Source organism: Dendrobates tinctorius, unplaced genomic scaffold (assembly GCF_039654945.1).
Source record: "Dendrobates tinctorius isolate UK_male_01 unplaced genomic scaffold, ASM3965494v1 ptg000009l, whole genome shotgun sequence".
Lineage (NCBI taxonomy): Eukaryota > Metazoa > Chordata > Amphibia > Anura > Dendrobatidae > Dendrobates > Dendrobates tinctorius.
In genome coordinates this window covers 21,966,995-22,111,173 of record NW_027361677.1, presented here as the reverse complement: position 1 = coordinate 22,111,173, position 144,179 = coordinate 21,966,995, and the positions used below count along the sequence as shown (strand labels likewise).

At 43.8% G+C, this 144,179-nt stretch overlaps 3 protein-coding genes across 5 annotated transcripts; 2 read left to right on the top strand and 1 right to left on the bottom strand.

The window, feature by feature from the left end:
- Window positions 1–31,602: 31,602 nt before the first annotated feature.
- Window positions 31,603–37,341, top strand: PSMD7 (proteasome 26S subunit, non-ATPase 7). Its single transcript, XM_073584388.1, has 7 exons — window positions 31,603–31,770; window positions 33,348–33,439; window positions 34,497–34,589; window positions 34,670–34,767; window positions 35,369–35,449; window positions 35,744–35,835; window positions 36,844–37,341. The coding sequence occupies exons 1-7, from the start codon at window positions 31,697–31,699 to the stop codon at window positions 37,274–37,276; spliced, it is 963 nt and encodes a 320-aa protein (XP_073440489.1). The 5' UTR covers window positions 31,603–31,696; the 3' UTR covers window positions 37,277–37,341.
- An 8,948-nt stretch (window positions 37,342–46,289) lies between these two features.
- On the bottom strand, window positions 46,290–97,703 carry WWP2 (WW domain containing E3 ubiquitin protein ligase 2). Of its 3 annotated transcripts, none has more exons than XM_073584358.1 (22): window positions 97,536–97,703; window positions 95,441–95,512; window positions 82,177–82,299; window positions 82,036–82,093; window positions 79,359–79,438; window positions 78,237–78,429; window positions 68,568–68,657; window positions 68,282–68,456; window positions 64,617–64,671; window positions 59,297–59,378; window positions 59,071–59,199; window positions 58,819–58,903; window positions 57,252–57,323; window positions 55,939–56,027; window positions 54,592–54,751; window positions 54,377–54,510; window positions 52,926–53,066; window positions 52,710–52,830; window positions 52,527–52,631; window positions 52,142–52,238; window positions 51,542–51,614; window positions 46,290–51,030 (listed from the first exon to the last, which is right to left on the bottom strand). In XM_073584358.1, the coding sequence occupies exons 2-22, from the start codon at window positions 95,499–95,501 to the stop codon at window positions 50,931–50,933; spliced, it is 2,223 nt and encodes a 740-aa protein (XP_073440459.1). In that variant the 5' UTR covers window positions 95,502–95,512; window positions 97,536–97,703; the 3' UTR covers window positions 46,290–50,930. The 3 variants fall into 3 exon arrangements, with proteins under 3 accessions (XP_073440459.1, XP_073440466.1, XP_073440475.1); XM_073584365.1 differs by lacking the exon at window positions 97,536–97,703 and adding an exon at window positions 97,100–97,467; XM_073584374.1 differs by lacking the exon at window positions 97,536–97,703 and adding an exon at window positions 96,378–96,527.
- A 24,737-nt stretch (window positions 97,704–122,440) lies between these two features.
- NOB1 (NIN1 (RPN12) binding protein 1 homolog) lies at window positions 122,441–141,678 on the top strand. The gene is made up of 9 exons (XM_073584352.1): window positions 122,441–122,697; window positions 122,768–122,900; window positions 128,392–128,525; window positions 128,655–128,726; window positions 129,624–129,767; window positions 133,555–133,776; window positions 134,073–134,170; window positions 134,368–134,512; window positions 141,056–141,678. Exons 1-9 carry the CDS (start codon window positions 122,629–122,631, stop codon window positions 141,323–141,325), a joined length of 1,287 nt encoding a protein of 428 aa, XP_073440453.1. The 5' UTR covers window positions 122,441–122,628; the 3' UTR covers window positions 141,326–141,678.
- Window positions 141,679–144,179: the final 2,501 nt, after the last annotated feature.

Below are 144,179 nucleotides of genomic sequence, written 5' to 3'. Positions count from 1 at the left end.
AGAGCTCTTAATCGGGCTAAATGGTCTACACGCCACTCTCTCTTATTTAAGAAAAAGGAGAAAAAGTCTGATAATAAGATAAGATTTATTACTAACTATCATGCACAATTTTCTCGTATGAAAGATTGCCTAAAACATGCCTGGCCGATTCTTCAGACGGCCCCGATCCTAAATCAGATTCTTCCCTCAATGCCTAGTATTACGATCAGACGGTCAAAAAATCTCCGTGATCATCTTGTTCATAGTCACTACCATTCTGAACCGCGGACTACTTTTCTTGATGCTGGCCGTCCTGGGTGTGGTTGCGCTCCTTGTGGTCACCGTGTTGCCTGCCCTAATATTGATCGCACTAATGAGTTTTTTAACTCCTCAGGAACTAGGAGATATATCAGTAATTATATCACCTGTACATCACGTTATGTGGTGTATTTTGCTGTGTGTCCGTGTAACTTAATATATGTCGGAATGACCACTCGACAATTAAAAACACGAGTTCGTGAACATGTTTTGGGGATAGAGGCGGCAGTTGACCATGAGGACCCGACCACACTCAGGACACTAACGAGGCATTTTAAATTAAAACATAATTGTGATAGTTCAATGCTTCGGGTAAGAGGCATTGATATAATTAAACCTGGCATTTGTGGTGGGAATCTGACTAAGAGATTATTACAATGTGAAACTCGTTGGATTTGGTCCTTAGATAGTGTACAACCAAAAGGACTGAATGAAGTTATTAGCTTTGCTCCATTTTTGTGACCATCTTTTACGGCTTTAGGTATCCATTGACCATTATTTGTTCATGGGCTTGTTTTTAATTTTTTATTGTACTATTCTGCTTTTAGAGTTTTTTCCACTGATGTTCTTTCGTCCCTCCTGTGTATGACCTTGGATGACGGCTAAAAGGAAATCCAGATAGGAATCATGTGATCCTTTAAGCGGATGAAGATGTTGTGTATATATAGCATTTATTTTTACTATCTCTGTGAAGTTCCCATGAATTATGCCTATTTTGTAGAATTATGTCTATTTTGTACTTAATATTGTGATAAGATGGGATTACTGCCACATAGATCTTAAGTATAATGCCTAATATTGTATTCACATATTTGTCTTTCCTTTCTGTGTCTGCCTAATTGTCATCATTATGTAGTGGCTAGCATATTTTTGCTACTCTCCAGGTCTTGTTTATATTTGCTGTATGTCTTTCCATCATGTGTCTCCTTCTCTTAATAACTTATGTATTTAGCAATTTGTTTCATTTTTGATCGCTAATATGTCACTTTTGTGGTCAATTGAGTATTTTTGATATTTTCATGTGTATATGTTTTTTACTTCCACTGACTCTTATCCATCTCCTTTCCCCTTTTGACTATCTTTTTGAGCGGCTCATGCCCTCCCGATACGCGCGTGCGCCGCTGCCTCCTACACTCGGGGCGTCTCTCGGCGTCTCTTGTTGCCCGGTGAGCAGTCACGTGATGGTGACGCCACCGGTCATGAGAGGGGTGGCGTGACACGCTCTTACATCCATGGCGCACCACCGCTGCTATGCCTTGCGGCCTATGTCGTGGCGCTGTGTGAACAGCCATGTGACGATGATGTCACTGGCTATCTGACGCTGATGCCCTCTAGTGTTTTGGTTACTGTGGTTACACCCACGCTATGTGGGGCGGACATGACGTGCTCCTGAGCACAGAGCACGCTAGATATCTAGTATAGCCTGGGTTACCATGGCTACTTGATGCTACTGATAGTGATCACTACGCTTTGTGATTATTAGTTTTGTGGGATGGTGGCAGGTGGTTTGCTATAAATGAAGGGGGACATGTGGAGAGATATATATACTGTTTCTTTCTTTTGATACTTTAATAAAATTTGTGGTGGTTGGTGTTCATTCTCTATGGCGATGAATGCCATTTTATTGGAGGGACATTATATCACATGATTTTGATCATGTGTATAATTTACACTATTTCATTGGTGGTTCTATATCTTAAATACTTTCTGTTTCTCACTTTCCTTTACCCCTTGATGAAGGCCATCTAGCCGAAACGTGCGTCGGGGAGGGTATACCTCGGCGGGCTTCTACTACTAACCAGTCTAAAGGTAATATTATGTAGTGAATTTATTTGGTATGATTACTGTTTCTTGTACTCATCCCTATTGGTGGCTGGTTCCTCCATCTGTGATGGTCATTTCTATGTTTCTCCTTTGCACAATATGACGGGTTGCTTTATATTAATAAGGGATAAATGTTGAATATTGTATTCCTATACTACAGTATGTATTGTTAAAATCATTAGTATCCCTCTGCCCATGTACCATTGGTGTACCCCTAAGTCTCTGCCCATGTGCTATTTATGGTCATTATTGACTCCTACTTCACCTTTTTCCTTTTTTCCTGTTATATTCTAATAAAATCATTTTTGTAATTTTGTCAAAATTGTAGTGTGGGACTTTTTTCGCGTTTTTTCCCTCACATATTTCTGATGTTATAAGGCCGTCTGACTGCACCCTATGTTCAGCCTGCAACGGTCTCTGTCTCTGCATCAGCTGTGATGGAGAAGGGGGCTGACTTAACTAATAATTTATTTCTTGTTGGACAACCTCTTTCAACTTTTCATAGCTTAGGTTGTTACATTTTATCTGCAATGATACTCTGTGAAAAACAGTCAAGAAGTAAGAGTCGTGTTGATGTTTCTAGCTCACAGAGGACCATCTAGACTGGATAAGTCTAAACTGTCAGTATTAGATCTCTATGGGTTTCTATCCACTGGAATAAGCAAGAATGTTTTCATTTACAGTCAACCAAGCTGAGAAAATGTTAAAGGAAGACATATAACGTACAATTAGGTGTGGGTGGGTGGGGTTTATGAAGACAATCAGTATACTCTATGAGACCATATGGACTTTACAGGGGGAGGTCCTCCACTCAGGCCTATTTTAGAAGCATTTAATTCCTGGCTGATTTGAGCTATCCTTGTATTACAAGAGTAGGTATTCATCTAAATGGCCACCATGTAACATTACATGCTTGGCTGTTTGCTGGAGGTGCTGGGATTGGGACCCAATGCACCTAGATCTCATTCACTTTAATGGTGCAAAACAGCAATAATAGACATAAACACGGGTGGTGCTCTATTCAGGAAGAAAGCAGCCATGTATTTCTACTCACTGGTGAAAGTTGAACCCCACCTGAGGCCAAAAAGTTAAGAATGACCAAAGGGAGCAAGCAAAGCACCCAGTGGGTAGCTACTAGTGGCAAGCCTAATGTCGATATTAGATTTTGTTATTTTTTAACACCTTCATGGCCCTCAGAGAAACCCAGGGGCATAATAAACATCTTTTCATAGCAATTATGATTTGGGCGAATTATATTAGAACTGAATCAAATTTGCCAGGCAATTTGAGCGAAGCTGAGAGAAACTAAATTTGTGACATTGGCTTATCACTATGCATTTCTCATAGTAGGTGTGAGGGACCACTTTGTTAAAAGCCATCGCCATCTGCTGTAATCGAAGGTGGACTTGGAATCTATATACTTTCCCTTCAAGGCATGACCGAGCATCGATTAAACTCAATGGGCATCCTGCAGAACTAAAGAGACCCGCACTGAATGTATCTTCCTTCTTTCGACAATACATGGCTAGGGGCTATCTCTCATGACATAAACCTGCCCTTACAGGACCCCTTAGAGATCATTACGATTTATTTTGTGTACTGACATAGTACCCTACTGAAAGCTTGACTTGCAAACCTCTTTTATGGTGAGACTTTTAGTAAAATATACTATGAACAATTCTATCTTTGGGACAAAATCCAACCACAGCAAAGCTAAAAATGCTACTGTACTCTTATCATTTGTTTCCTCTATATTGCTTTGGTTGAACACGTGGAGTTATTGCCTACAAACCTCACCATCTCCTACACATGCATGGATTGGTTCTGAGCCATAGGAAATGTTACGGTGCATTAGGACAGCTGCTGAGGCTGCTATGAATTGTACCAGATATGGCTGTCAAAACAATGAGAATCACTGTTCACCCAAAGTCCTCACTTAGCACACGACTGCTTTGCAAGACAATGGCAATCGATAGCTATGTGTCTTCCAAGGTGGTCCTGATGTTCTCCACTTAACAGACATGGCAATATAAGCCTCCAGCATTAAATTTCCAATGTCCTTTTTATTATGCTTCTACCCCTTTCCCTGCAGTTAATATGCATGATGCTGTTATAGCTGTGCCCTGTAAGTGGAGAAAAAGGGCTCAGAATGAGGTCATAAAGAAAATAGGCAAAATTGGGTTGTACATTTGTGATGTTTTAGTAACTTTTCAGAGATGTTTTGTGCTTGCCTAAAGGCACTGGCTTTGTATAAATTAACCTTAGTAAAGACATCCACAGGATGACATTTAGGCGATGCTCCTACATATTGCAAACTCAGCGTTTTGTTCTGCTACTTTTTTTTCTGCAGAAAATCTGCTGCGTCTAACAGTTCGAGCAAAATGGATGTGATTTAATAAAAACTCATTCCCACAATATGTTTAAGGATGCTGTTGAACTGTGCAATTTTTTTGGTGATTTTTTTTTTTTTGCTATGGGCTTTTATGGGAAACCTGATAAAAAAAACACACTTTTTTTTTCCTAAGTGTAGAATCTCAGTGTTTATGCATTAAAACATGTATAAAAGAATGCAGCCTCAAGTCTGCTCCAAAAAGAAAGCATGAAAAAAAGGGAAAATTATGCAAAAAAATTGCAGAAAACACAATAACCATAGCAGGTTGCTATTGGGTATTTTGGTGCTGACACTTGCAGAAAAAAACACAGAGGAAAAAAAGCTGTCTTTCTGCACATGGGAACATGGACTTAGTGAGTTACTTCGATATAAGAGTATTCATAATTATACTTTACATTTCAATACAGGCTGATTTTGACTAAGAAAACTGCTGAAAAACTGGCCAGTGTGTCCAGAGCCACAATAGTTCTGGTCCTTCTGCTTGACTATGGAAAGAATGGCGATTTTAGAACTGGGCATTAATAAGGGAGTTATTTCCATACAACAAAGAGTTAGGAACTTATTCTCTCATGGATTAATTACAGGTCTATTAAGTGCAGAAGATTGGAGACATATTGTGCTTAGCTAATTTTAGAGGTTGGATAAGATGCTGGGGCACTCAAGGCAGCAATGGCATAATGTGCAGCTGCAAAACGCTAGTCTATAATGGAACAACAGTCTGCTAATGCCAAGCAAAAAACAAACAAACATAGCAGTAACATCAGATGCCTTTTCATATGTTTACCTGCCACTATTATTCTTAAGACCATTTAATCATAAAACGACTCACCAGAAAAATTACATTGCTCAATTTAGATTTTTGTGCAAAACATATTCCCTTTAACGTAGGGCAGCATGGACAAGAAGTGGGAACAGGTAATATTTTGTTGACTGTACAAAAGGGTATTTAGATGCATCATTATTTTTCCTATCTGAAAGTTTTTGGAAACTGATACTTGAAGAGGATGAGCAGTTTTATCTGGGCTCTACAGCCTTAGGGGGCCCAGTCGGCACTGGCATATAATGAAATACTGGTGTTTATTTTTTCTGTACAGTGACATCACGAGACACATTATTCTTAGATTATGATGCTTTATTATTTTTGGCCTGTTACATCACTATAGCTTTTGACTTTAGAAGTAACATGACTTTATTTTATCTCTTTTAATTGTGTGTAAAACTTTTTTCCTATGACTTCACAGTATTTAACTACAGACAATGACATGAGTTTGTTATGCCTGATCTGTGACATCACTTTGTGAATTAGCACCATATGGCAATACTCTGCGATTTCTGCACTATGAGAATACTGTGACCTTAGACCACATTATTATACATTATCCCTGCACTACGGCATCACTGTATATCTTTTTTTCTCTAGTAATTCATTGTTTTTAATATCCCATGTGATGGGATATTGCTGTGGCGATCATCCATGTTCTATATGTCTTGTGCACAGGGTGCAGAGAGTGATGTCGCACTTATGTATTACTACGTGTATTGTGGTGAATGAGACCTATTTATTTCTCTGCCTCATTAAAGAATCCACAGCAAAATCTGTGACAAATCAGTATGCAACAGATTCTCAACAAAATCAGTATCAGATTTTTTTTTACTCAATTTACATCCCTTGTGGACGAACCCCAAGTGCTCTATCCTACCAATAGACTGTGAGCACCCTCTGACACTGCCTTTATTCTAAAATGGTTTGTGCTCCATTGTCTGTATGCAGAATATTGGCATTTGTTATGGCAGCAAGAACAATGGTGCTCAGAGTCAACCATACAAAATATCTAAATATGGAAACTGAGAAAGGATGGTACTGATGCACTACAGACTCTACTGTCAGTCAGTGCCGGGTGGGCGGTTATAGTTGCCGCTCACAATGTACTAAGGGACGACTAAAGCAGTGCCGGCCGCACCTCTATGACAGAAAGGCAGGGACTGTCGGGAGGAATAAAGTTAATTTCCTCCTAGCGACCGTGTTTACAGTGCAGTGGTCATGCAGCTTTAGAATACTACTGTACTAGCTGAAAAGCCCGGCGTTGCCTGGGCATAGTAACCAACTGTGGTTAGTTATAACAAATTACAATGATTATATTGCACATAAAAACATTTCACATTATATATTCAACACTACAGATTTGCAACACAAATTAACTAAACGATTACTTAAGTATCCTCTCCTGTGTGATACTTTCTGCTGAGCTGTGTATCTAATCCTATCGTGTGTTACTGACTGCTCAGCCGTGTATCTAATCCTATCCTGTGTGATACTGACTGCTGAGCAGTGTATCTAATCCTATCCTGTGTGATACTGACTGCTGAGCAGTGTATCTAATCCTATCCTGTGTGATACTGTCTGCTGAGCCGTGTATGTAATCCTCTCCTGTGTGATACTGTCTGCTGAGCTGTGTATCTAATCCTATCCTGTGTGATACTGACTGCTGAGCCGTGTACCTAATCCTATTTTGTGTGATACCGCCTGCTGAGCCATAACACCATAGAAATGATAAGAATAATAGGCTTCAGTTACCACAACTGTCTACAAAGAAAACTGTTGCTGATAGCAACCAATCACAGCTCATTTTTCATGTTTTAAACAGCTCTGGGACAGCGTGGCGACTTTTGTGTTTGGACTTTTATGTGGCGAGGTTGGTGTGTGTGTGGTGAAATGTGCGCTGAGGGTGGTATATGTGGTGAAGCACGCGGTAGTGCATGGCGCATTTTGTGTGTGTTCATATCCCTGTGTGTGGTGAGTATCCCATGTCAGGGCCCCACCTTAGCAACTGTACGGTATATACTCTTTGGCGCCATCGCTTTCATTCTTTAAGTCCCCCTTGTTCACATCTGGCAGCTGTCAATTTGCCTCCAACACTTTTCCTTTCACTTGTCCCACATTATGTAGATAGGGGCAAAATTGTTTGGTGAATTGGAACCGCAGGGTTAAAATTTCGCCTCACAACATAGCCTATGACGGGATCCAGATGTGTGACTGTTCAAAACTTTGTGGCTGTAGCTACGACGGTGCAGATGCCAATACATACACTTTTTCCCCATTATGTAGATAGGGGCAAAATTGTTTGTTGAATTGGAACGCGCGGGGATAAAATTTTGCCTAACAACATAGCCTATGACGCTCTAGGGGTCCAGATGTGTGACTGTGCCAAATTTTGTGGCTGTAGCTGTGACGGTGCGGATGCCAATCCCGGACACACACACACACACACACACACACACACACACACAGACACACACATACACACCCACATTGAGCTTTATATATTAGCTTAACCAGCAGAATAATGCTATATCTGCAGGTTAACATCATTTTTTTACTTGACAGGTTCCCTTTAAAGCTAATCTGTCTGCACAGAATGAGTTTTTACACGACATACAGGCGCTTGCTGCACTTTGTATTTTGTCTATCTCCACTCTTCCCCCCCACCTCTTCTTTGATTGTCAGCTCTGGCTTCATAGTGCTATAGATGGGTCGAGATAGATGGAAACCAAGTAGGTGGGAAGGTGCATTTAAATGCTTCGTCGTGCCAAAGGTGCACCAAGTGTCTGTACTTGGTTTGGCCAGTCATTCTGGGCTGACAGATCCTCTTTAAGAAAAAGTTGAAATGAAAATCACTTGTGTTGTAGAATGTTTTTTATGTGCTGTGGAGTCACTGCAGACATAGATTTAAGCATTAGACTTACCACTTGCTGGTATTCATACACAGTAGTCGGCAAAATATCGCTGAAATAAAAAAATAAAATGGAAAAGTCAGATAAAAAACAAAATCATAATACACTCCCCAGAAGACATAAACACAGTCTGAAAGATATCTAGTACACGTCTAAGTTTCCATTTACCCTTCAAATCCACGTAAGGTTTCATGTACACGTCATTACCATAGAAGTGAATGGTGCGATGGTCCCACATGCACGCTCCCCCTCTTTGGGATCCCCGTAATCAGAATTGGTTGGAGTCACAGCCGTCTTTTAAGTATAATTCCAAAGTAACTCTTAGCTATTTCATGTATCTTTATGAATTTAACAAATGTTTTCCTGAGTCTCTGAGTTTACCTTACGGAAGATGCTTTCTCTTCATCGCCCAGATACAGCAGTTTATACATAAAACCCGCCTAAAAACCTGACTCTGTAGAAATGAGATGCCTCGGGCAGGCAACACAATAATAAATTACAATTCAAATCTACCTTTACAAAAGGATAGAAAATGATGACCGCTGCTGCCTAGAACATCCCGTCAACCATTAAGACATTCTCTCTCCTATCTTATAAACTTTTACAATAAGGTTGTTCTTTTCCATGTATCCGAAGAAACATTATCAAGGGCAATCAGAAAATTAATTTTTAATGCTTTTCAGCCATAGATTTAATCAGTCTCTTCTGCCCCCTTCTGGGCAAATAATATCATATTCATAACTATATTTTCAAACTAAATATTAAAGGAAAAGTATGAGGGATATATCAAGCCTTTTACCAGTGCTTCAAGATACAGGCCTACGTTTTTCAGTTACACTGCTCTGACAAAAATTCCTTTTCTTTGCTTAGCTGGTTCGTTATCAAGAGGACATTACATGTATTATAAAATATACACACAGTGTAAACCCAACCTGCCATGGATGGTCATTTGGATTTTTTAAAATCTTTATGATAAATTCTAACTTAGCAGAAAACGTTAAAGGCGTTGTCCACCTATGGAGACTATTTTCTTCTTACTTATGGTAAATGCATGTATTTTTTAACTAAAATCATTTTTGCAATTGGGTTTCATTGCAAAATTTGCACTGTTCTAATTTTTAGCGCCTCTGTGTTGCAGAATGAGTTAAATTAGAATCTGTCAGTGAGCTCATTCTGACGGCATTTCTAACTATTTGCTGATTTATGACCACAGACCACATGAAAGTTGAATGTGCAGAGAAACAAAGAGCCTAGAAAAGCCAAACAGTGCAACATTTTTTGACCTCTTTAGAAAAGCCAACCAGAATTCCATGTTCACAAAAACATACGATCATTCTGTGCGCATAGAGTGTTATAGTTACCGGCAACACTTTTCCTGTTTACACCATGCTATGTGCTGCCGATGATTTTTGCACTTGTATGAACAGTTTCCCCGCTTCCCCCGCACAAGCGTTTTGCTCGTTCATTGTGTGATTGTTGGCATGTTTGCATCAGCAGATGGGGAAACGAGTGTTCTAATGAACGATTCTCAAATATTGGCTTGCCTAATTGGGCCTAAAATGTTAACGAGACTACTAAGTGCTGCAATAGAAAAACTTTTGTACTATAAAATTAAAATTACCGTAATCTATTCTACAATGTGCACCTTGTTAGATTTAGTGGCAGTTATAGGTATAAGGTATAGGTCCTTAGGATGCAGATACAGTACAATACAATTGTGGAATAGAGAGCAGAGGGCTCCCTGCTCCACCATCCAGACTGTGCATCTGGGGGTCAACTCAGTAGGCGCAAGGACATCACTAGATCCACCTGCTGCGTGGAGCCTCAGTTCACACAGCACAGACCTGAGCAGTAATAGAAGGGAACAGAGCACAGTTAGCAGTTTTTTTTTTCTTTATTGTCAGTCAATACTCACCGGAAAAAGATTCTATGGGAACATCATATTGTGTATCAGGTTATGGAGACATTACAGTTGTGCTCAAAAGTTTACATACCCGGGCATAATTTTTGCTCCAGAATAGCTGCTGGGATTTAGAAGACCCAGGTAAGAACTGGAAACTCCTACATGTTGCCCCAGTCACAGTGAAAAACTGAGCAATTGAAAAACGTATTGTCAGCCCAGAGCCCCTCCTTCCCCCTTCAAAAATGCCATTAATCAATATAAAATACATTTTAATTGCATATACATCACAAAAAAATAACATATGTGCTGGTCTCTGCTGTGGCCGCTAGGCGGCGGCCTCGCGCTTACTTTGTGGTTGATACTTGACAGAATCAGTCCTGTTTTATTTCTGGCACTTAATGTACCATGAGATCAGGAAACTATGGATTTAAATGTCTGGTTTTGATTGCTCTATTCTGAGAGTCGTGGGCGGGGGGCTGCCTGCTATTTAAACCCCTGGGTCTCTGACTTTCACTGCCAGTCATTTAGTTTTTGCTACCTGACTTCTGCTTGTGCCAAGTATGTCCGAGGTAGCCTTTTTGAGCCTGTGGCATCTGAGAGACATTACACATATACATTTTAGGTATGTACATGACTGTAAAAACGTGAAGAATTAAAACATAGCATAAAAAAAAATAAAAAAACTTTCAAAAATCAATTTTTTTCTACATTCACCTCACAAAAAATCAATATAAATCCCACAGTAATTAAACCACTTTGCTGTTACTTAAAAATGCTGCAAATTTTACATACATAAAATCTGTGGGTAAAATCGGCACCAAATACATGATGTGTGAACACAGCCTAAAGGTCCAGTAGGATTGTAACCTGAATGTGGCCCTGTATATGGCCCAGCATATTTGTAATACAAGGCTGAATATTCATCAGAAGAGTCATGTGTCTCTTCTTTAGAACAATGTTATTTTTGATCATCATGACGTATTGAAAGTACTGCAACTTAACCAACAAAGAAAACTGCATCTTACGATTAAACCAAAAGCAGGGTGCGAAAAATTACATTTTTATATCTTATTGAAAGGTCATTCAAGTGCGCCAAGCTTTCATCTACAGCTCATTTCTAAGAAAACTGAATTTTTAGGATGATACCCCTACATGCTGGGTTAATAGAATCTACAGATGACCTTACAGCCGTCTCACATAAATTCCCCATAATTGTATCATTCTGTTTAAGTTCCCAACTTGCTGGGATGTATTAGCATATTAAAATTAACTCTGCAGGCTGTAATCAATTCACCTTAATAAATGAACTTACTAGGGCAAATTTGATCAAGTTATAGTACACCCTTGTGGTGTTACCTTCATACCCCAATAGGAGATTTGATAATATTACATTTGCAGTAATCTTCCTCCACCGAGCATACTGGATAACAAATTAACCTTTTCCAAAATCCAATAAGCAGTCAAAAATAAAAATGACTTATTATCAGTTAGAGAACGCATCCATGTTTCATATGACGGTGACAACATTTTCTTGCAAATGAAGAAAAAGTGCCCAGAAAAAGATGAGACGGCCTAAACTAGCGTTTGATTTTTTTTTTCTTTGTGCAATATATTAATTTCACAGTGCGTAAGCATTCTTTGCAGATATGTAATTAGTGAGTTATAACGTTCATTATTTCTGCGAAGTAACAGTGGAAGCTTATTCCTTGAGAGAATTACATGACTTCTGTACATAAAACTGGCTAATAACAGATTACTTACTGTAACTGGCTGGTATTTGCATATACCAATATATTCTGTAGTGCTGAGTTATCGGGGAGACGTCCAGAGTAGAAAATAATTGATGTACAATAATGTGGTAAAGAGTGAAGGAGCCAAGCTGTAGATGGTAAAACAAGCTGTAGAAAAATACCACTACTAAAAAAAAAACGCTTCACCCATTTACTGCCTTCCTTTCTTTCTTCTTAGCATTAAGTGGGGAGGCTACAGGAGTGGATGCCCGGATGGGTGTGCAAAGACTAATTTAAACCCCCACTGCCACCAGTTCCTATGCAGTGCCCAGTAGGTAAGATGAGTTTATCATTGGCTGCTGCACTCTGCATAGGCAGCGACCAAGATGATGAAGCTCGCAGTATAATGAGAAAGGTTACCGCCGAAACGCGCGTCGGGGCGGACGCTCTTTGACCAGTTCCTGCTTCCCCATTAGGTATTATGAATACTATTGCTAATTCTAATTGTACACATTGGGTGCAGTGTCTCTATAATTAATTAGGCTATTTGGGCTATGTGCAATGTAATATATATGAACATTTATGTATATGTGCATGTATATTTATTTGTGCAAATTTGCATGTAGTTATATAGCTGACATGATTTTGCTATGTTCGTCTTTCTGGGCATCCTCTTTTCACATGTGCCACTAGGTGGAACTCCTCCCTTCCTTGTACCCATTTATTGTAATAAATATTTTTGCATATTTATATGACTTCCATTGTATTTTTGTGATCGTTTATGTTCCTTTTTGAGTTTCTCTAGCTAGGAATAAGGCTAGAGGTAAGATAATTTAAAAAAAGTATTAAAAAAAAGTAAAAAATATATATGGTAAATAAAAAGAACATTTTTTTAAATGTATTATTCTTTATTCTTAAAATTGTATGCAGGATTGAAAAATTGTATTTTCAAAATGTAAAAAACACAGCAGGATAAGGGGTTCAAAACTGGATTGGTGGAAGGGATTTATAATGCTAACAGTCTATGCTGGGGAGACGCAAAATATTGGCTTTGCTCTAGGAACTGGCAACCTTTTTGGGAGCAATGTGGACCTTCTTCTACCTTCTGGTATCTATGATGCTTCTTAGTAGGCCCCTTGTGACGTCAGGCATGTGTTTTACCAATCATGACAATGATGACATCGACCTATAAATCAGAAGAAGCAGTGGTCATTGCGGCTAGTAGAAGGAAGTTCACAGTGCTCCTGTCCGGTGGTCGTGGACTACCGACTTGGCTGCTGGACCAGAGTCCTGCAAATCAGTTTGCTCATCTTCAATCTACCTACAGTATCTCATATCTGTCTAATAGCAATTAATCTAAATCATATCTACAGTGCTGTGCAAATTAATTGGGACAAAGCATTTTTTTAAGTAAAATCGTAAGTTGGTTACCAGTCAGTGATTCAAACCAGTTTTAGCTGCTTTGAACAGGTGGGCTTAAAAAAATGCTTTGTCCCAATTAATTTGCACAGCAATGTATATGTTGAACTCATATCTATTTAGAAAAGATATCCAGCAACAAGTCTGGGGGAGATGATTAAAAACAATTAATTATTGAAAAAAATCTTTAAAAAGCAAAAAATAAAAAAATGAAAAAAGAAAGCTATTCACGGGAATATGTCCAACCTTATGTGTTTCGAACTGTCATGTTCTTAGTCATGGTTTACTGGTGCAGGTGAGTGCTTTAATAAAGTATAAAGAAAATGAAGCACTGTATTTATCTATCTCACATCTGCCAATCTACCTAATGTCTGTCTATCTACTTGCTTCATTTCTATCTATCTATCTATCTATCTCATATATGTACATCTAGTAAAAAAAAAAAAATGAAGCAGCACAAGCAAAAGTGAAGATATAGCTGCCAGCCCACAGCTTACAACTCACCAACCTCGTCTAGGATATAAAAAAAACGCAAAGAAAGCGGGCAGAAATCAATAGCATGTGGCAACAAAGGTTCACTTGCTCTTGAGCCAAAACATTGCCAGTTGCCACCTGTTCACATGCTCCAAAAATACATTAGTTTTTTCCATGAATATTACTATCTATCTATCTATCTGTTTATCTGTCTATCATCTATATATCATCTATTGTCCATCTCATATCTATCTATTATCTATCTATATCTATCTATCTATATCTATCTATTATCTATATATCTATTATCTATCTATCTATATCTATCTATATCTATCATCTATTATCTATCATCTATTATCTATCTACGATATTTATTAACTATCTATCTATTTTACCTATTATCCATCTATCATCTATTTATCTATCACCCAGTCATATCTATCTGCCTGACTCATGTATCTCTTATCCGTCCATTCATCCTTCTCCTAATTTTTACCTCAGGGAAAGTAGCTACTCTGAGCAGGCAGTGTGGGGGAGCACACATATCACAGAGTGCTCCATTTCTGCACAATCCGGTATTATATTTCTATTACTCGCCATAATGTGACTTTAGACCCAAACAGAAATGACTTTTACCTCAGACTTTCCCCCCCAGTTGGTCACAGAAGCCATTACAGCCAGTGACACACACATCTGCTCCCTGATGGTCACATGACACTGGCTCTCTGATATCACAGGCTGATGAGGGCAGGGAAATTGCAACCAATCAGATTCCAGCTTTCATTTTTGAGGCGTTTTTACAAAAAAAAAAAAAAAAGAGCTGGGCCCTGATTTATTGCTATGGGCAACTGCTTTCCTCTTCCTCACCATCCGTCTTTCTGTCTATCACTAGATTTTATATATTCCCCATAAAGCGCCCCCTAAGCCATCAAAATAATGTACAAGCCATCCCACCATGTTGCGGCAACCCTTGTGGGACAGTCTGAGTAGGGACTGAGTAGGGACTGTCCCACAAGGCTTGCCGTGGCGTGGCGGGATGGCTTGTACATTATTTTGATCAAAATCATGTTTACTAAATACCCTTATTATTATTATTACCTTTATGCATTATTTGCAGTTTATTTTTTACTTTAGGATATTTGTGTTTTTTGCTTTTTGTTTTCCAAATTATATGGGAAATAAGGTCGATTTATGTCACATGTTGTAGTAAAAAATGAAGTACACGATATGTCTCACAAAATGGTGAATGGGTAAAATAAATTTGACACAACTTTTCAGTCACCATTTCACTTCCTTACGTTACCTCACAGATGGCCGACATGTATTGCACTTGCAAATGTGACCCCGGCCTAAATATCTGGCACCGATGAAATAAAAAAGCTTACACTCGTGTCCCGTGACAGCGCCATTCCCGCCATGTTGGCATTCGTGATCCCGGGGCCCTTGTGCGATTGCAAGAAACGTGATGCCCGGCGCCCAATCACCGCTGGCGTCACTGTCTTCGCCTTCGTACAAACTGAACATGAAGAGGAAGTCAGAGATCAGCTGCAGCCCGGACTTCCTCTTCAGGTTCAATTTGACAGAAGGCGGTGACAGATACGCCAGCGCTGATTTGGCACCAGCCACCGCGTGACATGCAACCGCACGAGAGCCCCGGAACCAGGACTGTCAACACCACTTGAACAGGAAGTGAGCATAGGCTTTATTGGAGCCAAACATTTAGATCGAGAAGGGGCTGTCCTAGTAATGGACAATCCCTTTAATCTGGACCAAATCGCAAACTCTATTTGCTTAAATGCAGCCCAAAATTTCCAATGACCCTCCACCGACCTTCACTGTTCCTGCAAACCCACCTTGTTGTGCAACTCTCCATCCCTTTGACGGGGCCCATTATATACATTTGTGGCCAAAAGTATTGACACCCCTGCAGTTTTGTCAGATAATACTCAGTTTCTTCCTGAAAATGATTGCAAACACAAATTCTTTGGTATTATTATCTTCATTTAATTTGTCTTAAATTAAAAAACACAAAAGACAATGAAGCAAAACATTGATCATTTCACACAAAACTCCAAAAATGGGCCAGACAAAAGTATTGGCACCTCAGCCTAATACTTGGTTGCACAACCTTTAGCCAAAATAACTGCGACCAACCGCTTCCGGTAACTATCAATGAGTTTCTTACAATGCTCTGCTGGAATTTTAGACCATTCTTCTTTGGCAAACTGCTCCAGGTCCCTGATATTTGAAGGGTGCCTTCTCCAAACTGCCATTTTTAGATCTCTCCACAGGTGTTCTATGGGATTCAGGTCTGGACTCATTGCTGGCCACCTTAGAAGTCTCCAGTGCTTTCTCTCAAACCATTTCCTAGTGCTTTTTGAAGTGTGTTTTGTGTCATTGTCCTGCTGGAAGACCCATGACCTCTGAGGGAGACCCAGCTTTCTCACACTGGGCCCTACATTATGCTGCAAAATTTGTTGGTAGTCTTCAGACTTCATAATGCCATGCACACGGTCAAGCAGTCCAGTGCCAGAGGCAGCAAAGAAACCCCAAAACATCAGGGAAACTCCACCATGTTTGACTGTAGGGACCATGTTCTTTTCTTTGAATGCCTCTTTTTTTTCTCCTGTAAACTCTATGTTGATGCCTTTGCCCAAAAAGCTCTACTTTTGTCTCATCTGACCAGAGAACATTCTTCCAAAAAGGTTTTAGGCTTTTTCAGGTAAGTTTTGGCAAACTCCAGCCTGGCTTTTTTATGTCTCGGGGTAAGAAGTGGGGTTTTCCTGGGTCTCCTACCATACAGTCCCTTTTCATTCAGACGCCCACGGATAGTACGGGTTGACACTGTTGTACCCTCGGACTGCAGGGCAGCTTGAACTTGTTTGGATGTTAGTCAAGATTCTTTATCCAACATCCGCACAATCTTGCGTTGAAATCTCTTGTCAATTTTTCTTTTCCGTTCACATCTAGGGAGGTTAGCCACAGTGCCATAGGCTTTATGCTTCTTGATGACACTGCGCACGGTAGACACAGGAACATTCAGGTCTTTGGAGATGGACTTGTAGCCTTGAGATTGCTCATGCTTCCTCACAATTTGGTTCTCAAGTCCTCAGACAGTTCTTTGGTCTTCTTTCTTTTCTCCATGCTCAATGTGGTACACACAAGGGCACAGGACAGAGGTTGAGTCCACTTTAATCCATGTCAACTGGCTGCAAGTGTGATTTAGTTATTGCCAATACCTGTTAGGTGCCACAGGTAAGTTACAGGTGCTGTTAATGACACAAATTAGAGAAGCATCACATGATTTTTCGAACAGTGCCAATACTTTTGTCCACCCTCTTTTTTATGTTTGGTGTGGAATTATATCCAATTTGGCTTTAGGACAATTCTTTTTGTGTTTTTTCATTTAAGACAAATTAAATTAAGATAATAATACCAAAGAATGTGTTTGCAATTATTTTCAGGAGGAAACTGAGTATTATCTGACAGAATTGCACGGGTGTCAATACTTTTGGCCACAACTGTATGGAGCATAATATGGGGCCCATTATACACTGGAGCATCATATTGGGCCCATTATATATGGAGCATCATATGGGGACATCATATACTGGAGCATCATATGGGGTCCATCATATACTGGAGCATTATATGGGGCCATCATTTACTGTAGCATCATATGGGGTCCATCATATACTGGATCATTATATGGGGCCATCATTTACTGGAGCATCATATGGGGACATCATATACTGGAGCAGCATATGGGGTCCATCATATAGGGCCTATCATATACTGTAGCATCATATGGGGCCCATCATATACTGGAGCATCATATGGGGCCATCATATACTGTAGCATCATATGGGGCCCATCATATACTGGAGCATCATATGGGGCCCATCATATACTGGAGCATCATATGGGGCCAATCATATACTGGAGCATCATATGGGGCCAATCATATACTGGAGCATCATATGTGGCCATCACATACTAGAGCATCATATGGGGCCAATCATACACTGGAGCATTATGGGACCCATCATAAACTGGAGCATTATATGGGGCCCATTATATACTGGAACATTATATGGGACCCATCATATACTGAAGCATTATATGGGGCCCATCATATACAATATGGAGCATTTTATGGGACCCATCATATACTGGAGCATTATATGGGGCCCATCATATACTATATGGAGTACTACATGGGGCTCATTATGTATGGAGCAATATATGGGGCCCAACATATACTGGAGCATTATATGGGGCCCATCATATACTATATGGAGCATAATATGGGGATCATTATGTATGGAGCAATATATGGGGCCCAACATATACTGGAGCATTATATGGGGCCCATCATATACTATATGGAGCATAATATGGGGCTCATTATGTATGGAGCAAAATATGGGGCCCATCATATACTGTATGGAGCATTATATGGGGCCCATTATGTATGAAGCAATATATGGGGCCAATCATATACTGGAGCATTATATGGGGCCCATCATATACTATATGGAGCATAATATGGGGCTCATTATGTATGGAGCATTATATGGGGCCCATCGTATACTATATGGAGCATTATATTGGGCCCATTATGTATGTTCCAAAAGACATACTGATAGGGAATTTAGATTGTGAGCCCCATCGGGGACAGTGATGATGATGTGTGCAAAACTGTAAAGCGCTGCGGAATATGTTAGCGCTATATAAAAAAAATAAAGAAGAAAAAAATAAAGTATGTAGCCTTATATGGGGCTCATTATATAGGGAGCAATATATGGGGTCCATCATATAATGGAGCATTATATGGGGCCCATCATATACTATATGGAGCATTATATGGGGCTCATTATGTATGGAGCAATATATGGGGCCCATCATATACTATATGGAACATTATATGGGGCCCATTATGTATGTAGCCTTATATGGGGCTCATTATGTAGGGAGCAATATATTGGGTCCATCATATTCTCGAGCATTATATGGGCCCATATCTGTTCATATATTTTATTTTCAGTTACCAGGGTAGATCTTCACAATAACATTCGGGGGAAAGTTTAAACCAAAATTATCTTGTGGCTTTCAAGGGTCTTGTTGAGGCTGCAACATTCAATAGCATTTTCGATAATTGAAGCTCAGTTGTGGCTCAGCAGGAATCCTCCCATATGTGTTCTTGTGTAACTGTTAACAAAGATGCATTACCGAGTGTGGGTGATGAGGTAGCAATCTGATAAGTATGAGCAGAATCTACAGCAATTAGGAGACAAAAACACAGCCAATGTTATTGAGTCCCAAGCACTAGGAAAGATGTAGCAGGGTTTTATATTCGCGCATCCTATTATCTATCACATGCACATAGTTTATTCATTATCACTTGTCACCAGATCCATGAAATTTTCATATATTATTCCTCATTACCCTCTGTGTATTATGCTTATGTCTATAGGCTACAATAGATATAAAAGTGTGCAAGCAAAATAGTGTGTTTGTATCAATTGGAAGGACAAAACAATTGCACACAAAATGCCACCAGGGGTCAGAAAAATGATTACAGCAAGCTCCAAAAGTTAGGAACTGGTTATAACACATTTAAAAACTAAACCCATGTCCAACTATAGACAAGAAGCTTGTGTTAACCCTACCTCCAATCGCCAGTAAGCATAGCATGCCATCATTGGTTGCCTAGTAGTCACAACAGCATGTCTTATTTCCTCAGTAGTCAGAGTCATCTCCCCAAATCTCAATATGTCAATACAGCACCTTCACCTTCCCAGTAGTCACAGCCAGGGTCAGAACCAGGTTCATGAGACCTTTTGGGCGACTGAGTCCTAGTGCGCCCCTCTTCACTTTTTATTTTTCTTCCTCACCATCCAAGAGCTATCACTATTTAATTATTTTTGTTGATTGCATTGTTTTAAGGCTTATTTTTGGGGTGTGTGCTGTAGATTTCCTCATTACCAATGTGGGTCTCATATGAGTTTCTGATCTTTTTATTCCATTTTTTTATACAGGAAAGATATATATCTTTGTACCGTGTTAGCCAGTAGATAAAAGAATATTTAGAATTAAGAGTCCTCAGTGGTTGATAACTTTTAATAGCTAACTGAAAAGATGGTAACACATTGCATGCTTTCGAGACTAGTCAGGTTTAGCCTGATGAAGAGACCTGAGTAGTCTCGAAAGCTTGGAATGTGTTACCACCTTTTCAGTTAGCCATTAAAAGATATCAACCACTGAGGATTCGCAATTCTAAATATTCTTCTATTCCATTTTTGGGGATCATTCATCACATGGGATAACAATTACACTGCTTTATCAGTTTGGACAGTCACACACACTAAAATAGAAAATATGCCAACTTTTTAATGTTTTGTATGTTTTATTTACATTCCAAGAAAAGGGGCCTAGTATGAACTGTGATAACTTTTTGTTTAAAATAATATTTTTCATTTTTTAACTACTTTTTTTCATTTGCCCTTATAGGGGATTTCACCCAGGGATCACTGGATTCCTTGTACAATATACTGCTGTCCATTTGCAATCTGATTAAAATTCAGACAGCCCAAGGACGATTTACTGTATATTTAGCACTTTTTCAGGCAGATTACAGAGCAGATCTGCCTGAAAAAGAAGTTGTATGCGCAGACCTTCAGCCGGCCTAATCCGTAAGAGGCGTGCCACTTATGTCATGACTCTGGACAGGATGGTTCCGCCTCCATCCTGGTCAGGTCAAGGTTAATTTTAGTTAGCCTCTCTTTGGTTTTGGGGCGGCTATTTAATGTTGGCAGTTCCTGGATTTGGTGTCGGTGATACTTCCGTATACTCGGTTTGTGGTTGCTGACCCAGGTTTCCTCATCCGCAAACATGTGCCTCTGTGCTTTGCTGTTTTGCTGTGTATGACCCGGTTTTGTCCCCTGACTTTTGCTTCTGCATCCTGCTTTGTACTGCCCTGTCCCTCCTGGTTATCTGACCCCTTGGCTTGTCTCCAATTACTCTTTGTATTATCCCTAGGTACTACGCTATCATCTGGCTTTGACCCTCAGCTCTCCTTGACGTTTACTGTCTGTGCCCTGCACTCTGCGAATGTCATCCGAGTGCGGTTCGATTTTTTACTCGGACCCGTAGACTTGGATAGCCAAGTGCGATTCTATTATCGGACACAAATCGTGCATGGATGCTGCGATTATTTCCTCAGTCCTAGGAAAAAGTCAAACGTGCACGGCCTCATTGAGCAACATTGGTACAAGTGTGATCCAACGTTTTGATGGAATGAACTCAAACCAAAACTACTGTCGCCTACACAGAGCCTTAATAAGTCATCAATATCGTAGTTCTGGAAATTTGTTTGTTGTGATTTTCTCCACATTAGTGATAATTTTTTTTCATCAATATTAGTAATATAGTAACATAACAATACAATAGTAACTTTTATCTGATACATAGGTTACATAGTATTTTTTATTAATATGGAGGAAGGTAGGTAAAGAAGCTGGGATGTAACAGACAGGCTTTTAAATGGAAGGAATAGGTCTTGGTTATAGAACAAAAGAACTCATTTTATCACTCGGCTTTACCGTTTTAGAATATGGCTTCTGGAGAGCGGAACCTCATGACAAATGAGAGCCATACAGTGTTTTATTGCCTCTGTAAATCACTGAACTGACAGCAGGTAATAAGAATGCTTTTGAGTGTTTTTTTTTAAAGTTTGCTGGAACATATGAAATATCATGTTAGTTTACGTTACAATTGGACTTTACCCAGTGTTTACGGCCAATCCTGGAACAATATTACACCACAACAACTGACTATATTAATTAGATTTTTTTTTATTACTATGTCAAAATCTGTACATTTACAAATGACAAAAAATAACATCAATACAATAACCATCAAACCCATCATCAGATAATTGTCATCAATAGGTCACCTTAATCTTGAAAATGGGCCACATAGATCATCAGATGTTCATTTATCAGATTTCTATAACATGTGGCAGTAAGGTATAAATAATTGTTATTTATTTCTTACAATTAAAAGGTAGAAATAAACTGATATGAAAAATTACAAATAATTTCAAATACACTCTCCAACATTAAAATTGCAACACCAAGAAGGAAATGTCTTGGAGTTATGCAAATCACAGGATGAATAGACATTGATATAAAAATTATGCTAAAAAGGAGACAGCATTTTTAAAACATCTCAATTTATTTTATTTAGTGCAGAAATCCCCACACTTATGCACCTTGGCTGCTATCAATGATGGTATTAACGGTTGTTTGAGGAATGTTCTGCTGTGCTGAATGCGCTTGGGCAAATCATCAAAATCCACTGCTGGCAGCTCATTTTGCAATTACCAATTGATGTTGTCCAAGATGAGCCTGATGAGCAACAAGTCAGGAGAAGCTGCAGGCCATGGTAGCACGTTGATGACACACAGACAACATGTGGCCTGGCGTCAAGTGTATATGCATGTATATATATAAATATATACTGTAAATAAATATTTATACAGTATGCATCTAAACAAGTCGAACTATTGAAAAAAATAATATGTCATAAAACAAGAAATAATATTTATGGCTAATGCTAAATATTGTAGTATCGCTTCTCTCTACAGCATGCAAAATACATTCTATGCCTGTAGCTGTCAGTTTATGGTGGGAGTTTGTAGGCCTGCAACAATGGGTCCACAAGGGTCTTCCTCTTCACCTTGTTCCTTCTCCAGTGATTGCTCTCTTTGCATGATGTGTCCAAAGTATCCAAGTCATAGCTTATTGACCCATGCTTTGAGTGTCATGTGTGGCTGGGTTTGTTCCAAAATTGATTTGTCTATTCTTCTTGCCTTCCATGATATTGACAACATCCTTCTCCAGCACATTTCAAAGGCATCAATTCTTCTTCTGTCTTGTTTCTTTATCAACCAGTTTTCGCATCCATGTTACTACAGAAAAGACCAAACTATGTTCGAGCTGCTTCTTAGTCAACAGTAAAATGTTCCTCGAATTGAAGACCTTGTCCAGTAACTTCATTGTTGATTTGCCCATAGCTATTCTCCTACTGACTTCCGGAGTCGTTGCTGCTTCTTGAGGGATCAACCAAGTAAGCTTAACAACTTCCAGTTTGTCACCGTCCATCTCAAATGTGTCTCGGTCATACCTGGCAGTAGTCAATAAATTTGTCTTCCTTGTGTTCAGTAGCAGTCCTCATATACTGTATATTATAATATAAGGTGTTTGTAATGTTTTGGACTTAATGTTTCAGCATGACAACATGTCTGCTAAACTAAGCTGTCCTTGTGATCCGCTGATCGCAGGTTCGGCCACCGAAGACTTGGGTGTAATTAGCTATTGAGTCTGGTTATAAACTAGGGATTCTGTCACGCCCTGGACAAATTTCAGTTATTATTATGGACATACAGGTAATAGAATGGTTAAACCACCTAACCTGTATGCGCATTATAGCTGCGGTATAAATGTTGAGAAAAGCAGTTTTGTTATATGTTAATTATTTCTTCCAGGTTCCGGGGCATGCAATGTCTGGTAGAAATCCCTGCCTCCTCTCTTCATTATAATAGCACCCCCCCATGCATGCCACACTAACCTGTGACGTGCAGTTGCGGCTCTGTAATCCCGCGCACGCGCCGTACACTTGCGCGGAATGTGAACCTTATGCGCCCTTCTATGGGCAGAGTCTTCTGCGCAGGCAAGTCTTTGCTACTGCGCAGTGATCAATCTAGTCATATTAGCCAAGTGGGGTGTAGTCATCAGGAATGCATTTAGGACCATGCCTACTTGGCTTAAAACACTAGGTTTACATACAAGGAAAAGGAGGCCATATCTCAGAAATAGAAAGGTGCAGGAACAAACAGAAAAACAACGCTGGATTCAGGAAAACAGCGGCTTATACACCAGGTAAAAAATACATAATGATGGCAAGTGACAGATATTCTTTAAATGTAATGTTATATAATGTGGAATAAAATAATTCATAAATGGGACTATATTCTTTAAATGTAATGTTATATGATGCGGAATGAAATAATTCATAAATGGGACTTGTCTGCTAGAGTAAAAGATGGTCTTACTTAGCCGGAATCCACTCTACCCAACAGTACCCCCCCCTCTCGTCCAGATGCCCTAATAGAGCAAACAGAATGGGGGAGGAGGGGGACGTAGCTGCAGTTTCTCTATCTTAGTGAATGCAACATTTTCATTCTGTGAGAGGGGATGAAAGTATACACGTCCGCTAGTGAACATTTACAGATGTCCGTTAATTTTTTTTTTTTTCAATGTCACATCTAATTAAAAAAAATTGTGTTTTAAATACAAGTTTATAAAATGGGAAACAGAAAAGAAAAAGGACAAGTGGTAAGTAAAAAAGCCAAGTTTTAAAAAATCCTCAAAACCCTTAGTACATATGATAGGTGCTGTATCTAGACTCGTTGGGCGCATGTGTTCCTTGGAAACTGGACGATACATCTACAGCTGCAAAATTAAAAGTGTAACGGAGCAAGTCTGTGGAGTAGAAATACATGAAGCGTTGTCGACTACAAATATCACTTGCATCACTGGGCTGAAAAATGTAAATGTCACACAGAATAGTAGCAACAGTTTAGCAAATGCTGGAATTGTGCAAATATCAAAAAATGGAAAATAAAACTTATAGGATGGCAGCACGGACCAGAATAACCTCATGATTGGAAATATTTCACAAAGAAATAATACAGAAAGCTTATCAATATGATTGTTATTGTGATTTCCACCATGTACGTTCACCGCACATCTCACATCTAAAAGGAAACCACTGCTTTACCTATTTTCTGGACTGCACTACCATAATGTCTACTTGCAAGGCGGAAGGCATTGCCAAGGGCGAAGTCAGCTGTGAAAATGCACACAAATTCTGTACATTATTAGCATTTAGGAAGGTCTATTACATATGGACTTACCTAATACAGGATAAAACTCAGGATCAGTACATGATAAGTAATGTAGAGTGGCATGTAAAAGTTTGGACACCCCTGGTCAAAATTACCGTTATCCATCAATTACTGTTGTAATCAAGTTCCAAAAAAATTCAAGCTGTCCTGCAGGCTCAGGGTGCATCAGTGTCGGTGAGAAACTGTCTGTGATGACACCTATGGTGTCACTGGCGCTGCCTAGGGGGCGCTATCAGAGGGCACGTGAACGAGCTCAGGGAGTGCAGGAACAGGGCACGTAGTGAGCAAGGACCTGGGACTATTGCAGTGAGCACAGGACCTGGCACTAAGCAGTCACTTGACCAGGGGATGGCGTCACCGCACATGAGTAGAGGGAAGGAAACTGCGCACGCAGAGTGCAGGGCACAGACAGTAAACATGGTCAAGAGGAGCCGAAGGTCAAAAGCCAGACGAGAGAGAGCGTAGTACCTAGGGATAAGACAAAGAGTAAACAGAGACAAGCCAAGGGGGACAGATAACCATGAGGGACAGAACAGTACAAAGCAGGATGCAGAGGCAAAAGTCAGGGGACAAACCAAGTTATACACAGCAAAGCACAGAGGCACAAGATTTACGGACGAGTAACCTGGGTCAGCAACCACAAACCGAGTATACGGAAGTATCACCGACACTGAACCCAGGAACTACCAGCATTAAATAGCCATCCCAGAACCAAAGAGAGGTGGGCTGAAATTAACCCTGAACTGACCAGGATGGAGGGGGAACCATCCTGTCCAGAGTCATAACACTATCCCTCAACATTTGAATGAAATGAAATGCTATGGCAGGAGACCCAGGAGGACCCCACCGCTGACACAGAGACATGAAAAAGCTAGACTGCAGTTTGCCACAATCCTTCTGAGAAAGGGTCTTGTTGGCAGATAAGTCCAAGATTTAGCTTTTTGATAAAGCATATTATTCTTAAGTTTACCAAAAATGAAATGAGGCCTACAAAGAGAAAAACACAGTATCTACAGTGAAATATGGAGGAGGTTCAAAGATGTTTCGGGGTAGTGTTGCTGCCTCTGGCACTGGGCATGAAATCTGAAGATTACCAAAGGATTTTGGGTAGCAACGTAGTGCCCAGTGTCAGAAATCTGGGTTTGCGTCCAAGGTCATGGGTCTTCCAGCAGGACAATGGCCCAAAACATACTTCAAGACTCTCCCAGAAATGGATGGAAACAAAATGCTGAAGAGTTCTGAAGCGGCCAGCAATAAATCCAGATCTAAGGCTATGTGCACACGGTGCAGATTCTGCTGCAGATCCGCAGCGTTTCAGGCTCTGTGGGTCCGCAGCAGATTTAGGTGCGTTGTATAGTACCATTGTTTTCAAAGGTAAACTGAAAAACGCTGTGCACATGCTGCGGATTTTTCCGCGCTGATTTGCTGCGGGTTCAAATCCACAGCATGTCAATTCTTTGTGTGGATTCCGCTGCGGTTTTACACCTTCTCCATTGTAGAGGTGTGAAACCGAAGGGCTAAACCGCAGGCTAATCCGCAGGTCTTTTGACCTGAGAATTTACCTGCGGATTTTTCCAAATCCGCGTGGAAAAATCCACAGGACCTAAAACTACGTGTGCACATAGCCTAAATCCTATTGAACACCTGTGGGGAGATCTTAAAATTGCTGTTGGGAGAAGGCACCTTTTAAATATCAAATATGTGAGACCGGGAGCCGTTTGCAAAACCCTGACCTAAACTCAATTGAGCATCTCTGGAGAGACCTGAAAATGGCTGTCCACCAACGTTCACCATCCAACCTGATGGAACTGGAGAGGATCTGCAAGGAAGAATGGCGGAGGATCCCCAAATCCAGGGGTGAAAAACTTGTTGCATCATTCCCAAGAAGACTCATGGCTGTACTAGCTCAAAAGGGTGCGTCTACTCAACACTGAGCAAAGGGTCTGAATAATTATGACCGTGTGATATTTCAGTTTTTCTTTTTTAATAAATTTGCAAAAAAAATTCTACATTTCTGCTTTTTTTCATTCAAGATGGGGTGAAGAGTGTACATTAATGAGGAAAAAATGAACTTTTTTGAATTTACCAAATGGCTGCAATGAAACAAAAATTGATAAATTAAAGGGGTTTGATTACTTTCCGTACCCACAGTATGATCTTAGGGGGAAAAAACTGAACATATTAGGGTAACGATGTAGAAAAGGGGGTGGTTATATCTGTATAACGAGACAGCAAGCCATTAGAAAGAGAATGTTTAGGAGAATCTTTAACATACTTCCTGGCATGTGAAGATAAAAAAAATGAAGTTAATCTGCAGTAAAAAGTAAGTAAAGAATTGAAGTTTGATTGCCATACGGAGAGACAAAGGTGAACACAATTTACGGGTACGGGTGTGCTCATCCATTGTTCTAAATGTGAAATCTTTCAGTGCTACAGTTACTGTCTGACATGATTTAACAACAGTAATTCCTTGTTTAACGATGTCAAAGGTTTTCGGGGAATTGACTGTATTTCACCAACAATATATTTCTTCTTGATTACCAAGTGGTTAAAATGATTTTAAACCAAGACAGCAAAATAAAGCAGTAATAAAATCAATAAAAGGTGCTTAAAACATTCCTCCTATTAGGTAATGGCATTTAAAGTATCCGTAGCTTGTAATAGCACTTAGGATATGCCCAAAAATCAATGTGCTAAATTACTTATTGAACTAGTTAATTTGAACATTGAGTTTTATACCTATATTGATAAAACAGACAAAAGAGATCGCCCCTGCCCTGCATTACTCTGATACTAAGAGCGATGACGCCCTCTGCTGGACATCACATCATCATCCCTCACTATCAAATGTGCCAATTCATTTTCCTGCCTCGAGATTTTAACCATGCGTCCCTGGATTTTTTTAAATCAGATTTATACGAGAAAAAAAAAACATGAGAAAAAAATACACAATCTCAAAAAAATTCTAAAATTACCATTGACTATTGACGCTTCAGAGAGAAGATTTTAAACCTTAACAAGTAGGTTAAAAAAAAGTTTCAATAAATATTATAAATACATTTTCTTTACATTTTGTTGACTAATTATCCAGTTTCTATAAGGGCTGTTTGACAACTAATATGGCCACCGAACAAGATCCCAGAAAAGCTGTCACCAAACTTTTCCAAAACTACAAAATGACAATTTTTCTTCCATTATTAATTTGTTTCTGCTGCTTGAAAGGAGTCAGAGTAAGAGAGGTAACAACTGCTATGGTCACATATCTACATGAATGAGTAAAATTGCCTTTTAAAGGGTATTTTGTCCAAACATGTCACAAAGATATAGAGAAATCCAGGAACTTGGGCACCAAATGTCCTCCTTTTGGTAACTTTATTGGTGTAGAAAAACCACAACGTTTTGGCCACACAGGGTCTTTATCAAGCCATAGAAAAAGAGCTATGCAAGTTATCACAAGTAGAGATGAGCAGACCCAAATGTAAAAGTTCTGTGTTTGTACAGGACACTTAGTGCCAGGTGCTATACTCTGAAAACTGACTTCTCCCGGCAGTTCGTTGTAATGTTCAGGGTTCCGGGAGAAGTCCGGGAGGAGAGAGAGACCTGAACTTTGGAATAAAATTTGTGTCGCATACCAGAATCCAAACTTCCACAGTTCTGCTCATCCCTAATCACAAGGATATGCCAAAACAGTGTGACCATTGGGTCCAAACTGCTGGACACTGCTGCCACCTTGCAAGGGACTGTAAGGGTGTGTGCACATGCTGCGGATTCTGCTGCGGTTCCGCAGCGGATCTGGCCGCTGCGGATCCGCAGCAGTTTTTGCTGCGGTGTACAGTACCATAATATCCTATGGATATTAAAAATCGCAGTGCAGATTTCTTACGCATGAAGTTTCGGCTATGTGTTCATGTGTTTTCAACAAGGAGAGAGGAGAAAGCTGCTACTTGACTCCCTTATCTTATCTACAAACTAAAGAATCAGACTTTGAAGTGTTAACTTCCTGACCCTTCTCTCATGTAACATCATCTGTCCGGGGAGAGTTGGGAGGCCTCCATACACATCAGCTGATGCTCATCCAATGTGTATGGGGGCCAGAGAGCTATGTATTGACCAAAAGCTATTCCTTCTGACTCTCCCATACACATGCACCCTCGGCTCAATAGAGTATCCATGTTTTTTTAATAAAAAAAAAGCGTAATGCCACTGTAAGACATCTCTGGTGGTAGCTTTTCTCCTGTGAGAACAAAGAATCAGGTATGTTGAAATACAACATGATCTACCCGTCAATATCCTAAAATCTACCATTGGTGTAGAGTCAGAATTAGAAAGTTGTTAGATCTCACCACAAGTATAGGTTTCTGACAAAGCCAATCAGTGTTATATGAGCACAACAACAATTTTCCTGTATTTTCAAGACTTCTTTATACTCGGTATCAAGGTTGTAGCTTGACTTTCCTTGAAAGCTTTACTGCCTCTAGCCCCTTCTAAATACCCTGGCAAATGAAAAGTGTCTTCTCTGTGCCCCCTCTGGCACTCATCACCAGGGGGCACAAGTTTGGGAAGCCCCCCCCCCAGCTGCACCCCTGTGGTAGTGTATCTAAAACACCATACATCTCCCTTTAAGGCAGAGAGAACAATTTAACTGTAAGGATCATTGATCCTCGTTTGCCTGCAGATAAATAAAAATATTGAGAAAAACATTTAGCAAGAGTCGATTTTAAATATATTTTTGTTGTTTTACACTTATGAAGGTCTACAAAGTAAAGCGTAATAGAATGATCATCACATTCAGGAAAATACAAGACGACGGCTTATCGTTATTCAAGCCTAACACAAAACACATATGTCAATAGCGCAAGTGATCTTAAGTCAATAGACGTTTACTGCTCCAGCAGACCTTTTTACAATGATTTGTCCTTACCTGAAAGTCTTATTGATTTCCCTGCCGGGCCAGGCCCTTGTTATCATTACCATATTTGAGCTGTAAATAAATATATACATAAAGTACATCAATGCAACATTCATTACAGAAAATGGTTAGGACGCCAGTTAAACAACTAATTTACCATAACCCAGATCTCCACCTCCCTCACCAGACCCATTTGTGAGATAGTCACTTATCAGCATTGATCCAGTATTGAAGAACAGATACAGTAAATTCAGGGAAGTAAGGAAGAAAGGAAGTAAAAAAAGGAAGGGAGGGAGGAAGGAAGGAAGGAAGGAAGGAAGGAAGGAAGGAAGGAAGGGAGGGAGGAAGGAAGGGAGGGAGGAAGGAAGGGAGGAAGGAAAAAAAGGAAGGGAGGAAGGAAGGAAGGGAGGATGGAAGGGAGGGAGGAAGGAAGAAAGGGAGGGAGGGTGGAAGGAAAAAAAGGGAGGAAGGAAGGAAGGGAGGAAGGGAGGAAGGAAGGAAGACAGAAAGAGAAAGAAAGGAAGGCAGAAAGGGAAAGAGAAAGGAAGGAAGAAGGAAAGAGAAAGGAAGGAAGAAGGAAAGAGAAAGGAAGGAAGAAGGAAAGAGAAAGGAAGAAGGAAAGAGAAAGGAAGAAAATGCTAGATAAATATGAAAGATAAAAGGAATGAAGGAATAGAGAAAAAAAGGAAAGAAAAAATAAGAAAGGAAGATAGAAGGAAGGAAAGATATAAAATGATAGCTAAATATGAATGAAGAAGAAAAAGAGAGAGGAAAAAATAGAAAGATAGGAAGAAAGAGGAAAGAAAGAAAATGCTACAAAAATATGAAAAAAATAAAGATGAAAGGAATGAAGGTATAGAGAGAAAAAGGAAAGATAAAAAGAATGAGAAAGGAAGACAGAAGGGAGGAAAGAGATAAAACGATAAATACAAACGAAGAAAAGAGAAAGAAAAAAATAGAAAGAAACAAAGAGAAAAAGAAAGATGAAAATGTGAAAGATAAAAGATGAACGGAAAAGAGGAGAGGAGGAAAAAAAGATTAATACAATAGATAAAGATTAAAGGAAGGAAAGAAGTAGAAAGAAAAAACAACTTATTAGATAGATGCAGCTTGGCTTTCCTGACCCTCGCCCAGTCTAAAAACCATTGCTAAGAGGTCGATCATGCGCACTGCGGCTCCATTCATCCTTATGGAAGTGGCAGAAAGCAGCCAAGAGCAGAACGCATCTCCACTCAATGTGTAGCAGCCGTGCCCGGGTACTGCAGAACAGCTCCTAATCATAGGTCCCACAGTGGGAAAGCCATAAACTATAGCTCAGCACAGAAAAAAAAAACACAAGTCGCCACACAGATCCATTGACGTCTTGGAAAATGGCAACACAAACCCAAATTTTGTTTTACAAAGTTCTGAATATTTTTCAAGCCACAAAAATAATAATAATAATAATAATAATAAACCCTAAACAAGTTTGGTCTCGCCACAGTGGTACCGATCTGGGGAATCACACTGCCCGGTCGTTTTACCTCATGATGAACGCCATAAAACAGAAACTCAAAAAGTGATGGTGCTATTGTGTTCTCATCGACCACTTGGATTTCCCTTCGGTGCTTTTTAGGGTAATTAATTGCAACTACAACTCTAACTCTATGCCAACAGACAAATACAAACTTTTGGAAGAAGGGGAGGAAAACTAAAAGAGCGAAAAAAGGTAAATTGGTCGCGTCCTGGTGCCAATAATAGGAAAAAGGGCTGAGGTAATATCTTTCATTCCAAACTTCAGGAAATGTGAGATAAAACAGATGGAATATGGCTATAATTACTCCTGTAACGAATATTACACCTCTGACGTGAACACTCCCTGTGATAATGTGATGTAGTGTGACTGCTACACGAGCCCTACAAGCTGCCTCCACAAATATGGCGTCCGCCGCAGCACTTCCGGCGCGCAGTGCACTCTGGGAGTGGTGTCTCCGGAAGTAGTAGGGAGGTAGCGTCAGTTGTGTTTCCGGCCGGTGTGTGAGAGTCATTGTAGCCGGGGAAGATGCCGGAGCTGGCGGTAGATAAGGTCGTGGTGCACCCGCTGGTGCTGCTCAGTGTGGTGGATCATTTCAATAGGTGAGTCCCGTACGTGTTACTGAGTCACCGGCCGGGAAGGCCCTCACAGCCCCGGCTCCAGCACGGGCAGCTAGGCCTGCAGCCGCACAGTGACAGGGCACTTTACCTGTCAGCTCCCTCACCATGTGCTGTGCACACAGCTGGGGATAGAGGATGGCACTACAGGTGGCACTGCAGACCCGGGACCTAGGAGAAAGCAGGACATGCTGGTGCTTGTAGTCCCATAGCTGTTATACAGCCATAAAGCACCCAGGACCTTGGAGAAAGCAGGACATGCTGGTACTTTTAGTCCCACAGCTGTTATACAGCCATAAAGCGCCCAGGACCTAAGAGAAAGCAGGACATGCTGGTACTTGTAGTCCCACAGAGCTATATAGCCATAAAGCGCCCAGGACCTAAGAGAAAGCAGGACATGCTGGTACTTGTAGTCTCACAGCTGTTATACAGCCATAAAGCGCCCAGGACCTAAGAGAAAGCAGGACATGCTGGTACTTGTAGTCCCACAGCTGTTATACAGCCATAAAGCACCCAGGACCTTGGAGAAAGCAGGACATGCTGGTACTTGTAGTCCCACAGAGCTATATAGCCATAAAGCACCCAGGAGAAAGCAGGACATGATGGTACTTGTAGTCTCACAGCTCTTATACAGCCATAAAGGACCCAGGAGAAAGCAGGACATGATGGTACTTCTAGTCCCACAGCTGTTATACAGCCATAAAGCACCCAGGACCTAAGAGAAAGCAGGACATGCTGGTACTTGTAGTCCCACAGAGCTATATAGCCATAAAGCACCCAGGAGAAAGCAGGACATGATGGTACTTGTAGTCTCACAGCTCTTATACAGCCATAAAGGACCCAGGAGAAAGCAGGACATGATGGTACTTCTAGTCCCACAGCTGTTATACAGCCATAAAGCACCCAGGACCTAAGAGAAAGCAGGACATGCTGGTACTTGTAGTCCCACAGAGCTATATAGCCATAAAGCACCCAGGAGAAAGCAGGACATGATGGTACTTGTAGTCTCACAGCTCTTATACAGCCATAAAGGACCCAGGAGAAAGCAGGACATGCAGGTACTTCTAGTCCCACAGCTGTTATACAGCCATAAAGCACCCAGGACCTAAGAGAAAGCAGGGCATGCTGGTACTTGTAGTCCCACAGCTGTTATACAGCCATAAAGCGCCTAGGAGAAAGCAGGACATGCTGGTACTTGTAGTCCCACAGCTGTTATACAGCCATAAAGTGCCCAGGACCTAGGAGAAAGCAGGACATGCTGGTACTTGTAGTCCCACAGCTGTTATACAGCCATAAAGTGCCCAAGACCTAGGAGAAAGCAGGACATGCTGGTACTTGTAGTCCCACAGCTGTTATACAGCCATAAAGTGCCCAAGACCTAGGAGAAAGCAGGACATGCTGGTACTTGTAGTCCCACAGCTGTTATACAGCCATAAAGTGCCCAAGACCTAGGAGAGAGCAGGACATGCTGGTACTTGTAGTCCCACAGCTGTTATAATAGAAATAATAATTCTTCCCTCCTGTGTTGAGCAGTTGTTTGTATTTGCATTTTACACTTGCAGAATTGGAAAAGTTGGAAACCAGAAGCGAGTGGTCGGTGTCCTGTTAGGGTCTTGGCACAAGAAGATTTTAGATGTTTCTAACAGTTTTGCCGGTAAGAAGCGTTCTGTAACCCGTTCTGTTTGTTTTCTAAATTCAGTAATAAAATTAATCCTATCGTGATCGATCTTCTCGTCGCGTGCTATTTACCTTTACCTTCATGTGTGCTGCATGTTCAGTGCTTCAGTGTGACATGAGTGTAGCCACACGGGGGAACAATACTGACACTTCACTAAACAGGTAGAGAGGTGCCCAGGTGAGACCTGGCTGCTAACTTGATTTTTGGGGAATAACACTTTATCACCTATCTACAGGATCACCTGAGGTCTTTAAGGCTCTGACCCCCCCCCCAGCGATCCCCTGCAGCACCGTTATGAATGGAGATGAGGGTCTGCATGCTTGACCTCCACTTCTCTCATTGTCTATTGGGTTGTTAAGCTCAGCATTCGATTATTTTTGACAATACCATTTAGAATGAATGAGCATGCACACCTCTGCACCGTTCAAGACAGAGCTGTAAAGCCCTGTTTTCAAACTTCTAGAACCCCGCTCTCCGGATCTGTCTTGGTGGTCCGACCTCCAGGGATCAGCAATTTATTCCCTATGCTCTGGATAAGGGGATAACTTTTATTTTTTTATTTTTGTGACTAACTCTTTGGAAGCTGCTAAAAATGGAGATCCTTAAATGATATATCATAATACACAGATTGTAATTGCTGACACTGTTCTCGTCAAAGGGTGACACTTTCCACAAGGGGCAGAAACCCACTATTAATACAACTTGGAGATGGTGCAAATCAGTCCAGCAGCCACGCCTGTAATCTACGAGGTTACCTATTGACTGGCGGCATGACCAGGCTCCTGTTGATTAATCAGCCTGGCGCACGGTCACTGTTGTATTATATCATACCAAGACAGTTCATTAAAAGAATTGCCACAGATGCCATTGGGTATGAGGCAATTCGCAGGGCTCCTGTCTGACTGGCACCTATCACTGTCATGGCTTTTGGACCCGGTCCTGTGAATATATTTGCAACGTCTCTAATACTGTGTTCGTACTTGCTATTTTGGAAATCTAATGCCTTATCTAAACTTCTTATCTCTTCCCTCAGTTCCATTTGATGAAGATGATAAAGACGACTCTGTCTGGTTTCTGGATCACGACTATTTAGAAAATATGTATGGCATGTTCAAAAAAGTAAATGGTGAGTCCTTCTTTTCACATTGATGTAGCTGTAACATCTCTTTGGTCCAGTGGCCATAATTATGTCTTAATTCTCTCCAGCTCGAGAGAGGATAGTTGGCTGGTACCACACGGGACCCAAGCTGCACAAAAACGACATCGCAATCAATGAGCTGATGAAGAGATACTGTCCAAACTCTGTAAGGTTTTTTTTCTTTCTTTAATAGTTTGGAAACTGTGTACATATGCTTAGATGGTATAATGCAGCCATATGGAAAGATGTCAGCATTAGAAGTAGGTGGGGAAGCAAGCAACCATCCTCCTGGACAGAAGAAAGAGTTGAGCTCCTTGCATTCTCCCCTATGTTGGATAATCTTAAATTTACCATTAATTTTCATGAAGAAAACCTTGTTGTAAACCCTCTTAGGGCACACTGACACCTTTTAATAATTAGCACCCTTATACAAGCCAAAACAGATGGCTGCTCTGTTAGACCTAGACAAGCCATTTTCGGAGAAATCTGCTGGAGAAGCCAAACCGGTCTAGCATCACCGCTGTCACCAGTTTTTGGCTGCAGCTGTTACTTGGCTGTAGGGCACATCATGGCTGCAGGACAATAACCAAAGACCCATGGGGACCACCAGAGTGTGTGGGAGGGGGGGGACTTAAAGGATAAGAAATTTTCCTTTATGATTTTACAGCATTTCCTTCTGTTAGGTAATTCTATAAACTCTCAGCCTGCCTTTTTTCATTGCTGATTGTTTTTTTTGTTTTTTTCACTGGATGTTTTTTCACTTCTAGGTTCTTGTGATCATTGATGTGAAGCCAAAAGACCTGGGTCTTCCCACAGAGGCTTATATCTCAGTAGAGGAAGTTCACGATGTAAGTTTTTAATATTGCACCTTCAGTGTAGAGTATTAATCTACTCAGTGCTGATATTTGAAGGGTCCATGTTGCTTGTGCCACTACATTGACTCGCAGGCTGGTTTGTACTTTCCTGCGCCGTACATTTCAATGGGATGACATTGCAGTGTTGTTGCAAAAGCTATTGCACTGACAAATACAAACCAGCCAGCAAGGGTAGTACATAGTTTTTCAGATAGGTGCCATGAATGCATTGCACAGATATCTATCTTTTTTTGTTATCCTCTCTAACATTGTAAATTGATCCATCAGGATGGTACTCCAACCTCGAAGACATTTGAACACGTGACCAGTGAAATTGGCGCTGAGGAGGCAGAGGAAGTCGGAGTGGAGCACTTGTTACGGTAAGTTGTGTGCGCTTCCGATTTTTAGAAAGGTCTTATCTTATATCTGACATCTCCTTAATGTTGTATCTGTGTGCACTGAACTGGGATCGTATGTTTCCCCCTAAGATCAACTCTCGGGGACCACACTTTATTTTTTTTTCCTTTTTTTTTATTCCAGTGTTAGAAATGTGTAAATCCAATAGACTACATCTTATATCCCCCTCTTTCTTTAGAGATTTAATACGTATATTTCTTAGAATTCATAAGGGTTAAAAAGTGAAATTTTGACTGTTTCTAGCCTGTTACAAATGCTACACTATTATATATTACATAGCTACTTGCACCACAATACGAGCTGCATTCTCATGCACAAATGTCCTCTTTTATAGATGGCGCAAATCAATTTGCAGGACACAGTCCAGCGCCCTTGTCTGTAATCTGTGGCCACTGGACAGAAGCCATGCGAGAACCACCTCACCCACCAGCATCTGCGGCTTTTCTCTTGGGCCTGGAGTTATGTCACGTGCGTCATGTCCCAATGATGACATCACGTCAGGCCAGCTAATCAAAGAAAAGCGCCAGATAAATAGTGGTTCCCACAGCTCCTCTCCAACCGTAACAGATTTTTGGTGTGGCCTCTTAACATGTCCTGTAAGTTGATTCGAACCAGTTTTCCTCATATGCACAATTTATTAATAAGTCAAGCTTTACTTCCACTCTTGGGGTCCAGTGCTTAGTCCCCTGTTGCTGCCTTTGTCTTTGTTTGGCCGCCAATCACAGAGTTCTGCAGCCTGCTGTCTATACACATCAGCTTTGGGTTAATGATTGGCTGCAGCGTTGGTAATTTGACATCAACATTGCAGCCAGACAATGGAGACGTGGACAGCAGAGGATGTACTGCTTTATTATTTTCACAATGAACTGTACATAACAGGAAAAGTTTTCTGATGGAGGAGAACTTTGACCAATATTGAAAACGCCAAGGGAGTACGGTCCGCTCAATATGGTTATTTTCTATGTTTGCAGAGACATCAAAGACACTACAGTGGGGACCTTGTCACAGCGTATCACAAATCAGGTACATGGGCTGAAAGGACTGAACTCCAAACTGCTGGATATCAGGAGTTACCTAGAAAAAGTGTCCAGCGGCAAACTGCCCATCAACCACCAGATCATCTACCAGCTCCAGGATGTCTTCAACCTGCTGCCAGACGTAAACCTGCAGGAGTTCGTCAAAGCATTCTACCTAAAGACTAACGACCAGATGCTGGTGGTGTATCTGGCCTCTCTCATCCGCTCAGTGGTTGCCCTTCACAATCTCATCAACAACAAGATCGCCAACAGGGACGCTGAGAAGAAGGAAGGCCAGGAGAAAGAGGAGAACAAGAAGGAGAGGAAAGACGAAAAGGAGAAGGAAAAGACCGACACCAAGAAAGAGGAAAAGAAAGAAAAGAAATGATTGTTCGTCCGTTTTATTTGTATGTATGCCGGTGGTTGAATAGTAATAAAATAACTTACTGCTGACCCAGCTTTCCTGTGTATACTGAGGAAGGGGCCCCCAGAGTACCCACATACATTGCACCCCATCCGTGATTTCTGCCCCTCTTCAGTATTTGGCAGGATCGTGTAACATGCAGCAGTTTATAGTCCACAGATGCCATGATGTTACATATGCCAGATATTCAAGGGGTCGTCTAGGTCAGACGCTGTAAAAGAAATTGGAGATCGCACTGGGTGGACTCGTACCTTGTAACACGTTTACTTACAGCACATGTAAGATTTTTACTAGGTGCGGGTGCAGACAGCCTTCTGTTCAATGAGCTTTAGTTATAGAGTTTTGTGGGAGTTTCTTTACCTTTGAACATCATGTACATTGAGGTAAGGGGCTGGTTTCACACTTGCGTTTTTTAGCTCTGCGCCTCTTGCGCTATCATGCGCATTGCTCCCCTATCTTTTAACAGGGCAGGCACATGGTATAGCGCTTGTACGCGTTCATGTGCGTTTTCGTGCACTGCGTTTTTTCCTGGTGTGCGCCCAGGCGCGCCAGACGCAACATGTTGAATTTTTCTGTGCGCCCAACTGCTGCCAAAAAACGCATGCGCACGTTAGCGCATGGAATGCGCAAAAAAACATTAGTCTATGGGATCGCACGCATGCGCTAGGACATGCGCACGCATGTGTTTAAAAACGCATGCGTTTTTAGAGATAACATGGCGACAAACTGGTTAAATCTCATGCGCAAAAAAAAAGCAAACGCATGCAAAACGCTTAATGCGTTTTTTGCATGCATTTGGAATGCGCACGAGGAGCAGGGCAAAAAAGCGCAAGTGTGAAAGTAACCTAAATTCAGGTCTTTTGGGGGCAACCTGGCTGTCATGTCACTCCTTGCAGAAAAAAAAAAATATTAAAGTTTCTTGTTTTTAAATCTTTTGTGTATTGTGTTTTATGGGGAAATTGGACTCATCTGCAATCACTATAACACTGTATATTTAAAGTGCACTTGTCCTTTTACCCCATAGCTATAGACCAGTGTTCCCCAACTCCAGTCCTCAAGAGCTACCAATAGGTCACATTTTCAGGATTTCCCTTAAAGGGAATCTGTCACCCCTTTTTTTTTTTTTTTTTGAATATGAACTGCCGGCACCAACATTAGGGGCTTGTCTACAGCATTCTGTAATGCTGTAGATAAGCTTCCCCCCCCCCGATGGAACCTGAAAGATAAGAAAAAGAGTTAGATCCACAGATTGCATGCAATGTGCTGTCCGTTATTTTCACAGACTTGTTTGGGTGTGTTTTGATTGTTCAAAAACACAGAAAACACTAACTTGATAAACTCTCAACATTGATTTATCACCACTCACTGCATTGGTGGACAGAAAGATTTCCAAATCAAATTTCCCCAAAGTTATTTTCAGCCTGCTCAGACATATGAGCTAAATTATTTGCACTGGACAAAAAGTTTGCAATGCATTATTTGGTCTTATACCAAGCTTTTGTTTTTTTTTAGGCCACAATGGCATTAACTAGTACCCCATGGGGATCACTAAGGCCTCTTTCACACTTCAGTTTTTTGCATCAGTTCAAATCCGCCAAAAAGTTAGACAAGTGGATCCATTCTCAACAGATGCGAACGGATGGCACAGGATCCGTTTTCAGACGGATCCTGAAAATCAGGAAATATAATGGAACTGCTGGCCGGGAAGGAGAGAGAGAGAGAGTGTGGTTTTTTTTTGTCCAGCACCCAGAAAGAATTTCGGGTTAGGGTGGTTTCACATTAGCGCTTTTTAAGCGCACGCACGGCCGGGGGTAGCTCCGCCCCTGAGCCGGCTCTCTGCCCGGCGTGCCCGCCCCTTGCTTGTAGCGCCGCCTCCTAGCGCACAGCGGCGCCTGCGATCGGCGCACCCTATCTTTAGCATAGGGTGCGGAGATCGTGCGCAGGCCGTGCGCTAGTTGCGCTTTGACCTGCGGTGCGCACTTTTGACGGTGCGCCGTGCGCGCCAAAATCAAACTTTTCGGATTTTGGCGCGCACGGCGCACCGTCAAAAGTGCGCAGCGCAGGTCAAAGCGCAACTAGCGCACGGCCTGCGCACGATCTGCGCACCCTATGCTAAAGATAGGGTGCGCCGATCGCAGGCGCCGCTGTGTCTGGAGGATCCACCAGAGAAAAAAACGTTGCAAGCTCCGTTTTTAAATCTTTGAGGATGGTGACGGACAGAAACTTTTGGCGGATCCTCAAAAAAAACGGATACAACGGACAGCAATCCGTCACAATCCGCCATTAATTAAAGTCAATGGGGAAAAAAACGGATCCTCAAAAGAAAATTGAGGATCCGTTTTTTTTCAAAACCTGGCGGATTGTGACTGATTGTAAAAAACTGAAGTGTGAAAGAGGCCTAAGCAGTGTTTCATGTGTTGCAATACAACATGTGACCACTAGGTGTCAGCCCAGACCAATCAGACTGCTCCTGTCCTCATTCTATCCCTTTTCTAGTCATTCCCAGCCCTGATGAGAAACAGATGTGCTGCCTCCGATGTTTGGCGACAGGACCCGTAACCCAGTAGTATTGGCGAGATGAGAAGATGTGATATTTTATAGATCTGATAATGTTTGATTTACAGGAATCAATAGCGGCTGCAATCGTCTAAGAACAAAATAAATATTGTCTTACTTTTTTGGTTTATGTTGGACTCTAAACAGGCGCATTAAATAGTCCCATTGAAATTATAGGGCTGTCTGTGTATTGCACAAATATGCAGGGTCCCCACAGAGGGAGGGTTGCTCTATATTGGCGGTCTGCTCTAAGGCGATGTTCATACTACCCTTGTGGCTTCGGCTCATAACTGCAGATACAAGCTCTGCTGGGTCTATTGTACGATGGATAGCCCTGGTTTCAGTGTGGCGCCTCAGCCGTGCTTATCTTCTCGTCAGATCTGCCAAGACTAGGTTCAAACATGCGTATTTTACTGTACAAGGGTTGCAAAAGTCATACCGAACATGTGTCTCCCACCCTCATATATACCTATAACTTGTGGTCAGGAATCCCACAGACGGTCAATACACAGACTGCGAAATATCTCAACCCAGAATTTCCTATGATCTCTTATGAAAAAAAAAACCCGCTGCATACATATTGCATTTTTTATTTATGAGCTGGAACAGCAACATTTTTGCCTGGATTTTGGACAATCACATCAAAACTATTTTTGCTGTGATTACAGCCAAAAGAAAAAAAAAAGGCAACATGTGAACTCAGGTTCGACCAAGGAGGAATGGTTGTTAAATATGGCATTATTATTTGCATGGCCGAGGACAAAGAAAAAAAACAAATGCCATACAGGTTTTAATGATCTATTAGAAAACTGCAACATCTTCCGGGGTCACATAACACAAGACTGTTGCACAGGATAAATTTTACTGATCGCAACGGGTCCGACATCCGGGACCCCAGTGATGAGAGAATGGGGTTCTGCAGAACCCATTCTTAAAAGAATCGGATGTGCCTATGTTCGACCTCTCGCTCCATTCTGAGGACTGCTGGAGAAAGCCCAGCACTGTACTCAGACCCCTGGTCTCGGGATCTCTGGAGGTCACAGTGATCAGTAAAGCTGGGTTCACAGGGTACGGATCATAGAATCGAATGTCGTAATGCAAACATTTGGATCATATTCACTATAATTTTAGTTAAGTGCTAAATGGATTCTACTGCCTAACGCCGGATGTATGTGCAGGGTATCCGTGTTATGGTCTATCAATAGGATGAAGAATAACTTTCAATTGTGAATATACCCTTCACGTTGATTTGTTCCTCAGAGTTTATGTCAATCATGCTTACCGGACTTGAAATTTAGTTTCTATACTTCCTCCTGGGCCTGATTTGCACATCTGTGTTTTATAGTCCAGGTTCGGAGCGCAATGCACAAATCTGCTCCCGACCAAAACCAACAACCTCATAAGCCAATGAGGCCTTCAAGTTGGGGTAAAAAAAATCCTCGGGTGGTCTGTGGTTCACAGACTTGTTAATGAGGCTTTTAAGCCTACCACGTCTGTTAGATGATGGCTAATCAGCTAGATACAAGTCAACCAGCGGCCATTTGATTGCCCATTTAAAGGGAATCTGTCACCTAGTAGGTGTATGCCATTTTGCATTTATAGCTAGTGCATGCGCAGTATGCTTTGCCCAACTGCGGGCAAAGCTGGACTGCACATGCGCTGGTTAACTAAGCCCTGGAACACAGTAACCGGCGCAAGCGCAGTCCAGCTTTGTCCGCAGTTGGGCAAAGCATACTGCGCGTGCGCTAGCTATGAATGCTTAGCGCACGTGCAAAAAATGGCGTACAGCTACTCCAATTCAGCAATAACCTGCGGACGGCGGGCAAGGATGGGGAGGTGGCACACATCGGGAACCCCACCCATCGGACCGACCTTGTTTTCATCGCCCGCCAAAGGGTAGGTGACAGATTCCCTTTAAGCAGTCAGACTGGAATCCTATGTGCACAGAACCATCATCAGTACTATCCTGTGCGTACAGAATATCAGCAGCACATGTCTTATGTCTTTGTATGACAAGGCATAGAGATAGTTAACTGCTGCTGGTACCCAGCCTGGAAAAATGAGCCCCTCAAAACATAAGGGGGTATTGTATTTAAGGACTGTCCAAAAATAAGCCTCTACCTGGCCAGGTCCAATATGCGAGCGCTGCATTGCGCACTTACGTTCTGCTGTAATGTGGCAGGATTAAGACATTTTCACTACCTGCAACAGATGCCAGGAAAAAGTAAAAAAACAGGCCTGGCACTAAACCGGGCTGTCTGGATCCAACTCCGAGCATTGACTAGCTGCGACAGTAAAACGCCGCCAAACAGAACACAATGGAAATGGCGACGTCCTGTTACGCTGGACTGCGCTCATACCGTGTACGATCGGGGCCAGTAAACCCTCCCTGGATCTTAGCACTTCGCTATTCTAGACCTCGGATCGGTGCAGCTACGAGGACACTCTGTAACTTGCACCTTTATGGATGCCAGAGAGCAGGCAGCAATGTTCTCTCCTTGAGCTGTCAGGAGCCAAAAATAAAGTTTCCTTTTCCTCTTGTTTTTGTGGTTAGGTGCTTTCCTGACGTTACTATATTTAGGGATCGGAGGATTTGTTCGATTTCATTGTGTCATATGTTCTGTGTTTTGTCTTTTTCTATTAATGTTCTGTAGACAGCCCCGGCCCACATACTCTGGCTGCCCGGAAATCAATCCCTTTGTGTCCTATAAGTCATAATGTCTCCGTGATTAAGGGGCACTCTACTTGCAATATAATGTACTAGTTTAATCCTTTAAGGGGAAAAAAAAACAAAAACGTCCTTATCACTATATTTAATAAAAATCTGTACCTTCTGTTTGGTGGCGGCAACTTATTCTGGTGGGTGACACATGAAGCACCCCACTTTCTAAGAGTTGGGGGCACCTAGTTAGCCATTATACATCTGGAAGAAACAAGCCTGGGAGCAAACCAGTGGGGAAGGGGCCAATATCCCCCTGTTGGTTAGTAAGGGTGAGCAGGAAGATTAATATTGGTTTTGGGGGATGTGGCCAGATTATTCAGTGATGGGACAAACCCAGTGATGAAAAAAAAAAAAAGGAAAAACCTTACCTCCTCACTAGGTATCTATCATTCACGTTACAAGATCAGGACCTGTGATACATTGTAACCCTCTCCAGAACTTCTGCATTGTCTCCCCCCCATACTGTGGGACTGGCTAAGGCAATCATTCAGACTGATCTCAATCACCTAAACCAGAGGTCTCAAACTGCATTCCTCAAGGGCCGCAAACCATGCGTGTTTTCAAGATTCCCTTAGCATTGCACAAGGTGCTGGAATCACTAAATTATCACCTGTGCAATGCAGGGAAATCCTGAAAGCAGGACCTGTTTGCGGCCCTTGAGGAATGCAGTTGGAGACCTCTGACCTAAACCTTTACGCTGGGTTCACACTTTGCATCTTTGGTGCAGATTTATCGCTTCGATTTCCAAACTGAAATCCGCGGCGTTTCTGTAACTAAAATTTGCTCATATTTTTCACACTTACTCAGGAATTTTATGTGGATTTTTTAGATGTGGATCTGCAAAACAAGGCCGTTTTATCCCCTTGAGAATGGAGCGGCACAGAGCATACCCGACCGCCACTCCATTCATCTTCTATAAGACTCCCGGAAAAATAGTGACTACAGCAGTGGTTGAGCATGTGTACTGGCTCTCCATCCTAAAAGTGCAAACCTTTTGCCGATAGGTGCTAGACCCAGCGGTCGGACCCCCTCAGCGATATATAGGTTACCTATGGTCTTTTCCCACTTCCGTTGCGGATTGTAAGCCCTCGTGGGCAGGGTCATCTCTCTCCAGTTGCACCAGTCTTCCATTCTCTCAGTTTATTCTACATCTTATATACTAATGTAACGTTACACATTGCAAACCCAGTTCGCACCTTTTCTTATAGTTACACGTGATCATCAGACGTCTTGGTGTAGTCGGTGTACCAAGGGATTCTCAATCTAAAGGGCCGCTGACTTTAGTTGGTAGGAGTTGAGAAAATTTACCCTAAATAACCTGTGTCACCCCCTTCCCCGCGCCATTTCCTATGGCGGCCAAGTTCAGTATGATAGATAGGACGCATTAATGAACTGTGAGCAGTATAAGGGGATCACGGTGTAATACGCATGTCAGAGACTATTAGCACATCACATAGTTGGCACATAGTGCAGGAATGCACAGATTGGGGTGGCGGGGCACCGTGCGCCTCCTCATAGGACTCCGTATTTAGACACTTATTAGTCTTAAGACCAATCCACTTTTTTTTCCTTAAAAGTGAAAAAAAAAGACTTTTGTGTAACAAAGAGACCTTGTCCATTTATGAAACCACCGTGCGCTGGCAGAAGAAGTGAGGGGGGTAGGGTGGCCGGCAGAATTTGGCAAGCTACCTTGAGGTTTGCATTAAATTTCTTTTGCAAGATAAATGAGCTGAAGTATATAAAAAGGCTTCGTCTACGGGAACGGGAGGACAGATACACAGCTATTAGCATCAGAAGCCCAAATCCAGGATCAGTCCTCCCAAAGTCCAGTGATGACGACAATATAAAAAAAAAAAAAGCAACCTGGTACTTGGGATTTGTGGCTAAAAAGACGACTGATGGCAACGTAGACCATGGCGGTGCAATGTGATGGCGGGTCACAAGGCCAAACTCTTCCCCAATTAAGCCCCGCCATTGCTTCTCTGGAGCTAGGGAGTTGCCTTATGAGTAATTTCCTAATAGTCGTGTGCCATCTGCAGGACGCCGGCATCCTTTATGGTGCCGCATGGACAGATTAAAACCTATCTTTTGTGCATCATCTGACTTGATATTCAAGGGGTTTTGATGACAACCATGGGGGGGGCCTTGCACCCGTCTGTGCATGCAAAAAAAAAAAAAAATGCTGATTTTATTTTTGTATTTCTACATATATATTTTTTTTAATTTATACAAGACTCCGCTCCACCGTATAAATTAAAAAATTAAATATCTTAAAAAAATAAAAAATTTTATTAAAGGTTTTTAAGTTACCGTACATATTTTTCTTTTATTATTTACAGATTTATTCCTTTCCAGTCTAGATGGTAGAGCTGAATTTGGTACAATTATGATTCCTCCCAGGACTGAAGGTAACCGATTCAGTCCCAGTAAACATCTTATTAAAGTGGTAGTAAATATTGGCTTTTCATGTAATTTCCCCTCTTGCGCCTGTTTATGTGCGTTCTATAGACGTCCCACTCGCCCAGACGGTGTGGACACCGCGGCTGGGGATCAGGCGTACCTCCGCCTCCTCTCTGCCTGCACGCCGTGTCTCGCGCTACACAAGGATGCTATTATGGAAGGTGAGGCGGCCCGTCAATGCCATCCTTGTAAGGTGGCGGACTGTGTATTTGCACAGGAACAGCTCACATACTCCACATTTCTCCCGTACATGAAAGCATTTCCTGCTTCTCCCAGCTGGCACCAGACACAGCAAAGCTAGGATGAAGCAATAAAGGGAACAGGAGGGAAGGGCAAAACGGGAGAGATGGAAATCCACCGTACATTACATACTGCTTTCCTTTACCCCCTACTAAGAAAACCTTGGTCATTCTAAATATAAACCCATGGAAAAACTCAGTTTTAAAGAAGTCCTGTCACTGGGTGATAAGTGGCCAGATTTATTTTATTCCGTTTGTTTTATTTAAATCCGACAAACAGATCCAGAGATACGGGCCTTTTTAGCACTACTTTTTCTGCTCTTCACAAGGAGGCGTGGCTAACAGGATCCTCAGGGGCGTGTCTTTTGGCACTCTGCATTATATACGCTTGTGAGACACGCCCCTTTGTAAAGACCATAATTAGTCCTAAATATAAAAAAAAATGGCTAATATCTCTGGAACCGTATGGCGGCTTTACAAAAAAACACCATCTGAATACTCGAGATAATAAAGTAGAAGCAAAAACTGGACGCTTTTGACCTAGTGACAGATTTCTATTTCTGGTCGATATTAGAGCTCATCACTCCACTTTCTCAGACTCCATAATGGCAGATATACCCGGTTATGATGAGATATTAAAACAGGTGTCTGGTACTGCTGCTGGATTGGAAACTAGTAAAGAAAAAAAAAAAAATGCAGGCCACGTTGGTGGTCACATAATTTGCTCAGTAAGAGATATTAATGAAAAAGAAAAACATGGCTGCTTTCTTCCAAAAAAAAAGCAGCGCCACCCCTGATCTCAGGTTGGGTGCAGAATTACAGCTGATTTTCAATTACTTCAATATCTAGCTGTAATACCAGACTCAATCCATGGACTGGGGTGGCGCTGTTTTTGCAGGATGCAGCCATGTTTTTATAATCCGATGTCACCCCTGTATTTTTTTTGTAGATCCGCAGTTTATCCACCATATCTGAATGAACATTTATCTACACACACATCTTGTATACAAACGTATGTATTTATTGCACATGAAAGAAAGCATCATAGGTGCAGATCAGACCTTTATAAATCTCGGGTAACTCCCACTCGCTTCATGTTATAGATATATAGGTATATACACAGCATCATTTCTTATATACACTCTATGTACAATCATCTGTATTTCAGTACAATTTCAGAGAGCGACTAAAAAATAAAAAGTTAAAAAAAAAAAGGTCAGAAATCTATACAGCAGATCTGAGTTGGGGAGTGTTAGAGCCTTCGTGTCTTCAAGATTTTCCAAAAGCGAAAAGCAGAGGAACTGGGTTGAGTTCTGCAAAAAGGGAAACTACTGGAAACCATAGTAAAGTTGTTGCAATCCTGACGTCCAAAAAGTAGCACAGACGCAAGAACAGATCACAAATATTGCATTTCATTTTTAAATATATTTCTGAAACGTGGAAACCATCAACAAGTAGGTTGGGTTTTTTTTGCTATCTACATATGAAGAGTGCATGTTTTGTACTATCCCTAAATGGAATGTGGGAACATAACATTTTCTGAATAATTTTTTTTTTTTTTTTATGGTCGGCTTCACACACCTGAAGTTCACGGTATGAGCACGGACCTTGATGGCCGCGGGTCTCTTGACCCAAAAGACCGCCTCATATATGCATGAGATGCTGCCGTATTTGGGTCCAGTCCGGACTTCACCGTCCATACTCAAACTGAATACCCGCCGTATCTTCCATTATTGTACATGCATGCGCTAACGAGCGGGTCTAAATGGAGTATTAAGGTGCTGACGGACCAATCAGACTTACAGAACAATTTATAAATTAGGAAAGTAAAAAAAAATAAAAATTAGTTAATACTATCAGATACTTATTAAAAATTTTGCTAGCCTGCTTGCTGATGGTTTCCAGGTATCATTTTTTTGTACACATTAAAACATTGGCCGATATGATATAGGATATTTATAATTGAAAGCAATCATCATCTGGGTATTGATACTGCCTGTATTTTAGGCAGATAAATGTATGAGATTCAATGCTGATTGCACCCAATGATAAATATACTACAGATGAAAAACATTACTATAATATCTAGTCTTGCATCCAGTACCTGCCTCAAAACTAACGGTGGCGCTGTCTGCGGCTGCTTTATCTGAAGACACAATGGCAAATTAAGGCGGCGTGTTTGCGGGAATCACAAAGTGGTGGTGCGGAGGTCGCTAGACGTTGTGCTTTGGATTAAAACCTTGAAATAAAAGTATTATTTTTATTATACTATAAAAACAAAGGAAATGTTAAGGTGCTGAGAACATAAGGACTCCACCTAGCCGGATCTTAAAGGGGTTTTCCATGGCATACAAAACTGTTAGATTGATAGGGGTCCAGCTCCTTAAGTTTTACAGCGCTATACATACATATGTAATCATGGCGGAGCCAATCACAGCCATCAGTAGGGATGTGCTGCTGTGCCTTTGCCAAAATGGTCGAGTTCCTTAAAAGGGTTACTCCCATCTTCATAGATGGGAACACTGTCGGATGGCGCTTATAAACACAAGCATTTTTGCAAATTTACGGCTTATTAACCCCTTTACCCCCAAGGGTGGTTTGCACGATCATGACCGGGCCAATTTTTACAATTCTGACCACTGTCCCTTTATGAGGCAATAACTCTGGAACGCTTCCATGGATCCCGGTGATTCTGACATTGTTTTCTCGTGACATATTGTACTTCATGTTAGTGGTAAAATGTCATTATATAACTTGCGTTTATTTGTGAAAAAAAACAGAAATTTGGCAAAAAGTTTGAAAATTTCGCAATTTTCCAACTTTGAATTTTCACGCCCTTAAATCACAGAGATACGGCACTCAAAAAAATTAATAAATAACATTTCCCACATGTTTACTTTACATCAGCACAATTTTAGAACCAAAATTTTTTTTTGATAGGAAGTTATAAGGGTTAAAAGTTGACCAGCGATTTCTCATTTTTACAACACCATTTTTTTTTTAGGGACCACATCATATTTGAAGTCACTTTGATGGGTCTAAATGATAGAAAACACCCAAAAGTGACACCATTCTAAAAACTGCACCCCTGACGGTACTCAAAACCACATTCAAGAAGCTTATTAACCCTTCAGGTGCTTCACAGGAATTTTTTTGAATGTTTAAAAAAAAAAAAATGAACATTTAACTTTTTTTCACAAAAAAATTATTTCAGGTCCAATTTTTTTTTATTTTCCAAAGGGTAACAGGAGAAATTGGATGCAAAAGTTGTTGTGCAATTTATCCTGAGTAGGCTGATACCTCATATGTGGGGGTAAACCACAGTTTGGGTGCATGGCAGAGCTTGGAAGGGAATGAGCACTGATTGAATTTTTCAACGCAGAATTGGCTGGAATTGAGATCAGACGCCATGTAGCGTTTGGAGAGCCCCTGATGTGCCCAAACAGTGGAAACCCCCAATTCTAACTCCATCCCTAACCTCAGCACACCCCTAACCCTAATCTCAGCCCTAACTCTAACCCTAGCCCTAACGGGAAAATAGAAATAAATACATTTTTTTTTTTAATTTTATTATTTTTCCCTAACTAAGGGGGTGGTAACGGGGGGTTTGATTTACTATTTATCACCACATTTTGAGAGTTATAATTTTTCCATATCTTGACTCACAGAGCCATATGAGGTCTTATTTTTTGCGGGACAAGTTGACGTTTTTATCGGTGCCATTTTCGGGCACGTGACATTTTTTGATCGCTTTTTATTCCGATTTTTGGGACGTAGAATTAACAAAAACTAGCATTTCATGAATTTCTTTGGGGGGGGGGGGAGGCGCTTACACAGTTCATAATGTGGTAAAATTGATAAAGCGCTTTTATTCTTCGGGTCAGTACGGTTACAGCGATACCTCATTTATTTTTTTTTATGTTTTGGCGCTTTCATACAATAAAAACTATTTTATATAAAAAATAATTATTTTTGCATCGCTTTATTCTGCGAGCTATAACTTTTTTATTTTTTTCACTTTTGATGCTGTATTGTATGGCGGCTCGTTTTTTGCGGGATAAGATGACGTTTTCAGCGGTACCATGTTTATTTATATTCGTCTTTTTTTAAGGGGTTAACTAGCGGGACAGTTTTATAGGGTGGATCGTTACAAATGCGGTGATACTAAATATGTATACTTTTATTGTTTTTTGTTTTTTTATACAAATAAAAGAATTTATTAGGGAATATTTTATTTTATTAATTTAGGAATTAAAAAAAAAAAAAAAAAAAAAAAACTTTTTTACACTGAGAAAGCTGCCTCCCTGCAAGACCCCGAAGGCCCCCGCTGCCATATTGGATCCAGGGGCCAGCAGGGAGGAAGCCCTCGGAACAGCGCGATTATTTCGCACTGTTCCGAGGGGCTCAGGGAAGCATGCAGCGAGCCCCCTCCCTGCGTGATTCTTCCCTATGACCCCGATACACTGCGATCATATTTGATCACAGTGTGTCGGGGGTTAATGTGCTGGGGGCGGTCCGTGACCCCCCCTGGTCCATAGTGTCGGGTGTCAGCTTTGATAATCCCCCATCCCCGTGAGCGCCGCTGATCGCGTGTGATGTACTATTTCGTCCATGGGACTTAAGTCCCAGGCCACATGGACGGAATAGTACGTCTAATGTAAGGAAGGGGTTAAAATTTGCATTCTTGAGATAGTTACACTTTAGTTTACCATTCGTTGCCCAGGAAACCGACCACCGCTGCTGTCTGGCTTGTAAGCACTGCGCTGAAGATGGCCGGTATTAGAAGTCAATAGCACGCTCCTTCGATTCTGTCCAGCTTCAAAACAGTTGTTACAAGCTCGACAGAAAGGAGCTTGGAAGCACAGCGCGCATGTTCTGCTGTCTAGCAGCGGTGGTCGGTCTCCAAGGCAACGAGTTGTGAACAAAAAAAAAAAGTTAATATGTCAAAACCGGCTTGAAATTTTAAAAAGCAGTACCGTAATTTGCAAAGTTGCTTGTATTTACAAACCCTATCCAACCATACCCATTTATGAAAACGAGAAGAATTTTTTAAGACACGCCATCAATGTCCTAAAAAAACCCTTTAAGCTGTCTATACACAGAAGACCCGCTGTAACCCTCATGTGTATAGGGACTGTCAGACTGTCCCCTAATCTTCTCCCATTAGTTGGGGGAATTAGATTATGTGTATGACCCATATGATAAATCATCATCATCCAGATTGCCTCACAGCAAAATCATCACAATACCGAGCGAGAAAGAAAAAAAAGGTAGAAAGGCAATAGATGAAAAAAATGATTGTAGTTTCCTACAGGTTTTGGTTGTCTGTCTCTTCCCTCCAGTCTCAGTGAATGGTCCTGGCATTTCCTTAAAGAGAACCTGCTACAAAAAAAAGCACATTTAGGCAACTTTTTGGGTTCACCCACACACTTAGCATCTTTGGTGCCGTCAGATAGCACGACCTTTAACCTTATGAGTCTTATGAGTAATTGACCCTTTTGCGATAAGGTGCCCTTTGTGCTTCAGGAAGAAGCCAGGGGGTGTAAAGACTGGACACGATCCCTCCGAATCCAGATGGTATGAAATCAGTTTCTTATGAAGCCTAGTGCCGATGGAGGATTCTTCTTCACATGGTCAAGGATTATTCTTGCCCAAACCCCTCTGTTTCCTCAATGGCAAAAAGCAACTTTTCCTTGAGCTGCTCGTAGCTCTTGTACGGAGGTAAATCCAATCTATTAAAACTAGAGAGAGAGGCGGAAACAATGAGAAGTATTCTACTTTCATAGTCGCAGGCAACCATTCCTACTTTGTCAGAGGCAATTACAGTCCAAGGAATCAGTAGGAAAAATGGTATGATAAAAAGTGGTTAAAGGGGATGTGGGGAAAATTTGTGGGGTAGGTGATGACTTACTGATTGGTGCAGACATGCACCGATCGGCAGAAGGGTGCCCAGTTATCCAGGGTAGAATTAGGGCAGTGTACACACTCGACCACCGCTAGGGTTGCCAGAGAAAGTGGAGCACAGCGCCGTAGGGAATGAATGGATTAGCTGTTGGGCATGTGCACTGCCATGCCATGTTAGACCACTTCTGACGATCAGCAAGGGTCCCAGCCCACCCTGCAGATAGGTAATACATTATTTTCCCTGCACAACCCCTTTAATGAAAGCTAGAGATATTAGACATGAGAGCATCCTGAATAAAAATGATTTGGTTTCAGCATTTAATGTAAGATAGCCGTGTTAACTCTTACCAGGTATGACTTCGAGGAAGCCAAGTGTCTTTCCCAACCTTGTCAATGCAGAACTTCTGATGTCCGTTGCTACCTGTAAAATATAACCAGCATGGTGAAGTCATGGGAAGGTGAGGAAACCTAAAAAAACAAAAAACAAATGGGTCTATCAATAAGACCTTAGTAAATGACTTATAAAGGGATGTATCCTTAGAAGAGGTTTTCCCTTTATATGCATTTCTAAGATAAGGTGGAAGCTGAGGAAGGGAAGTGCAGCCACCAGTCCTTCACAGCTATGGAGAGTGTAGACTCCAATAATGAGACAAAGGAACACGTTCTCCCAAAAAGCGAGGGTCCTAGAAGTGAGGCCCACACCCATCAAGCATTTTGGCCATATTAAATGGCTGGAAATTCTGCTTTAAAATGTGACAAATGCTAGAATGATTCTAATGAACCATAGAGCTTCATCCCACTAACACATCAATATCAAACCATTTACGACATAGATGATGGTGGTCGTATACTTACAATAGGTATGGGCATTTTAAGGTGTGCCTAGATATCTTCTCGGGTAAAGAAAAGATCTGATACGATGATATTATTAGAAAAATGAACACTAACCTATCAGTTCTGAGAATCCTCCAACGGGAAGTCGGCACGTGCCCGTCACAAACTGCAGAAGCCGGATCCGTTTCTCATTGTCCATCTCTTTTACCATCTGCAAATGAGCAGAAGAACCATGTAAAGATGCTTGTGGGGAACGTACCCAATCAATGGCCAAAATCACAAAAAGTTATAAAAGGGCCACAGAGCTGCAACCTCAAAAGTCTGTGTGTTCTTGATTGTGCTTTCCTAATATGCCACCAGCTGAGCGTTTTGGCACTAAGAAACCATTGTGCCACTTTGTCTGCTGTTCGCTTCACTCATCAGTGGCCACATAGATGGCCTTCAGTAGTAGATGGCCACCCAAGCAGCTGCCCAGAAAGAGTCAAGGGAAGCATCCTACCTGCCAGAACCACTGGACTTGTTTGCTATTCTTGGTGTAGTGCCGATAGATGGTGTTTTTCTGCCAGTCATTCAGATCAATCTCCTGCATCCCACAAAGCATCAGCTGAAACACCGAATGAAAGCTTAGACCCGGGTACAACCATCAATATAATACACATAGATGATTAGTCGGATCTCACACCTCCAGCTCCTTCTCATCAAAGTATCGCAACCATTCCAAAGGAGCAACTTCATTGAAGCCATCTAGAAAAGCGTTGGTCTGCTCCTCCACTCCACGAGTGAATCTCCAGTCGGTAAGAAGCCTGAGTGACAAGAGACATAAAAGACGTGGTAAACAGCTAGTAAATTGTCCGACCCAACGACTGATAAAGGAGCAGTAGATATCCAGCAGACATACGTGATAAATTCTTCCTTGTTCTCCTCGGTTACTCTGATGTTCTCGCCACCTTCTTTCAGTTTATGAGATGTCACCTCCCCTAAGATCTCCATATCTTGCACAAAATAAAGCTCCAAGTCACATTCTTCCAAGTTATTTTCTCTACCGGAAAAAAAAAGAATTGAAAAGAAACCCAAGATGAAAGTCTGGCATTGAAGATTGCTGATACTACAAATGCAGGAGTTAATAATAGCGATATTGTAGCTCATAGGAAAGTGGGGTGAAAAGGAGGGCAGCATGAACGGCTACTGGACCGGGCAACAGGTATGAAATTAAAGGGGTATTCCCATCACTTTATTACTAAGACAGATCATTAGCTTATGATTCTTAGAGAGCCCTACGCTGTGGCGCTGATTTTCCAGCCATCCAACTTTGCGGTGAACGTCAACCGGCCCTATTCATATCTGATAAAAAAATGGGCCTAGAAATCATTTTTCCCAAACTATATGGACTTTTCTTTCCTTTTATGATGCAGTTGGCACAGATCACCGATCTTAAAAAAATCCAATCGACTTTTTTTTTTTAAACGATTACAATAGTTAATTGATTGACCATTTTACCAAACCTGGCGGCGTTCGTTCATTTTGCTTGACATCATTCATTTCACCTGACTTTGGACTAGTGTGTATGGGATCCATAATTAAGTGCTGAAGATCCTTCCTTTTCAGAATCCGTAAGGCTAGTTTCACATTAGTGTTTACGGCCGCAGCGTCGGGCTGCGCACGGCCGCCGCTAAGCCCTGCCCCCTGCCGCGCCTCAGCCGGTAGCTCCGCCTACGGACGCATGACGCTGCATGCGTCCCCTATCTTTAGCACTGTGGACGCAGGCCGTGCGCAGTATGCGTTTGGCGGCGCATGCGTCCTTTTGACGCTGCGCCGAGCGCACCAAATTGCAACCTGTTGCGTTTGGCGCTGGTCAGCGCAGCGTCAAAAGGACACATGCGACGCCAAGCACATACTGCGCACGGCCTGCGTCCCCAGTGCTAAAGATAGGGGACGCAGGACGCATGCAGCGTCATGCGTCCGTAGGCGGAGATACCGGCGGAGGTGCAGCAGGGGCAGGGCTTAGCGGCGGCCGTGCGCAGCCCGACGCTGCGGCCGTAAACGCTAATGTGAAACTAGCCTAAGAGACTCAGAGTTCGGACCCCCCAAAAATTATGACATGATTGACATGCCATTACTTTATAGGATGGAAATACTATTTTAAGACCTTTAATATAATTGGCACCACTGAGGTTTGATCTTCACTTATGTCTCAGATGGCCACAAAGGTAATTGTAATAACACATAGGTGACATATGCGAATACTTCCATGACACAGCATGTCGTAAAACATAAGAATACATCAGCTGGTAGCACATCGCGCCTACGGAGGGCACAAAGGCAACATGATCACTGCTCCTGGGCACTTACTTTATCCACATGATGGAATTGTAGAATTCCGGGTCGATGGATTCCAGGTCTTTCAATGTCGGCTTCTTGTTTAGCATCCTCTTGTAGAACGGTAAAGTGAATCCTGTATCTATGAACTTCCCATGGTAAAGAGCCTGAAGAAGACATTATTGCAGAATTTATTTTTAAGAACATACATGGGACGGCATTACAGCTAGCAAGCTTTCCCCACTTACCATAGCTATAAAACGGCCGATGAATCGGAAGTAGGTGAGGTGGTCGGGGTTGATGGACGAGGCTGGGTTTATCTGTAAGCAGTAGTTATTTTTCCCGGCATATTCAAACAGACAGTACATGGGGTTCAGCACCTCATGGGACAGTAGGAAGAACCACTCCCTGAAGAAAGATACAGAGGATGTGTGGAAGAAGAGTGAAGGCGGCAAGTATAGAAGAAGAACGTGGCCGACATCATTACTAACTGAATTATCACTCCCACTTGTTAATCCATAAAGGGTTGTAGGATCACGCAGCAACAGAGAGAACAGGCTAAAGGATCAAGGGTGGTCGGCTACATGTTGAGAGCTTCCCATATCCTGTCCGTGGTTCTACCCTGTGGTAGAACAGCATGACGTAACCTACCATAGGGTAAAACCACTGGGAGGACACAGAGAGAGAGAGGAGCCAGGAGCCAAGGAACCGCGGAGGACACAACAGTCTAAAAGAGTAGGTAGGATGCAAGAATTCAGGTCAAGGCATTAGGTGGATGCAGACATGAGAACCACGGACCAGAAGAAACAACAATGCATAATAACGTCAAGGTGAAGGACTGAAGGCAGAGAAAACCCAAAAGTACCAAGGAGAAAAACACCTAAAAAGATATAGCTAAACATAGCACACAAGTGATGGAAATAGATGTATGTGACCAAAGGTCCAACTGCACGATTATTGTTCCTAGGAAGGCTCTGTTGGCTATAATCGTGCAGTGTAAACAGGCTGCAATGCTGGTTTGTCGTGTGAAATGATCTTTTGGTTTGCACAGAAGATCGTAGTTTTCGGAAGCACTTGGTCCTGTGTAAAAAGAACCTGCGCTGCTGAGAAAAAATGTCAGCCTCTGCACACTGAACCATCTGTTACTGATCATTCAGTGCACAACTGAACTGCGGCCGCCTGTGTAAACAGGCTATTAAATGACCACCGACTGGATAAGATTTACCACCACAAAACCAGGAAATGTAAATGCCCTTTAGTCTAATGTCATGCCCTCCCACGTAGAGTTGATGAGGCAGGTATGATGCCCACGGAGTCTCATGTAAAGTACTATTAATTATAACATGACCTGTGTAATGGACTCCTCAGGCCACAACTGGATCAGTAACTGTATCCGTAATGCATTACATGCATCTCTCCACTCCCAATATAAGATCACTGAGTGACCCATTCAATAGTGATGGTTCATTTACTTCTAGATATACAGTAGAGAAGGTATTTTCTTCTTATAATATGATACATAAGCTTGCAGGTACTACATCTATATGTCAGATTACATAGAGTTATGCACATTAAAATCTTTAATCTCTACCAACCTGGCGATTCCTCCATAGTCCAAGCCTTCCTCTCCACGCATTATGATGTACAGACGGCGTCGGAGATCATATGGCTTCATGTTCATGATCTAAGGTAATGATCATACCAGTTACTTGCAACATTATTATACCACAGGTCAATGGCTTTTCTCCACTAGCTGTACACCTTATATAGTTGTAAGACAAACGTTTGTCCAGCCGACAACCCCCCATTCCCCCTGATATATATGCAAGTCTGGCCATGCTTGCATGTATGAGGAGAGAGGAGGAAGCTGCTGTCTGGTATCTCTGGTGGCAGCTTATTTCCTAGCTTTGTGTCTCTCCCAGTAATATAGGCTGGATGTGAGGTCTGTGTGTCTCTCAGTAATATAGGCTGGATGTGAGATCTATGTCTCTTTCCCCCAGTAATATAGGCTGGATGTTAGGTCTGTGTTTCTCTCTCCCAGTAGTATAGGCTGGATGTGAGGTCTATGCCTCTCTCTCCCAGTAATATAGGCTGGATGTGAGGTCTGTGCCTCTCTCTTCCAGTAATGTAGGCTGAATGTGAGGTCTATGCCGCTCTCTCCCAGTAATATAGGCTCAATGTGAGGTCTATGCCTCTCTCTCCCAGTAATATAGTGGATGTGAGGTCTATGTCTGTCTCCCAGTAATATAGGCTGGATATGAGTTGTGTGTGTCTCTGCCCGTAATATAGGCTGGATATGAACTGGTTGTATGTCCAGGTTACTGCTGTCTATTTAGCAGAACAGTTTCTACAGCTTTGTCCCCTCTTCGCACTTTGAAAATCTCTTTACAATGGTCTATGAATGTTAAAATTAAAAATTATCTAATATCTGCTGTCGGGGAAGTGATTGGGTATCTGAACACGCATTAGATAAAGGTCGGTCTGGCAGAAATGATGGTGATGTAGCTGTAGGGTATGACAACCAGGAGTTAACTATGGTGACTCCTTTGGTCCACAATGATGTACTAGCACTATAATTTAACACTTACATTGCAGCAATCATAGGCTGGATATAGTCAGCATAGGAGGAGATAACTTTTTTTGTGTGTTAGTTTCTTAGTGGCACGGCTTATAACCCATAGTCTTGCTTTGTCCCCCCCCCCAAAAAAAAACAAACATATGAAAGCTACAGATCCATCCCGTTAGGTTTGCACTGTGAGCCAAGAGCTTCAGCCAACGTGTCTGGGTGGGTCTGGTTACAACGTGACCCTGATGCATGAAAAACTAATCCTGGGCTCCATACACTAAATTTCACAGATGGTATAGTTAAATCACCTCCTTTGTATATTGTCATATTGTCTCATGTTACCTGCTGGAAGGAGTCCTCGAATAACGTCTGCCTGGATACGCTGATCTTCACGTGGCTCGGGAGTGTGTTTGACTAAAGATAATGAGCGCGATATGAAATTAAATGCTATGGACACCTTTGACATGGAAAAAATAGTTTTTACATATGGTTGTTGTTACTGTTAGATAATACAATTGTGTTAAGTTTAATGGTACAATTTTCATTCCTTCAATCATATTTATCATAAACCCTGAAATACAGTTTACAACCTTATCAACATTTCAAGTTTTCTTTTTGTGGGAGTGTCCCTCTCAGTAATACAAGCTGGATGTGAGGTCTGTGTGTCTATACCAGTATTATAGGCTGAATGGGAGGTCTGTGTGTCTCTCCCAGTAATATAGGCTGGATGTGAGGTATGTGTGTCTATCCCAGTAATATAGGCTGGATGTGAGGTCTGTGTGTCTCTCCCAGTAATATAGGCTGGATGTGAAATCTATGGGTCTCTCCCAGTAATATAGGCTGGATGTGAGGTCTGTGTGTCTCTCCCAGTAATATAGGCTTCATGTGAGGTCTGTGTCTCTCCCCCAGTAATATAGGCTGGATATGAGCTCTGTCTGTCTCCCAGTAATATAGGCTGGATGTGAGCTCTGTCTGTCTCCCAGTAATATAGGCTGGATGTGAGGTCTGTGTCTCTCCCAGTAATATAGGCTGGATGTGAGGTCTGTGTGTCTCTCCCAGTAATATAGGCTGGATGTGAGGTTTGTGTGTCTCTCCCAGTAATATAGGCTGGATGTGAGGTCTGTGTGTCTCTCCCAGTAATATAGGCTGGATGTGAGGTCTGTGTGTCTCTCCCAGTAATATAGGCTGGATGCGAGGTCCGTGCCTCTCTCCCAGTAATCTAGGCTGAATGTGAGGTCTGTGTCTCTCTCCCTGGAATATAGGCTGAATGTGAGGTCTGTGTGTCTCCCCCAGTAATATAGGTTGGATGCGAGTTTTGGGTGTTTCTTACCGTAATATAGGCTGGATATAAAGTGTGTGTGTCTAGGGTACTGCTGTCTATTGAGCTCATTTATCACCACAGCTTCTATTCTCCAACTTATTTCCTAACCATTCACATTCTTTCTTATTTATAACCCATTTTTTCTCTGCCCTCCCTGAGAGTGTAGAAGCTTTGTCCCCTCTCTTGACTTTGGAAATTGGCTTACAAACATCTTTCTGCTGCTATCTCTAAGCAAAGGAAGGGTGAGAAGAGAGAGCCATCATGGATTTGTAATATTTTTGCAGCACACTCAGCTAGATAAAGGATTGACAGATGCTCTGCAGCAGCAAAATTATAAATAAAAATGAATACTATTTAGTATCTTAATTTTGTAGTTAGGAAGCAAATGAACAATACAAAATACCTCTGCACGAAGGTGTACGTAGCCTTTAAAGGCCAAGTTCATATTGGCTATAACATATCTGGTATAATGACTATAGTAGAAAGAAAGTGGGTGAGATTTATTGGGGCAGGGGAAATGGGTTCGGAAATTTGTGGGTTATTGACAACTGCATGGAATTTTCACAAGGCAACATTTTAAAAACTCACATGACATAAGAACCGGAACTGATGGTACTTCCAGCGGAAGCTTCGGCTTCTATCGTACGCTCCTGGTGAGCCTCCTGGTTTCACCCTGTGAGAGATCATTTTAGGTTATGAATTTAATCAGGGGGCCCTCATACACATTAGACGGTCAGGCGAAACCCATCAGGTTCCACTGGTAATAGTCTAAGGTGTATGGGGTCTTTACTAGGATATTGGCTTTGCCTTGTTATATCAGGACAAGCATCTTACACCTACCCAGAGTCAAAACCAGGTCTTGGATCTTTGAAGGTTGTGGCGCGATTGTTATGATCTACAAAGTATCTGATGCCTTCATTCGTATACTTCATTTCCCACCCAGGAGGAAGCGCTGGTTCTTGGATCATGCTGCAAAGGAGATGAAGACGGGTCAAAGATTCTCCAATACTAACCCATGGTGCACCCCAAGTCACCGTACTGCTACGACCATAGATTGAGTGCTCACCCCTGTGTCCGCGGGTCTTCCCATTGCGTGGTACGCGTGTTGTGATTCACGTAATACACTCTCCCGTTATCTTGTCTCTTCTCTGAAAGAGAAAGGAGCGTGAGAACGACATTTATTCCATCATAAAGACACTTCTGTCAAATAGGAGATGAAGAAATTGCTGAAGAGTAACTCAACGTCTTGCACACATTTCTGTATATTTTATATTGGACCTTTAATTCCTTTCAGATTGTTGGGGTCCGGGTGCAGAGACCTCCCCCTCCAAAGACAGCTGAGCTCAGAAGCGCACACACAAAAGACTTGCTGTGCACTGTGCGCTCTTGCCTCAGCGGTATTTTGAGCCCCCAGGATCCGGACCCCCTACCAAACAGTTCGAAATTAAAAGGCAAAAAAATATATACATATTTGCAAAAAAAAAAAAAAAAAAGTTTAGTCCGTTTCCCTTTCTACAGGACATAATGATTTGTCAAAATGGTTAATATTAATTAAAGCATGGTTCTCTTAGAGAGCGATATTAGTGCACATCGGTGATCAGATTATAGCGGTCATATCAGCGGAGACGACATCCCTCCCGCTGAATATTACAGGAAACCTGTCAGCGGGTTTATACATATAGAAGTGGAGATATGTCCCCCAATTCTCTTTTTAAGGGATCTGATGTGCCAGCTATGAGACTTTTAAAGGAAAAGCAAACCTTGCTGTAAGTGCACTGGGAGCGTGTCAATGCACTTTAATGAAGCAGTCTAAGTGCACTGACACTCCCCCAGTGCACTTCCATCCTGATTTGTATATTGTTTCTACATTACATTTTTCATAACTTTGACATCGGATCTTTTAAAAAAAAAGGGATCACTGGGGGACAAACACCACTACTTCCATATGTAAGAATGTGCTGACAGGTGCCCTTTTATTCAGGGTCTACTGCATTGCTCAACCCTTTTCAGACATAATGTGAAGGACAGAATATTGGAAAGGTATGTGTTATATATATTGTTTCCCCCACAATAAGCGTCATAAAGGGCTCTCATTACCGTAGAATAAACATGCATAAAAAAAAGATGTGCGCAGCAAAGAAAAAAAATTGGACAAAATCTTGGAACTGGCTACAATGGTATGTCTTGTAAATGGCTACAGCCAGTCATATATATAGATTTCTATCAGCTCACTCACACGACAGTAGTTGCGGCCCGAGTATCGTCCGTGGAAAAAAAAAACGGAGAGAACTTGGACCAATGTCAAATCAATGGGGCTGTTCACATGGGCGATGTTTTTCACTCCCTGAATTTCTTTCCAATGTCGGATGAGAGAAGACCCCCCCATAAACTTGTTGTTTGTGTGCATGTTTAGTGAATAGATAAATGGCCGTAAGACTCATCCAGCGCCACCAACATAAAAACAGAATAAGAGAACAGGCATGTAATGCCTACTTTATCGCTCGTACGGTCCGTTAGATCAGTTAGGTGTCCGTTGTTCGATCGTTTATAGAATTAATTTGGATTTGATCTTTTCCGATTCTGTGAAAGATGATGGACATTTTGCCTTGGATCAGGCATATTGAATCCCAACGTGTCCAAACGTCGCCATCACTGGCATAATGGGGTACAGCCAAAATACTTTAGCCTCTACTAGACTGAGACACATCAGAAAAACATTCTGCATCCTCTAACCGTGCGATGATGGGAGTTGCAGTCTCAGAGCAATTGATTGCAGGCCACCGTGGTGAATCGATGGCGGGCTGCATTATGACACAGAGCGCAGTTTGCGTCCAAGTTTTTGCTAATTGCACACCATTATGTCAGTTTTGCTGACCTCACTCTTGCTATATATACATACCTCTGTGGTCTGCCAACCAGACATGGCATCTTCCCCGCTAATTTCCCCAGAGGTGGATACGGTGGTGTAATCTGGTCGTTTAGTCCCGCCGTGCAGATGCATAAACAAGCACAGGACTGATTTCATCACTGGACTTGGCTTTACTGTATGAAGTTATGGGCTCCCGGGGGCGAGGGACCAGCTGCTCCTCATAGAACACCTATATAAACTCCAAAGGCCGCAAGAACAGATTTCTGGTAAGGTCCATAGAAAGTATCACACAGCTCCACTGTTCTTCAGCACAGCCACGGCTTCCTGTGCAGGGCTCCTGCGCTCCCGCCTCAGACAGAGCCGCCTTTAAGGCAGGCGCTGAGTGTCGACGTTCTCAAGAGGGAAAGCTTAATGTTGGCCCGGGCTCAAACAGAAGCCGCCATGATGCTGCCGCAGAAACCCAGGACTTGTCACAGTGGCAAATCCTACAGGTCTTAACGTCTGAGCGTACCGTACCATAAGAGGAGATCAAAGCTCCATATCTGGGAGCATCTCTGCTAGACAGTTCCCCCTCCATCTAGAATCATAGGATTTAGGCGGAATGAAAAATCCCGGTGGAATTACTTCCATGTGTGGCGAGATCTCATGGAAAATTCCCAAAACGAGTCAGAAACAAGCAAGTATTTGGGTGGGCAAAAAAATAGGCACATATTATACCTAAATAATATGGAGACATAAAAGACAGAAACTGATAGACAGCGAGAATGAACGACAGTGAGAGAGCGGGCGACACAACGACATAACAAATGATAGGAGATTGATAGGACAAATGAGAGAGATAAAGAGAGAGATAAAGATAAAGAGAGATAAAAAGAGATAATGATAGAGAAATAAAAAGAGATAAAGAGCGATAAAAAGAGAAAAAGATAAAAAGTGAGAAATATATACAGAGATAGAGAGTGAGGGAGACAACAGAGTGAGTGAGGGAGACAACAGAGTGAGTGAGGGAGACAAGAGAGTGAGTGAGGGAGACAAGAGAGAGAGGGAGACAAGAGAGAGAGGGAGACAGAGAGAGAGGGAGACAAGAGAGAGAGGGAGACAAGAGAGAGAGGGAGACAGAGAGAGAGACAAGAGAGAGAGGGAGACAAGAGAGAGAGGGAGACAAGAGAGAGAGGGAGACAAGAGAGAGAGGGAGACAAGAGAGAGAGGGAGACAAGAGAGAGAGGGAGACAAGAGAGAGAGGGAGACAAGAGAGAGAGGGAGACAAGAGAGAGAGGGAGACAAGAGAGAGAGGGAGACAAGAGAGAGAGGGAGACAAGAGAGAGAGGGAGACAAGAGAGTGAGGGAGACAAGAGAGTGAGGGAGACAAGAGAGTGAGGGACAGAATTCTCTGTAGAGTGCTGCAGAAACAGAGGCGCGTGAGATACAGATATAGAGAATATACAGACATATCTGTAGGCAGATCTCATATTCGGTTATGTTGGTGTAACACTAATAAATAATATATACTAGTTCTCACATCTTCAAAAGTAAAGACAAAGTACCAGCCACATTTTGTTGCCACTAAATAAAAAATGTTAAAAACTGAATATCCATTTCTGTAATACAAGAGAGCGCTGATTCCAAGAGAGTCCGATCACAAAACCCTCTGGAAATTATGAAGTTTTGGATAAACTCACTTTTTCTGGTCACACACACATTATTTCACCATGAAATGGTTTCCCCCTGGATAATTTGGTACTTAAGGCTTTTTGAGTTTTGGTCTTGCAGTACAACCGGAGCTCACTCCCTTCGCTCCGAATGCAAAGGATTTTGTGGATCTAAATGGTCCAATTTAATATCACAGTCTATATGGAAGCAATGACGGGGCTAGAAAAGAACCGGCCACACCCAGGACAGCAAATAACGCCACGGGGACTCCAGCCTGTCTACAAGGAACCCTCAGGGGAGACAGACAGGAACGGCATCCATGCCCCCTCTTTTAATACTTATTTGATTCTTATGTCACCTCTATACAAATTTATACCTTGCTAGTGTCCTAGTCCTACACCTCCAAAATCCACAACCAAGAGCAGGAGAATACCCGAAGGAACACAACATCCGATGCCAACACCAAGGTGCAAACCTGATTCACACTATGCAAACGTTTACGCAAAATATAAGTGACGCCAAGTCAGAAAAGCAGGCCCCATATTTATTAACACACTGCAGCAAAAGGATAGGCAAGCTTTGCAAAAAAAGTGCCCGAGCAGTGAATACTTCCATTTCTTTAGGAGCTGTATTAAAAAAGTAAAAAAAATATTGAGTTGAAAATTAAAAAGGCTGATAAAAGACGCAGATGAGCCGTGCACCTCCTCCTCCGCGCCTCGCTCTTTTTTCGCTTTAGAGCAGGTGCAGGTTGAACTGCAGCCAAGGAATAAACAATTACTTTGAGTGCAGCTGCGCCTCGGGGTCCTACTTAAAAGGTCTCAGACAGGACCAAAATGTTTCTAAACTTCTACATAACTCCGCTCCGGAGCTTTTTGGCAGGATGTCGTCCTTCTGTGCACAGCAATTACCTTTTATCAGTTTTCCAAAGTAAAAAAAAACCGCGGCCGCTCTCTCTCGAGCACGTGCCAAGCTGCTTGTTCGGAAGCTGCATCTCCCCTCCGATTTAAGGGCTCTTTGTCATATGGTTCACTGAGGATTTCCTCACAATCCCAGGTTCTAAGTGCACATACAATGATACATGTGTGCGCCTTATAGGAATGCACTAAGCATTCTATTCAAATTCTTTACTCTATTCTTCTATGGTAAAGGTACCATTTAAAAAAAAAAAAAAAAAAAAAAAATTTTGCTACAGACTGAACACCAATTGCACATATATTCTTAAAAAACATCCAAAAGATGTGGGATATGGAAAATTCCACTCTAGTAAGAAAAGTCTCTAAATTAAGCCACTTACGCCCCCCCTGGACCAATGCACGCCCCTACAATTCTGGTACTACACACACCCTTAAGAGTGGGCTGGAAAAAGAGGGAAAGGAAAGTGATTTTATATTAAATTTTCCTAAAATAACATTTGCATTTAAATAGTGAAACAGTAGGGGTCTTGATCCAGAGACCCCCACTGATCGTTCACATTAGAGAGCTGAAGTGCTCGGCTTATCCTTGAGCGCCAGCAGAGTGTTGTACAGACTCTCTGAGCCGTCCAATACTCTGAAGGTAAGTGAGCACTTCTGCCCCTTGTTTGACAATATATGGGGGTCCAGGGCCCGAGCAACACTATTACACAGGTACGGTCGAAAAAAAAAAAATCTTTAAAAGTTTAGTTACCCTTTAAAGTTTTGAAAACTCTTTGATTTCACAGAACCCATGCTGGTCCAATTCACACTATTTTTTTTCCTTTTGGTGCAACCCATGTTGTAAATGGGTTTTCATTTGCGTTCCAATTTCCAAATCCTCTTGCTGGATATTTCATGAGTAATCACTCATATTTTTGATGAGCCAAAAAAGAAAAAAGTGTGTAATCACTTACCCCATCCATTGGGTAGAGGTCCAAGTGGGTCATTGTCCGGAGCGGAGGCTGGAGACTGCAAACAGAGAGACAGCAAGGTAGAGAGTGAGGAGAGGTAGACAGGTAAGTGAGCAGGTCGCGGGACGGGACGGCGGAGGTGCCATGTGCTCGGCAGACGTCCCCAGCTGGACTCATGTCCGACGGGCTCTCAAACCAGTGGGGAAAATATTGCAGGCCTTTCAAATGAAATCATTCCCACAAGCCACCAGTAAACGCCCAGCTCTTCCCGGCTTTTGGGCTCGGATCCTGGCCCCCCTTCCAAGCAGAGCCCCTCTCACCTCCTCCCCTCCCAACCAAGCCCGTCCTTTGGCAGAGCGGTGTTTAAGAGTAGCCCAAACTGAAGAAATATTCAGCAACTTATAGGCACAGGCTGCTCCCCCCTTCCTCTAGATCCTGGCTTACAATGCACCTTTCTTTTTCGGCAGTGAGGGGATGCTTAGAGGGAAGGAGGAGGTGTGTAAGGGGGGTGTGAAATTGCTGGGAGGTGCAGTGGGGGCGTGCGGATTGCTAATGTTTATATAGCTCCCCCTCTGACCGGCTCAGAAGACCCCAGGGAATCAGGACTGGGCTCCAATGTGGGGAGTTTTGTATCAACCTCCTGAATGGATCCCGCAGAAATACAAGAACAGTTGTGAAAACACATGTAATGTCTATGTGTATTCTTATTCTGATGAAACAGGGAATTGTTGGACCTTTCTATAGCCTGCGGATGAAAAATAAAAAAAATAATCTCTGTATGATGCATGTGTTTCCAACCCGTGTCACATAGCCAGCATTTGTTGCCAGCAATTCAGGGGGAAAATTATATAGAAAAAATAATTATAAAATAATCATAATATATATCTTTTTTTTTTTTGCTAAACATCCTCTAAAAGGGGCTTCCAAAGAGAGTTCCCAAAAGTGGACACTTCATTCAAATTAGTAAAATTTAGGTAGATCTCTGCACAAGGCGTTAGGGCAAACATATATATGTTTTCATTCACACACACATTAAATATATTTATTTATATTATACACACACAAAGTTGTGTTGAGTCGGAGCCCTGTATATATGTGTGTGTGTGTGTGTATATATATATATATATATATATATATACATACACATACAGTGCCTACAAGTAGTATTCAACCCCCTGCAGATTTAGCAGGTTTGATAAGATGCAAATAAGTTAAAGCCTTCAAACTTCACACAAGAGCAGGATTTATTAACAGATGCATAAATCTTACAAACCAAAAAGTTATGTTGCTCAGTTAAATTTTAATCAATTTTAAACATACAAGTGTGGGTCAATTATTATTCAACCCCTAGGTTTAATATTTTGTGGAATAACCCTTGTTTGCAATTACAGCTAATAATCGTCTTTTATAAGACCTGATCAGGCCGGCACAGGTCTCTGGAGTTATCTTGGCCCACTCCTCCATGCAGATCTTCTCCAAGTTATCTAGGTTCTTTGGGTGTCTCATGTGGACTTTAATCTTGAGCTCCTTCCACAAGTTTTCAATTGGGTTAAGGTCAGGAGACTGACTAGGCCACTCCAACACCTTCATTTTTTGCCTCTTGAACCAGGCCTTGGTTTTGTTGGCTGTGTGCTTTGGGTCGTTGTCTTGTTGGAAGATGAAATGACGACCCATCTTAAGATCCTTGATGGAGGAGCGGAGGTTCTTGGCCAAAATCTCCAGGTAGGCCGTGCTATCCATCTTCCCATGGATGCGGACCAGATGGCCAGGCCCCTTGGCTGAGAAACAGCCCCACAGCATGAAGCTGCCACCACCATGCTTGACTGTAGGGATGGTATTCTTGGGGTCGTATGCAGTGCCATCCAGTCTCCAAACGTCACGTGTGTGGTTGGCACCAAAGATCTCGATCTTGGTCTCATCAGACCAGAGAACCTTGAACCAGTCTGTCTCAGAGTCCTCCAAGTGATCATGAGCAAACTGTAGACGAGCCTTGACATGACGCTTTGAAAGTAAAGGTACCTTACGGGCTCGTCTGGAACGGAGACCATTGCGGTGGAGTACGTTACTTATGGTATTGACTGAAACCAATGTCCCCACTGCCATGAGATCTTCCCAGAGCTCCTTCCTTGTTGTCCTTGGGTTAGCCTTGACTCTTCGGACAAGCCTGGCCTCGGCACGGGAGGAAACTTTCAAAGGCTGTCCAGGCCGTGGAAGGCTAACAGTAGTTCCATAAGCCTTCCACTTCCGGATGATGCTCCCAACAGTGGAGACAGGTAGGCCCAACTCCTTGGAAAGGGTTTTGTACCCCTTGCCAGCCTTGTGACCCTCCACGATCTTGTCTCTGATGGCCTCGGAATGCTCCTTTGTCTTTCCCATGTTGACCATGTATGAGTGCTGTTCACAAGTTTGGGGAGGGTCTTAAATAGTCAGAAAAGGCTGAAAAAAGAGATAATTAATCCAAACATGTGAAGCTCATTGTTCTTTGTGCCTGAAATACTTCTTAATACTTTAGGGGAACCAAACAGAATTCTGGTGGTTTGAGGGGTTGAATAATAAATGACCCTCTGAATAAACTTTTCACAATTTAAAGAAAAATTAAACAAAGAAATAACATTCTTTTTTGCTGCAGTGCATTTCACACTTCCAGGCTGATCTACAGTCCAAATGTCACAATGCCAAGTTAATTCCGAATGTGTAAACCTGCTAAATCTGCAGGGGGTTGAATACTACTTGTAGGCACTGTATATATATATATATATATATATATATATATATATATATATATATATATATATACACACACACATACACTGATAGCCCCTTTTTAGGACGTTTGGAAGAAAAGTCGATCTTTCTAAAAATTTCTAAGTAATTTGGTGACAGCTATGTTCAGAATTCATTTTTACTGTTCCATTACAGAAAAAGAAAAATAATTTTTCCCAGATGGCAGATCTGTCACAAAAGAACCCCTATTGACTATAATGGGGCAGACAGGTTTCTTATGCTGCTATGCCTTGTATGTCCACTAGAAGCGCTAAAGTAAAAAAATAAACCATGCATATTAAGCATGATATATACTGTATATTGGGGGTCCTTCTATTGAGGACCCTATAACCGCCACCTTCCTCAGCGATCAGCTGAATCACTGCTCGTAACCCACAGTATTTTATAATTATATGAGCAATGATTGGCATCTTATCACTGGGAAAGGTGGTGGTTGGGGGGAGTTTGCAAAATGACCCTTCCCAATCAGCTGTACAAAGGGAGAGTGGAAAAAAAAAAACATTTCACACGTCCGGCATGTTGGGCGAGTGAAACCGGGCTTTGACTTTATAGACTGATGGGTAGAGTAGTGCAGTAGATTACATCACTGTACACATCAAAAACAATGGAAACATTGTATAATGGAGGCCAACGAGTGTCATTAAAATATAGAGACTCCAATGGTGTGTAAACAATGCAATGGTGAAATGTGGAGATAACCCAGTGTGAACAGAGTTTTATTATTAAAGAATAATTCCCATTATTAAAATTTGCATATTGGAGTGGGGACCGACCACTGGGACTCCTACCGATTCCGAAAACAGAACTTTCTAACTATTTGATAAACATTCGGCACTACAGGTAGTTGGGTCATCCATATTCGGCGACTTCCACCCCCCACTCACCTGGTATAGGTAGCGTTGGCTAAGCTGTTGCATTGCCCCCTGTAGCTGGTTCCTCTGCGTTTGCCACTGTTCGTAATTGCGGACATATTCGGCGGTGGGCCTCTGCCACGTGGTTGTGCGAGTGTTATGGTCCACGTAGTAGTATCTACCACGATTATCCACCCTCTTCTCCCATCTACAAAGAAATGATGGCCAATATATAAAACAAGCATATATATACACACACACACAATATATATATAACGGATGCGAGCCAAGCAATTTCCTGGGAGCGGTGGGCTCTTACCCAGGAGGTAGAGGTCTCTCCCAAGTGGTGGTCTTTGTGTTATGGTCCACGTAATACACTCGGCCATTGCTCAATTGTCTCTGTTCCCATCTAATTGGAATGTAAAAAAAAAAAAATGGGAAACAAAAATGGAAGCTATGAAGGTGATAAGATCTAGTCTGCATTTGGGAACTGACCCCATAGTGAGGAAATACCACGCTGCCATTTTTTTTTTTCTTTACTTTATGGCCCATTAGCCCAAAATCCATCATGCAGCCCCTTAAATTATCTGTCACCAGTGCAAGAATGATGCATTGCTGTGCTATGTGCGTTATGGAGGCTGAAAATATATATTTTTTTATTTTTCATAACCTATAGACAAATGTGCTCAATGATTCTCACGTTATTTGTCAAGGCCCGGGGCCACCTGCAAAATAAAAACTGCATATAAACAAATGACAGGAAGATTGCCAAGGCGAGTGTAACCTGGTGAGCGTCTGCGCCCGTGGCTGGAAATGGTGTCATACCCGTGCCTGCATCACATCCAGTAAAACTGGCACCGACATCTGAGCCGTGCCACGTCCCGGCCGTACAGACTGCAAGCTCTTTGTCTGCTTGGCAGCGGCTTTCGGCTTTGATTAATGTACTTTCTGCTTCCTATACAGTTACCGGGACAGGTACGGCATTAATGTGTTGCTTTGAAGTGGAAATAAAATCCACAACAGCACAGAGTATGCAAACAAATGGTGCGCTCGGCTGGCCGCTTTGCACACATGGCTATTCTCTCCGGGAGCTGCCGGGGTGGTGCTGTCGTGTGGGCACAGCAGCTCTGCCCAGTTTCTGTACAGTCAGGGCACAAGGCTTCCATTACTCTGCCAAGGAGCCTCTCTAAACTGCAGAAGGAAACCGCTGCCTCTGCGCCAGAGCCACGGACAGAGTGTCTTTGTAAGAGACAGAAAAATGAATGGCGGCCAAGTGAGCAGAAGAAAAGAAAGACTTTGCACCCAGTGCACTCATAACATGCCGCTCGCTGCCTCCAGGACGCACGCAAAGCTCGGGTTGCAGCACAGAACATGCAATCAGCAACATGCACCCCCCCCCCCCACCAAAAAAAAAAAAAAGGCAAGGGGTAGGCAATAAAAATGGCTGCTAAGGAGCCAATGTTTGCATTTCCATTCCACCTTGTCTTTCCGTCTGTGAGCTCCACATTACCCGTCCACCTTCTGCCTGGCTCATCTCACACGTCTGTGTCTATGTTCTAGGACTTTTGGCCAAGGACATTCATGTGACTGACACATTATTATTTACCTATGCTGCCCTTGAGACAAAATAACCAGCCACAAATCAGACTATTTTTTGGTCTATTGGCTTCAATATGGCCGCCCTATTTTTTTTTTTTTCGGTGTTGGCCTGAATCATTGGTATAAAAAGGAACATTAATGCCGAGATGTATTTTAGGGGACAGGGATACACTTACGAGTGCTGGCGATAACTACGCTAGGGCACATCGCCCTGGGTCTCGGTTGCCCCCTCCAAACCTTATGGAAGTGAAGAGCGGCATAACGAACTTGTTTTCTTGAATGGCAAACGAGAACCCAGTGCAGGTCCTCAACATTTGCTGTAAACCTACAGTTGTGGCCAAAAGTATTGACACCCCTGCAATTCTGTCAGATAATACTCAGTTTCTTCCTGAAAATTATTGCAAACACAAATTCTTTGTTATTATTATCTTCATTTAATTTGTCTTAAGTGAAAAAAACACAAAAACAATTGTCCTAAAGCCAAATTGTATATAATTCCACACCAAACATAAAAAAGAGGGTGGACAAAAGTATTGGCACTGTTCGAAAAAAAGGCTACAAGTCCATCTCCAAAGACCTGAATGTTCCTGTGTCTACCGTGCGCAGTGTCATCAAGACGTTTAACCCCTTCCTGACATCAGACGTACTATCCCGTTCACGTGGTGAGCGCCGCTGATCACGGCCGAGTGTCAGCTGATTATCACAGCTGACACCCGGCACAATGTGTCAGGGGCGGTCACGGACCGCCCCCGACACGTTAACCCCTTGCACACCGCGATCAAACATGATCGCGGTGTACCGGGGGTTAAGGGGAAGCATCGGCAGGGAGGGGGCTCCCTCCATGCTTCCCTGAGCCCCCCACGGCAGCGCAATGTGCAGCACTGCTGCGGGGGGGGGCTCCTTTCCTGCAGGCCCCCGAATCCAAGATGGCGACAGGGGCCTTCGGGGGCCTGCAGGAAGCTGGCTTCCTCACTGCCCGCAGAGCACAGGCATGAGGAAGCCTGCAGCACTGCCTGTGACAGATCGCTGATCTGTCACAGTGATCTGTGATGTGACAGATCAGCGATCTGTCACAGGACAGTGATGTCCCACCTGGGACTATTTAATAAAGAAAAAAAAAAAAAAAGTGATAAAATAATTTAAAAAAAAAAAAAAAAAAAAAAAAAAAAAAAAAATCGCCAAATAAATTAGAAAAAAAAAATTAAAATATTCCCCCGCGTCCGTAACGACCCGCCCTATAAAACTGTCCCATTAGTTAACCCCTTTAGCGAACCCCTTAAAAAATAAAAAACGAACCAAAAAATAATGATTTATCAAACCGCCAAACAAAAAGTGTAATAACGCGCGATCAAAAAGACGCATATAAATATCCATGGTACCGCTGAAAACGTCATCTTGTCCCGCAAAAAACGAGCCGCCACACAGCATCATCAGCGAAAAAATAAAAAAAAGTTATAGCTCGCAGAATAAAGCGATGCAAAAATAATTATTTTTTATATAAAATAGTTTTCATTGCATAAAACCGACAAAACATAAAAAAACGACCTAAATGAGGTATCGCTGTAACCGTACTGACCCGAAGAATAAAACCGCTTTATCAATTTTACCGCACGCGGAACGGTGTAAACGCACCCCCCCAAAAGAAATTCATGAAACGCTGGTTTTTGTTCATTCTGCGTCCCAAAAATCGGAATAAAAAGCGATCAAAAAATGTCACGTGCCCGAAAATGGTACCAATAAAAACGTCAACTCGTCCCGCAAAAAATAAGACCTCACATGACTCGGTGGGTCAAAATACGGAAAAATTATAGCTCTCAATATGTGATGATGCAAAAACTATTTTTACAATAAAAGCGTCTTTTAGCGTGCGACAGCTGCCAAACATAAAAACAGCCATAAATAGTAAATCAAACCCCCCGTTATCACCCCCTTAGTTAGGGAAAAATAATAAAACAAAAAAAAAATGTATTTATTTCCATTTTTCCATTAGGGCTAGGGTTAGGGCTGAGATTAGGGTTAGGGGTGTGTTGGGGTTAGGGTTGGAGTTAGAATTGGGGGTTTCCACTGTTTGGGCACATCAGGGGCTCTCCAAATGCAACATGGCGTCTGATCTCAATTCCAGCCAATTCTGAGTTGAAAAAGTCAAATGGTGCTCCTTCCCTTCCAAGCTCTGCCATGCGCCCAAACAGTGTTTTACCCCCACATGTAGGGTATCAGCCTACTCAGGACAAATTGCAAGACAATTTTTGGGGTCCAATTTCTCCTGTTACCCTTAGGAAAATAAAAAATTGGGGGCAAAAATATCATTTTTGTGGAAAAAAATGATTTTTTTATTTTCACGTCCGAGCGTTATAAACTTCTGTGGAGCACTTGGGGGTTCAAAGTGCTCACCTCACATCTAGATAAGTTCCTTAGGGGGTCTAGTTTTCAAAATGGGGTCATTTGTGGGGGGTTTCCACTGTTTAGGTACATTAGGGGCTCTCCAAAGGCAGCATGACACCTGCAGACCATTCCATCAAAGTCTGCATTCCAAAACGTCACTACTTCCCTTCCGGGCCCCGACGAGTGCCCATACAGTAGTTTTCTCCCACATATGGGGTATCAGCATACTCAGGACAAATTGGACAACAACTTTTGGGGTCCAATTTCTCCTGGTACCCTTGGGAAAATAAAAAAATGGTGACTAAAAGATCATGTTTGTGGAAAAAAATACGAATTTTTTATTTTCATGCCCGGGCGTTATAAACTTCTGTGAAGCACTGGGGGGTTCAAAGTGCTCACCACACATCTAGATAAGTTCCTTGGGTGGGTCTAGTTTACAAAATGGTGTCATTTGTGGGGGGTTTCCACTGTTTAGGTACATCGGGGTTTTCCAATCACGACATGGTGTCCGATCTCAATTCCAGCCAAAAACGTCAAATGGCGCTGCTTCCCTTCCGAGCTCTGCCATGCGCCCAAATAGTGGTTTACCCCCACATGTGGGGTATCAGCGTACTCAGGACAAATTGCACAATAACTTTTAGGGTCCTGTTACCCTTGGGAAAATAAAAATTGGGGTGAAAAGATCATTTTTGTGGAAAAAATATTTTTTTTTAATTGTACCGCTGTACGTTATAAACTTCTGTAAAGCCCTTGTGGGTTCAAAGTTCTCACCACATATCTAGATAAGTTCCTTGGGGGGGTCTAGTTTCCAAAATGGGGTCACTTGTAGGGGGTTTCCACTGTTTAGGTACATCAGGGACTCTCCAAATGTGATATGGCGTCCGATCTGAATTCCAGCCAATTTTGCATTGAAAAAGTCAAACGGCGCTCCTTCCATTCTGAGCTCTGCCATGCGCCGAAACAGTCGTTCCCCCCACATATCAGGTATCAGCGTACTCAGGACAAATTGCACAATAACTTTTGCAGTCCAATTTCTCCTGTTACCCTTGGTAAAATAAAAAAAATTGAACCTGAAGTATTTTTTTTGTGAAAAAAGTTAGATGTTCATTTTTTTTTTTAAATATTCAAAAAAATTCCTGTGACGCACCTAAAGGGTTAATAAACTTCTTGAATGTGGTTTTGAGCACCTTAAGGGGTACAGTTTTTAGAATGGTGTCACTTTTGGGTATTTTCTATCATATAGACCCCTCAAAGTGGCTTCAAATGTGATGTGGTCCTAAAAAATAAAATGGTGTTGTAAAAATGAGAAATCGCTGGTCAACTTTTAACCCTTATAACTTCCTAACAAAAAAAAATTTTAGTTCCAAAATTGTGCTGATGTAAAGTAAACATGTGGGAAATGTTAGTTATCAAGTTTTTTGTGTGCCGTATCTCTGTGATTTAAGGGCATAAAAATTCAAAGTTGGAAAATTGCAAAATTTTCAAAATTTTCGCCAAATTTCCGTTTTTCTCACAAATAAACGCAAGTTATTTGAATTAAATTTTACCACTAACATGAAGTACAATATGTCATGAGAAAACAATGTCAGAATCACCGGGATCCATGGAAGCGTTCCAGAGTTATGACCTCATAAAGGGACAGTGGTCAGAATTGTAAAAATTGGCCCGCTCATGAACGTGCAAACCACCCTTGGGGGTGAAGGGGTTAAAGCCCATGGCACTGTGGCTAACCTCCCTAGATGTGGACGGAAATGAAAAATTGACAAGAGATTTCAACGCAAGATTGTGCGGATGTTGGATAAAGAACCTCGACTAACATCCAAACAAGTTCAAGCTGCCCTGCAGTCCGAGGGTACAACAGTGTCAACCCGTACTATCCGTCGGCGTCTGAATGAAAAGGGACTGTATGGTAGGAGACCCAGGAAGACCCCACTTCTTACCCCGAGACATAAAAAAGCCAGGCTGGAGTTTGCCAAAACTTACATGAAAAAGCCTAAAACGTTTTGGAAGAATGTTCTCTGGTCAGATGAGACAAAAGTAGAGCTTTTTGGGCAAAGGCATCAACATAGAGTTTACAGGAGAAAAAAAGAGGCATTCAAAGAAAAGAACACTGTCCCTACAGTCAAACAAGGCGGAGGTTCCCTGATGTTTTGGGGTTGCTTTGCTGCCTCTGGCACTGGACTGCTTGACCGTGTGCATGGCATTATGAAGTCTGAAGACTACCAACAAATTTTGCAGCATAATGTAGGGCCCAGTGTGAGAAAGCTGGGTCTCCCTCAGAGGACATGGGTCTTCCAGCAGGACAATGACCCAAAACACACTTCAAAAAGCACTAGAAAATGGTTTGAGAGAAAGCACTGGAGACTTCTAAGGTGGCCAGCAATGAGTCCAGACCTGAATCCCATAGAACACCTGTGGAGAGATCTAAAAATGGCAGTTTGGAGAAGGCACCCTTCAAATATCAGGGACCTGGAGCAGTTTGCCAAAGAAGAATGGTTTAAAATTCCAGCAGAGCATTGTAAGAAACTCATTGATGGTTACCGGAAGCGGTTGGTCGCAGTTATTTTGGCTAAAGGTTGTGCAACCAAGTATTAGGCTGAGGGTGCTAATACTTTGTCTGGCCCATTTTTGGAGTTTTGTGTGAAATGATCAGTGTTGCTTTTTGCTTCATTCTCTTTGGTGTTTTTTCATTTAAGACAAATTAAATGAAGATAATAATACCAAAGAATTTGTGTTTGCAATCATTTTCAGGAAGAAACTGAGTATTATCTGACAGAATTGCAGGGGTGTCAATACTTTTGGCCACAACTGTATATACCCCATCAGACCCAAATGCAATCACGGGGGGGCTTCCTCTGGGGCACTAAGGCACACAGAACACGATGACAACCAATAATCCCTTTAATGCTCCCATGAGGGATGCCATCCAGCTTTCGTAGGGATCATTTAGTTGTCTGTTTTTTGCATACGAGGGCTAGCTGTGTTTTTCAAGGATAGCATTCGTACCCATTATAGTGAATGGGGTCATTTAAGCTGTCCCTTAAAGGGTTAATATCCATTTTCATGAATGGGTATTGTAGGATAGCCCTTGTAAATACAAGCAATTTTGCAATTTTCGGTTTATTAAAATTCCCAGTCGTTCTTGAGATATTAACACTTTTCTTTTTGTTTACAGTTCGTTGTTTAGGAGACCGACCACCGCTGCTAGACAGCAGAACATGTACAGAGCTTACAGGCTCTTTTATATTGACCTTGTAAGCACTGTTTTGAAGCTGACCAGGATCGCTCGAGCCTCCTAATCCCGTCCAATTTCAGTGCAGAGCTTACAAGTGAAACAGCAGCGGTGGTCTGTCTCCTAGGCAACGAGTGGTAAACAAAAGGAAAGTGTTACCATCTCAAGAACGGCTGTAAATTTTAATAAGCAATAAATTGCAAAATTGCTTATATTTACAAGGACTAGAAGATGACATGACAACCCTTTAAAGGGATTTTCCACATTCAAGGTTTGACCTCTATTGGCCACAGCTGCTCTGGTCTCTGTGTATTGGTTGCGGCGGTGACATCCGAACTGCAGACAATCACTGACTCTGGCAGCTCCACCTATGTAGATGGCACAAGCCACTGATTGGCTACAGAGGTGAAGTCTGTTGTAGCGGGTAGAGAGCAGGTGCTGGACCTGGGGAGGGTGACTAGCATATGATTTTATTATTTTATCACAGTGGTGGCTGATGAAGTCTGAAAACCCTGAAAAGTGGAAAACCCCTTTAAAAACTAATGTCACAAAGAAAGGATAATTAATAATATGACGAATGAGAAAAAAAAACAACTAATTTTATTAAGAGAAAAGCTCTATGAAATAACCTAAAAAAAAATCCCTTTAATGCCCAAATGTTAGATGGTACATGTTTTGGCATTAATAAAAAAATTTAAAAAAAATGATGTCATAATTGCTTTATTTGCTTCAAATGAGTCATTTTAAAATCAAAGTCGATTACATTTGCCCTTGAAGCATCCTATGCTCTGCATAAAGAGGGCCGACCCTGAGCCCTAAATGGCATAATGGGGGTTTTCACAGTTGATGCAGAAGTTTTCCAGGAGTTTTGGGCAGGAAAAGCCGCGTGTGGAGAACAGAGCCCCTTTACACAGGACACATAAAGAGCCTGTGAGAGCGCAACCCTAATTACCTGTGAGTGACACTGCTCCCAGCCTCTGACCTCACCGCCCAAACAAACAGGCGCTCCCGAGATGCCAATTAACCCCTCTTTGTACAAAAGACAGCGCCCTTGTCACACAAACAAACAGCCACGGTACAAAGACCCACTGAGCAGCAAAATCCTGACCCCCCTTGTGCAAGGCGGAGAGGCATCAGTAGCCGATACACTGCCTTGGAGCTCTTGTGGAACTACAAGTCCCAGCAGAGAACTACAATGAATTAAGGTGCCCATAGCAAATGTTGCTTATAGCTAATAGTAATATTGGTGGTCCTATGTAACGTCATTGTCTGGTGGGATTTCTACATAGAGATTTCACCCAGGATCACACGGTAGTGTGAGTAAATCATCAATCTTTACTCACCAGTAGCGGACGGCTATCTCACCCACAAGTTCTTCTCTGCCTGAGTGCCCACTTTATGAGAAAGCCGTCGCCATACATAGTTCATCTCCGAGAGATTAAAGCGATCGGCAGTCCGAAATCGGACATGGCAGATCCTTCCCCGAATCTCCGCCGATCCCATACACCTTAGCTAGCCGGATGGACACTTTGAAACTGGTCAGTTCAGCCGACATTAAAACTATGATGCTGAACTTTCAGAAAAATACAGATAAAAGACTTATAAACTCTGCTCCATGCATTGTGCTTCCACCCTGCAAAGCAGAGACTAGGGAAGGCAAATGGAGCAAAATTCCCCAATCGGAAAAATGATTTTCAGCCAAAAAATACACGCAATTAAAAAAAGTTTCCCAAAGACATCCATGTCCATTTAGTAATGAGTGGGAAATCGCTTCTGTGTAAGTGGCCTACTACAGCATCAGTTATAGGGGCCTCCATTGGGAGAGCCGCTGATCAGCAGCAATTCCCCCTTTGGGAGACCTGAGACTCCATTTATCATCCGGCCATGTAATACTAAATCTCCTCTATAGTAGCTGATCCAGGGACATCATGGCGCTGCGGCTTCCACAAGGAACGGAAGCTGATCTGGTGACCGACAGCTGACTGATGGCGCTGTTAGAGGGGTTGTCCGTGAGACCACCCCTTACACTAGGGCTATAAAGATAGTTACACAACCAAAACTATATGCAGTTTGTGCACAACTTGCTGTTTTGTGCGATTTGGCTCTGACTTACGTACAATATAGGATTTGCAACACCTATTGGACAATTTTTTTTTTTTTAAAAGCATGACACAAGTGAGCAGACTTTGCACAGACTTCAGTGAAAGTAGCATGCAATCTAGCTTGGATTGTTTGTGACATGCTGCAATGCAGCCATATTCACTAACCTCTTTTGCAACCTGAGACCAAAGTCATTGTGAGGCCCTACCCCTAAGGTGTGTTAGGACTACCCCCATAAATGAGGTCATTACTAATGTCAGTGACGGGTAACCGCAGTTATGTGGTGCTGCATAACACCTCATAATGTGATGATGACCAGAGGAACTGCTTTTTGGTGGTAGTAGTTTGTCTCATAGTGGTAGTAGTAGGTCTCCTGTTAAAACTAAATGGTAGGTTTTAAAGCAGCGGGTATCTGACGTCAATGGTACATCTAGCCGTGAAACATGGACAGTGGCATCCAACAGGGTGGAGAAGCGCCCCCCATCTCCAGTGAGGTGTATGTGATTGCACCGGACTGTCCCTTGCACACAAACAGGCCGCCTCTGTGTCAGGAGAAAGACGCCTTTCACGCACACACATAATGAAGCATTCAGGGCTGGTAGCCGCGGTGTGCTGCAGTCTCCTGTACACATTGCAACTGGCAGAAGCACATCCAAGTGACTGCACCTTTCTTACCCAGATGGCAAACTGTCTGAAGACGGGGTGGCAGCACTAGACAACAATGACTGAGTCTCCGATGACTCTACGTTTGCCCCGGGTGGTAACCCTAAACCAGGGGAAGGTGTGGAACTGGTGACGCTGCTCGTCAAGGCGCTTCCTACCGAGGTCAGAGTGTTTGACCCAGACGTGTGGTCATGATCGCCGTTCACTGGAAAGAAAATAAAAAAAAAAAAAACAGTTTGGATGCAGATGTATAAAACCAGATTCAGCTAAATGCACTTATAATTATACATTCATAGATAGATCTACAACTTTCTGAAGTGTTTAAAAACTTCCATTTTGCAAAGTTTCTGCTTATTACTGTGGGCTTTATCAGGTCTTAAAGGAGTTGTCCAAGATTGGGGCCCAAGTCTGCAGTGGCTCTATGTGACTGCAAACAGCATGAAATGAACTCGCGGTCAGGATTCTCCAATGCAGCTTTTCATACATGAGGTCACATGCCGACTAGACTTGTGCAGCCTCACTCAATACAAGTGAACTGAGCGAGGACGGACAAGTCTAGTCGGAAAGTGGCTGGAAATCGCAGACGTGATCGCCTGCTCCTGGGGTCGACACCGGGAATACTAACAGAGCGCACTGTGCACGCTGTCAGGATTCACAAATAGTGACCGCAGACTTGTGCCCGAAGCCTGGACAACCCTTTTAACAATCCTCTATCAGCTTAAAGGGGATGTCCAGCCACATATATTGATGACCTAGCCTATGGATTGTGAGGATAGGAGACCCGGCACTACCCACCGATCATCTGTTATTTGCTCTGACAGCTGTCACTATGTGTAACCAGACAACACCTTTAAAGGTCTGTAAATAACGGTGGTGAGCAGATAGGGACTGAGCGGTCACCAGTATGATTGTTCTGACCCCAAACAGCATCATGTACCAGCAGTGCACCCTGTTTACACTGGGCAATGTGCCGCCGATAACGAGGATTTATTTGCCGGCAACATCGATCCGATCACCTGACCAACGAGGCATTTTACTCGTTCGTTGGATGTTTCCAGGATAATAAGGCATGATGTCCAATTATGTATTCATCGAAACGCACCATCTTTTGCTCACCCAAAGCGTCACACTCACCAATCACAGTGACGTCATCTGTCTCACTTTGGCTTTTACCCGGCCGTCTAGAACCGTTCTCTGTCGCTTGAGGATGAGCGCTATAGAATCAGCCCCCCCCCCCCAAAAAAAAGACATTTTAAATATTGGCCGTCAATATAAAAATAAGTAAAAATCACAGAAAAAGCTAAGTTACAGGCTGCATTATAGTCAGAGCTGAATTCACCATCAGTGTGCCTCCAGAGCTGAAATCTCCTAATGCTCCTTGCTGGTCCGTACAGATTTAGGTTTTGCAATTCGGGACCGATTACCCAGCCAGTCAGTTCTTTCCTTATTTGATTACTTATATTGAATGACCAAATGTCAGCTCTTCGGTCAAAAGTCATCGATACAGAATTTACAATATGCCGTTAAAATTTCTTTCTTCAAAGGGAGGAACGTCGTGGAATATCCAGGACATGAGGATGCTACTGGGAGTGTGCGCTCATAACTGTGACCCCGCTCTGGGGTGGATTCTCAGCGGGCGTTTTAGTAAGTAGGTGAAAGAAACAGTGACCCCATCAGTGGCACCTCACAGACACAATCCCATGAGACATTCTGCAGGGCAGTGCGAAATAAAGGAGAGGACGACACGGGACGTGGAGACAAAGACAGCGCTGCGGCGAGCCGGCAAAAAAATATGAAAATAGATCGAATTACCGGAGGTGCTACGGAAAGAGTGATGGCATTTTATATACATTAAATATCTGCGCAGCCCAAGAAAAGAATCCCAGGCCATGCGGACTAGGAAAAAATGAGAATGCTGCGTCCCCGGTACATTACATAAAGACTATTTATTCTACTGTGATCCCCGACTTCACATGTGCATGATGCATCCCTATAACTCATGTCTACTGTATAAAGATGTGTTATCTGTCATCGTACAGGAGGAGGAGGTGATCTGTGATACCACCTATTGTGAATGGTGGATCCTGTGTCATCTACTGTATATAGAGGTGTTATCAGTCATTGCACAGGAGGAGGAGGTGAGCTGTGACATCACCTATTGTGAATGGTGGATCCTTTGTTATCTACTGTATAAACGAGGCGGGTTCATTAAAGATTTCCCCTGACCCACTTCTATTTATCACAGGATGCTTAAACTGCATATGTGTAATGATATAAGTCTCTACAGGTTACGTGCCAATTTGCCACTCAGCTGATAACGGTCTTGATTTTACAGGTGCTGAAGTGGTGTGATAATGGACCCAGTTATCAAGTTCCTTTACTTGAAAGGCCGCACACCAAAGGAGACGTTCGATGAGATGAAAGAGGCTTATGGTGATGATTCCTCATCATATGATGTAGTCAAGAACTGGCATCGTCAATTCAAATGTGTTCTGACTTCGGTGCAAACAGCTCCAATTCCAGGGTGACCCCACCATGCTATTCAAACACACCATCCAGCAAGTGGAGGTCGACATTTTGGAAAATCGCTGCATAACCATTCGGAACCTAGCCCAAAATGTCAAGATTCGTGTGGGGTCCGTGGAAAAAAAATCATCCAAGACCATCTTCACATGCACAAGGTATCCACTCGCTGGGTTCCCCGGCTGCTCACACCTTTCCAGAAGCAGGAACGAGTCGAATGCTCTCAGGCTCTATTGACGATGTGCCATGGAAGCCAGGAGGACTTTTTCAACAGACTGATCACACAGGATGAAAGCTGGGTACATCACTATGATCCTCAGACGACAGTCCAGCCGATGCAATGGAAGCAGAACATCTCACCGCCTCCAAAGAAGGCACGTGCCCAACCCTCGGCAGGCAAGGTCATGCTCACAGTGTTTTGGGACCAGCACGGAGTAGTATTGATGGACTTCCTAGCAAAGGGTACCACGATCACTGGGGCATACTTCCCTGCTGCGGAAATTGGGGAGGCCATCAAAACCAAGAGACGTGGCATGCTCACCAAATGTGTCCGCTTTCTGCAAGTCAATGCTCCAGTTCACAACTCACATGGTGCCCAAATAAAGCCATGCTCCTGTGGCTCTGATTCTACCGCATTGCCTGGCATTGCACCATCGAACGTCTACCTCTTCAAAACAATGAAGTTATGTTTGAAGGGCTGGAATTTTCCAGATGATGAGACTCTGATACCCGAAGTCACAACGTGGCTTTTGGAGCAACCTGTCGACTTCTACAAGTGAGGTGTTTACAGTTGCTTAAAAAGATGGGAAAAGTGTGCGTCCCTAGGTGGCACCTATGTAGAGAAGGACTAACAACTGTGCCAAGTTTCACTGCTTTCAGTCCACAGGAAGTGGGTCATTGTACAGGAGGAGGAGGAGGTGAGCTGTGATATCACCTAGTGGGAATGGTGGATCCTGTGTTATCTACCGTATATAGAGGTGGTAGAGCAGGAAGAAGAGGTTTAATATGTAAAATCTTTATAAGCATTTTGCAGTTTCATGTTAATAAGGCTCTGAAACTTTTATCATGTGCCTGGTCATAAATTCATGCGTGCTGTCAAGGAATATAACTATTCTTTATGCAAAAGTAAATCTGGTGTGGAAAAGGTTAAGCATGAAAAGAATGAAGAAGAAGTCTCTATGTAGCTGCTGTTTATACAGGTTCATACAATACAGTCATTCTGATACAGAGATGTATACAGGGGCCGTACAATGTGTGCAGTGATATACATGTAAGTGGGGGTACAAACCTGACTTTGTCTAGAGCAAAGTGACCATTCTCAAATATCATCTCAGAGTCTGTGGCTTCTGTAAGGTAAAAACCAGACACGATCACAGGGTAAAAGAGATTAACAAGTGCCGCGATTCATTTCCACAGGAGCTGCACTCACCGTCCTGAGTGGGCGATCCGGGCTCAGCACAGGGCTTACCCCAGTCGGCGTCCCGGCTGCTGTCTGCGCTGCCGCTGTGTTCTGCGGGGGTCTGTATGTTCAGCAGCAACGGGGTATTCTTCACTGGAAGTCAGAGCAGATGTCATAAAGAGTTATACTCCAAAAATACAATATTTACATGACACACGTATACCCAGGGATGTGGCCGTTTTTGGAGATTTCCACCATCATCATCATACAGTATAAGTTTGTGGGCTGCCCAACCTCTTCAGATCTACAGGCCAGTCCATATACATCCAGCAGCTACAAGAGAGGAAAGCCAACATTCATTCTCCAGAGAGAAGACAGAGACTGTATCTTCCCGATTTCTGGATACACGGGCGCTCAATGACTGCCATGTATTAAGTGATCAAAAAAGGGGTAATGCTGCTTACTACTCCAGTCCTGCTGATGACGTGCAGACCCAGATCACATCCACAGTTCTCATGAGTCGGTACTTACCCTGTAACTGGGGCTGATAGGTGCCAGTTACAGGGAAATATTAAAAAAAATAAATATCAAAATGTAATGGTCAAATAAATTGGCTAAAGAAAAAAAAAAAAAAAAAATTAATGTTCTGCTATAGTATAAAAATTTTATGGTAAAATAAATTAAATTTAAAAGAAAAAATAATACAGCTAAAATACCACCAGAGCTTTCCCAGACCGCATCTGTAGTCCTGCCCTGATGACACAAAAAAAGATATGTCTCCTACATAATAATAACGGGACATAGGGAGGGACGCAATTAATAAATGTATAAATAATAATGTATAAAAAATGCAATAAAAATATTATAATGTGAAAATAAAATCATGTAATAGTAAAATAAAATATACAGGCTTAGATGCTTTTATTAAAATTATTTAATTTATATATTAAAAGTAAATCCCAGGCACAAGAAAATATATTATACATTACAGCTTTCAAACTGCATTTAAGGAAGCAAATGTGTACCTGGTCATTAAGAGGGGAAGGTGGCCTGGTCTTAAAGTTTACATATGGCAATAGTGGTTTGGCTATATAGGCGCTTGCCCCCCAACATGATACCCTTTTTATAGCGATCCAATGAGCCAGTGATGAGAAATCTAACAGTGAAGTGACATGTAATTCAGGCAGGAAGTGCACTGGGGGCGTGTCAATAAAGAAGCAGATCAGGTGCAATGACACTCCCCCAGTGCACTTCCCGCCTGATTGGCATGTGGCTTCTACTTTAGATTTCTCATGATTGGCACATCGGATTATTCCAAAAAAGGTATCATTTTAATTGTGGGAGCAAGAGTCTATATACTGCCATATGTTAAAGCTGATAAGTTCCCTTTACCATTAAGAGTCAATATACGTTACAATAAATAACTTATTTGGAAGCTAAATAAAGGAGTTTCCCAGACCTGAAAGTTTGTTCAACGCCCCCTATCCCTAAATCCGTGAGAAGACCAGAGTAACATCAATGTGGCGTTTGTATAACCTTTCACCTATGCTTGGGCTTTGTTGCCCAATAAAAAAAAAATTCTGCAACTTTACATATTCTTTGTATCGCTCACCAATGTTAAGATCTCTGCTTGCTTTCCTTGAAAGGAAAAAATATTTACATTCAGGAGGTAAAAACAACAGATAACAGATAATAGCTCTGAACAAGTTTACAGCCTCTGGATACAAACAAGCCTGATTCCATTCACTGGCAGCAAACACAGATCTTGATCTCAGAGTATTTTCGGAAACTTGCAGAGCTTTCCGTGACATAAAGGTCGAGCTGGATTTATGTAAATGGGGGACGTACATTTATGACTTCGTGTTTACTTGCTTGGAAACAATCCCCAGTGATGCAATGCATCAGAACCCGCCATGGTGCCAACATACCACCCACGTGGGCATCTTTACCGCTGCTGCTCTTCTTTGAAATCTGAGCCCGAAAAAAAGCCATTACTTTGGAAAAATGTACGGGTGATCGCCAAAATGTGATGCATGTCCGTCGTGTGACATTACGGAGGTGTAAGCGTGACTTTCACGTGTGAGCGTGCACACACCAGTGAGATGATGGGGGGGGTAATCGATAAGGATATAGGAGCATAGTGCTGGCATTGTAGGTCCTTTTGGGGTGTATCGGGTGGCCGTGAATGGCCCTTTCTACATTAGACGCTCACACAGAACTCATTGTGCCGAACGCTCCCCTCCGCTAATGACACTAATGACTTGGAGGAAGTTGGTCTGCTTGGAGCAGACTCCCCCATGCTTTTACAAGGTATATCAAATTGGGGGAATTAACCCTCCTCCCCCTCGCCCCCTCACACACACCTCTCTGTTTCTGAAGTTAAATAAACACATGCCGTGGAGAAGGGGGCGCAGGACACAGAGGGGTACTCTGTGCCCCCTCCCGGCACACAGCAATGCTCTGTAACCACCAGATCGCTGCTGTTTGTGAACCCCTCGCTGCATACAGAATGAAAGCCAAATATATATATATACTATATATAATATACACACACTTTTTGTTATTGGGAGGGGTGGAACAGCTACTGGAAGGAGGTGGAGGGGGGCGAATAAAGATTTCCTATCCCTGGCCTGGGTTAACCCCCTCATTGCTTACAATGTGGGGGTGCCAGCCTCCTCCAAGCACTAAGCGGAACATCTGCAGCTGCACCCCCCCAACACTTCTGACACCCAATTTCAACATCAAGGAAATCCCCCCAAAGAAGCTTGTAAAACATTTTATATTTTAGAGGATTATGCGTGCCACTCAAAAAATGCAGATGGCGGCAAGCAAATAAGAGCTCAGTATAGCCAAAAAACGCTCCGGTTGAGCAGATGCTCCGGATGACCAGCAGGGGCTCGTGACGCCGATCCGTACTCTGCTGCTTCTTCTGGGAGTTGTGGTTCTACAACTAGCTGGAGGGACAGGAGGAGTACAAGAGGTCAGGGTAGCACTTGTGAACTTTCGACTATCTTGATGTACTGATACTACAACTCCCAACAGGAGCATTGGATCTACTAATCTATTCCTAGGCTGATCACTATAATGAGAGTCCGTCTACATGACATGGACATTCTGCTATGGAATCTGTTGCAAATCTGCAGCTAAATTTACAAGATTTCCCGGTGGATTATTTTGGCAGCAGATGTGATGCCCTGTTCATTGCTAAAATCTGCAATGAAAATCAGCCGCAAACTAATGATTTCAAAGGCCAGCTCCTGCTTGGATTTTTTGGGGGGATGAAATGTGGTAAACACTGATCCTCTTTGAGGGGAGCATTGGGGGCATTTGGTCCTGGCCGGACGCTGGTCCGCAGCCCATGTCATGTGTTTGATTGCAAGTCATGCCAGCTTCAGCGTGCACTTACCTCCTGCAATGCATTGATCGCTATGTGTGATACTTACCTCCAACCGGCTCCCCCGCTGATTATCGCTGATCGCGGGAGAACGGCCTGGGCCGTTTCTTGTCGGCCGCTTCCTGCTGTGGCGACGAGTGATGCGTGGACGCGGGCGGGAGGACGTCAGGATCGCCTCGTCTGACAGGTAAGTAGCGACCCCCGACCCCTACTATGTCGCTGGTGAGATCTGCCTGTGCGGCAGCTCACTAGCGACCACTTAGTGATGCACCAGCGATCCTGACCGGGTCGTATCGTGGTAGGGATCGCTGGCGCATCGGTACCCTAAGAGACTAGGAAGAAATCCTACAATAAACATTTGCCTGGAAAACTGCATTTTAATAACTGATTAATGAATTACGAGTGAAAATCATTCAGCTGGTGAAACTGGAAAAGTGCGACCTGAAACTTGCGAGCTCCCTGCGGAGATGTCGTTATCGCCTCTCACGGTCTAAAAGACCATAACCCCCCTCATATGCCCCCCAGATCAAGCGGAGGAATTTTACATGAGTCCGTGAACGCTGTGTGTCCCCGGCTGACTCACTGCAGTAACCTCAGGCTACCTGGAGAGGGCTAACACAAGCCACTATTGTGTGACGGGAATATCCAGCTCCACAATGAACAAAAAGTGCAGTGTGGAAGTGAATGTGTAAACCTGAATATTCAGCCATCGACAGGCTCCGGTGTGCCAGCGCGTAACCCCAACGTGTGTCATCCCCCTCCTACTATTACAGGCTCCCTGTGTCCCAACACAAAAAGGTACAATGGACATGTATTCCAGCCTGGGTTTTCCTTTCCCGGCATCATAAATCCTCCGTCCCTCCTGTTTCATATTTTGCCATCTTTATTTTTTTCTTGCAAGAAGAGGCAATGGCGGCCGCTGGCGGCTAAACTGCACCCTAAATTTACGGCATCTTGAAGCTTGATTCTTGGGGAAGGGTTCATGTCGGGTCTTGATATGTGCCAACCCACTGGAGGTAGATGCCAGGCCACTATGGTGGATGTTCCAGGCACAGCCAAAGTCATTTTTGGTTTTTGCATTTTCTCCATTCATTCATCTGACAGCTCTGTCTCCTACCCTTCTGTCCAGAGCATGCATGTATTCTGGAGGCATTCCTTTTTTGCCGCTGTCAGAATGGAGCCGGAGGATGTCTAAAAACCTGAGTGTGACCGTCCTCCCTGTTACACCCAGGTGCACACACAGGTTAATGTGATCAGTTGTTCTTTAGGTTTCTGTGTTATGCAGCCTGCGTCAGCCTCTTAACAGCTAGCTCCCGACCACTGCTGCCAAGTATTAAGCCTTTAAATGCCACTGTCTAACAGTGTCAGTGGCATTTAAAGCGAGCGATCTTGCCCTAGCGTCCATTTCGGGTTAACCGCCACGGTATCTGAGGCCTAGGGAAGGCCTCCATCACTGCCATGTCAGTACTACCTGTGAAAACCTGCCACAGTCCAGACCTCATAGGAGATTGTGATTTTTACTATGTAATCAAAGGCTGTGATGGTATAAAGACCAAGCAAGCAAACGATAGCAAAGGTCGTAAAGAAACCAAAAAAGCAAGATGATGTAAAAATTGCCACCTTTTTTTGGGCAGGGGCAGGGGTGGGGGACCACCACACATCCCACAAAAAAATGAGATAAAATGCCATCAAAATGTAGTATGTATTCCAACATGGTACCATTATAAACTACAGCTTGATAAAAAAAAAAAACAAGGCCTCACACAGCTCCATGGATGGAAAAATAAAAAAAAGTTATGGGTCTCAGAAAACAGCGACACAAGCCAAATTTTATTGGCGCCTGTTAGTATTATGGTTGACAGGTGCCAAACATGTGCATCTAAAGCATCTGCTTGATATACACATCCGAGTGTATACGTTAAATGCATTCATGTAGCCCAAGATACGTCATCACTTTGTGATCTGATGATTTCTGAATTCTAGTATCCAACAGATCCGGCAAATAAGAGGGCCTCAGCAGTGATTCTTCCTATATTGCGACTCCATGCTTACTTGCTCATTCAAATAGCTATGGATACTTGAGCTACTGTATAGGGAAAACATAAAAAGGGGAGCAGTGCTAGATCAGTTCAGGGACCCTTTCATTCTCATGATTTTTTGGAGGTCATAAAGATATGCCATCACCTTATAACAGCAGGAGCAGCCCTTAAAATTCCTGCTGCAAAGGAACAAACACAAAAGGTACAGGTCCCCTTGAGAAAGGCACAGACCGCCGAAACGCGCGTTGGGGGTGTCCAGGACGTACGCCCGTTCATTGATCTGGTAATGTCTTATTTGTATAATTAATCAATACTAATGCGGGCAGTATTGGTTTCTTCATGTTTTCTTAGGCCATGTGGGGAATGTGCAATATTATCATTTTGTGAATAACTTTGATATGTATCCCCATCTGTGTTATTAATGAATAGATAGATATATTATATATATATACACATACATACACACACACATATGATGATTATTATGATGATCCTGTGGGCGCCCTTCTGTAACATGTGCTGTTTGGTGGACCCCTTCCCCTCTTAGTACCTATTTACTCAATAAATTTTTGGATTTTTGCCTACTTACATGTATTATTGGAATTTCTGATCGCAGTTTTCTTATTTGTACATTATGTCTTCGTTGTGCGATTTTCCGTGATAGTGTCCTCTATGCTGTAGAACCACACCTTTGATAGTCTTAAGCCCCCGTTACACACTGCGATATCGCTAGCAATATCGCTGTAAAGTCACCGATTTTGTGACGTAGCAGCGATATCGCTACATGTGATACTTACCTCCGACCGGCTCCCCCGCTGGTTATCGCTGATCACGTGAGAAGGTCCTGGACCATTTCTCGTCGGCCACTTCCTGCTGTGACGACGAGCGACGTGTGGACGCGGGCGGGAGGACGTCAGGATCGCCGCGTCTGACAGGTAAGTAGAGACCCCCGACCCCTACTATGTCGCTGGTGAGATCTGCCTGTGTGGCAGCTCACTAACGAACACTTAGCGATGCACCAGTGATCCATATCGTTGTCGGGATCGCTGGTGCATCGCTATGTGTAACGGTACCCTTAGATTTTGTAGGTGTCATGCATTTCATGACGTGTTTACAATTGGTGCAATCACTGTGTACATACATTACATATCCTTTTCTGATTCCGTTCTGTATTATACTGCAGAGCTGCACTCACTATTCTGCTAGTGCAGTCATTTTGTACATACAGGATGTAACTCAGGATCAGTAATGTAATGTATTATACTCCAGAGCTGCACTCGCTATTCTGCTGAAGCAGTCACTGTGCATATACATTACTGATCCCGAGTTACATCCTGTATTATACTCCAGAGCTGCACTCACTATTCTGCTGGTACAGTCACTGTGTACATACATTACATTACTGATCCTGAGTTATTATTATTATTATTATTATTTATTGTTATAGCGCTATTTATTCCATGGCACTTTACATGTAAGGAGGGGTATACATAAAAACAAGTACAATAATCTTAAACAATACAAGTCATAACTGGTACAGGAGGAGATAGGATCCTGCCCGCGAGGGCTCACAATCTACAAGGGATGGGTGAGGATACAGTAGGCGAGGGTAGAGCTGGTCGTGCAGCGGTTTGGTGGATCGGTGGTTACTGCAGGTTATAGGCTTGTCGGAAGAGGTGAGTCTTCAGGCTCTTTTTGAAGGTTTCGATGGTAGGTGAGAGTCTGTTATGCTGTGGTAGAGAGTTCCAGAGTAGAGGGGATGCGCGAGAGAAATCTTGTATGCGATTGTGGGAAGAGGAGATAAGACGGGAGTAGAGAAGGAGATTTTGTGAGGATCGGAGGTTTCGTGCAGGTAAGTACCGGGAGACGATGTCACAGATGTATGGAGGAGACAAGTTGTGGATGGCTTTGTATGTCATGGTTAGGGTTTTGTAATGGAGTCTCTGGGCAATTGGGAGCCAGTGAAGGGATTGACAGAGGGGAGAAGCGGGGAATAGCGAGGGGACAGGTGGATTAGTCGGGCAGCAGAGTTTAGAATAGATTGGAGGGGTGCGAGAGTGTTTGAGGGAAGGCCACAGAGCACGAGGTTGCAGTAGTCAAGGCGAGAGATGATGAGGGGCATGGACTAGGGTTTTTGCAGATTCTTGGGGGAGGAATGAACGGATTTGTGAAATATTTTTGAGCTGAAGTCGGCAGGAAGAGGAAAGGGCTTGGATATGTGGTTTGAAGGAGAGATCAGCGTCAAGGATTACTCCGATGCAGCGAGCTTGTGGGACTGGGGAGAGTGGGCAGTCATTTACTGTAATTGATAGGTTCGTAGGGGGGGGGGGTCACGTGAGATGGGGGAAAGATGATGAATTCTGTTTTGTCAATGTTGAGTTTCAGAAATCTAGCAGAGAAGAATGATGAAATAGTGGACAGACATTGAGGGATTCTGGTTAGTAGGGAGGTGATATCTGGTCCAGAGATGTAGATCTGTGTGTCATCAGCGTAAAGATGATACTGAAAGCCATGAGATTCTATGAGCTATCCCAGGCCGAAGGTGTAAATAGAGAACAGCAGGGGCCCAAGGACTGAACCTTGTGGGACTCCGACAGATAGGGGGCGAGGTGAGGAGGTGGTGTGTGAGTGGGAGACGCTGAATGTCCACTCTGCTAGGTATGATGAGATCCAGGATAGGGCCAAGTCTGTGATGCTGAGGGATGAGAGGGTCTGTAATAATAGGGAATGGTCCACTGTGTCAAAGGCAGCCGACAGGTCCAGGAGGAGGAGGACAGAGTAGTGTCGCTTGCTCTTGGCGGTTAAGAGGTCATTGGTGACCTTAGTAAGGGCAGTTTCAGTGGAGTGGTGTGACCGGAAGCCAGATTGTAAGCGGTCGAAGAGGGAGCAAGAAGAGAGATGGGAGGACAGTTCAAGGTAGACGTGTTGTTCCAGTAGCTTGGAGGCGTATGGGAGAAGTGATATAGGGCGATAGCTAGATACAGAGGATGGGTCAAGAGAGGGCTTTTTGAGGATAGGTGTGATGGAGGCATGTTTAAAGCTTGAGGGGAAAACACCAGTTGTCAGTGATAGGTTGAAGAGATGGGTTAGGGTTGGGATGAAGACTGTGGTGAGGTTTGATATGAAGTGGGATGGGATCAGGTCGAGTGCACAGGTGGTGAGATGTGATCTTGAGAGTAGAGTGGAGAGTCGATCTTCTGTAATGGTGGAGAAGTTGGTTTTGAAGGTGGAGGGCTGGGAAGTCGGGAGGAAGGGCTCTGGGGGTTGTTGACCAAAACTGTCCCTGATGTTATCAATTTTCTGCTTGAAAAATGAGGCAAAGTCTTCAGCTGAGATGAGTGGGGAGGGAGGAGGTGCTGGGGGGCGGAGGAGAGAATTGAAGGTGTTGAATAACTGTTTAGGGTTGTGAGACAGGGAGGATATGAGAGATGAGAAGTAGGTTTGTTTAGCTGTGGCGAGTGTGGTCTTGAAAGTAGTGAGGGACTGTTTGAATGCGATGAAGTGCTCGTTGGAGTGGGATCTTTTCCATCTGCGCTCAGCAGCCGTGGAAGCTCGCCTCAGCTCTTTGGTCAGGCTGGTGTGCCAGGGCTGTCTGTTGATTTTGCGAGTTTTGGTATGTGTAAGTGGGGCAGCGGATTCCAAAGCTACAGCTATTGTGGTGTTATATAGAGCGGCAGCATCATCTGCATTGTGTAAGGAACTTATATCTGTAAGAGGGAGGAGGGATTCAGAGAATGAGTGTAGGTCAAGGTGTTTAAGATTCCTGCGAGGGTGTGAAAGTTTGTGGGGTGGGGATTGTAGACATGGAGTGAAGAGGGAAGAGAATGTGAGCAGGTTGTGGTCAGAGAGAGGAAGAGGTGAGTTAGAGAGGTTAGATAGGGAGCAGAGGCGGGTGAACATGAGGTCCAGTGTGTGGCCATCTTTGTGGGTGGCTGTAGAAGACCATTGAGTGAGGCCGAAGGAGGAAGTGAGAGATAGGAGTTTAGTGGCAGCTGAGAGGGAAGTGTCAATGGGGATGTTGAAGTCGCCCATGATGATAGTAGGGATGTCCGCGGAAAGGAAATGAAGTAACCAGGTGGTGAAGTGATCAAAGAAGGTGGTGGCTGGCCCTGGGGGGCGGTAGATGACAGCCAGTTGGAGGTTGGAGGGGGAGTAGATGGGCACAGAGTGCACCTCAAAGGAAGGGAGGGTAACGGAGGGTGGCAGTGGGATTGGGGTGAAGTTACATCCTGTATTATACCCTAGAGCTGCACTGACTATTCTGCTGGTGCAGTCACTGTGTACATACATTACTGATCCTGAGTTACATACTGTATTATACTCCAGAGCTGCACTCACTATTCTGCTGGTGCAGTCACTGTGTACATACATTACACTACTGATCCTGAGTTACATCCTGTATTATACTCCAGAGCTGCACTCACTATTCTGCTGGTGCAGTCACTGTATACATACATTACTGATCCTGAGTTACATCCTGTATTATACTCTAGAGCTGTACTCACTATTCTGCTGGTGCAGTCACTGTGTACATACATTACATTACTGATCCTGAGCTACATCCTGTATTATACTCCAGAGCTGCACTCACTATTCTGCTGGTGGAGTCACTGTGTACATACATTACATTACTGATCCTGAGTTACATCCTGTATTATACTCCAGAGCTGCACTCACTATTCTGCTGGTGCAGTCACTGTGTACATACAATACATTACTGATCCTGAGTTACATCCTGTATTATACTCCAGAGCTGCACTCATTATTCTGTTGGTGCAGTTACTGTGTACACACATTACATTACTGATCCTGAGTTACATCCTGTATTATACCCCAGAGCTGCGCTCACTATTCTGCTGGAGCAGTCACTGTGTACATACATTACATTACTGATCCTGAGTTACATCCTGTATTATACTCCAGAGCTGCACTCACTATTCTGCTGGTGGAGTCACTGTGTACATACATTACATTACTGATCCTGAGTTACATCCTGTATTATACTCCAGAGCTGCACTCACTATTCTGCTGGTGCAGTCACTGTGTACATACAATACATTACTGATCCTGAGTTACATCCTGTATTATACTCCAGAGCTGCACTCATTATTCTGTTGGTGCAGTTACTGTGTACACACATTACATTACTGATCCTGAGTTACATCCTGTATTATACCCCAGAGCTGCGCTCACTATTCTGCTGGAGCAGTCACTGTGTACATACATTACATTACTGATCCTGAGTTACATCCTGTATTATACTCCAGAGCTGCACTCACTATTCTGCTGGTGCAGTCACTGTGTACATACATTACTGATCCTGAGTTACATCCTGTATTATACTCCAGAGCTGCACACACTATTCTGCTGGTGCAGTCACTGTGTACATACATTACATTACTGATCCGGAGTTACCTCCTGTATTATACTCCAGAGCTGCAATCACTATTCTGCTGGTGCAGTCACTGTGTACATACATTACATTACTGATCCTGAGTTACACCTGTATTATACTCCAGAGCTGCGCTCACTATTCTGCTGGTGCAGACACTGTGTACATACATTACATTACTGATCCTGAGTTACATCCTGTATTATACCCCAGAGCTGCATTCACTATTCTGCTGGTGCAGTCACTGTGTACATATTACTGATCCTGAGTTACCTCCTGTATTATACCCCAGAGCTGCGCTCACTATTCTGCTGGTGCAGTCACTGTATACATACATTACTGATCCTGAGTTACATCCTGTATTATACTCTAGAGCTGTACTCACTATTCTGCTGGTGCAGTCACTGTGTACATACATTACATTACTGATCCTGAGCTACATCCTGTATTATACTCCAGAGCTGCACTCACTATTCTGCTGGTGGAGTCACTGTGTACATACATTACATTACTGATCCTGAGTTACATCCTGTATTATACTCCAGAGCTGCACTCACTATTCTGCTGGTGCAGTCACTGTGTACATACAATACATTACTGATCCTGAGTTACATCCTGTATTATACTCCAGAGCTGCACTCATTATTCTGTTGGTGCAGTTACTGTGTACACACATTACATTACTGATCCTGAGTTACATCCTGTATTATACCCCAGAGCTGCGCTCACTATTCTGCTGGAGCAGTCACTGTGTACATACATTACATTACTGATCCTGAGTTACATCCTGTATTATACTCCAGAGCTGCACTCACTATTCTGCTGGTGCAGTCACTGTGTACATACATTACTGATCCTGAGTTACATCCTGTATTATACTCCAGAGCTGCACACACTATTCTGCTGGTGCAGTCACTGTGTACATACATTACATTACTGATCCGGAGTTACCTCCTGTATTATACTCCAGAGCTGCAATCACTATTCTGCTGGTGCAGTCACTGTGTACATACATTACATTACTGATCCTGAGTTACACCTGTATTATACTCCAGAGCTGCGCTCACTATTCTGCTGGTGCAGACACTGTGTACATACATTACATTACTGATCCTGAGTTACATCCTGTATTATACCCCAGAGCTGCATTCACTATTCTGCTGGTGCAGTCACTGTGTACATATTACTGATCCTGAGTTACCTCCTGTATTATACCCCAGAGCTGCGCTCACTATTCTGCTGGTGCAGTCACTGTGTACATACATTACATTACTGATCCTGAGCTACATCCTGTATTATACTCCAGAGCTGCGCTCACTATTCTGCTGGTGGAGTCACTGTGTACATACATTACATTACTGATCCTGAGTTACATCCTGTATTATACTCCAGAGCTGCACTCACTATTCTGCTGGTGCAGTCACTGTGTACATACAATACATTACTGATCCTGAGTTACATCCTGTATTATACTCCAGAGCTGCACTCATTATTCTGTTGGTGCAGTTACTGTGTACACACATTACATTACTGATCCTGAGTTACATCCTGTATTATACTCCAGAGCTGCACTCAGTATTCTGCTGGTGCAGTCACTGTGTATATACATTACATTACTGATCCTGAGTTACATCTTGTATTATACCCCAGAGCTGCGCTCACTATTCTGCTGGAGCAGTCACTGTGTACATACATTACATTACTGATCCTGAGTTACCTCCTGTATTATACCCCAGAGCTGCACTCACTATTCTGCTGGTGCAGTCACTGTGTACCTACATTACATTACTGATCCTGAGTTACATCCTGTATTATACTCCAGAGCTGCACTCACTATTCTGCTGGTGCAGTCACTGTGTACATACATTACATTACTGATCCGGAGTTACCTCCTGTATTATACTCCAGAGCTGCAATCACTATTCTGCTGGTGCAGTCACTGTGTACATACATTACATTACTGATCCTGAGTTACACCTGTATTATACTCCAGAGCTGCGCTCACTATTCTGCTGGTGCAGACACTGTGTACATACATTACATTACTGATCCTGAGTTACATCCTGTATTATACCCCAGAGCTGCATTCACTATTCTGCTGGTGCAGTCACTGTGTACATATTACTGATCCTGAGTTACCTCCTGTATTATACCCCAGAGCTGCGCTCACTATTCTGCTGGTGCAGTCACTGTGTACATACATTACATTACTGATCCTGAGCTACATCCTGTATTATACTCCAGAGCTGCGCTCACTATTCTGCTGGTGCAGACACTGTGTATATACATTACATTACTGATCCTGAGTTACATCCTATATTATACTCCAGAGCTGCGCTCACTATTCTGCTGGTGCAGTCACTGTGTACGTATATTATATTACCAGCCTGGGTTATGGGCCATGAGGAGATACAGTGTCATACCAAACCCACAGATACAATCCCATAGTTCAGCTACTTATAATTTTACCTTTGAGATTAAGGTGCATTTTCTGGCCATCATTCGCCGGTCCTGAGCCTGCAGATGCCATATTAATCCTCCCTGCAAAACAAATAAAGATTAGACTGTAATATGATTGTGTCAGAGGAGCAGTGGTGTTTCACCTTCACTAGCAGCCAGGCGCATACAGAAGTCACCCTCGGAAGAGGAAGCAGCTCATCTAATGGCCGCTATGACTCAGGCCTACCACACCACGCGGCTTTGTCATGAGCTCCAGCCCTGACTATTGGGATCAAGTTTACAGCATAAAGAAAACAGTAAGAAAAGAAGCCCAGGAAGATGAGACACAAGGTTCCATTTGGTGGAGTCAGAGGTGCTTGAAGCTCCAATGCAAAGTCTAAAACATGGACAATGACCAGGTGGGATGTCAGAGGGGGAGTTGACCCTTTCCCTGCCGGGGCCGGGGTGTGACCGCCACCTCTCCAGTTATACCCTTTTATGAGGTCCTTACATTGTTAAACTGCTTAAACAAATAAAAATCTATTGTTGCTACTTATGACCCTACAGACTGAGGAAAGCTAAATCTCCGGTGACCACAGCGCCCCCTCTACATCACAGGCAACACAGGAGACGCTCGTCAGGCAGATCTACAACCTAAACAATCAGCGCCCTGTACAGAATTTTTGGCTGGAGGATTTGTGATTTTTCATCATATACACACCGATAAGAAGTAGAGACCAAGCCAGTCCCCTTCTCTTTCTATACATCAAGAATGGGGTGCAGGCGCAGCTACTGAAAAGCGCAGTCAGCCAGCCCCCTTTACACACAGCACCGGTCACTTGTTCACACAGGAAACATTGCGCTGTGTGGCACGCCAATAAAAAGACGACCTTCTCGATCAGAAGCCACCGTTCAGACACGACTTATGTCAGGCGCTTACAAGTTTATACACATAAAAAAAACTTACGGGAAAGTTACTTTCACAGCTAATTCCCAAGGTAGGAAGCTCTCTCTTATTCATAGAGAGGAGAGAATACATATGCAGGACTCTATCTGGCGGCCATATCAGAGCCCTGAACCAGCCTCCCTCCTGACAGCAGCATCCCCTGCTCGCCTTTAGATTAGCCAGCCTGGCTCGGTGCTGTGTGTGATGAAGTTGTCACATCAGGCCGGCTAATCCACCGAGGAGCAGTGGATTCCTGCAGGTAGGAGGCCGGTTTCAGGGCTCCGGTCCTGTTAGGAGTGCAACGTAGGGTTCCTCAGAGCCCACCGTGCTGAACAAAGCTGAGGAGCACATACTCAACCCCTGATCCATTCATTGTCCATGGGAGGAGTACAGCGCTCTGCTATTTCCAGCAGTCCAATAGACAATGAATGGAGCATTCAACGCGGGGGCTCTACAGGAAAGCATTTTTGGGATCGTTTGGGGTCCTGGCGGTCAGACCCCCATAAATCAGTATGTTTTCCCCTATAATAAGGAGAGGGTATCATTTTCCATCCGGTGATTAGCCCTTCCATGCAGGCTTAGGCTGTAATCAGACATTTAACAGTAAAAATGGGATTTTCCCATCATGGAGAAGAAGTTGCATCTTTGCAAAATAGTTTTCTCTAGCGATTCTGCCATAACGAGATTTTAGCCGGTGTCGTTAAAGGGGCTTCCTAGTTTTGGATTAAAAAAAAAATTCCAACCTGTGCTTTACTCCTCCTCCCCAGGTCTGACGTGGAGTCTCCACTGCTCCTGGTGTGTGCAGCGCTGGCGTCACATGAACAGCGCTGCAGCCAATCAGCGAGCTCCGCGGCTCATACCGTCTATTCTGGTGGTGTTGACTGATTGGCTGCAGCGCTGTCAGTGGCGGAGACCAGAATGATGGTAACTCCGCTATAATCTGCTGCTGAGTTTCCAGACCAACCTTAGTGTAGCCCAGTCTAAAAGCTGCTGTGGGACTACAAATCCCAGCAACCCAGGTACCAAGGCATAGCACAAATATTCCTGGGCACGACTGACACAAACAATTCCCTCACTTGCTGCCTTACATAACTCACGTCCCCCCTTCCCTTCAGTATGCGGCCACTAAGCCCCCTTTAATTCACCATTAACCCCCTCCTGAACCTGTGTTGACATTACCTGCCTTCTTTACTTCCGCTAGTGATGTGTCGTTCGTGAACAAAGAGCCGGCTCCCTGCTGTGAACGAAATGAGCCGGCTCTACAGGGTGAACGAAATGAGCCGGCTCTGTAGGGTGAACGAGCCGCTTTTGTATTTTTTCTGGCGCCTGGAAGCAGTGAATCCTGACTGTGACTCATCTGGGGGGAGGAGCGGTCAGGAGAGGAGGAGATGTGAATAAATGCCCGTGAGTTAACCCTTCAGTCCCAGATATATCCTGCCAGGTCCTCCGTGGCATATATAGTGTGTGACTAAGAGGAGGGACGCAGCACATTGTCATCATCATCTGCAATCACCTGTGCGTTACCTTTAGGCTATGTGCACACGCTGCGGATTTGGGTGCGGATTTTGTAAAATCCGCAGGTAAATCTGCAGGTCAAAAGACTTGCGGTTTTACCTGCAGATTGCTCTGCGGTTTTTCATCTCCTCAATATAGCCCAGCATAGTATAATACAGCCCAGCATGGTATAATACAGCCCAGCATAGTATAATACAGCCCAGCATAGTATAATACAGCCCAGCATAGTATAATACAGCCCAGCATGGTATAATACAGCCCAGCATAGTATAATACAGCCCAGCATAGTATAATACAGCCCAGCATGGTATAATACAGCCCAGCATAGTATAATACAGCCCAGCATGGTATAATACAGCCCAGCATGGTATAATACAGCCCAGCATAGTATAATACAGCCCAGCATAGTATAATACAGCCCAGCATGGTATAATACAGCCCAGCATAGTATAATACAGCCCAGCATAGTATAATACAGCCCAGCATGGTATAATACAGCCCAGCATAGTATAATACAGCCCAGAAAGGTATATAGCCCCCCAGCATGGTATAATACAGCCCAGCATAGTATAATACAGCCCAGCATAGTATAATACAGCCCAGCATAGTATAATACAGCCCAGCATGGTATAATACAGCCCAGGAAGGTATATAGCCCCCCAGCATGGTATAATACAGCCCAGCATAGTATAATACAGCCCAGCATAGTATAATACAGCCCAGCATAGTATAATACAGCCCAGCATGGTATAATACAGCCCAGCATAGTATAATACAGCCCAGCATAGTATAATACAGCCCAGCATAGTATAATACAGCCCAGCATGGTATAATACAGCCCAGCATGGTATAATACAGCCCAGCATAGTATAATACAGCCCAGCATAGTATAATACAGCCCAGCATAGTATAATACAGCCCAGCATGGTATAATACAGCCCAGCATGGTATAATACAGCCCAGCATAGTATAATACAGCCCAGCATAGTATAATACAGCCCAGCATAGTATAATACAGCCCAGCATGGTATAATACAGCCCAGAAAGGTATATAGCCCCCCAGCATGGTATAATACAGCCCAGCATAGTATAATACAGCCCAGCATAGTATAATACAGCCCAGCATAGTATAATACAGCCCAGCATGGTATAATACAGCCCAGCATAGTATAATACAGCCCAGCATAGTATAATACAGCCCAGCATAGTATAATACAGCCCAGCATGGTATAATACAGCCCAGCATAGTATAATACAGCCCAGCATAGTATAATACAGCATAGTATAATACAGCCCAGCATGGTATAATACAGCCCAGCATAGTATAATACAGCCCAGCATAGTATAATACAGCCCAGCATAGTATAATACAGCCCAGCATGGTATAATACAGCCCAGAAAGGTATATAGCCCCCCAGCATGGTATAATACAGCCCAGCATAGTATAATACAGCCCAGCATGGTATAATACAGCCCAGCATGGTATATGCCCCCCCCCAGCATGGTATAATACAGCCCAGCATAGTATAATACAGCCCAGCATAGTATAATACAGCCCAGCATAGTATAATACAGCCCAGCATGGTATAATACAGCCCAGAAAGGTATATAGCCCCCCAGCATGGTATAATACAGCCCAGCATAGTATAATACAGCCCAGCATAGTATAATACAGCCCAGCATGGTATAATACAGCCCAGCATAGTATAATACAGCCCAGCATGGTATAATACAGCCCAGCATAGTATAATACAGCCCAGCATAGTATAATACAGCCCAGCATGGTATAATACAGCCCAGAAAGGTATATAGCCCCCCAGCATGGTATAATACAGCCCAGCATAGTATAATACAGCCCAGCATGGTATAATACAGCCCAGCATGGTATATGCCCCCCCCAGCATGGTATAATACAGCCCAGCATGGTATATGGCCCCCCAGCATGGTATAATACAGCCCAGCATAGTATAATACAGCCCAGCATAGTATAATACAGCCCAGCATGGTATAATACAGCCCAGCATAGTATAATACAGCCCAGAAAGGTATATAGCCCCCCAGCATGGTATAATACAGCCCAGCATAGTATAATACAGCCCAGCATGGTATAATACAGCCCAGCATAGTATAATACAGCCCAGCATAGTATAATACAGCCCAGCATGGTATAATACAGCCCAGAAAGGTATATAGCCCCCCAGCATGGTATAATACAGCCCAGCATAGTATAATACAGCCCAGCATAGTATAATACAGCCCAGCATAGTATAATACAGCCCAGCATGGTATAATACAGCCCAGCATAGTATAATACAGCCCAGCATAGTATAATACAGCCCAGCATAGTATAATACAGCCCAGCATGGTATAATACAGCCCAGCATGGTATAATACAGCCCAGCATAGTATAATACAGCCCAGCATAGTATAATACAGCCCAGCATAGTATAATACAGCCCAGCATGGTATAATACAGCCCAGAAAGGTATATAGCCCCCCAGCATGGTATAATACAGCCCAGCATAGTATAATACAGCCCAGCATAGTATAATACAGCCCAGCATGGTATAATACAGCCCAGCATAGTATAATACAGCCCAGCATAGTATAATACAGCCCAGCATAGTATAATACAGCCCAGCATAGTATAATACAGCCCAGCATGGTATAATACAGCCCAGCATAGTATAATACAGCCCAGCATGGTATAATACAGCCCAGCATAGTATAATACAGCCCAGCATAGTATAATACAGCCCAGCATAGTATAATACAGCCCAGCATGGTATAATACAGCACAGCATAGTATAATACAGCCCAGCATAGTATAATACAGCCCAGCATAGTATAATACAGCCCAGCATGGTATAATACAGCCCAGAAAGGTATATAGCCCCCCAGCATGGTATAATACAGCCCAGCATAGTATAATACAGCCCAGCATGGTATAATACAGCCCAGCATGGTATATGCCCCCCCCAGCATGGTATAATACAGCCCAGCATAGTATAATACAGCCCAGCATAGTATAATACAGCCCAGCATAGTATAATACAGCCCAGCATGGTATAATACAGCCCAGAAAGGTATATAGCCCCCCAGCATGGTATAATACAGCCCAGCATAGTATAATACAGCCCAGCATAGTATAATACAGCCCAGCATGGTATAATACAGCCCAGCATAGTATAATACAGCCCAGCATGGTATAATACAGCCCAGCATAGTATAATACAGCCCAGCATAGTATAATACAGCCCAGCATAGTATAATACAGCCCAGCATGGTATAATACAGCCCAGAAAGGTATATAGCCCCCCAGCATGGTATAATACAGCCCAGCATAGTATAATACAGCCCAGCATGGTATAATACAGCCCAGCATGGTATATGCCCCCCCCAGCATGGTATAATACAGCCCAGCATGGTATATGGCCCCCCAGCATAGTATAATACAGCCCAGCATAGTATAATACAGCCCAGCATAGTATAATACAGCCCAGCATAGTATAATACAGCCCAGCATGGTATAATACAGCCCAGAAAGGTATATAGCCCCCCAGCATGGTATAATACAGCCCAGCATAGTATAATACAGCCCAGCATGGTATAATACAGCCCAGCATGGTATATGCCCCCCCCCAGCATGGTATAATACAGCCCAGCATGGTATATGGCCCCCCAGCATGGTATAATACAGCCCAGCATAGTATAATACAGCCCAGCATAGTATAATACAGCCCAGCATAGTATAATACAGCCCAGCATGGTATAATACAGCCCAGAAAGGTATATAGCCCCCCAGCATGGTATAATACAGCCCAGCATAGTATAATACAGCCCAGCATGGTATAATACAGCCCAGCATGGTATATGCCCCCCCCAGCATGGTATAATACAGCCCAGCATGGTATATGGCCCCCCCAGCATGGTATAATACAGCCCAGCATAGTATAATACAGCCCAGCTTGGTATATGCCCCCCCCCCAGCATGGTATAATACAGCCCAGCATGGTATAATACAGCCCAGCATAGTATAATACAGCCCAGCATGGTATATGGCCCCTCAGCATGGTATAATACAGCCCAGCATGGTATATAGCCCCCCAGCATGGTATAATACAGCCCAGCATAGTATAATACAGCCCAGCATGGTATAATACAGCCCAGCATGGTATAATACAGCCCAGCATGGTATATAGCCCCCCAGCATGGTATAATACAGCCCAGCATAGTATAATACAGCCCAGCATGGTATAATACAGCCCAGCATGGTATATGGCCCCTCAGCATGGTATAATACAGCCCAGCTTGGTATATAGCCCCCCCCCAGCATGGTATAATACAGCCCAGCATGGTATATAGCCCCCCAGCATGGTATAATACAGCCCAGCATAGTATAATACAGCCCAGCATAGTATAATACAGCCCAGCATAGTATAATACAGCCCAGCATGGTATATAGCCCCCCAGCATGGTATAATACAGCCCAGCTTGGTATATAGCCCCCCAGCATGGTATAATACAGCCCAGCATGGTATAATACAGCCCAGCATAGTATAATACAGCCCAGCATAGTATAATACAGCCCGGCATGGTATATGGCCCCTCAGCATGGTATAATACAGCCCAGCATGGTATATAGCCCCCCAGCATGGTATAATACAGCCCAGCATAGTATAATACAGCCCAGCATGGTATAATACAGCCCAGCATGGTATATGGCCCCTCAGCATGGTATAATACAGCCCAGCATGGTATATAGCCCCCCAGCATGGTATAATACAGCCCAGCATAGTATAATACAGCCCAGCATGGTATAATACAGCCCAGCATGGTATATGGCCCCTCAGCATGGTATAATACAGCCCAGCTTGGTATATAGCCCCCCCCCCAGCATGGTATAATACAGCCCAGCATGGTATATAGCCCCCCCAGCATGGTATAATACAGCCCAGCATAGTATAATACAGCCCAGCATAGTATAATACAGCCCAGCATGGTATAATACAGCCCAGCACGGTATAATACAGCCCAGCATGGTATATAGCCCCCCAGCATGGTATAATACAGCCCAGCTTGGTATATAGCCCCCCAGCATGGTATAATACAGCCCAGCTTGGTATATGCCCCCCCCCCCAGCATGGTATAATACAGCCCAGCATGGTATAATACAGCCCAGCATAGTATAATACAGCCCAGCATAGTATAATACAGCCCAGCATGGTATATGGCCCCTCAGCATGGTATAATACAGCCCAGCATGGTATATAGCCCCCCAGCATGGTATAATACAGCCCAGCATAGTATAATACAGCCCAGCATGGTATAATACAGCCCAGCATGGTATAATACAGCCCAGCATGGTATATAGCCCCCCAGCATGGTATAATACAGCCCAGCATAGTATAATACAGCCCAGCATGGTATAATACAGCCCAGCATGGTATATGGCCCCTCAGCATGGTATAATACAGCCCAGCATGGTATATGGCCCCTCAGCATGGTATAATACAGCCCAGCTTGGTATATAGCCCCCCCCCAGCATGGTATAATACAGCCCAGCATGGTATATAGCCCCCCCAGCATGGTATAATACAGCCCAGCATAGTATAATACAGCCCAGCATAGTATAATACAGCCCAGCATAGTATAATACAGCCCAGCATGGTATATAGCCCCCCAGCATGGTATAATACAGCCCAGCTTGGTATATAGCCCCCCCAGCATGGTATAATACAGCCCAGCATGGTATAATACAGCCCAGCATAGTATAATACAGCCCAGCATAGTATAATACAGCCCAGCATGGTATATGGCCCCTCAGCATGGTATAATACAGCATAGCATGGTATATAGCCCCCCAGCATGGTATAATACAGCCCAGCATAGTATAATACAGCCCAGCATGGTATAATACAGCCCAGCATGGTATATGGCCCCTCAGCATGGTATAATACAGCCCAGCATGGTATATAGCCCCCCAGCATGGTATAATACAGCCCAGCATAGTATAATACAGCCCAGCATGGTATAATACAGCCCAGCATGGTATATGGCCCCTCAGCATGGTATAATACAGCCCAGCTTGGTATATAGCCCCCCCCAGCATGGTATAATACAGCCCAGCATGGTATATAGCCCCCCCAGCATGGTATAATACAGCCCAGCATAGTATAATACAGCCCAGCATAGTATAATACAGCCCAGCATGGTATAATACAGCCCAGCATGGTATAATACAGCCCAGCATGGTATATAGCCCCCCAGCATGGTATAATACAGCCCAGCTTGGTATATAGCCCCCCCAGCATGGTATAATACAGCCCAGCTTGGTATAATACAGCCCAGCATGGTATATAGCCTCCCAGCATGGTATATAGCCCCCCAGCATGGTATATAGCCCCCCAGCATGGTATAATACAGCCCAGCATGGTATATAGCCCCCCCAGCATGGTATAATACAGCCCAGCTTGGTATAATACAGCCCAGCATGGTATATAGCCTCCCAGCATGGTATATAGCCCCCCAGCATGGTATATAGCCCCCCCAGCATGGTATGATACAGCACAGCATGGTATATAGCCCCCCAGCATGGTATATAGCCCCCCCAGCATGGTATATAGCCCCCCCAGCATGGTATATAGCCCCCCAGCATGGTATGATACAGCCCAGCATGGTATATAGCCTCCCAGCATGGTATATAGCCCCCCAGCATGGTATATAGCCCCCCCAGCATGGTATGATACAGCCCAGCATGGTATATAGCCCCCCCAGCATGGTATAATACAGCCCAGCATGGTATATAGCCCCCCAGCATAGTATAATACAGCCCAGCATGGTATATGGCCCCTCAGCATGGTATAATACAGCCCAGCATGGTATATAGCCCCCCAGCATGGTATAATACAGCCCAGCATAGTATAATACAGCCCAGCATGGTATAATACAGCCCAGCATGGTATATGGCCCCTCAGCATGGTATAATACAGCCCAGCATGGTATATAGCCCCCCAGCATGGTATAATACAGCCCAGCATAGTATAATACAGCCCAGCATGGTATAATACAGCCCAGCATGGTATATGGCCCCTCAGCATGGTATAATACAGCCCAGCTTGGTATATAGCCCCCCCCCAGCATGGTATAATACAGCCCAGCATGGTATATAGCCCCCCCAGCATGGTATAATACAGCCCAGCATGGTATAATACAGCCCAGCATAGTATAATACAGCCCAGCATAGTATAATACAGCCCAGCATGGTATAATACAGCCCAGCATGGTATATAGCCCCCCAGCATGGTATAATACAGCCCAGCTTGGTATATAGCCCCCCCAGCATGGTATAATACAGCCCAGCTTGGTATAATACAGCCCAGCATGGTATATAGCCTCCCAGCATGGTATATAGCCCCCCAGCATGGTATATAGCCCCCCCAGCATGGTATAATACAGCCCAGCTTGGTATAATACAGCCCAGCATGGTATATAGCCCCCCAGCATGGTATGATACAGCCCAGCATGGTATATAGCCCCCCAGCATGGTATATAGCCCCCCCAGCATGGTATGATACAGCCCAGCATGGTATATAGCCCCCCAGCATGGTATATAGCCCCCCCCAGCATGGTATGATACAGCCCAGCATGGTATATAGCCCCCCAGCATGGTATATAGCCCCCCCAGCATGGTATGATACAGCCCAGCATGGTATATAGCCCCCCAGCATGGTATATAGCCCCCCCAGCATGGTATGATACAGCCCAGCATGGTATATAGCCCCCCAGCATGGTATATAGCCCCCCCAGCATGGTATGATACAGCCCAGCATGGTATATAGCCCCCCAGCATGGTATATAGCCCCCCCCAGCATGGTATATGGCCCCCCAGCATGGTATATAGCCCCCCCAGCATGGTATATAGCCCCCCCAGCATGGTATGATACAGCCCAGCATGGTATATAGCCCCCCAGCATGGTATATAGCCCCCCTGCATGGTATATAGCCCCCCCAGCATGGTATAATACAGCCCAGCATGGTATAATACAGCCCAGCATGGTATATGGCCCCCCAGCATGGTATATAGCCCCCCCCAGCATGGTATATAGCCCCCCCAGCATGGTATGATACAGCCCAGCATGGTATATAGCCCCCCAGCATGGTATATAGCCCCCCAGCATGGTATGATACAGCCCCCCCAGCTTGGTATGATACAGCCCAGCATGGTATATAGCCCCCCAGCATGGTATATAGCCCCCCCAGCATGGTATGATACAGCCCAGCATGGTATATAGCCCCCCAGCATGGTATATAGCCCCCCCAGCATGGTATGATACAGCCCAGCATGGTATATAGCCCCCCAGCATGGTATATAGCCCCCCTGCATGGTATAATACAGCCCAGCATGGTATATAGCCCCCCTGCATGGTATATAGCCCCCCCAGCATGGTATAATACAGCCCAGCATGGTATAATACAGCCCAGCATGGTATATGGCCCCCCAGCATGGTATATAGCCCCCCCAGCATGGTATATAGCCCCCCCAGCATGGTATGATACAGCCCAGCATGGTATATAGCCCCCCCAGCATGGTATATAGCCCCCCAGCATAGTATAATACAGCCCAGCATGGTATATAGCCCCCCAGCATGGTATACAGCCCCCCCAGCATGGTATGATACAGCCCACTAGTGTTTTGGTGCGGTGCGTTGTGATGTGTAGCAATCCTGATCCAGATTAGATCCCTATACTTAACATAGGGACGCACGGAGCTGCGGTTGCCTCAGGATCAGGAGGCATCAGGTGCACCGACACATATCACAGCACTTACTAATTCACAAAGGACATTAACAAAAAATGCCACAATACAGGGTAAGACTGCAACCGAGGAGGAGGCGGGGCCTGATCACAAGAGCTGACAATCTGAGGAAGCAGCAATGCTGAATACCAGTCTACACTGCGTCACACAGGGGGAGAATGAGACCCTCACTTCACAGGCAAAGACCTAGAACCAGGACTGGGGAAAACGGATTTCTATTTAAAAAAAGAGCCGTTTAAAGAGCCGGCTCTTTATGGTGAGCGGAGCCGAATGAGCCGGATCACCAAAAAGAGCCGAACTTCCCATCACTCCGCCTCCAGCACTTTCGATCACGTGACCATCGGCTTTCTCAGCTGAGACGGAAGTATGTGTGGCAGTGCACCGGAAATACAGCCGCTAGCGGACAGTTCCGCGTCGCCATGTTGAGTGGGGCGGAAGTTTGTGTTCTGCATTCATTGTAGGGGGACTACAATGTTCTGTCAGTGTGTGTGTGAAGTGGATAGCACTATGGCTGTCTGCACTGTGCGTTTATTTATAGCAATGCCCCATGAAGTGAACCAAAATATGCAGAAAAGCTGGGTGGCCACCAATTCTGCCCTTGGGCCAGTCACCAAGTCAGGCAGGCTTATAGGATGGTTACCACATGCTGAGAAGCAGATTTGGGTGCTCTGCGTCTCCTCCCTCCCATGTCGGTGCCGTGTCCCCTACGGCGGTCGAGATTGTGACTGCTGCAGTTTATACTGTTCTCCTGCCTCTCCATCTCAGCTGAGCCCAGTGATCGGCTGCAGCGGTCATTGTCACTGTAGTTTTGATATTAGAGGTGCAGCCTTTCAACAAACATGGTACCAACATCAATTATTTATAGGGTTACACCCGATATAGTGCAGTGGGATTCCAAGAATAGGAGTTTGGGACTTGGTCCTGTCTTAAATGGTGCAGAGGTGCCCCCTCAGCTCCTTTCATTGACTATGGGTCTGACGGAGGTATATGAGTACACTGCTCCGCTAATTCCTATGAACAATGAATAGAGTGGAGGTCGGGCATATGCACCTCCGCTCCATTTAAAATTGGGGTCTGCAAAGCCCAGCCTCTAGGTTCTAGAGCCTTGTTCTCGGGTTTACTGGGGGTCCGACCACTAAATGATACCGATCTTCAGAATGAGCCTTTATTTGCTGTTTATAATAAGAGTAAGATCCATGTGTATTGGGGCCGTTCTGGTTAATGACTGCGTTTTTACTGTCCCGGATAACAATCTAGTTACACTTTTATATATTTTTACAAGAGAGCCGTGTCGTGAATCACCCAGTTTTTCATTTACTGTTTTCTTTCATATGCTTCTAGGTCCATATATTAAAAATTATATATATTAAGAAACAAATATGGCAAGTTCACGAACAAGCCATGTAACAATACAGGGAGAGGATGAGGAGCACAACACAATCACACGACAAAACCTACAAAAGACAAAATGAAAAAACCTGCTATAAGTAAATAAGTAAAGCAAAAGTGCGTTGAAATCATACAGAGTTCTTAGTAATACTGTATTTGATCAAACATGGCATAAAAGCCGCCCCACCATCGACAAGGTGACTCTGAGGTCATTTTGTCTTTTGTAGGTTTTGTCTGCTTTTTGGCCATGTGAACATATGCATTTATATGCTGCATGTGTACCGACTCTAACCCAGCTCAATTTCTGTGTTTTACAATCACACGACAGTTTGCATGTTTAGTCTAGGGCCATACAGCTCCTTTAGATTTGGATCATGAGGATCATATCACATCTAAAAAATGGCAAGGTGGCCACATTTTGGCATGCCACAGGTATTGTATACTGCAACTGTCACCGATAAGGCCGGGATCACACACAGCGAGATACGGCCGAGTCTCGCAGGTTAACACCAAGCTCTGGCGCCGGCACTCCGGAGCGGAGCGTGCAGCCGCACAGCAATACATGGAGCTGCACGCTCCGCTCCGGAGTGCCGGTGCCAGAGCTTGGTTTTAACCTGCGAGACTCGGCCGTATCTCGCTGTAGTGTGACTCCGGCCTAATCCAATCCTACTAGACTTTTAGTTACTGGCGACTTTGATTTGCTTGTATAAAGTCTGTGATTTGGTGGGATTTGCTGTTTTGTTTCAGTCAAATCACAACTGTAAAATAGTTGCAGACAAAGTCCACATATAATTTGGTCATGGAACCATTTTTTTAAGGCACTCTACAGGGAGGTTGTTCCAAACATCTTGGAGAACTGACCTCAGATCTTCTGTGGATGAGACTTGTGCAGATACTTCCGTCTCCTTATGTGATCCCAGACTGAGATCTGGGGTCTGTGAGGGCCGTGCCATCATTTCCAGGACTCATTGTTCTACTTTACACTTAGGATCGTTCTTAATGTAATTGGTTGGATGTTTGGAGTTGTTCTCCGGCTGCAGAATAACTTTGGTGACAATCAGACGCCTCCCTGATGTATGGCTGTATCACAAGTTCAGGTCCAAGACTAAAATACAGTATATGTGTATATATATATATATATATAAAATCACCCTCTTTTGCAATTAAAAGAAAATAAATAATAATTTAAAAAAAGCACAGCATTTGGTATTAACGTGTTGGTATAAGTCAATAGAATTGATTAGTAGATACAAGAAAAAACTTAAAAATCCTAGTTGCCATTTTTTGGGGGTCTCCACAGCTCTCCAATTAAAAAAAAAACACGCAATAAACAGCAATCAACGTGTTTTATGCATTGAAAAATAACAACTCACCAAAGAAAAAAAAAATGTAAAAAGTTACTGGTTTTACAAAATGGTGGCACAATCCAATTACCTTTTCTTTTTTTTTTTTTGTTAAAGTTGTGATTTTTTTTAACCTGTAAAATATTTTTTAAAAAAATCATATTTGGTATCACCATAGTTACCAGAAGAATCTTGTCAACAGGTAATTTTTACCATATGAGCGCCATAAACACTAAGCCCTTCAGAACCCCCCAAATAATAATAATAACAATAACAATAATAATAATAATAATAATAATAATAATAATAATAATAATAATAATAATAAGCAATTGTGTGGGGGTTTTTCACCTCACTTTGAGTTTTGTTCACATTTTTTCACATATGGTAAAGTGAATGGAGGATTATTCAAAACTGCGACTGTTCCTTTAATAAACGGCTAAAATTTAAAACAGATTGTGGCTCTTAATAAAGGGGAGTAAAAAAAAAAAAATCTCAAAAAGGAAAATGGGCTTCATCCTAAATAACGGAACAATCAGTAATAATATTAGTAATTAGTATTATCATTATCATCGTTATTATTACTGTTGTTATTATTATGATCATTATTATTCATATTATCAATATTAATATTTATTATTATGTGAAATATTAATAGCAATAATACAAATATTAGAAATATAGTTAATAATAATAATAATTGGAACCCTATTACAGCCTGTAGTACTTTCTCGCGGCCGGCTGATGGCGACAACACTGCAGTCCCATAAGCCCCAGAACGCTTCTCGCTCTCTGATTGGCTGGACAGCAGGGTCACCGTTAGTGATGGGAAGTTCGGCTCTTTTTGGTGATCCGGCTCATTCGGCTCCGCTCACCATAAAGAGCCGGCTCTTTTGGCTCTTTAAACGGCTCTTTTTTTTAATAGAAATCCGTTTTCCTCAGTCCTGGTTCCAGGTCTTTGCCTGTGAAGTGAGGGCCTCAGTCTCCCCCCATGTGACGCAGTGTAGACTGGTATTCAGCATTGCTGTGTCCTCAGATTGTCAGCTCTTGTGATCAGTCCCCTGCTCCTCGCTCCGGTCTCTCCTGTACAGTGAGGCCTCATTATACCCCTGAATAAAGGCCCCGTCACACTAAGCGATCTCGGTAGCGAGATCGCTGCTGAATCACAACTTTTGTGACGTAACAACGATCTCACCAGCGAGATCGCTATGTGTTACAGCGATCAGCGAGCGGCCCCCCTGCCGGGATCGCTGGAAGAAATCTCTGGACACTTCTTTGGTCGCTGGTCTCCCGCTGGCCAGCACGCATCGCTGTGTGTGACAGGCGAGAGACCAGCGATCAGGTGTAAAAAAATAATTAAAAAAAATAGTTATTCTCACCTTCCGACGTCCCGTTCAGCCATCCCGCCTCTCTCCACGCTCCGGTCCCAGTGATCCTTTGCACGAATGACCGTGAGACTGTTATCCCTCGAGACTGTGACATCTCGCGGTCATTCGTGCAAAGGATCACTGGGACCGGAGCGTGGAGAGAGGCAGGATGGCTGAACGGGACGTCGGAAGGTGAGAATAACTATATTTTTTATTTTGATTCTATTTTTTACAGCGATGGCCAGCGATGCCGGGCGCTCGGCATCGCTGTGCTGATCGCTGGTGAAGCTGTCTGTGTGACAGCTCACCAGCGATCACATAGCGACTTACCAGCGATCCTGACACCTTGATATGTGGACCAGGGGAAGAGTCTTGAGGAGATCATTTGCATATTCCCAGTGCCTTCTGGGATAAGTGAAGAGTATCCGCGCGAATTTTGGCTCATCTTTCATCGTTTTAAAGAAATCTCAAGATGGAAGAGGCCAGGAGCCATTTGGTGAGCTGCATTTCTTGCTACATGTTCACAGATTTACCAGTGGAAAAGCCAAACTTCACATGCCACAAATGCAAGCTTGTGTCCCTGTTGGAGGAAAAGTTGCAAAATCTCGAAGAGAGGTTAGCTACGTTGAAGATCATTAAGGAAGGTGAAGAGTTCTTGGACAGAGCAGAATTATCTCTTCATGTTACAGAAAGAGAAGAAATTCGAAGTGCACCTGAAGAAACAGAGGAATGGAGACATGTGACCCAGAGAAGCAGGAGGATCAGGAGGCAGTCAGCACCCATACTGCTCAGGAACCAGTACCAGGCTCTCACGCAGGAAAACGATGAAGAAATACATCAGGATAAGACTTTGCCAACAAACAGCAACCTTGTACGCCTTCAGAGTCCTCCTGGATGGAGAAAGAAAAATGTTGTGAAGAAGAAACGGAGAGTGGTGGTCATGGGGGATTCCCTGCTGAGGGGAACAGAGGCCGCTATCTGCAGACCGGATATAACTTCAAGAGAAATGTGCTGTCTTCCAGGTGCAAAAATTACAGATGTGTCTGACAGGATATCAGGACTCTTCAGACCTACAGATGACTACCCATTCCTGCTACTACATGTGGGGACAAATGACACCGCAAGAAACGACCTGGAAACCATCTGCAGAGACTTTGAAGACTTAGGCAAGAAAGTGAAAGAACTGGGAGCGCAGGTGGTCTTCTCTTCCATCCTCCCAGTGGATGGCCATGGAACAAGGAGGTGGAATAAGATTCTGCAGGTGAACAACTGGCTACGTCGATGGTGCCGTCAGCAACGATTTGGATTTCTGGATCACGGAGTGAACTACTTATACGATGGACTACTTGCTAGAGATGGGGTGCACCTTACGAAGACTGGAAAGCAGGTATTTGGAAGTCGCCTTGCTACACTTGTAAGGAGAGCTTTAAACTAGAACAACATGGGAAGGGAAGCAAAAGACCAGAAAAAGCCATACACCTGACACATGCTATTGAGAACTCTGCTATTAGAAGTGGAAAGGAAGAACAAAGACGAAAGAATCTAATTACTAAAAATATTGGAGAAAGAGAAACCAATCACAAACTAAAATGTTTCTATACTAATGCACAAAGCATGGGCAACAAACAAGGAGAATTGGAACTACTAACACAGGAAAAGAAATATCATAGAATCATAGAATCGTAGAGTTGGAAGGGACCTCCTGGGCCATCTGGTCCAACCCCCTGCTCAAAGCAGGATTCGCTAAATCATCCCAGTCAGATGTCTGTCCAGCCTCTGTTTGAAGACTTCCATTGAAGGAGAACTCACCACTTCTCGTGGCAGCCTGTTCCACTCATTGATCACTCTAACTGTCAAAAAGTTTTTTCTAATATCTAATCTGTGTCTCCTCCCATTCAGTTTCATCCCATTGCTTCTAGTCTTTCCTTGTGCAAATGAGAATAAAGTTGATCCTTCTACAATGTGACAGCCCTTTAGATATTTGTAGACAGCAATTAAGTCTCCTCTCAGTCTTCTCTTTTGCAAACTAAACATTCCCAAATCCTACAACCTTTCCTCATAAGACAGGGTTTGCAGACCGGTCACCATTCTGGTCGCTCTTTTCTGAACTTGCTCCAGTTTGTTGATGTCTTTTTTAAAATGTGGTACCCAAAACTGGACACAATATTCCAGATGAGGTCTGACCAAAGAGGAGTAGAGGGAAATAATGACTTCACGTGATCTAGACTGTATGCTTCTATTAATACATCCTAGAACTGCATTTGCCTTTTTTGCTGCTGCATCACACTGTTGACTCATATTCAGTCTGTGATCTATTAGTATACCCAAGTCTTTTTCACATGTGCTGTCACTTAGCCCTATTCCTCCCATTCTATATATGCTTTTTTCATTTTTATTGCCCAGATGTAGTACTTTGCATTTCTCCCTGTTAAAAACCATTCTGTTAGTTACTGCCCACTTCTCCAGTTTATTTAAATCTTTTTGAATCCTCTCTCTCTCTTCTCTAGTATTAGCTATCCCTCCTAGCTTTGTGTCATCAGCAAATTTAATCAGTTTACCCTCAATTCCTTCATCTAAATCGTTGATAAAGATGTTGAACAATACAGGGCCCAGGACAGAGCCCTGTGGTACCCCACTTGAGACATTCTTCCAACTGGATGTGCAGCCATTTACGACCACTCTTTGGGTCCGATCACTAAGCCAGCTATGAATCCACCTAACAGTTGCCTTGTCCATTCCATACTTAGTCATTTTTTCAATAAGGATTGTATGAGAGACTTTGTCAAATGCTTTGCTGAAGTCAAGATATACTATATCTACAGCATTTCCTTGATCCACCCAATCAGTGATACCGTCATAGAAGGAAATTAAGTTAGTCTGACATGACTTATTAGTTACAAACCCATGCTGACTCTGTTTGATCACTTCATTCTTATCCAGGTATTGACTTACATGTTGTTTAATAATTTGTTCAAAGATCTTTCCTGGTATAGAAGTCAGACTCACCGGCCTATAGTTGCCTGGGTCCACCTTCTTCCCCTTTTTGAAGATAGGAACAACATTTGCTCTTCTCCAGTCTTCTGGCACTTCTCCTGTTCTCCAAGAATTTTCAAAGATTATGGAGAGTGGTTCAGAAATTTCTTCTGCTATCTCCTTCAGTACTCTGGGGTGTAATTCATCTGGACCTGGAGACTTGAATTCATTTAGGTTAGCTAAGTGTTTCCTCACTATCTTTCTGTTTATAGATATCCTGGATTCTTCTATTCCCTTAATAGGACAGTGAATAACAGTTGGTGTTACATTTCCTTTCTGAGAGAAAACAGATGCAAAATAGGAATTTAAAAGTTCAGCCTTCTCAACATCCTGTCTTACCATTTCATCATTTTCATCCTGTAAAAATCCTATAGCATCTTTGACTTTTCTTTTACTTTTGACATATCCCCAAAATCCTTTATTATTGCTTTTGACATCTCTTGCAAGCCTCAATTCATTTTCAGCTTTAGATAATCTGATTTGTGCCCTGCAGATTCTGCAGACAGCATTATATTCTTCTTTAGATATGCCTCCCTCTTTCCATTTTATAAACATTTTTTTCTTCCTTTTTAGCATGTGCTTAAGTTCTGTGTTCACCCATCCTGGTTTCCTTAAATGCTTCCTATTCTTCCCTCTTTTCGGAATTGTTAACAACTGTGCTTTGAGAATTTCATTTTTCAAGATTTCCCATCCTTCCTGGACATTTTTGTCTTTAAGGATATCCAGCCATTGGATCCCTCCAATTATCTTTCTGAATCCCTTAAAATCTGCCTTACTGAAATCTAACCTTGACGTCTGAGTCTTCACAGGTCTTCCGCCTCTAGTTATCCAAAATTCTAAAATAGCATGGTCGCTACCTCCTAGGGTTCCAGCCACTTTTACCTCCTCAACCATTTCCTCCCTGTTTATAAGGATTAGATCCAAGGTAGCAGTTCCCCTTGTTTTCTCCCCTACCTTTTGGAAGATAAAGTTGTCAGCAAGAGAGGATAAGAATTTCCTTGACCTGTTAGTTTTGCCTGAGAGAGATTCCCAACAAATGTCTGGATAGTTGAAATCTCCCATGACAACTATGTCATATTTTTTGGAGAACTTGGCCATTTGATGCATAAAGAGTTCATCCATATCTTCAGCTTGCACAGGCGGCCTGTAGTAAATGCCTACAATGGTGTCCTTTCCATTGTTCTGTCCTTGTATTCTTACCCAAACAGTTTCCACAGAACTCCCAGTCTCTGAAGCTTCAATCTCTGTGCAGATATACGCGTTTCTAACATACAATGCAACACCTCCTCCTCGTTTATCAAGTCTGTTTCTTGCAAATAAGTTGTATCCTTCTAGTCTTGTATTCCAATCATGTGTATTGTCCCACCAAGTTTCAGTGATTCCAATGACATCATATTTCTTTTCCTGTGTTAGTAGTTCCAATTCTCCTTGTTTGTTGCCCATGCTTTGTGCATTAGTATAGAAACATTTTAGTTTGTGATTGGTTTCTCTTTCTCCAATATTTTTATTAATTAGATTCTTTCGTCTTTGTTCTTCCTTTCCACTTCTATTAGCAGAGTTCTCAATAGCATTTGTCAGGTGTATGGCTTTTTCTGGTCTTTTGCTTCCCTTCCCATGTTGTTCTAGTTTAAAGCTCTCCTTACAAGTGTAGCAAGGCGACTTCCAAATACATGCTTTCCAGTCTTCGTAAGGTGCACCCCATCTCTAGCAAGTAGTCCATCGTATAAGTAGTTCACTCCGTGATCCAGAAATCCAAATTGTTGCTGACGGCACCATCGACGTAGCCAGTTGTTCACCTGCAGAATCTTATTCCACCTCCTTGTTCCATGGCCATCCACTGGGAGGATGGAAGAGAAGACCACCTGCGCTCCCAGTTCTTTCACTTTCTTGCCTAAGTCTTCAAAGTCTCTGCAGATGGTTTCCAGGTCGTTTCTTGCGGTGTCATTTGTCCCCACATGTAGTAGCAGGAATGGGTAGTCATCTGTAGGTCTGAAGAGTCCTGATATCCTGTCAGACACATCTTTAATTTTTGCACCTGGAAGACAGCACATTTCTCTTGAAGTTATATCCGGTCTGCAGATAGCGGCCTCTGTTCCTCTCAACAGGGAATCCCCCATGACCACCACTCTCCGTTTCTTCTTCACAACATCTTTCTTTCTCCATCCAGGAGGACTCTGAAGGCGTACAAGGTTGCTGTTTGTTGGCAAAGTCTTATCCTGATGTATTTCTTCATCGTTTTCCTGCGTGAGAGCCTGGTACTGGTTTCTGAGCAGTATGGGTGCTGACTGCCTCCTGATCCTCCTGCTTCTCTGGGTCACATGTCTCCATTCCTCTGTTTCTTCAGGTGCACTTCGAATTTCTTCTCTTTCTGTAATATGATGTCATTGGAATCACTGAAACTTGGTGGGACAATACACATGATTGGAATACAAGACTAGAAGGATACAACTTATTTGCAAGAAACAGACTTGATAAACGAGGAGGGGGTGTCGCATTGTATGTTAGAAACGCGTATATCTGCACAGAGATTGAAGCTTCAGAGACTGGGAGTTCTGTGGAAACTGTTTGGGTAAGAATACAAGGACAGAACAATGGAAAGGACACCATTGTAGGCATTTACTACAGGCCGCCTGTGCAAGCTGAAGATATGGATGAACTCTTTATGCATCAAATGGCCAAGTTCTCCAAAAAATATGACATAGTTGTCATGGGAGATTTCAACTATCCAGACATTTGTTGGGAATCTCTCTCAGGCAAAACTAACAGGTCAAGGAAATTCTTATCCTCTCTTGCTGACAACTTTATCTTCCAAAAGGTAGGGGAGAAAACAAGGGGAACTGCTACCTTGGATCTGATCCTTATAAACAGGGAGGAAATGGTTGAGGAGGTAAAAGTGGCTGGGACCCTAGGAGGTAGCGACCATGCTATTTTAGAATTTTGGATAACTAGAGGAGGAAGACCTGTGAAGACTCAGACGTCAAGGTTAGATTTCAGAAAGGCAGATTTTAAGGGATTCAGAAAGAGAATTGGAGGGATCCAATGGCTGGATATCCTTAAAGACAAAAATGTCCAGGAAGGATGGGAAATCTTGAAAAATGAAATTCTCAAAGCACAATTGTTAACAATTCCGAAAAGAGGGAAGAATAGGAAGCATTTAAGGAAACCAGGATGGATGAACACAGAACTTAAGCACATGCTTAAAAGGAAGAAAAAAATGTTTATAAAATGGAAAGAGGGAGGCATATCTAAAGAAGAATATAATGCTGTCTGCAGAACCTGCAGGGCACAAATCAGATTATCTAAAGCTGAAAATGAATTGAGGCTTGCAAGAGATGTCAAAAGCAATAATAAAGGATTTTGGGGATATGTCAAAAGTAAAAGAAAAGTCAAAGATGCTATAGGATTTTTACAGGATGAAAATGATGAAATGGTAAGACAGGATGTTGAGAAGGCCGAACCTTTAAATTCCTATTTTAAATCTGTTTTCTCTCAGAAAGGAAACATAACATCAACTGTTCTTCACTGTCCTATTAAGGGTATAGAAGAATCCAGGATATCTATAAATAGAAAGATAGTGAGGAAACACTTAGCTAACCTAAATGAATTCAAGTCTCCAGGTCCAGATGAATTACACCCCAGAGTACTGAAAGAGATAGCAGAAGAAATTTTTGAACCCCTCTCCATAATCTTTGAAAATTCTTGGAGAACAGGAGAAGTCCCAGAAGACTGGAGAAGAGCAAATGTTGTTCCTATCTTCAAAAAGGGGAAGAAGGTGGACCCAGGCAACTATAGGACGGTGAGTCTGACTTCTATACCAGGAAAGATCTTTGACCAAATTATTAAACAACATGTATGTCAATACCTGGATAAGAATGAAGTGATTAAACAGAGTCAGCATGGGTTTGTAACTAATAAGTCATGTCAGACTAACTTAATTTCCTTCTATGACGGTATCACTGATTGGGTGGATCAAGGAAATGCTGTAGATATAGTATATCTTGACTTCAGCAAAGCATTTGACAAAGTATCTCATACAATCCTTATTGAAAAACTGACTAAGTATGGAATGGACAAGGCAACTGTTAGGTGGATTCATAACTGGCTTAGTGATCGGACCCAAAGAGTGGTCGTAAATGGCTGCACATCCAGTTGGAAGAATGTCTCAAGTGGGGTACCACAGGGCTCTGTCCTGGGCCCTGTATTGTTCAACATCTTTATCAATGATTTAGATGAAGGAATTGAAGGTAAACTGATTAAATTTGCTGACGACACAAAGCTAGGAGGGATAGCTAATACTAGAGAAGAGAGAGGATTCAAAAGATATAAATAAACTGGAGAAGTGGGCAGCAACTAACAGAATGGTTTTTAACAAGGAAAAATGCAAAGTACTACATCTGGGCAATAAAAATGAAAAAAGCATATACAGAATGGGAGGAATAGGGCTAAGCAACAGCACATGTGAAAAAGACTTGGGTATACTAATAGATCACAGACTGAATATGAGTCAACAGTGTGATGCAGCAGCAAAAAAGGCAAATGCAATTCTAGGATGTATTAACAGAAGCATACAGTCTAGATCACGTGAAGTCATTATTTCCCTCTACTCCTCTTTGGTCAGACCTCATCTGGAATATTGTGTCCAGTTTTGGGCACCACATTTTAAAAAAGACATCAACAAACTGGAGCAAGTTCAGAAAAGAGCGACCAGAATGGTGACAGGTCTGCAAACCCTGTCTTATGAGGAAAGGTTGCAGGATTTGGGAATGTTTAGTTTGCAAAAGAGAAGACTGAGAGGAGACTTAATAGCTGTCTACAAATATCTAAAGGGCTGTCACATTGTAGAAGGATCAACTTTATTCTCATTCGCACAAGGAAAGACTAGAAGCAATGGGATGAAACTGAATGGGAGGAGACACAGATTAGATATTAGAAAAAACTTTTTGACAGTTAGAGTGATCAATGAGTGGAACAGGCTGCCACGAGAAGTGGTGAGTTCTCCTTCAATGGAAGTCTTCAAACAGAGGCTGGACAGACATCTGACTGGGATGATTTAGCGAATCCTGCTTTGAGCAGGGGGTTGGACCAGATGGCCCAGGAGGTCCCTTCCAACTCTACGATTCTATGATTCTATGATTCTATTCTATGATATCGGTGTCGGGATCACTGGTAAGTCGCTTAGTGTGACGGGGCCTTAAGGATCTAGTGACGCAGTGTAGACTGTTATTCAGCATTGCTGCTTCCTCAGATTGTCAGCTCTTGTGATCAGGCCCCGCCTCCTCCTCGGTTGCAGTCTTACCCTGTATTGTGGCATTTTTTGTTAATGTCCTTTGTGAATTAGTAAGTGCTGTGATATGTGTCGGTGCACCTGATGCCTCCTGATCCTGAGGCAAACGCAGCTACGTGCGTCCCTATGTTAAGTATAGGGATCTAATCTGGATCAGGATTGCTACACATCACAACGCACCGCACCAAAACACTAGTGGGCTGTATCATACCATGCTGGGGGGGCTATATACCATGCTGGGCTGTATCATACCATGCTGGGGGGCTATATACCATGCTGGGGGGCTATATACCATGCTGGGGGGCTATATACCATGCTGGGCTGTATTATACCATGCTGGGGGGGCTATATACCAAGCTGTGCTGTATTATACCATGCTGGGGGGCTATATACCATGCTGGGCTGTATCATACCATGCTGGGCTGTATCATACCATGCTGGGGGGGCTATATACCATGATGGGGGGCTATATACAAAGCTGTGCTGTATTATACCATGCTGTGGGGGCTATATACCATGCTGGGCTGTATTATACCATGCTGGGCTGTATCATACCATGCTGGGGGGGCTATATACCATGCTGGGCTGTATCATACCATGCTGGGGGGCTATATACCATGCTGGGCTGTATTATACCATGCTGGGGGGGCTATATACCAAGCTGTGCTGTATTATACCATGCTGGGGGGTTATATACCATGCTGGGCTGTATTATACCATGCTGGGCTGTATCATACCATGCTGGGGGGGCTATATACCATGATGGGGGGCTATATACCATGCTGGGCTGTATTATACCATGCTGGGGGGGGCTATATACAATGCTGGGCTGTATTATACCATGCTGGGCTGTATCATACCATGCTGGGGGGGCTATATACCATGATGGGGGGCTATATACCATGCTGGGCTGTATTATACCATGCTGGGCTGTATCATACCATGCTGGGGGGGCTATATACCATGATGGGGGGGCTATATACCATGCTGTGCTGTATTATACCATGCTGGGGGGGCTATATACCATGCTGGGCTGTATTATACCATGCTGGGCTGTATCATACCATGCTGGGGGGGCTATATACCATGATGGGGGGATATATACCATGCTGGGCTGTATTATACCATGCTGGGGGGGCTATATACAATGCTGGGCTGTATTATACCGTGCTGGGCTGTATCATACCATGCTGGGGGGGCTATATACCATGCTGGGGGGGGGCTATATACAATGCTGGGCTGTATTATACCATGCTGGGCTGTATTATACCATGCTGGGCTGTATCATACCATGCTGGGGGGGCTATATACCATGCTGGGCTGTATCATACCATGCTGGGGGGGCTATATACCATGATGGGGGGCTATATACCATGCTGGGCTGTATTATACCATGCTGGGCTGTATCATACCATGCTGGGGGGCTATATACCATGCTGGGGGGCTATATACCATGCTGGGCTGTATTATACCATGCTGGGGGGGCTATATACCAAGCTGTGCTGTATTATACCATGTTGGGGGGCTATATACAATGCTGGGCTGTATTATACCATGCTGGGCTGTATCATACCATGCTGGGGGGGGGCTATATACAATGCTGGGCTGTATTATACCATGCTGGGCTGTATCATACCATGCTGGGGGGGCTATATACCATGATGGGGGGCTATATACCATGCTGGGCTGTATTATACCATGCTGGGCTGTATCATACCATGCTGGGGGGGCTATATACCATGCTGGGCTGTATCATACCATGCTGGGGGGCTATATACCATGATGGGGGGCTATATACCATGCTGGGCTGTATTATACCATGCTGGGCTGTATCATACCATGCTGGGGGGCTATATACCATGCTGGGGGGCTATATACCATGCTGGGCTGTATTATACCATGCTGGGGGGGCTATATACCAAGCTGTGCTGTATTATACCATGTTGGGGGGCTATATACAATGCTGGGCTGTATTATACCATGCTGGGCTGTATCATACCATGCTGGGGGGGGGCTATATACAATGCTGGGCTGTATTATACCATGCTGGGCTGTATCATACCATGCTGGGGGGTGGCTATATACCAAGCTGTGCTGTATTATACCATGCTGGGGGGCTATATACCATGCTGGGCTGTATTATACCATGCTGGGCTGTATTATACCATTCTGGGGGGGCCATATACCATGCTGGGCTGTATTATACCATGGTGGGCTATATACCATGTGTTGCTGGGCTATACACTATGTGGTTGTGTTATATACCATGGGGGGTACATTTTACATTATATTCTATAAGGGGAGGCTGTGTTATATAATATGGGGGGCTACATTATATTCTATGGGGAGTTGGGCTGTATTATATTCTATTAGTATATTCTATTTGGGACTCGGACGATTCTTGTATGAGTCTCACGCATGAAAACCTGGCGCTGCCGCCGGCACTGGGACCGGAGGGGGTGACTGCTGAGAAGTACATGTAACCACACGCTCCGGGCCGAGTGCTGGCGGCAGTGCCGGGTTTCCATGCGTGAGACTTGCACGAGAATCCCGTGCGTCTCTCACTAGTGAGTGTAATCCGTTAGCAGCAACACCTGCCGCCGTCTGTCCTCCTCCCCGCAGTGTTCTCCTGAATCCTCCTGGCCCTGCGATCATCGGGATCGTTACATAGCGGCACTAACGCTGTAATGGAGGAGTTAGCGCCCCCACTGGCCGCAATGCTACTAATGCATCCGAAACCGGCCTGATGCGTTACTTCATGACGCCCCCACAAATGCTGCAGACTGCACTCCAGGGGCGTCATGAAGTAACGCATCAGGCTGATTTTGGATGCATTAAGTAGCATTGCGGCCAGTGGGGGCGCTACCTCCTCCGTTACAGCGTTAGTGCCGCTATGTAACGATCCCGCTGATCGCAGGGCCATAAACGCAATGTGAACCCGGCCTAACACTATGAGAAGATGATGCACCAATGTGCGGAGCCTACACACACCATATACTGTGTGTATACGCCAGGGGGGAGGGGCCAGGAGAGTGGAGCTTTATTTGGGACTAAGGCTGTGTGCACACGCTGCGGATTCTGCTGCGGTGTACAGTACCATTATTCCCTATGGGAATACAAAACCGCAGAGCAATCAGCAGGTGAAACCGCAAGTCTTTTGACCTGCGGATTTTACAAAATCCGTGCGGCCAAATCCGCAGCGTGTGCACATAGCCTAAAGGTAACGCACAGGTGATTGCAGATGAAGATGATGACAATGTGCTGCGTCCCTCCTCTTAGTCACACACTATATATGCCACGGAGGACCTGGCAGGATATATTTGGGACTGAAGGGTTAACTCACGGGCATTATCCACAGCTCCTCCTCTCCTGACCGCTCCTCCCCCCAGATGAGTCACAGTCTGGATTCACTGCTTCAAGGCGCCAGAAAAAAACAAAAGCGGCTCGTTCACCCTGCAGAGCCGGCTCATTTCGTTCACAGCAGGGAGCCGGCTCTTTGTATCGGATCGTTCACCGTCTAAACATGGCGTCCTACAGGGTGCTGCACGTTGTGGTGGATTCCGGTGCTTTTCTGAAGAATGCCCCATTACAGGTGAGCGGAGCGGACACCGGAGAGGCGGTACCGGGTCTGTAGGCTGTGATTAACCCTCTCGTGTCTGCAGGAGATCGGGGTGCACATCCACACTGTGCGGGACGTGGTCACCGAGATCAGGGACAGGCCGACCCGGAGGCGCCTGGCTGTGCTGCCCTACGAGCTGCTGTTCAGAGAGCCCACCCCTGAGAGCGTCCAGCTGGGTAAGGAGAACCCTGGGGTACTACAAGGCCCAGGAGTGAGCAGTGCCTGACTATCATCATACCGACACACACCAAGCCTGTATGTGGAGCAGCACTGAACTACAAGTCCCAGCATGCACTGGTGTGTGTGTGTGCTGGGAGTTGTAGTCCCTGCAGTGGGGGGCAGGGGAGCCCTTACAGGATGACCCCGTTTCCCATCCCGCCAGGCTGTGTATGTAATGGCCGCGCTCGGTGATGTCTTGCCCATGTAATAATGGGATCTCTTGACTTTATTTTCGTATTTCCCCTTTAAACCTTATGGCGATGTATGATGTCATGTGTTTCTGGGAATGCGGGATGTGGGCCACGATCTGGCCATGTAAGGGGTTGTCCAGGATGAGCACAACAAGCCTGCCTTCTGTCAGAAGCGCCCCGGACCTTGGGTTGTGTTTTATTGCACCTCCTCCCCATTGAGGTGAATGGAGTTTTGCTGTAATACCACACACAACACGTGGTCAGAGGTGGCGCTGTTCATGAAAGCAAGCAGGCATGCTCTCTAATCCTGGACAGTCCCTTTAAGTGGCCTATACACTTTAGGTATCTTCTCTCTGGAAACGTTTTAACCCCTTCACTACCAAGGGTGGTTTGCACGTTCATGACCGGGCCAATTTTTACAATTCTGACCACTGTCCCTTTATGAGGCAATAACTCTGGAACGCTTCCATGGATCCCGGTGATTCTGACATTGTTTTCTCGTGACATATTGTACTTCATGTTAGTGGAAAATACAGCACCTAGTGGAATATAAATCCACAATTTCTCATGACACAAAATGGCAACTCAGCAAAGAGAAAATAAATAAAACATAACTTTTAATATTGTATAAAAGCTACCAAACGATAAAGTGCGATTAAAAAACACTAAATCAGTTGCCACAGACTATACAGTGTGGTGTCTGTTTATATTTCCACACCAGATCACCCACAGTACATACATGTGGCTAATTCCATGTCCAAAAGTGAAAAAACCCGGACAGCCTGATACAACTAGATAACAGACCATGTGAATAACAACCACTTACTTAACCAGAGGCGTATATAGCCCCCATCATACTTCACTTGGACAAAAAAAATGAGGAGACATCAAAAACCAAACCAGTGGTCCATAAATATACTCCATAAAGGAAGGATCTCACCCATATGTCTGGAAGATGCCGATAATCAGATGTCCATTGGAGTTGAGACGAGTCAGGAAGCAGGGAATTACCCTAATCAAACCCTGACACCCCTAACAAGGGCAGTCCACATCTGACCCTCCCAAAAATAGCCCTGCAATGTCCCTCCTGACGCGTTTCGTCATTTACTGACTCTTCAGGGGATCTAACTGCAAGTGCTGGACGTAACACATAGTAACCAGGCTCCCTCCTAGGTGACAATTGTCCAAGTGAAGTATGATGGGGGCTATATACGCCTCTGGTTAAGTAAGTGGTTGTTATTCACATGGTCTGTTATCTAGTTGTATCAGGCTGTCCGGGTTTTTTCACTTTTGGACATGGAATTAGCCACATGTATGTACTGTGGGTGATCTGGTGTGGAAATATAAACAGACACCACACTGTATAGTCTGTGGCAACTGATTTAGTGTTTTTTAATCGCACTTTATCGTTTGGTAGCTTTTATACAATATTAAAAGTTAAGTCTTATTTATTTTCTCTTTGCTGATTTGCTACTTCATGTTACTGGTAAGAATTCATTTATATAACTTGCGTTTATTTGTGAAAAAAATGGGAATTTGACACAAATGTTGAAAATTTCGCAATTTTCCAACTTTGAATTTTTATGCCCTTAAATCACAGAGATACGGCACACAAAAAACTTAATAAATAACATTTCCCACATGTTTACTTTACATCAGCACAATTTTGGAACCCAATTTTTTTTGTTTTTTTTGTTAGGAAGTTGTAAGGGTTAAAAGTTGACCAGCGATTTCTCATTTTTACACCATTTTATTTTTACGGACCACATCACATTTGAATTCACTTTGAGGGGTCTATATGATAGAAAATACCCAAAAGTGACACCATTCTAAAAACTGCACCCCTTACAGTGCTCAAAACCACATTCAAGAAGTTTATTAACCCTTCAGGTGCATCACAGGAATTTTTTGAATGTTTAAAAAAAATGAACATTTAACTTTTTTTTTCACAAAAAAAATACTTCAGGTTCAATTTTTTTTATCTTACCAAGGGTAACAGGAGAAATTGGACTGCAAAAGTTATTGTGCAATTTGTCCTGAGTACGCTGATAACTGATGGGGGGGGGGGGGGGGGGGGAACCACTGTTTGGGCGCATGGCAGAGCTCAGAAGGGAAGGAGCGCTGTTTGACTTTTTCACTGCAAAATTGGCTGGAATTGAGATTGGACGCCATGTCGCGTTTGCAGAGCCCCTGATGTACCTAAACAGTGGAAACCCCCTACAAGTGACCCCATTTTGGAAACTAGACCCCCCCAAGGAACTTATCTAGATATGTGGTGAGAACTTTGAACCCACAAGGGCTTTACAGAAGTTTATAACGTACAGCGGTACAATTAAAAAAAAATATTTTTTCCACAAAAATGATCTTTTCACCCCAATTTTTATTTTCCCAAGGGTAACAGGACCCTAAAAGTTATTGTGCAATTTGTCCTGAGTACGCTGATACCCCACATGTGGGGGTAAACCACTATTTGGGCGCATGGCAGAGCTCGGAAGGGAAGCAGCGCCATTTGACGTTTTTGGCTGGAATTGAGATCGGACACCATGTCGTGATTGGAAAACCCCGATGTACCTAAACAGTGGAAACCCCCCACAAATGACACCATTTTGTAAACTAGACCCACCCAAGGAACTTATCTAGATGTGTGGTGAGCACTTTGAACCCCCCAGTGCTTCACAGAAGTTTATAACGCCCGGGCATGAAAATAAAAAATTCGTATTTTTTTCCACAAACATGATCTTTTAGTCACCATTTTTTTATTTTCCCAAGGGTACCAGGAGAAATTGGACCCCAAAAGTTGTTGTCCAATTTGTCCTGAGTATGCTGATACCCCATATGTGGGAGAAAACTACTGTATGGGCACTCGTCGGGGCCCGGAAGGGAAGTAGTGACGTTTTGGAATGCAGACTTTGATGGAATGGTCTGCAGGTGTCATGCTGCCTTTGGAGAGCCCCTAATGTACCTAAACAGTGGAAACCCCCCACAAATGACCCCATTTTGAAAACTAGACCCCCTAAGGAACTTATCTAGATGTGAGGTGAGCACTTTGAACCCCCAAGTGCTCCACAGAAGTTTATAACGCTCGGACGTGAAAATAAAAAAATCATTTTTTTCCACAAAAATGATATTTTTGCCCCCAATTTTTTATTTTCCTAAGGGTAACAGGAGAAATTGGACCCCAAAAATTGTCTTGCAATTTGTCCTGAGTAGGCTGATACCCTACATGTGGGGGTAAAACACTGTTTGGGCGCATGGCAGAGCTTGGAAGGGAAGGAGCACCATTTGACTTTTTCAACTCAGAATTGGCTGGAATTGAGATCAGACGCCATGTTGCATTTGGAGAGCCCCTGATGTGCCCAAACAGTGGAAACCCCCAATTCTAACTCCAACCCTAACCCCAACACACCCCTAACCCTAATCTCAGCCCTAACCCTAGCCCTAATGGAAAAATGGAAATAAATACATTTTTTTTTTGTTTTATTATTTTTCCCTAACTAAGGGGGTGATAACGGGGGGTTTGATTTACTATTTATGGCTGTTTTTATGTTTGGCAGCTGTCGCACGCTAAAAGACGCTTTTATTGTAAAAATAGTTTTTGCATCATCACATATTGAGAGCTATAATTTTTCCGTATTTTGACCCACCGAGTCATGTGAGGTCTTATTTTTTGCGGGACGAGTTGACGTTTTTATTGGTACCATTTTCGGGCACGTGACATTTTTTGATCGCTTTTTATTCCGATTTTTGGGACGCAGAATGAACAAAAACCAGCGTTTCATGAATTTCTTTTGGGGGGGTGCGTTTACACCGTTCCGCGTGCGGTAAAATTGATAAAGCGGTTTTATTCTTCGGGTCGGTACGGTTACAGCGATACCTCATTTGTCGTTTTTTATGTTTTGGCGCTTTTATGCAATGAAAACTATTTTATATAAATTATTTTTACATCACTTCTGCGAGCTATAACTTTTTTTATTTTTTTCACTAATGACGCTGTGTGACGGCTCGTTTTCAGCGGTACCATGGTTACTTATATCCATCTTTTTGATCGCGAGTTATTGCACTTTTTGTTCGGCGGTATGATGATAAATCTTTATTTTTTTTTTTTTATTTTTTTTTTTTTTTTATTTTTTTTTTAAGGGGTTCAATAAAGGGGTTAACTAGTGGGACAGTGTTATAGGGCGGGTCGTTACGGACGCGGCGATACCAAATATGTGTACTTTTATTGATTTATTTTTTTGGTTTTTTGTTTGTTTGTTTTTTTTGTTTTTAAAAAATGAATTTATTGGAGTTTTTTTTTTTTTTTTCTTTTAGCGATTTATATTTACACTTTTTTTTTTTTTTTTTAAACTTTATTACAATGTCCCAGGGGGGACATAACACAGATCGCTGTGACAGATCAGCGATCTGTCACAGGCAGTGCTGCAGGCTTCCTCATGCTGGTGCTTTGCAGGCATGAGGAAGCCGCCTCCCTGCAGGCCCCCGCCGCTATTTTGGATCCGGGGACCTGCAGGGAAGGAGCCCCCGTAGCAGCGCTTCACATCGCGCTGCTGCGGGGGTCTTGGGGGAATCACGGAGGGAGCCCCCTCTCTGCCGATGCTTCCCTAAACCCCCGGTACACTGTGATCGAGTTTGATTGCGGTGTGCCAGGGGCGGTCCGTGACCGCCCCTGACACACAGTGCCGGGTGTCAGCTGTGATAATCAGCTGACACCCGGCCGCGATCAGCTGCGCGCTTCCCCCGTGAGCGCAGCTGATGGCGCAAGACGTACTATCCTGTCCCTGAGAATTAAGTCCCAGGTCACATGGACGGAATAGTACGTCTAATGTAGGAAAGGGGTTAATCTAAGAGGAGAGGGGAAGTACTCCGGTGCTGGGCACCTCTGGCACCATCTTGTCGTCTTTAGTAACAAAAGGATCAGACATGTTGAAGTTTAACATGCCCAACCCTCGTTTCCCTCCACACCTCTGAGGAGAGTCATGACCCGCCCCAGACATATATTTGGTTATCGTATAAAATGTGGCCACTGTTATATTAGATGAGTTGGGGACTTTGCATTTTCTAAATGTGTTTTGGCTAAAAGAAAAAACATTTTTGCAATTGGGTTTCATTAGAAATGTTGCACTGTTTGCCTTCTGTAATCTTTGTATTGCGCTGTCTATTGCTGGCTGTAGAATGAGTTAACTGAGAATCCTTCAGTCAGCTTGCAATGTTGTGATAATGGGGTCACTCACCTGATATTTGCCTCTTTCTTCCTCAGTGACCGATTTCTCTAAGAAGACCGGGGATTATGTCAGCCTCTCGGCCACTGACCTCAAGGTCCTCGCTCTCGCCTATCAGCTCGAGGTTGAACATGTTGGGGCAGAGCATATTAAAAAAGAGCCAAAACAGAAGGTGGGTAATCGTCTGCCTCCAAATTTCCAGATTCCCCACTTTTGTAGGATTGGTATTTGGAAGGATTGTCTTTTTTTTCTTCTTTCTCTTCCCTCTCACACGTTGTAATTAAGATCTCTGTATTTTTAGGCCTCTGTCAGCACCACCGCGAAACACCCAGAGGCGCCTGTCAACGTGGCTGGATTCCATTTTCCCTCCAAGGTAAATTATTTTTTATTTTTTTTAATTTTGTCCCATGCGCTTTCTACAGTGGAATGGACAGAATTATGTAAGAAGTAAAACCTTCTATTGTGCAGTAATTCATACTCTAGGACCCCCGCTGATTGCTAGAAGAAGGGGCTTTTGTCAGTATTGGGGGGGAGTTAACTTTTTTTTTTTTTTTTTTGTCAAACAAATGAAACGAGCCTGGTGCTGGCCAAACAAATCAGACTGAGGGAAGAGTCAGACGGCCATACGATCCGGATGAGGATTGCAATGCTCGGACTGATTGGCGGCTCTCCAAGCCTGAGTGTGACGGCTGCGTGGAAATACACACCGTTACACTCAGATCGGTGAGAGCCAACGGCCAGGCTAACCGTTGCATCGCGATCTTTGACAGAGAAGAGTCCAACGTTGGCAAGCTCTAATGTGTACGGGGACCCCTGACTTTTCCCCAACAGATATGGGGGGAGGCAAGGATCCAGCATGACCCATTTCAGATTACCGTGCACCTTTTGTTCTTGGCTAGAGAAACTGCCGCCATAGGATTATGGCAGCGTCGTTCTCGTAGAGAACCCGGGAGCAATCAGCAGAGCGAGCGCTCCTGTGTATGAAGGAGTCAGGAAGATCTAAAGTGTATGGGGGCTGACTATGCTTTTCTCAAAGAAGGAAATTGGCCAATGATTTAAGGTGGCGTCTACTTGGTCCTAGTGATCGGTGGGGTGGAGCCTCCTTGCCTTTCTCGTTCACGTAACAAGCTAGAAATTTCTTTCAATTTGGCTAATTCCCTGTAATTTTACTTTGAGCCATAGGGGCACTATTTGTCTCACAGGAGCGTCGCCCCCGCACTATTGTATGAGCTGATGTCAGATCCTGTCATTGTACATCCTCCATCTCTAGTCCGCAGGTAATAAAGACTGCTCGCTGAAGACACAGATGGCCGAGGAGACTGAAGACTGTGCAAAGGAAAGCCAAGAATATAACTCCTTTTTCTTCTGGAGGAGCCCCCTGCCGACCATCGAGGATGATCTGCTGGAGTTAATGGTAAGTCTGGGGTGGATGTCTTATAAAATGCCTTAAATCAGTTTTATGCAATATGCATCAAAATGGAACAACAATATATCCATAATATTCCAGTGTCACCAAGTGACACTATTACATGCTATAGTATTGTCCTATCTTAATATATCTGCTTAGACACCCTAAAGGATCAACAATAAGTGGCGCCCCTGCCCATCGGTGGCTGTCCCACATACAGCCTTCAAGAGAGATGTATATCATGGCATGTAAAAGTTTGGGAACCCCTGGTCATAATTACTCTTACAGTGAACAGTTAAGCAAGTTGAAGATGAAATGATCTCTAAAAGGCCTAAAGCTAAACATGACAATTATATTTTTTAACATTTTAAAAATTACAAAAAGGAAAATGGGCCTATGCAAGAGTTTGGTCACCCTTGGAGAGTTGCGTGCTCAGATAACTTTGACCAAGACTTCAGACCTTAATTAGCCTGTTAGGATTATGGCTTATTCGCTATCAGTTAGGAAGGGCCAGGTGATGCTAATTTCCCAGCTTTATAGAAACCAAGCCCCTCTAACCTTGTGTTCAAAAACAGCAGTCATGGGGTCTTCTAAGCAGCTGCCTAGCACTCTGAAAATGGTAGAGGCCCACAAAGCAGGAAAAGGGTATAAGAAGATGGAAAAGTGCTTTCAAGTTGCCCTTTCCTTAGTTCGAAAAGAAATGGCAGTTAGCAGGAACAGTGGAGGTCAAGATAAAGTCTGGAAGACCAAGCAAAATTTCAGTGAGGGCTACTTAAATATTGCTAGAGAGGCAAATCAGAACCCCTGCTTGACTGAAAGATCTTCAGACAGATTTAGCAGACTCTAGAGTTGTGGTACATTATTCCACTGTTTGGAGACACCTGCACAAATATGGCCTGTATGGAAGAGTCAACAGAAGAAAACCTCTCTTGCGTCCTCACCATAAAATTTAGGGTCAGAAGTATGCAAAAATGCATGTAAACAAGTCCTGTGGACTGAGGAGGTTTAAGTAGAACTCTATGACCACAATGATGAAAGCTATGTGGGGAGAATAAAGGGCACAGAATTTCAGGAAAAGAACACCTCCCCAACCATTAAGCATGGGGGTGGATCAATCATGTTTTTGGGGTTGTGTTGCAGCCAGTGGCACGGGGAACATTTCACGGATACAGGGAACAATGGATTCAATTAAATTTCAACAATTTCTCAATACAAACATAACACCATCTGTAAATAAGCTGAAACTGAAAGGGGGAAGAAGATAGCTTCTATAAATGGAGAATTATCCTAAACACACGTCAGAAGGCGCTTGCTGAAGGTTGTACAATGGCTCTCGCAGTCCCCTGATCTGCACATCATTGAAAATCTTTGGCTAGACCTCAAAATGGCAAAGGATGGAAGACTGCCCAGGAATCTCCCAGAACTGGAAGAATTCTCCAAGGAAGAATGGATGAAAATCCCTCAAACAAGAACTGAAAGACTCTTGGCTGGCTACAAAGGTTTACAATCTGCCATACTTACAAAAGAGGGTCCTGCTAGGTACTAACCATACAGGGTGCCCAAACTTCTGCATTAACTCACTATTCCTGTTTGTAATTTTTAAAACGTAAAATAATTTTATATATATATATATATATATATATATATATATATATATATATATATTTACAGTGCCTACAAGTAGTATTCAACACCCTGCAGATTTAGCAGGTTTGATAACATGCAAATAAGTTAGAGCCTTCAAACTTCACACAAGAGCAGGATTTATTAACAGATGCATAAATCTTACAAACCAAAAAGTTATGTTGCTCAGTTAAATTTTAAGAAATTTTAAACATACAAGTGTGGGTCAATTATTATTCAACCCCTAGGTTTAATATTTTGTGGAATAACCCTTGTTTGCAATTACAGCTAATAATCGTCTTTTATAAGACCTGATCAGGCCGGCACAGGTCTCTGGAGTTATCTTGGCCCACTCCTCCATGCAGATCTTCTCCAAGTTATCTAGGTTCTTTGGGTGTCTCATGTGGACTTTAATCTTGAGCTCCTTCCACAAGTTTTCAATTGGGTTAAGGTCAGGAGACTGACTAGGCCACTCCAACACCTTGATTTTTTGCCTCTTGAACCAGGCCTTGGTTTTCTTGGCTGTGTGCTTTGGGTCGTTGTCTTGTTGGAAGATGAAATGACGACCCATCTTAAGATCCTTGACGGAGGAGCGGAGGTTCTTGGCCAAAATCCCCAGGTAGGCCGTGCTATCCATCTTCCCATGGATGCGGACCAGATGGCCAGGCCCCTTGGCCGAGAAACAGCCCCACAGCATGATGCTGCCACCACCATGCTTGACTGTAGGGATGGTATTCTTGGGGTCATATGCAGTGCCATCCAGTCTCCAAACGTCACGTGTGTGGTTGGCACCAAAGATCTCGATCTTGGTCTCATCAGACCAGAGAACCTTGAACCAGTCTGTCTCAGAGTCCTCCAAGTGATCATGAGCAAACTGTAGACGAGCCTTGACATGACGCTTTGAAAGTAAAGGTACATTACGGGCTCGTCTGGAACAGAGACCATTGCGGTGGAGTACGTTACTTATGGTATTGACTGAAACCAATGTCCCCACTGCCATGAGATCTTCCCAGAGCTCCTTCCTTGTTGTCCTTGGGTTAGCCTTGACTCTTCGGACAAGCCTGGCCTCGGCACGGGAGGAATCTTTCAAAGGCTGTCCAGGCCGTGGAAGGCTAACAGTAGTTCCATAAGCCTTCCACTTCCGGATGATGCTCCCAACAGTGGAGACAGATAGGCCCAACTCCTTGGAAAGGGTTTTGTACCCCTTGCCAGCCTTGTGACCCTCCACGATCTTGTCTCTGATGGCCTTGGAATGCTCCTTTGTCTTTCCCATGTTGACCATGTATGAGTGCTGTTCACAAGTTTGGGGAGGGTCTTAAATAGTCAGAAAAGGCTGGAAAAAGAGATAATTAATCCAAACATGTGAAGCTCATTGTTCTTTGTGCCTGAAATACTTCTTAATACTTTAGGGGAACCAAACAGAATTCTGGTGGTTTGAGGGGTTGAATAATAAATGACCCTCTGAATAAACTTTTCACAATTTAAAAAAAAAATTAAACAAAGAAATAACATTCTTTTTTGCTGCAGTGCATTTCACACTTCCAGGCTGATCTACAGTCCAAATGTCACAATGCCAAGTTAATTCCGAATGTGTAAACCTGCTAAATCTGCAGGGGGTTGAATACTACTTGTAGGCACTGTGTATATATATATATATATATATATATATATATATATATATATATATATATATATATATTTATTTTGTCTAAAATACAAAGGAAATGTGTCATCTTTAACTCTTACGACTTTTAGAGATCATTTCATCTTCAATTGGCTTATATTTTGTGTCTAGTGGGGGCTCTAAGGGTCTGTTTGCCAGCCCCATATGTCCTGATCCCACAGTGCAGTGTTTTCTTACCTCTTGTGGGTTGTATCGTAATGGAGGACCCCCCCTAATAACAAGTAATGCTCTTGGTTCTCCGTGGACTGTCTGAGCTTCTTTTATATGTTTAGTCAGATGGATGCCGCTTTCTACAATGTGAGGGCATACAGCATCTTAAGGCGATACTTGCCTCCATTTTTATACGCATATGTGAACTTGTCTTTAATCCACAACTCCAGTATTTGTGCATTGTAGGATTGTGGCCACAGGTGCAGGACATGTCTGCGTGGCTTTGGTCGGACGCTGTAAGTAAAGGCTAGTAGTAAACCCATATTTGCCTTTCAGAATGGCCAGTTGGTGTCTGTGACTACAAGTCCAAAGGAAGCTCCTCTGCCTGGTGACCTGGACCACGGCATGTATAAATCTGCTGAAGAGGAGGAGGAGGATGATGATGGGGGCGGCTGGATTACACCCAGTAACATCAAACAAATCCAGCAGGACATGGGCTGCCGGGAGGCTCCAGCTAACGTGGTAGTCGGATGCCTGACCACGGACTTTGCCATGCAGGTATCGCCAAATACGCACCTGACAAACGCCAGATGGTAAACAACTCATTGTTACCAATAATTCTAGTATGAAAAACAAAACTACATCAGATCCTGCTAATTCTGATAAGGCCCAGTAATCATGGGGGAGAAAGGATCAAATATGGGATCTTTTCTTGTTGGACATGTGTCCCTGGAGATAAGTGGTCGGTGTCTCTCTCTTCAGTTAGTGCAAGATGTTAGATTTGGATCCATGACTTTGTCCTCACTTTGATATTTTTTTTTTTTTTTTTCTTTTTTTTTTTCCCCATGACGCAGAACGTGCTGATACAGATGGGGCTGCATGTGCTCTCCATGGACGGCATGCTGATCCGCCAGACCAGGAGCCACATTCTGCGATGTCACGGCTGCTTCAAGTGAGGGGATGTGATCGCGGTGCAGTTGACTATTACTTGGGCTTTGTGAGCGTTATTGCCCATTTGGCAGACACTGCCAGTATGCAGACGCCTCTCATCCAAAGCACCCATCGTCTGACTATATATATATATATATATATATATATATATATATATATATATATATATATATATAATATTTTCATATTCTCTTTCAGGACGACAGCAGACATGACCAAGTTGTTCTGTCCCAACTGTGGCAATAAGACCCTGAAGAAGATTGCGGTGTCGGTAAATGAAGATGGCGGCCTCCACATGCATTTCTCCCGAAACCCCAAAGTATTTAACACCCGTGGGATGCGGGTAAGGCATGGATGTATTTACTTAATGGGATGTAGAACAGGTGCCTGCGTCCATCATTTTGCTCTTTTTTGTCTTTTAACCTGTGAAGAGTTTTTAGTAGCATATTGACGCATGTTGCGCTTGTCATGCAAAATTTGTACCAAAATATCTCATATTAAATATATTTTATAAATCTATAGATAAATATATTTCTCGTTCGCCTTATTGGGGGACACAGAGACCATGGGTGTATGCTGCTGCCACTAGGAGGCTGACACTATGCACAAAAAAAAGGTTAGCTCCTCCTCCGCAGTGTACACCCCACCGACCGGCAGGAAGTTCCTCAGTTTTAGCTTGGTGTCAGTAGGAGGTGGACACGGGTCTTTTATTAGACCCCTATCTACCTCGTCGTGCGTCGTTCCTTTACAGGTTTCGGAGGGATACGGAGTGAACAGTCACATCCGTACTCCCACAAAGAGACTATGAGTACGGCGTGTACTGCCACCCCGTATCCTCATAGTTCTCCGCGGCAGGACCAGGTGCCTCGCACAGGTGCGTGCCAGCTATACGGACGGTCCTTGCCCCCCGCCTCCCACCATCTCGCCTACCAGAGCCTGACGGTTGGACGAGGCGTGGATTCCATCAAGACGACAGACAGCGTGGGATTCTCAGGTACCTTTATTGTGGCCCCCGGCCTGGGTGAGTATGCGGTCTAGCGGTCCCCCGGCGTTTTCATCCTAAGGCGGTCGCCAGGGGACCACGGTAGGGCCTGCGCGCCCGCTTCTCCCCACGGTCGCCGCATCCATGAAGGCCCCTGTTCTTTCGGGCCCCCGTTTTTTCTTCATCCCGGCAGCGGTATACAGGGGTCGGGCTGTGGGAAGCAGGGACGCGGCCCGGTGTTGCGGCGCGTCTTCCGCGCCGACCCGCTGCTGACAGGCGGCCGGCGCTATTAATTTAAGCCCCGGCTTCATCTCGGGCCTACCGCTGCGTCGCGGCCACGCCCCCTGCCCCTTTCTTCTAAGCGGGCTTCTCTCCCGCCCGTCCTAGGCCTTCCCAGCCCCCTTGCCTCACACCAGCCTGCTATTGGACAGCGGGCGGTGCTAAGGGGATCTCTGCGGCGAGCTCCGCCCTTCTCCCTCTGGCAGCGCGCCCTTTCCCTGGTGGTCGCCATCTTCTCAGCCTGCCAGCCGGACCTCATTCCCTGCCGGATTTCGGTCGCTGGGCCTTTTTTCAGCCAGATTGGCCTGGCCTCATCCTGCAGCCAGATCAGAGAGCGTCGCCCTTGGGGACACCGGACCGTGAGTAGCTCTGCACCTGCAGACTGACACCCTTCTCTGCCTTCTGTCCCCCAACCGGCCGGCACTGCCTCTCTTTTTCACTATGTCCAACGCTAAGTCTGATCGTACCCGCTCTGCGTCCAGCCCGACGCCGCTCAGGAGCCATCCATAGCCCCAGGGGCGAGTGAGCCCCCCATGCCGGGTTGGGCCTCCTCTCAATCACAGTCAGTGGCAGACCTCATCAAGGTGTCTCAGTCCCTAGTAGCCGTTCTGGACAAGTTGCCCTTGGGAGCTTCGGCGGGACCCAGCACGTCTCAGGACGTCCCATCTGAGCCAGCCAGCGGCAGTCGCAAGAGGCCCAGGCAGGACCTCCAGGTGGAGTCCTACCTCACCCCATAGTCCCCAGCAGTCTCCCTCTCGGGCCTCCTCCCCCGAGTCAGGCGAAGCGCTTTCGGAATCGGAAAGGGTCTTTAGAGCTGGATTCGGACCAGGATGCGAACATGAAGGTTACGGTGCAAAACCTCATTGCCGCGATTCACCATACCTTTGACATTGCTGACGCCCCTGCGAAATCCTCAGATCAGGAGGTTTCGTCCAGACGGGCGGAAACACCATCCAGGGTGTTTCCCTTCCATTCTGAGTTTGGAAAGATTTTTACAAAGGAGAGAGAAGATCCGACCAGACGCTTTCAAAGAGGAAAGCGTCTCGGCGTGCTGTACCCGTTTGCTAAAGAGCTCATGGACAACTGGGCCGCTTCTCCCTCGGTGGACCCTCCCGTGTCCAGACTTTCTAATAATACGGTCCTTCCGCTGTCAGGTGTGGCGTCGCTAAAAGATTCTAATGATGAGATCATAGAATCTCTAGCAAAATCTGCCTTCAAAGCGGCATCAGCAGCGGTATGTCCAGTCTTTGTTTCTTCTTGGGCAGCAAAGGCCATATCCACTTGGGCAGATGACCTTCGGCAGGGCATTCTGGATAAGGCACGACCAGAGCATTTGGCCGATCTCGCCAATCAGATTTCCCATGCGGGGGATTATCTGCTTTCTGCCTCCTTGGATGCCGCATCTTGCGCAGTTCAGGCGTCAAGTAACATCGTGGCAATCCGACGTACAATTTGGCTCAAGGCCTGGCAGGCGGACTTGTCCTCTAAAAAGTCTCTGACCAATCTGCCTTTTCAGGGAGTGCGTCTCTTCGGATCACAATTGGATCAGATTATTAAGGACGCTACTGGAGGTACGAGTTCTCTTCTCCCCTCCAAGCCTCGCAGACCTCCTCCAAGGCGTCAGTTTCGTCCCTTTCGGACTTTCCGCCGTTTCAATACGGCGGAAAACCCTTCCAACCAGCAAAGGCCACAGGCACGTCAGGAAAGAGAGGTTTCCTTCAGGCCCACTCCGTCCTGGCGGTCCCACTCTTCCCAGGGAAGACCGTCCAGATCTAGATCTGGACGGTCTACGTCCGCATGACTACCATCGGTCTCCCGTGGGTCCCTTCCAATTGGGAGGTCGACTTCTCTTCTTCAGCGACGTCTGGCTCGCCTCAGTATAGGACGCTTGGGTCAGAGAGGTTGTATCAACAGGATACAAAATAGAGTTCATTTCTCTTCCACGGGATCGTTCCTTACAATCCCGTCCGCCGAGGGATCCGGCCTTGGTCCCGGGGTTCGGTTCGGCCATCGCCTCTCTTCTCAGTTCCGGGGTGATTGTGCCCGTTCCCGAATCGGAACGCTTCACAGGGTTTTATTCAAACCTGTTTGTGGTGCCGAAAAAGGACGGGACAGTTCGACCCATCTTGGATCTCAAGTTACTCAACAAGAGAGTTCGCCTTCGCCACTTCCGGATGGAGTCAGTTCGCTCGGTAATTGCTTCCATGGAGGAGCAGGAATTCATGGGTTCCATAGACATCCAAGATGCCTATCTACATGTGCCCATATTTCCCGGACATCAGAAGTTCCAGCGGTTTGCGATTCTTCACGAACATTACCAGTTCGTCGTGCTTCCTTTCGGGCTCGTCACCGCTCCCAGAGTCTTCACGAAGATTATGGCGGCGTTGATGGCCTTGTTGAGGATCAGAGGTCTCGTTCTTTTTCCGTACCTCGACGATATCCTGATCAAGGCCCCCTCCTTTCAACAGGCCCGCCTAAGTGTGGCGATCGTTCTAGACACCCTGTCCAGTTTTGGGTGGATCGTCAACCGGGAAAAGTCCTGTCTGGTCCCTACTCAACGCCTTGTGTTTCTGGGCCTTCTGCTCGACACTCGTCGGTCAAGGGTATTTCTCCCACAAGACAAGATTCTTTCCCTGCAGCAGGGCGTGAGATCATTACAGATCACACGATTTCCATCCCTCAGGACAGCCATGAGGGTCCTGGGGAAGATGGTGGCGGCGATAGAGGCAGTTCCCTTTGCCCAATTTCACGCCAGGCCACTCCAGCAGGCCATTTTGTCCAGGTGGAACAGGTCGGCTCTGACTCTGGATCGTCCGGTTCGCCTTTCCTGCTGGATCAGGCGGTCTCTCAACTGGTGGTTGACGTCTCCCCTCATTCTCTTGGGGCGGTCTTTTCTTCCCGTTCACTGGCAGATTGTCACTACGGACGCCAGCCTCATCGGCTGGGGTGCAGTGTTCCGCAATCACACTGTTCAGGGTCGATGGTCGACTCAGGAATCAGCTCTGCAGATCAATGTCCTAGAGATACGGGCGATCCATCTAGCTCTCGTCCACTGGGAAAGGCGCCTCAAGGGCCTGTCTGTCAGGATTCAGACAGACAATGCCACAGCGGTGGCGTATATCAACCGCCAAGGGGGGGACACGGAGTGTCTCAGCCCTGGCGGAAGTGTCCAGAATTCTTCAATGGGCAGAGACCTTTGTTCCATCGGTTTCCGCGGTTCACACTCCCGGCGTGGACAACTGGGCCGCCAATTTCCTCAGCCGCGAGGGTCTCGCGGCAGGGGAATGGTCCCTACATCCGGAGGTGTTTCATCTGCTCTGCCGTCGGTGGGGAACCCCGGATGTAGACCTCATGGCATCTCGCCTCAAAGGAAAGTCCCACAATTCGTGTCCAGGTCTCGGGACCCTCTGGCAGTGGGCGCCGACGCTCTGGCCGTCCCTTGGTCACAGTTCGTGCTCCCCTACCTGTTCCCTCCTCTGCCTCCTCTTCCCAAGTTGTTGAAGAAAATCAAAGCAGAGGGGATTCCAGTCATCCTCATCGCCCCGAATTGGCCCAGAAGGTCTTGATTCGCAGACATTGTCAACCTTCTCGCGGACGCCCCTGGAAGCTTCCCGACGGGCAGATCTGCTGTCTCAAGGCCCGATTTGCCACCCCAATTCTCTGTCGCTCAATTTAACGGCGTGGCTGTTGAGACCGAGGTTTTGAGACTGGCAGGATTCTCTGATCGGGTAATTCATACCATGATCCGCGCCAGAAAGCCTTCTTCTTTGAAGATCTATTACCGTACTTGGAAAGCCTATTTCTCCTGGTGTGAGGCCAATGACATCGCTCCCTTGGTTTTTTTCGCTCCCTTCTATTCTGGCGTTTCTTCAGGCAGGGCTGGATGCGGGGCTTGCTCTCAGTTCCTTGAAGGGTCAAGTTTCGGCACTGTCCATTTTATTTCAGAAAACGCTGGCCTCCCGGCCCCAGGTCAAAACCTTCCTCCAGGGTGTGGCTCACACGGTTCCTCCGTACCGAGCTCCCGTGGATCCTTGGGATCTTTATTTGGTTCTGCAGGGTCCTCCTTTTGAACCTCTCAGGGAAGTTTCCCTTTCCCTCCTTTCTTGGAAAGTGGCCTTTCTGGTGGCCATTACCTCCATCCGGCGCGTGTTGGAATTAGCTGTACTTTCTTGCCGCTCTCCTTTTTTTGGTCCATCAGGACAAGGTAGTTCTGCGGCCTCCGCCCTCTTTTCTTCCGAAGGTGGTATCTTCGTTTCACCTCAATGAGGACATTGTTCTGCCATCCTTCTGCCCGAGCCCAGCTCACCCTCGGAGCGGTCTTTGAACAAGCTGGACCTAGTCAGGGCATTGAGAGTCTATCTAGCCCGGACGACTTCCTTGCGGAAGTCACTCTCTGTTCATCACCCAGCCTCAAAGGCCACTATTGCGCGCTGGATCAGATCGGCAATTTTGGAGGCATACCGGGTCAAGCATCGAGTGGCCCCTCCAGGGATCAGAGCCCACTCTACCCGGGCGGTGGGTGCCTCCTGGGCGGTGCGCCACAGAGCTTCCGCGCTGCAGCTTTGCAAGGCTGCAACGTGGTCATCGGTTCACACCTTTGTGAAATTCTACAGGGTCCACACCTACGCTTCGGCGGACGCCAGCCTAGGTAGAAGGATTCTGCAGGCTGCGGTGGCGAGTCCACTGGCCTGATGGAAGTTTGTTTCCCACCCCAGGGACTGCTTTGGGACGTCCCATGGTCTCTGTGTCCCCCAATAAGGCGAACGAGAAAACAGGATTTTTTGGGTTGCTTACCGTAAAATCTGTTTCTCGGAGCCTTCATTGGGGGACACGGCACCCTCCCATGTTCTACAACTCCTGTTCTTATGTTTGTTGGTTTGTTACAGTTGAGTTGTTTGTTCTGTTTTCAATCTATTCTGTTACTTCTCCTACTGCTTTCTCACTAACTGAGGAACTTCCTGCCGGTCGGTGGGGTGTACACTGCGGAGGAGGAGCTAACTTTTTTTGTGCATAGTGTCAGCCTCCTAGTGGCAGCAGCATACACCCATGGTCTCTGTGTCCCCCAATGAAGGCTCCGAGAAACAGATTTTACGGTAAGCAACCCAAAAAATCCTGTTAGCTATAGATTTATAAAATATCAGATATTTTGGTACAAATGTTGTGTGTATTGAGAGGAAGAGACATGAACTCTTATACAATAGGCACAGGGGGGGGGTGATTGCGATAATGAATCCGGAGCTATGTATTTGGCATATCCTGGAAGTTGTCTAGAGAGTAGGTGCACTGCTTTTCTAAAGGCACTGACGTTCAATTAATTCGTGTTCTGGTTTTCACGGTTAGTTTCCTACTGATAGATCATATAGTTATGAATTGTTAATGTATACTGCACAGGCTCCTACTCTATGTTGAGATCTGTGCTGTGTGTGATGCGGAGGCCACGCTGTGTTATTCTTTTTATGCATCTTGTAGTTCCACAAGTGACCACCAGGTGGCATTGCCATTCACTATAGAGTAGTGCCGCTGTTGCTGATTTCTGCCATTATACCTGATTTTTATACCAATGCACAGCTAAACTCAAGCTGGTCGGCCCCGTGTCCTCACTGTCCTTCATCTGTCTCCCTGCAGCACTCCTTGCCGGCCCCACAAGGTGGAAAGCACGCCTCCAACCCCCAACTAGTGGGTGACCAGAACTTCCCCCAGCAGCGTCTCTCCAACAAGGCGCGATCCAAAACGGACGTCTTCAACCCGGATTACATCGCCGGAGCCTCGCCATTCGTAGAAAACGACATTTACAGCCGAGCCGCTAATTTAAACATCAGAGATGGTGCAATAGGAGCCGGACGAAAGAGGGTGAACCCCAACGCCCCCCGGAAAAAAGGAGTGACGAAGAGATGAGCGAGGAGGGGGAAGACGCTTATTTATACCGTGCCTTACTCCAGCCATGCAGGGAATATACGGCCCGGGGAGTATAGAAAGTCTCCTCCAAGGGGCCGTTCCCTGAAGCCGGGGCGAGAGTTACATGACTTTATGGGGGCGTCCGCTGCCATCGGACATATGTGTCCGCCTCTCTTCGCCTTCGGGTTTAGACAAATTGGAGGATCCTAAATCCTGATGTGTTCTGGTATTAAATCTGGAAATTAGTTTGATTTAAAAAAAAAAAAAAAAAAAAAAAATCCTTCTACTTTTAGCGAATACTGACTACATCCCAATAATAAAATGTACGTGGAGCGTTGCGTAGTTTAGTAACACTTTGCTTACCTTGCCTTTATTTCATATGAGATGATCTGTTCTCCGATCTCCTAAAGCTGAATTCTGCTGGTGGTAGATGGGAGCCATGTTTTGTGGAAGCTGCACACAGTTAAAGGGGTTGTCCAGGCGTGTCATATTGATGATCTACCCCTAGGATGGGGTCACACAAGTATTTTCTCTCATCCTAATGAATCGGGCTGCTTTATGGTGATCTGATTCTCTAGGGTGGTGGGAGTGGGATTTCTCTATTTTATCAGTCCGTGAAAATCTGACAGCACTCGGATGTCATCCGAATGCAGTCCACTGGTTTCTACGGACTCATTGATCTGCCTACTGCGATTCTCTTCTTTGGATGGAGTTAAAATTCACGGCCCCATGTTTTGGCAAAGTGCATTTGACCTGGAAATACGGTCATGTGCACAGCCGGTTGGGGTAGGTCAGCAATGACAGATCGGTGGACTCTGACTCTGGGCTGTCCCACTGATAAGCTGTTTTCTGCTCTGGTGCAGATCGGATGTAAGCAGTGATTGGAGCTGAGCCAGACTCTGGATATTACAGATCAGCTCCTATTCACTTCCATAGGTGCCAAGTTGTGGTTCTCGCCATCATCCACTCATTAGTGTGCTGTTATTACTCTTGGTGTTGGACGCCCACCGTCATGATACTGATAACGAATCCTAAGGATAAGTCAGCGATATGGTAAACCTGGAATTCAGAACCGCAGAAGGCCCCACCAGACGCCAAGATATCAGCAAATGTATGCCGGCCGAGTACTTAGTGCCCGCAGGGTGCGGCTGCATCACAGTGCCAGAATTGCGCTTGCTAATTTTTATTTTTGGCCTTGTGAGGGATGGATTGCATGTGTGATCTTAACCCTTTACTGCCATTGGATGGTATAGTACGTCAGCTGGCAGTATCCCCCGCTTTGATGAGGGCTCCAGCGGTGAGCTCACCTCAAAGCCGGGGCATGTCAGCTGTTTTGAACAGCTAACATGTGCCTGCAGTAGCCGTGGGCGGAATCACGATCCACCCGCGGCTTTTAACTAGTTAAATGCCACTGTCAAACTCTTGACAGCGGCATTTAACAAGCGCATCCAGATGGAAATGCGCTCACCGGTGACCCGCATCACGTGATTGTCGGGGTGTCTCCTTGAGACCTCTATGGTTGTTGATGCTGGATTGCTGTGAGTGCCATCTTGTGGTCAGCTCTCATAGCAATGCAGTAATTCTGCTACATAGAGGCGATCTGAGCATCACTTCTATGTAGCAGAGCCGGTCAAGTTGTGGCAGCTTCTGAAGCATGCCAAAAGTAAAAAAAAAAAAAAAAATTTAAAAACATGAATAAAATAAAGTTCAAATCACCCCCGTTTTGTCCCATTCAAAATAAAACTATAAAAATGAAATCAAACATACACATATTTGGTATTGCCGCATTCAGAATCACCTGATCTATCAATAAAAAAAAAAACGCATTAACCCACAGGGCTGTGGAGTCGGAGCTCATTTTGGTGAAGTCGGTATAAAATGGACCGACTCCTAAAATATATAATAAATTGGGTACAGTAGTTCAATGCACAATGTGCTGAATATTTTTTCATAGGAATTTGGGAAAGTTATGAAAAGTTCTATTCCTGATCTAAGGCTACATTCACACAAGAACAGGTTCTTGCTATTGTAACGGGCAATGCTTCACACATGATAAATACAATTAAACTGATGAATGAGAGTAATGAACAACAGCTAGAAGAAAATTTAGGATTCAGTATGATGGAAGTCTACAGTGCTGTTCATGTAACTGAGGAACAAACAGATATTACTACAGAAGAACAGCAACATTATACTGTAGAAATAGATCTTGTTGAAGCTGCTTCACACCTCTTTCCTATTCATCACATGCTGCAGCTGGCAATAAGAGATAGTCTGCAAGAAGGACATGCTGGAAATCTGATTGGAAAAGTGAGGTTATTGCCGCCAGAACTCCTAAAAATGATTCCATCTTGAAGAGACGTGCTGGAAAAGGGGCAATTGTGGATCAAGCCACTCGGTGGGGCAGCACCTATTTAATGATTGAGCGATTGCTTGAACTAAAACCGTTTCTTACAGATATGGCGAACCCTCAGGTAACCCTAAATGAAGGTCAATGGACACAGGTGGCTGAATTGAAGGAATTGCTTCATCACCCATTTACCGTGACTAAAAAATTACAAGTTGAGGATTTAACTACTAGCCTTTTCATAAGGGAGTGGAAGAACTTGCTATTTTGCCTGTCCCAAAGAGGAGGTTTAATCGCAGATGGCATTGCTGCTTCAATGAGACGGGGAGAGACACTGCTATTAGAAAATAAAATTTTTCTGGCAGCTATTTATGTGGACCCGAGTCATCGTATATTGCTGGATGATCAGCAGCTACTAAAGGAAAAGAAGCTCTGACTGAGGTAGCAGTTAGGATGAGTGGCCTACAGGCGGACTGTCAGGCGCAAGAGGACTTGGGTCCTGACAGT

Bases quoted from the DNA above. Each gene is read 5' to 3' on its own strand.
- PSMD7 (XM_073584388.1), top strand. From the start codon at position 31,697: ATGCCGGAGCTGGCGGTAGATAAGGTCGTGGTGCACCCGCTGGTGCTG. The intron at 33,440-34,496 runs GTAAGAAGCGTT...CTCTTCCCTCAG, and splicing joins TGTTTCTAACAGTTTTGCCG to TTCCATTTGATGAAGATGAT. The intron at 35,836-36,843 runs GTAAGTTGTGTG...CTATGTTTGCAG, and splicing joins GGAGTGGAGCACTTGTTACG to AGACATCAAAGACACTACAG.
- WWP2 (XM_073584358.1), bottom strand. From the start codon at position 95,501: ATGGCATCTGCAGGCTCAGGACCGGCGAATGATGGCCAGAAAATGCAC. The intron at 53,067-54,376 runs GTAAGTGCCCAG...TTTTTCCGGTAG, and splicing joins AATTCCATCATGTGGATAAA to AGAAAATAACTTGGAAGAAT. The intron at 52,831-52,925 runs GTATGTCTGCTG...CTTGTCACTCAG, and splicing joins AACAAGGAAGAATTTATCAC to GCTTCTTACCGACTGGAGAT.
- NOB1 (XM_073584352.1), top strand. From the start codon at position 122,629: ATGGCGTCCTACAGGGTGCTGCACGTTGTGGTGGATTCCGGTGCTTTT. The intron at 129,768-133,554 runs GTAAGTCTGGGG...TTTGCCTTTCAG, and splicing joins ATGATCTGCTGGAGTTAATG to AATGGCCAGTTGGTGTCTGT. The intron at 133,777-134,072 runs GTATCGCCAAAT...CCCATGACGCAG, and splicing joins CCACGGACTTTGCCATGCAG to AACGTGCTGATACAGATGGG.